This window comes from Phalacrocorax carbo, chromosome 24, assembly GCF_963921805.1.
Source record: "Phalacrocorax carbo chromosome 24, bPhaCar2.1, whole genome shotgun sequence".
NCBI classification, from domain to species: Eukaryota; Metazoa; Chordata; class Aves; order Suliformes; family Phalacrocoracidae; genus Phalacrocorax; species Phalacrocorax carbo.
Window position 1 is genome coordinate 5,574,856 of NC_087536.1, and position 137,682 is coordinate 5,712,537.

At 55.1% G+C, this 137,682-nt stretch overlaps 6 protein-coding genes and 2 long non-coding RNA genes across 18 annotated transcripts; 4 read left to right on the forward strand and 4 right to left on the reverse strand.

The window, feature by feature from the left end:
- Window positions 1–1,468: 1,468 nt before the first annotated feature.
- On the reverse strand, window positions 1,469–4,165 carry FGF17 (fibroblast growth factor 17). Its single transcript, XM_064472600.1, has 3 exons — window positions 3,927–4,165; window positions 2,729–2,835; window positions 1,469–2,329 (listed from the first exon to the last, which is right to left on the reverse strand). Exons 1-3 carry the CDS (start codon window positions 4,048–4,050, stop codon window positions 2,033–2,035), a joined length of 528 nt encoding a protein of 175 aa, XP_064328670.1. The 5' UTR covers window positions 4,051–4,165; the 3' UTR covers window positions 1,469–2,032.
- A 4,618-nt stretch (window positions 4,166–8,783) lies between these two features.
- On the reverse strand, window positions 8,784–12,544 carry NPM2 (nucleophosmin/nucleoplasmin 2). 11 transcript variants are annotated; one of them, XM_064472501.1, is made up of 12 exons: window positions 12,452–12,544; window positions 11,870–12,251; window positions 11,790–11,809; window positions 10,572–10,648; window positions 10,368–10,453; window positions 10,146–10,265; window positions 9,977–10,070; window positions 9,773–9,906; window positions 9,476–9,504; window positions 9,324–9,360; window positions 9,018–9,088; window positions 8,784–8,847 (listed from the first exon to the last, which is right to left on the reverse strand). In XM_064472501.1, the coding sequence occupies exons 4-11, from the start codon at window positions 10,627–10,629 to the stop codon at window positions 9,044–9,046; spliced, it is 603 nt and encodes a 200-aa protein (XP_064328571.1). In that variant the 5' UTR covers window positions 10,630–10,648; window positions 11,790–11,809; window positions 11,870–12,251; window positions 12,452–12,544; the 3' UTR covers window positions 8,784–8,847; window positions 9,018–9,043. The 11 variants fall into 11 exon arrangements, with proteins under 11 accessions (XP_064328571.1, XP_064328570.1, XP_064328568.1 ...); XM_064472500.1 differs by having other exon boundaries at window positions 11,870–12,110; window positions 12,312–12,544; XM_064472498.1 differs by having other exon boundaries at window positions 11,870–12,110; window positions 12,171–12,544.
- Window positions 12,545–13,755: 1,211 nt separating this feature from the next.
- On the forward strand, window positions 13,756–16,358 carry PBDC1 (polysaccharide biosynthesis domain containing 1). The gene is made up of 6 exons (XM_064472753.1): window positions 13,756–13,823; window positions 13,909–13,974; window positions 15,010–15,069; window positions 15,152–15,292; window positions 15,424–15,535; window positions 15,639–16,358. Exons 1-6 carry the CDS (start codon window positions 13,806–13,808, stop codon window positions 15,746–15,748), a joined length of 507 nt encoding a protein of 168 aa, XP_064328823.1. The 5' UTR covers window positions 13,756–13,805; the 3' UTR covers window positions 15,749–16,358.
- XPO7 (exportin 7) lies at window positions 16,157–65,947 on the reverse strand. Its single transcript, XM_064472752.1, has 28 exons — window positions 65,826–65,947; window positions 48,519–48,665; window positions 46,767–46,860; window positions 45,734–45,900; window positions 43,541–43,633; window positions 40,232–40,336; window positions 37,661–37,826; window positions 37,025–37,098; window positions 35,502–35,621; window positions 35,113–35,259; window positions 34,123–34,295; window positions 32,867–33,060; window positions 31,643–31,748; window positions 30,178–30,313; window positions 29,140–29,213; window positions 27,974–28,045; window positions 27,395–27,467; window positions 26,087–26,195; window positions 25,503–25,609; window positions 24,929–25,017; window positions 24,093–24,200; window positions 22,892–22,974; window positions 22,107–22,321; window positions 20,810–20,948; window positions 20,306–20,466; window positions 18,349–18,447; window positions 17,903–18,030; window positions 16,157–17,752 (listed from the first exon to the last, which is right to left on the reverse strand). The coding sequence occupies exons 1-28, from the start codon at window positions 65,841–65,843 to the stop codon at window positions 17,659–17,661; spliced, it is 3,291 nt and encodes a 1,096-aa protein (XP_064328822.1). The 5' UTR covers window positions 65,844–65,947; the 3' UTR covers window positions 16,157–17,658.
- A 2,489-nt stretch (window positions 65,948–68,436) lies between these two features.
- On the forward strand, window positions 68,437–74,747 carry DOK2 (docking protein 2). The gene is made up of 5 exons (XM_064472601.1): window positions 68,437–68,643; window positions 69,881–70,177; window positions 70,317–70,425; window positions 70,849–71,030; window positions 71,102–74,747. The coding sequence occupies exons 1-5, from the start codon at window positions 68,581–68,583 to the stop codon at window positions 71,957–71,959; spliced, it is 1,509 nt and encodes a 502-aa protein (XP_064328671.1). The 5' UTR covers window positions 68,437–68,580; the 3' UTR covers window positions 71,960–74,747.
- LOC135317050 (uncharacterized) lies at window positions 74,238–82,716 on the reverse strand. The gene is made up of 3 exons (XR_010376182.1): window positions 82,627–82,716; window positions 82,322–82,446; window positions 74,238–74,659 (listed from the first exon to the last, which is right to left on the reverse strand). It is a non-coding gene; the product is annotated as an uncharacterized LOC135317050 (long non-coding RNA).
- On the forward strand, window positions 82,148–85,768 carry LOC135317051 (uncharacterized). Its single transcript, XR_010376183.1, has 2 exons — window positions 82,148–82,536; window positions 85,163–85,768. It is a non-coding gene; the product is annotated as an uncharacterized LOC135317051 (long non-coding RNA).
- Window positions 85,769–101,931: 16,163 nt separating this feature from the next.
- Window positions 101,932–129,978, forward strand: GFRA2 (GDNF family receptor alpha 2). The gene is made up of 9 exons (XM_064472676.1): window positions 101,932–102,015; window positions 107,343–107,657; window positions 111,315–111,398; window positions 115,754–116,099; window positions 126,300–126,409; window positions 126,493–126,633; window positions 126,735–126,910; window positions 127,845–127,898; window positions 128,105–129,978. The coding sequence occupies exons 1-9, from the start codon at window positions 101,976–101,978 to the stop codon at window positions 128,231–128,233; spliced, it is 1,395 nt and encodes a 464-aa protein (XP_064328746.1). The 5' UTR covers window positions 101,932–101,975; the 3' UTR covers window positions 128,234–129,978.
- Window positions 129,979–137,682: the final 7,704 nt, after the last annotated feature.

The window sequence follows — 137,682 nt, forward strand, 5'->3', positions numbered from 1 at the left end:
TGTCCCCACCTCCGCCCCCCGCCCTGGGTCTCACCTCAAAAAACAAGAAAGAAGCAGTGTGAGGTTTTTTTTTTTTTCTTCTTCCCTGGCCATAATTAAAAAGGACTCACCCTTCCGAGCCCTTTCTATCCCGGGAGGTCGAGAAGAAAGAGAGGGGAGGAAGGGGAAAACCCTGAAAGAAAAGAGAGGAAGGGCTTGGGAAGGAGAAGAGAAGGGGAGGGGGGGTGGAAAGGGATGGGGAAAAATTAAAGCGGAGATTACACAAAGGGAACTCCTCTACCTTTGAAGCTTTGGCTAAATTGAGGAGGGGGCAGCGGGGGCAGGGAGGGTCCGGACCCAGTCGGCCCCTTTCTCAAAGCCCTCTCCTTTCAAGAAAGTCTCAAATTCCTGCGGAAACAAGGAGCCGGGGTTGTGGGCCGAAGGAAACGGGAGGGGGAAAAAAATTTACCCCAGCCTCTCGGCTAATTCCTGCCCGCCACACCTGGGCAGGCAGCACCAGGCGCATTGTTCGGCCATAATTGCTGGGTGTTGCATTTCGCTTCTGCTTTAAAGCTTCATTTAACTCAAACTGTTATAATTTTCTCCCCATTGCCCCCCTACCCCACCCCAGCCGTGCTCCCCCCACCCGGCATTATGCTGGCAGGGCTTTGTAGGGGCTGGGTGAGCCCCGGATAAGGGATTACATCCTCCCTGCCGTCCGGCTGCCACCTCCCAGGGCATTGTCAGAGGGGAAAGCAATTACGGGGAGGGTGGGATGGCACGGGCTGGGGGCACCAAGCTCGGGGCCGGGGGGCACAGCCCGACTGGCGGCCGCTGTGGGGTGGGCGAGCCGGTGGCCCCGGGTGGAGGGAGCCGTGGGTACCAGGCTGGGTACCACACCAAAGGGGATGCCCTGTTCACCAGGATGCAGCAGACACCCCCAGGACACAGACAAGGATGGGGGCACGGGGAGCCCCCTACAGCGGCCACCTTCATCCTCCTGCCATGCAGCATCTCTCCCTGAGCATCGGGTGCTTGCATAGGTGTGTGAGGACACCCTGTGCCAAGGGGGAGCTGGGTGCCCCCCATTCCAGCAGGCACAAAGCCTGCGGCAAAGCCTCAACACAGGAACGAAACTCCCCCAGGCCCCATCAGTCTAGACACTCACTTTTATTTGCCTCCGGGTTTCCTCCTTTACACAAATAAATTCCAAAGTCTAACTGTTTAGGCCTAAAACTGACTCGTAAAGGAAACAGCAGAGCTTGTAAAAACTCACAAACAACCGATCAAAAGCAATAAAAATAACCTAAAGGTGGTTTCTCTTTGGCCAGGGGAGCCCGGTGGGCACCCACACGCGTCCCCACACCACTGGCACCCCGGTGCCACCAGGAGAGGGCACAGACCTTCCCCTCCAATAAATAACACACAGACCCCACGGCCACGGGGATACAAGTGCTGACCCCAGCGTCTGCATGCCCGGGCACCCCCCGCCTCCCCTCTGAAGCTGCACAGACAGACAGACAGACCGACCAGCACCCCATGCTCCCCATCACCTGGCTGCCTGTGGTGCCCTTGCAGGGACGGGCACAGCATCCCACGGGCCCGGGGCCGGGGTCTCCATCCTGCTCCGGTGGGGACATCCCGCAGTCTCATGGCTGGTCCCATCCATCCCTGGCACTGAGAGGGATGTCTGCGGGGATGGGAACGTGGCCGGGGGGTCCCGGACCTCGGTGGCATGGGGACAAGTCTCCGAGGGGTTGCCAAGGGGAGTGGGTAAAGGTACCAGGTGGTTCACGTGGGTACCAAGGGATGCTCCAGGGCTGAAGGGACCCCAGCGTGGGGCTATAGACACCAGTGACCGCGCCCGAAGCGTGCGCTCCCCAACCTATTCACAGTGCCCAAGAGTATAAAAATAGAGCATCTTTAGAAAAATAAGTGGGGAAGAACCAGTGCTGGAGGGTGCCGGGAGAAGGGGCAGAGTCTGGCGAGACTGAAGGCTGTGAGGATGAGGAGGGCAGGGCCCGGCGGGGTGGGGGGGGGGCGAGTCCGGGCGTTACGTGCGTGGGCGAGGGGCGCGGGTACGGCGGGTGCGGCGGGTTGGGGAGGACGAGCCGACGAATTCGAACTGCTTCTGCCGCTCGGCGTTGTTGGGGAAGGGCAGCTGCCCGCGGTACAGGCGCTTGATGAAGTGGGCTTCCCGCTGGTTCTGGCGGCTGCGGGAGGCTTTGCGGGGCCGGCCCTTGCGGGTGAAGGCCATGTACCAGCCCTCGTAGCGGGCGTTTTGGAAAGCCGTGTAGTTGTTCTCCAACACGATCTCGGTGAAGATGCAATCCTTGCTCTTGCCGTTGGGCTGCGGGAGGAGGAGAGGGGTCACTGAGTACCTGCAGGGATGGGGCTGGGGGCTTGGGGATAGGACCCAGGAGGTGCTGCCGCCCCCCTGCCCACCCCTGTCACCCCTCCCAGTCCCCTGCCCACCCCATCCCTGCCGTGTTCACCGTGGCACCGACCCCAGTGCACCAGGACCAGCTCCCTGAGGGTTTTTCTCCTTGCAGGAGCCAGGCTGAGCAGCACGATGCTGATGGAGGAAAAGGGGGACTGGCAGCTTCTAGGGGGGGAAAGGAGAGACCCCCACCGCACCAGCACAGCCCCTGTGACTGGGGGACCGGCCTGGCCAAACGTCCCAGCTCCAGCTGCTCGGTGGGATGCCCAGGCTGAGCTCCGGGGACACACGGAGGGTGCCAGGACTCACTTTCCCAACGAGCTTGCCCCGCTTGCTCATGCAGATGTACTTCTCGCTCTCAGCCCCCTTGATGCGGACGCGGCTCCCGAAGGTGTCCGTCTCCACGATGAGCTTGGCTGCGAGGAAGGGAGCAAGGGGGAAGTGTCCCACGGGGGCTGCAGCACCCCCCACGAGCTACCGGCATCCAAACCACCCCCATCCCCTTATCCCTGCCTCCGTCTCACCCCGCAGCATCCCTCCCTGCCCATCACCGGCGGGGCCAGGAGGACGGCGAGCCCCCGCAGCCGGGGCAGGGCAGCCCTTGCCGGGGGATGCTCCCGGGCCATGATGCTAAAGGGCCTTTGTTAAAACCCAGCAGAGTCAAACCGGGCGTTTGATGAAGGCACTGGGGAGAGCAACGGCCCCTTCATCCTCCCCCGGCACATCCGTATTGTCAGCGATTCAATGGGTTCTCCAGGGCTAGACTGAGTCCAGCACCCGGCGGGTTAATTATCCTCGTCCTCATTGTTTCTCCACAACACAGCGGTGGCTGCAAAGGTTGGGAGCCGACACTGAAACCAATGACCCCGGCGGGTCTTGCGCTCCCAGCAGCCCGTGCCTGAGCCGGCAGGGAGAATTCAGGGAAAGACCTGGAAAGGTGGTGAGTCAGCCCCGCTGGGCACCGGGCTTTGAAAAAAAAAACAACAAAAAAGCGCCTTTCCCGAAGCTTTTAGATGCCGGGGATGCCAGCCTGGTCTTTGCGGGGCTGTGACGCCCGTCAGCGTGGCGTCAGGCCTGGGGCTGGCAAACCCCGTGGGGGAAGCCCAGGGTGGGCTCTGCCTCGGGTGGGCTGCCCACCACGTAGGGATGGTGCCGGGATCAGGTGATTATCCTCCGGGAGAAGTTGCCTGTCTCACACCAGGAAGAGATTAGGAAGCAAAAGTCCTAAATATAGGGCTTATAAACGCTACGTGGTATCAGAGAAATGTGTGATTTTGGAAGTTTTGAGGTCAGGGCTGGCTGGTCTGGAGCTGTGCTCTCAGAGGAGTTATTTGGAGGATTTTTGGGTATAAAACCAGCCAGCTGGAGCAACTAAAACCTCCCCGCACCCCTCATTCCCCCCACAAAACTCCTCTGGGAAGATAGACGTTTCCCCATCCTTTTCCAGCGCTTCCACGAGCACGTCTGTCCCAGGCAAACCCCTCCTGGGGAGCCGCTGGCCTCTTACCGAACTTGTTGCCGTCCTCGGCGGTGGCAGTGATCCTTTTGCCGTTCACCTGGACGTGCTTGCCGCTGGTCCGGCTGTAGAGCTGGTACTCCCTGATCTGCCGTCGGCTCAGCTGGTCGGTCATGGCACCCTGGTCCCTCACGTACTGGTTAAAATTAGGAGACGGTTGATTCTCCCCCTTTGTTTACAAAGGGAAAAATAAAATCAATTTGTTTTGGACAGCCGATGGCAAGGGGATGGAGCGGGGAGCCTGGTGGGGCGGGAGGGCTGGGGGACATGGGGGATCCACCCGCCACCCCCCCTCTGCGGGCGAGGGAGAGCTCCCAGCCATCGCCAGCCAAGCTGGTCCCCTTTGAGCAGCGACGGAGGCACCGAGCAGATGCTTTGGACCCGAGGGCGAGTGGCGTTGTGGGCAGGGAGGGGCAGAGATGTTGCTTTGCAACCTGCGCATGAGGAGGATGCGGGGTCTCGCAGGGAAGGATGCTCTCCTTAAGGCACAGTCGATCCGTTCCCTCCGGAGCGGGGTCGAGCTGCTGCTCCCGGCCATGCCCCGGGGCCAGACGGACACTCAGCAGCATCTCCTGCTCGGGCAGCACCCCCTGCTCCCAGGCAGGTACCGGGGACAGGCTGGGATGCAAGGGCTGCGCTTGCAAAACACCCGCTGGGACCCTCGTGGGGCGGGAGACCCAACTAAAGCTGGGCTGGATGTCCCAGGACCAGAGCCATCCCCTCCTGGCCCACCCTGAGCATCCACCAGCCTCGGGGCCGGAGGAATAAAACACCCTGCAGAGCCCAGCCAGCTCCGTGGCTTATACTAACGGGGCAGCGCAAACACACCAGGGTTATTTTATGGTAAATGGCAGCTAATGGCTGCAGATGAGCTGGGGAGGGGGGGATTAGTGCTGGTGGTCAGCCCCCGTCCCTGCACTGGACTCCAACCGGTGCCTCTCAACACACATCTCAGAGGAAGGCTTGGTTTAATGCCCCGTGCAAGTGGAAAGCTGGGGCTCAGGGCAGCACCGCAGCTGGCTGAGCTGCCCAAGGGACACTAGTCCCAGCCCAGGCCCAAAAACCAGCTCCCAAAGGGCTGTGGGGAGGGGGACACGCTCCGGGAGCTCACCCCACGGGGGGACCCAGGGAGCGTTTGGGATCTGGGTGCCCAGTTCGGGGCGCGCAGCATCACCCGGGACCTGCAGCATCGCCTCGCCGGGTGGGAAGCCGGCACGAGGGGACCCAGCCCTGCCCGCTCTTGCAGCTGGGGGAGCGGCGGGGTGGTGGGGGGCACTGCCAGCCCCCCCGGCACCCCCCCCCAGATCCCCCCCACCTTTGTGTGCGCCTGGGGACTCATTTCCTGCCAGGATCCACTTTAAAGCCTTTGGGGCTGGTCAAGGAGGTGGGCTGGGGGGGGGGCGGCCCCTCTGCATCAAAGGCGGTTCCCTTCCCCTCTCATTTTCAAAGAAATAAAAGCATTTACCTTGGGAAAAAAAAAAAAAGGAAAAAAAAAAGGAGAGAAAAAAGGTCCTGAGCACGTATTAAGGCTTCTGGGGCCAGCAGCTATGGGGGTTTTGTTCGGGCTCTGGAGCAGAGGGTGCTGATATGGAACAGTGCATTTTAATAGCCGCTGCCTTTCTAAAGCGCACAAAAAAGGATGGTGCAGCCTGGGTGGGGGGGTTGACAAGGGGAGGGGGGGGTGTCAAACCTCACACCACCCCACTGGTGGGGGGACCAGAACCCGCTCTGCCCCGTTAACCCCCTCGGCAGCCGGCCTCGGCGTGAGCGAGGGCAGAGTCGGGCCCCGGGAGCTCAAGGCTGATGGACTTGGCACGTCCCTCCCTGAGCCAGGCTGCAAGAAATGCATCGCCTGCCCCGGGAGGGCTTCCCTGCTGACCTTGCTTGGGCCCTCCGGCCCCACGGAGATAGGAAACCCGAGGGGTCCGGGGAGGATGCCCCTTCCCACCGCAGAGACCCCGCAGCCGGCCCTTTGCAGCCCCGAGGCTGATGGGCACAGCCGGCTCCGGCGGGAACCCAGCCCCACAGGCACCTTTGCAGCATCACTCCCCTGCCAGGAGCTGGGTACCACTCGGGGTGGGCACGCACCGGCCCCCTCGGCCACCGGGAAAGCCCCCCACGAGAGCAACGGGCATCCCCGAGGCGAAGGGTTAGCTCAGCCGATCGCAGCGCGGGTGCCTTCGCCCAGCCCGGCTCTGCGGAGCAGCCAGATGTGCCGCAGGGTTAGTAAAACATATCCACGTACCTGGGTCTGACAGGAGAACATGAGGAGCTGGAAACATCTGCAGCGGGAGACAAAAGAGAAAAGGAGAGAAACAGGGCGTTTTGTTCGGAGTTAGTTGTTTTCTCTTCTTTCTTTTTTTTTTTCCCACCCCCCCTGCGAGGAATAGCTGTGTCTAACAGCACTAAGAATAAACTACTGATAAACCCGGGTTGCAAAGAATTGCAACAAGCGGCATGCAGGGCTTACATGGAGAGGTTCTGCAGGCTGATGGGCTGCATGGCGCTCGCCGAAGCCCCTCAGACACCGGCATGAAACGAAGGCACCGCCACGGGCTCTCTGCAAACCTGCCCTCCTTCACCGCCGGCACATCCCCGCCGGGGCAGGGAAAGCCAAGGAGCAGCCTGTCCCCTCCTTCCTCGGGTGACCCCCGCGTTCGGGGCGGGCGAGGGAAAAAACGGGTGAAACCCGGGCTGCCGCCGCGCTGGCGAGCCCACGTGCGATGCCAAAGTCTCCGGAGCAGCAGCGGCGACGGAGCATGGGGGAGGCAGCTGGGGTCGGGTCCTCTCCTCCTCCTCCGACCCTGGGGGCTGCGTGTCCTACGCTTTGGGGGCATCCAGATCCATCCTGACCCCTGCGTCCCCACCCCATCAGCCTCCCGTCCTTGGGCTAGTTCCCGGTTTGCATCTCCCTCCGGCAGCAGCTAGCGGGAGAGGCGGCTGCGGGCAGGGCAGGGCAGCCCACCGCCAAGGGCAGCGCCCGCAGCCCCCCACTCCATCGAGCCGGCAGCACCCTCCCGGTCCCGGCCTGGTGGTGGGAGGCGGGTGGGCGATCCACGAAGCAGCAGCCTTTAAAGGTGGGGAAAGCTTGTGCAAAGAGGGGCTGAACCTCTCCTGGGAGGCAGCCGGCACTGCGGAGGGAAGGAGGATCGGACCTGGCGGGGGCCGGGGCAGGAGGAGGGGACGGGGGAGGCGGGGAGGCAGGGGGTGTCCCCTTCGCTGAGGGTGGCAAAGCCCCCCGCCTCGCCAGCGCAGGGGAGGATGCCAGAGTGTGGGAGATGGGGAGTGATGCCTCTGGATGGTACCAGGGGTGGGAAAAGCCCCCGGTACTGGGAGAAGGGTGCCAGGCCTCAAGGAAGGGGTGTGCTGGCACCAAGGATGCTTTTTGTCACCCTCCTTTCACCAGGGTGACAGACACAGCCCTGGTCTGTACATCGCGCAGAGAAAAGCACCGCAGCGCATTTTAACCAGCTGGTTTAGTGTTGGGGAGCTCTGGGGGTCCCCCACACACATGCACAGAAGCTCCCCCCTTTCCCCTGCCCGCTCCCAGCCCCATCAGGAGGCTGCACATCCCTCCCTGCTCCATTTGCTCAGCCAGGAAGGTGCTAAGTGCCTTATAAATAGCCTGGCAGGGAGCTAGGGTAATGCCCCGGGGGGGCAAAACACCCCTGTGGGGTGTCCCAGAAGGGATAGCACTTGGGATGAGGGGTTTAGTACAGAAACCACTGGCCTCCAGGCTTGTGCCTCAGTTTCCCCATCTCTGCAAGGCAGGTATCAGGCCCCATGGGAAAGGCACAGTGGAGATCATCAGGGGACCCACATCTGCAGGAGGGTGGGGGGCCTGATTCAGTGCCAACAACCCAAATTAGGCCTCTCCTGATTCCTTCTCGCCTCCTGGGCCAGGAACTCAACCCAAAACACAGTTTGCAGCCCCCAACTCAGGGGTCTCCTTCTACCCCAATCCCTGCAGGGACATGCAGGCATCCCCCCCCCAGTCCCATCCCCAGGGCTCAGCATCCCTCAGGGGCTGCAGGGTAGGGCTGTGCATCAGCCCCTCCAGATGCAGAAGATGATTGATGGCCACAGAGCCATCATCACTCCTGGCATGTGTGCCCCCCCCCCCCCCACGCCGGTTTGGGGCAGAGGGTCCTGGGGAGCTGTCAACACACCGGTGGGGGGGCTGGCCTGTGCAAGCAGCCCCTGCAGGGCGAGGAAAGGATGGAGGGACAGGGCTGCCTGTCAAAGCCTTCTGCGTGTGGCCCTTGCAGGTGAGGCATTCCAGGGATGATGCCCTGCGAGGGCACCCCCTGAACCCCCCAGCCCCATCCTCACACCCCAAATGGGGCACCCTGCTCCCCACAGATGGGGACTGACCCACCCCCAGAGCCCTGGCATCCCCCAGGGGCTCAGCCCTCCTGCCCCACACCTGGACCAGACTAAAGCCTGCCTTTGTGGCGGGCTCAGCTCCCCTCGCAGAGCCAATCTGAGACACAGCAGTCCCCCGCGCGCTCCCGAGGGGCTCTGGACCCTCCACAAATACCTGCTGCCTCCAGACCAAGGCCAGGTCAATGGGTTATAATCATCTCCCTGCTGCTCGGTAATCCCCTTTTGTCTCCTATTCACAAGCAACACTTGTTACCCCGTGCAGGACGGCGGGGAGGGGGGCTGCTGCCGGCCCCCCCAGCCCAAGGGGAAGGATGCTGCCAAGACAGGCAGCATGCCAGAGCCCGGGCAGTGGGCATAAGGCTTCTTGCAGCCCTTCGGGGAGGCAGGAGCATCCCCTGGCCAGGATGGAGGATGCTCCCGCCCACCCCCAACCCCTCCATCCCCAGCACAGAGAGCCAGGAGTGCAAAATATCCTTTATTGGGGAAGGACAACACCAAACCAGCAGCTTTCCAGGCTCTTCTGCACCTGGAAGGGAAGGAGAAAGGGTCTTAAAGATGGGCATCCTGGGCTGACCCTGCTTTGGGGGGCAGGTCCTCCACAGCACCGCTCAGCCATGAGACGGGGGGCACGCACAGGCCCCCTCCCAGCCCCGTAGGGACCCTCACACCCGGCTACCCCATCCCGCTGCCCTGTACCTGGCCGGGCTCTGCCACAGCTCCTGCTACTTCTTCACCACTGTCTTCCTGCCCCGGCTGCTTCCTTGCCCCTGCGGGCACGGGGTCATGGCTGGAGAGGGGGAACACCCAGCACAGGCACAGCCAGCCAGGACAGCCTGGCCCTGGGTTTCTCCCCCATTTTTTTGGGTTCAGCAGTTGATTAGCATCACACATCAGCCCCTTTCCCTCCCCAAGAGCTCCCAGTCCTGATCAAGGAGGGTTAACCCACGTGCCTGGCTGCGATGGGGTAAGCGGGAGATGCAGGACACCCCAGCCAGCTCCTACCTTACTAAGGAAGGGACCCTCAGGGGAGATGCTACTCCTGTTTGGGAGAGAAGGGGAGGGCTGGGATTAGGGGTGTGGGGTCCTGGCAGGATGGGGGAGCACCTGCTCCATGGCAGGGGGGTGGTGGATATGTTTCCCTCCGTCATACTCACAGCTCATCTTCCTTCTCCAGCCTCCTCTTCTAGGGGAGAGAGAAGAAGATGTAGATGAGGCATGCACACGCGGGATGGGGGCTTGTTACAGAGCCTGTGACTCTTCCTCCCCGAGGGATGAAGATCACAGCTCACTCCCATTACAGAGAGGGGTTTGGGGCTGGGTGGGAGCACGGAGCAGCCCATCCCTGGGATCAGGGCATGGGAAAGCTCCCAGCAGAGGGGGTTACATCCCCAGCCCCCCTGCGGCACAGGGACCCCTCCGCACAGCGCATCCCCGGCCGAGGGGGTGCTCACCTTGGCAGTGCAGCCCTTCTTGGCAGCGCTGCCTTTGGGGAGCTTCTCAGGGGACTCCTCTGCTGGCTCCTCTTCCTCGGCGGCATCCTCTTCTTCATCTTCCTCCTCCTCATCCCAGGACAGGTTGGGCATCACTGTGGGAGAGGCCGGCTGAGCCCCCGCTCCCAGGGAGGGGTCACGGGGCGGTGGCTCCCCAGTACTTACTGGAGACATGCTGCCCGCTGATGTAGACGGGGCCGGAGCCGGCTCTCAGGTGGAAGGTGACCGGAGGCGTCAGCTCCACTCCCATCAGGGTGGCCTAGAAGAAAGAAGGGTGGCAGCACCCACCGGCAGCAGCCCCCTCTCCGGGGCAGCCCCTGCCCTGGGCACTCACCATGGGCAGCACAGAGGGCTTCAGCGTGGCGAGGGGCACCGGGGCACGAGCATCTCCCTCTTCGGCCGGCACGATCTCCACCATGTGGAACTCATCCTGCGCCATCTCCCCCAGGCAGATCTTTGGGGAGCAAGAAGAGCATCACCCCATGATGCCCCACAGCATCTGGGCACCCTTCGCCTAGGGGTCCCTGGGGGTTTGGGAGAGTCCAGGACCACCTACCGTCTGCAGGGCCAGCTGCTGCTCACACTGCCACTCCTCCGGCACCTGGAAGGTGTAGGAGTCCTGCTCGCTGCTCAGCTCACACCCTGCGGACAGGCGGGTGTCAGGGCAGGGCTGCTCCGGGTTGGAGAGGCAGGGGAGGGGGAGCAGCCCAGTGCAGCCCCCAGCCCCGCAGGGTGCTTCTGGGGGGCCCCTGTGCCTTACCCCAGATCATAGACACTGGCTTCTCAGATTTGCTGTCAGTGCTGCCTGTAAGGGACATGGCTCCGGGATCCCTCACCCTGGGGGAACACACAACACTGCTCTGCAGGGCTCACCCTGGGAGGGGGGGGGTCCTCAGCAGGACCCCCCAACCCCACACCAGCTACAGCCAGAGGCTCAGGGTAGGTCACCCCTTGTGCTCCCCTAGAAGTGATGCAGCGTGTTACTAATAGCGCATTAGGAAAACTCACCCCAAGACGCTCAGTTGAATTATCAGCCTAAAGACCAACCTCCTAATGCACCAGCACCCCCATGTTCTGGCAGCTTATAGAGGCAGAGGGGCCCCCACCCAATCAATCAACCAACCAACCAATCAATCAATCAATCAATCAATCAATACACCAGCCCTTTCAATCTTAAAAAGCAACAGCCCTTCAGGGCAATTAAACTCATCAGGTGTGTGAGATCCATAGCCCTGCATCACGGCTCACAAGCAGGGGAGCCCCCCCAGTCCCACCCCAGGAAGGGGGTGTCCCTGCTGAGCCCCCTGGTCCCACAGCACCCTGCTGCTGCGGTGCCGGGCAGGGGGACCTGCCACCCCAAAAGGCCCCGACTGTCCCCGGTGAGTCCCAGCCTGCAGCGGGGTGATGGTGAGGAGGCCGAGGGGGACCCGTGTCCCCTGGCTGCTGCGGGCACAGAGATGGGCACAGCCCTGCCTCGGGGGTCTGCGGTGCTAGCCCCCTGCCCCCTGCCCCGACCCCTGCCCCGCCAGGCACCCGGGAGCTCCGCCGTGCCAAGGGGCTCAGCAAGAGCAGGGACGCAGCCAGCTGCAGCGCTGGGGTCCTGCTCAGTGCCATCGTGGTGTGCCGTGGGTCACCGTGCCCTGCTCTGTGTCACCTTGGTGTGCCATGGGGTCACCGTGCCCTGCTCAGTGCCATCGTGGTGTGCCGTGGGTCACCGTGCCCTGCTCTGTGTCACCTTGGTGTGCCATGGGGTCACCGTGCCCTGCTCTGTGCCATCGTGGTGTGCCGTGGGTCACCGTGCCCTGCTCTGTGTCACCTTGGTGTGCCATGGGGTCACCGTGCCCTGCTCAGTGCCATCGTGGTGTGCCATGGGTCACTGTGCCCTGCCCTGTGTCACCTTGGTATGCCATGGGGTCACCGTGCCCTGCTCAGTGCCACCGTGGTGTGCCGTGGGTCACTGTGCCCTGCTCTCTGCCACCCTGGTGTGCCGTGGGTCCCCTTGGTGTGCCGTGGGTCACCGTGCCCTGCTCAGTGCCATCGTGGTGTGCTGTGGGTCACCGTGCCCTGCTCTGTGCCACCCTGGTGTGCCGTGGGTCACTGTGCCCTGCTCAGTGCCACCGTGGTGTGCTGTGGGTCACTGTGCCCTGCTCTGTGCCACCCTGGTGTGCCGTGGGTCACTGTGCCCTGCCCTGTGTCACCTTGGTATGCCATGAGGTCACCGTGCCCTGCTCAGTGCCACCGTGGTGTGCCATGGGTCACTGTGCCCTGCTCTGTGCCACCCTGGTGTGCCGTGGGTCCCCTTGGTGTGCCATGGGTCACTGTGCCCTGCCCTGTGTCCCCTTGGTGTGCCATGGGTCACCATGCCCTGCCGTGGGTCACCTTGGTGTGCCCTGTGTCACCTTGGTATGCCATGGGGTCACCGTGCCCTGCTCCATGTCACCTTGGTGTGCTGTGGGTCACCGTGCCCTGCCCTGCGTCACCTTGGTGTGCCGTGGGTCACTGTGCCCTGCTCAGTGCCACCGTGGTGTGCTGTGGGTCACTGTGCCCTGCCCTGCATCACCTTGGTGTGCCGTGGGTCACCATGCCCTGCTGTGGGTCACCGTGGTGTGCCGTGGGTCACTGTGACCTGCCCTGTGTCACCTTGGTGTGCCGTGGGTCACTGTGCCCTGCCATGGGTCCCACACCATGCCGTGGGTCGCCCTGCTCTGTGCCCCTTCACCCTGCCCTGCCTGTCCCCCGTGTCCCCTCATCCCATAAGTCCCCCTGTCCCCGTCCCTCGTGTTTCCCCGTGTTTCCCTGTTCCCCATGTCCCCCTTCCCGTGTCCTCCCATGCATGTTCCCCCGTCCCCCCATATCCACCTGTCCCCGTCCCCTCACATCCCCACGTGCCCCGTGTCCCCCCGCGTCCCCCCATGTCCCGTGTCCCCCCGTCCACCGTGTCCCATGTCCCCTCCCGTCCCCAAGTGTCCCCCCCACCCCCCGTGTCTCCTCGTGTCCCCCCATATCCCCGCCCCCATGACTCCTCGTGTACCCCGACCCCCGTGTCCCGTGTCCCCCCATATCCCCGTGTCCCCCCACATCCCCGTGTCCCCCCGACCCCCGTGTCCCCCCATATCCCCGTGTCCCCCCACATCCCCGTGTCCCCCCGACCCCCGTGTCTCCCCATATCCCCATGTCCCCCCATATCCCCGTTTCTCCCCGTGTCCCCCCACATCCCCGTGTCCCCCCATATCCCCGTGTCTCCCCGTGTCCCCCCACATCCCCGTGTCCCCCCATATCCCCGTGTCCCCCCACATCCCCGTGTCCCCCCATATCCCCGTGTCCCCCCACATCCCTGTGTCCCCCCACATCCCCGTGTACCCCCATATCCCCGTGTCTCCCCGTGCCCCCCCATATCCCCGTGTCCCCCCACATCCCCGTGTCCCCCCACATCCCCGTGTCTCCCCGTGCCCCCCCATATCCCCGTGTCCCCCCATATCCCCGTGTCCCCCCACATCCCCGTGTCCCCCCATATCCCCGTGTCCCCCCACATCCCCGTGTCCCCCCGACCCCCGTGTCTCCCCATATCCCCATGTCCCCCCATATCCCCGTGTCTCCCCGTGTCCCCCCACATCCCCGTGTCCCCCCATATCCCCGTGTCCCCCCACATCCCCGTGTCTCCCCACATCCCCGTGTCCCCCCATATCCCCGTGTCCCCCCACATCCCCGTGTCCCCCCACATCCCCGTGTACCCCCATATCCCCGTGTCTCCCCGTGCCCCCCCATATCCCCGTGTCCCCCCACATCCCCGTGTCCCCCCACATCCCCGTGTCTCCCCGTGCCCCCCCACATCCCCGTGTCCCCACACATCCCCGTGTCCCCCCATATCCCCGTGTCCCCCCACATCCCCGTGTCCCCCCACATCCCCGTGTCTCCCCGTGCCCCCCCCACCCCCGTGGGCGCAGGCGCAGGCGCGCGGGCGGGGCGGGGCTTCCGGCGGCGCTGGCGCTCGGCGATGGCGGCGGCGGGGCTGGTGGGGCCGGGGTGGGGGGCGGCGGGGCGGGGGGCGCGGGGCCGGGGTCCCCCCGCCGCTCCCTCAGCAGCTTCTCCCCGCGCAGGGACCCGGCGAGGCCGCCGCGGCCGCTCACGCCCTGTCGCTGCCGGCCGAGGCCTTCGGCAACGACGTGAGTGCGGGGGGGGCCTGGCCGGGGGGTCTCAGCCCCAGGAGGGGGGTCTCAGCCCTGGGGTGGTCCCAGCCCCGGAGGGGGGGGTCCCAACCTCAGGAGAGGCGTCCCAGCCCTGGGGGGTCCTTGTCCCGGGACGGGGTCTCAGCCCCAGGAGAGGGGTCCCAGCCTTGGGGGGTCTCAGCCCTAGGTGGGGTCCCAGCCCCGGAGGGGGGGTCCCAGCATCAGGAGAGGTGTCCCAGCCCTGGGGGGTCCTTGTGCCGGGATGAGGTCCCAGCCTTGGGTAGGTCTTAGTTTAGGTGGGTCCCAGCCCCGGAGGGGGGGTCTTAGCCCCAGGAGAGGGGTCTCAGCCTCGGGGGGTCCCAGTCCTGGGGATCACTGTCCCACGAGGGGGTCCCAGTCTTGGGGGAGGTCTCAGTCTAGATGGGTCCCAGTCCTGGGGGCAGGTCTCAGCCCCAGGAGAGAGGTCCCAGCTTTGGGGGGTCCCAACCCTGGTGGGGTCCAGTCCTGGGGAGTCTCAGCCTTGGGAGTGTCCCAGTCCTGGGGGGGTGATCCCAGCCTTGGGTAGGTCTCAGTCTAGGTGGGTCCCAGTCCTGGGGGTGTGTGTGTGGCTCAGTCCCAGGCCTGGGGGGCCCCAGCCTTAGGTGGTCCCAGTCCCAGGAGGGTGTCCCAGTCCTAGGGTGTCCCAGTCTGGGCAGGGATCCCAGCCCGGGCAGGGATCACAGCCCCAGGGGAGGTCTCAGCCCCAGGAGAAGGGTCTGACTCCTGGGGGGGGTCCCCAGCACCAAGGGGGGTGTCAGCCCGCAGAGGGGGGACCCAGTGCTGGGGGGTCCCACACAGATGGGGTGCTTCAGGGTCTGCAGGTCCATAGCATCACCCATGAACCCCCACTGTGGTTGTGCTGTGTGTGGGGGTGTCTGTCTGGCCCCAGACCCCCACAAGCCGTCCCCGCTTTCCCCCACGCACCCCCCGAGGGGAGAGGACCCCCCCCCGGGAGGCGCAGCCCTGCCTGACCCCCCCCTCCCGCCTCCGCAGCCCCGCGTGGAGCTGGCCTGGGCCATGAAGGCGCACCAGCACGCCCAGGTCTACTTCAACGTAAGTCCTGGGCGGGGGTTTAAGGCGATGGTGGGGCTCGTGGTGGGGGGGTCACAGTTAATTCTTCAGCCTTTTTGCGTAGCTCATCTCCTCCGTCGACCCCAAGTTTCTGAAGCTCACCAAAGTCGACGACCAGATCTACAGCGAGTTCAGGAAAACCTTCAGGGATCTTAAAATTGACGTGCTCGACCCCGAAGAGCTTAAATCCGAGCCTGCCAAGGAGGTGGGTGGGGAGAAGAGGGGTGGGGGGACGCGCACCCAACCGTCCCCCCTCTCCCCGGGCGCCGATGCTTCTCGCTGGTTGGATGTGTATCTTAGGAGGCCTTTTCCAACCGTACCGATTTTCCTCCCCAGAAATGGCGCCCGTTCTGCCTGCGGTTCGAGGGGGTGGTGGAGGATTTCAACTACGGCACCCTGCTCCGCCTGGACTGCCGCAAGGACTACACCGAGGAGAACAGCATCTTCGGTGAGCGAGGGCCGCCCCGCTGGAAAAGGGCCGCGCGAGGCCGCAGGAAAGCTGAACCCAACGCATCTGCCCCTTTTTTTTTTTAATTTTCTCCACCTTTTAGCCACCAGAATCCAGTTTTTCGCCATCGAAATCGCTCGGAACAGAGAGGGCTGTAACAGCGTCGTCTACAGCAGTGCCAGGGAGCCGGCGGCCACCGCGGCGTCGGGGTGAGGATGGGACGGAGTCTGCCCGGCGCTGAGCTGAGGAGGGGCAGAAAGACCCCTGCCCGGGCAGGGGGAGGCTCTCGGGGGGGGGGGCTGTAGCTGCCTTCCCTGCTCCTCCCAAGTTCAGGCTCCATTTCCAGGCTGTAAATAAATTTTTTTTTAAAAAAAGTCCTCGTGCTGCGGGTGTTGACGGGGTCGTTCCCTAAAGCAGACCAAATCCGCTGCGGCTGAATCCACTTGGATTCGGGGTGGACCTTTGCCTGCGCCACGATCTACCCGCGCAAATCAAATAGGCTTTTTTTAACCCATTTCATTTAGAAAACTGATCCCCGCCCGCCCCGTCCCCAGCAGGCTCCCGCCTGCGGTGCGTGCAGGGGAGAGCGCGGGGCGCCGGCGATGCGCAGGCAGACACGGCTCAGTAGAAACCATTGAAGTTTTATTTGCAGTCACAATGCTTACACTGTATGCAGCAAACACCCTTACAAGTCAACCGGCAATCTGCTCACGCGGAGGAAAAAAAAAAAAGTAAGGACCCAACACACAATCGCCAGAGGAAAGAAAACAAAAAAAAATTAAAAAAAAAAATAAAATTAAGAGTAGGTGGTGTCTGGGAAGAACTGAAGCCCTAAGGACTGAGTGTCTGTGGGTAGAACTGAGCAGGAGGATGCACACGACTAGCAGCAACAATAGTGGAAAAAATACAAGGCAAACAGGTTCCCTCCCCCATCAGCTTTCCTCTGAAAGTCGATTTTATATCCAAAACATTTATTATGGTGACTTAGAAGAAAAAAAAACCCGGGAATAATTTTTAAAGGGGGCGTTAAATACTTCATGCTAGGCAAAACCTTGCTATTAAGAACCCTGGGAGCGCGGGCGGTGCGAGCTCCGGAGCGCGTGGCGAGCTCGCCTGCGGCCCCAGCGGCCCCCGCGCGCGCGTCCTGCCCGACTCCGATGGAGGGGAGAGAGAAAATAATTAAAAACCAACACAAATCAATAGAAAAGGAGAAGGCAGAGTGAGGAGAGCGGTGCCGGGCAGGCGCCCGGCGAGGCAGCGGTTGGGAGGGAGGCCAGGGCCCTGCGGGAAGCGGGTTGACGAGGGGACAGCGCCTACTGCTACACCGGGGGGACAGGAGAGACACCCACGAGCAAGCACGAATGAAAGATCACGCGGCATGGCTTAGAGTTCCTAATACCAAGGGCAAGACGGTAACAGGAAGTTGTGATTTCAAGGGGGCTTAATAAGAAAAAATATACATTTGGAATTTTACAATGCCTTTTTTTTTGTTGTTGTTGTTGATTTTTTGTCTTTTTTTTTTTTGCTTCTCTCTACACTTGTCACTAAATATATCTCTGCACTTTCACACCCACCCCTCGCCCAGTAAAGCTTCAGGCCTGCAGGACACGCTTTCCTCACTCGCATACACAACCCTCACGCCAGCACCGGTGCACCAGGACTCTGTAAAAATTTCAATCACACGTTTTTTTGTGTTTTTTTTTTTTTTGTCGTCTTTTTTTTCCTTTTTTTTTCTTTTTTTTTTTCTTTTTTTTAAACTGAGTCAATATAAACCTTGTTCAAAATGTTATGAAAAAATGTACATGTTTATACAAGGCAGGCTGCAGCAGAGCGCTGGCGTTCCACGCAGACATTCGGGTAGGGAGACGCTGGATTCTTGCACCTGGCTTTATGCCCTTCCACCCCCTCCCACGGAAACAGAAGCACCCTGCCCCGGTGAGCTCAACCACCCCTCCTGTTCCCTCCTCCCTCGGGACGTGGAGTACGGCCCAAAGCGAGCGCCGCAATCCAGCCCTGGGGAAGAGCAGGGATTAGAAACGCCCTCTTTTCTTTCCATCGGAAACGGTAACCCCTCTGGGCCAGGCCAAAGAGATGCTGCTCTGTACAGGTGGAGTCGGGAGACGTCAGCTCATCATGTCGTTGCTGTTCACGCCGTAGGTGGAGTTCTTCATGGAGTCGTTCACCTCTCGCCTGAACGCCGACAGGTTTTGCGTAAACCTAAGGCAAAGGCAGAGCAGCGCGTCAGAGCGGGGCGGCGCCCGTTCTGCTCTCCGTGAGGCTGCCACGAGGACCGCCGAGGCTCGAGGCCGGGCTCTGCACTGAGCTGTGGGCTCGGCCTGCGCCGGGACGGGCTCAGCCCCTACTGACCTGTCCCTGTTCTTGGTTAGGAGGTTGCGTTCGATGCCTTCCATGAGGTTCTCAAAGCAGAGGTGCATTGCCTGCTGTTTCTCCGGAGGCTGGCTGTTCACTATACTGTTCCTCAAGTCAGAGAAATACTGGGGGAGACAAGAAAAGGATGGGTTTTCAGATGAAAGGCCACCTCGGCTCTGGGACAGGCGCTCGGGAAGAGGCAGGAAACGCGCTACAGCTCTTGCAGTGACTTCTAGCGCCCTTATGAAAGTTTATAGGATCCCTTAGTGCCAAGGCTGCTGCCAGGCAGGGCTGGACACCCTTCCCTCGCCACACAACCTCTCCAGTCCCGACTTCCCGCCCGCCTGGCCCTGACACCGTTCTGCTCCCGTCAGCCCCAAGGCTCTGGCATCACACAGGCCCCGAGAGCTCCTCCAGCTCCAGCGGGAAGGTGGGAACTTTACCTTTTCATTGAGCAATATCAAGCCGAGCAGAGGCCGAGACATCGACCACTGGTTCCTGCAGTCCTCAAAGATGATGATATTCAGCACTGTTGACAGCATCTGGAAGAGGGAGAGCGAGGTTTAAGACCAGCCTTTCCATCCCAGCTCTCTCCTCACCATGGCACCGTGCGGGCTCAGGAGCAACGATTCACCTTTGATGCTTCTAGTGTTGGAGCCTCAAAGCTACAGAGCTCTCAGCATCGCGGGACAAGAGGAGGACCTGAAGCCCCCATGAACTGGTGGAGAACCTCCCTGAAGGCACATGGAAGAGGTGCTGAAAGCTGTCAGAATGAGGAGATGGCCTCAAGCTGCGCCAGAGGAGGTTCACATTGGATATTAGGAAAAATTTCTTCACTGGAAGGGTTGTCAAGCATCAGAACAGGCTGCCCAGGGGAGTGGTGGAGTCACCATCCCTGGAGGTATTTAATGGACATGTAGACGTGGGGACATGGTTTAGTGGTGGGCTTGGCAGGGCCGGGTTAACAGTTGGACCTGATGATCTTAGAGGTCTTTTCCAACTTAAATGATTCTATGATTTACTCCTGACACGCTCCATCCCGCCCCAAGGCGGCCAGGGGAAGTCTGCCTCATCTTCACTTAGAAAAGGCAACAGCAAGTGCATAAACGCAGAGAGCACACGCTGTGGTGCCCTGGGGGGCTTCCTCCCGCCCGCACGAGGGGTGTCTGCCTTCCCTTCCACGCCCTCCATAGCCTAAAGCCAGCACACCTAACCTAGCTGGTTTGGAAGATGCAGTTTCTCTTTTTATCCTCAGAAAACACAGCTTCCAGCCCCCCAAAAAGCCTGCTTTTCTTTGCATTCGATCCATCCGCGAGGGTGGAACAATATTCCCTGCTTTCACGTGGGAGTCGTGCTGACACGCATCAGCGAGCGAGGTTGGATAACGCCGTCAGAAACACACCGAGCGCTGCCGTTCAAAGCAGTACGGCCAGGCAAGAGGCCTAGGGAAGGGTTTTGCTGTAAGGTCGGGATATCCAGATGCCAACACAGGGCCCTCTGGAGCACCAAAACCTCTGTGAGCAGAGACATCTGTCGTTAAGTGACACAGAGGTACCTAAACTACACGGTGCGTGTAGGTAAATGCTGAGCCAAGCCTGATCTAAGCAAGGAAACTGCCTCAGCTCGCTATTGATCCTCTGCCACCGCACACGCTCCTGACCCAGAGGGGAGACAAATCCCGGCAAGCTCCGTGTCTCTCGGACGCGCTGCAGATGGCAGATGTGCTACCAGCACGTAAAAACAAACTCGATTATCAGATTCACCCCGCAGGGGCCGTTCCGAAGGCAGGCACGAACGGTGCCAAGGCAGCACGTGCTCCAACAGGCTGCAAAGCCAAGTTTCACGTGGTCCCAACACGAGCACACGCTGAAAATCTGCGCTGTTAAGCACAGGGACCCCACGGCGCCTGCTCTGCTGTGAGAGCACGTGTGCCACCGAGTGGTTCTGGGGACTTAAACTCTGAGGTTTTTGTTTTTTAAGGCAGCAGCAGAACGCATGCTCTCGTGTTGAAGGTGTTTCCTGGCTTCGTTTCTACAAACTGCCAGCACTGCCCATAAATCTGTTTTTCTTAAAGCCAAAAAGGGGGGCACCCCCAAAGGCCAAAGAGCAGAGCTCATTTTTAGCTACTTCCGTTCACGTTTGAAATGCAAAACTGGCGTTCCTTGCACAGGGAGAACCGCGGCCCTGAAGCATGGCTTTGAATCACACCTACCATGTGATGAACACGTGGGAGAGATGCAATGCTAGCAAAAAAAAAAATACCCTTTTTTGCTCCGGAAAAGCCCGGGGCTCTAGAGCTGGAAGCATGCAGCCCCCATATTACATCACGCTAAGAAAATTCAGGGCTTATCAGGGAGTTTACCGTGCCGTGCCACAAGGCCCTACGCCTTCGGTCTTTACCTGCTGAATCATCTCTGGGTGCTGCTGCATAATGTGCAGGAACCGGTCGCTCTCCTGGGTCAGAGGGGTGGTCCTCTTCTTGGTGCTGCGAGACAGCTGCTTGAAGAGATAGGTGACAATGTGGTCCAAACAGGAGCAGCAGCCTGTGCAAACCATGGTGTCTGCAAGAACAGGAAAAGGGGAGATATTGGGGTATTGCCAGCACATCCCCTGCTCGGATGCACCTGGGCAGGCTCCCAGGCAATCACCACCATTTATCTGGGTCCTTTTAGGGTCTTTGCAAGCAAGAACCACCTAACCCTAAATGGGTCAGCAACCTCCTCACTGACATACTCGCTATCTCTAATGTCCCAGCTTTAACAGAGGCGAAACTCCCCCATCCATTCACAAGGTATGGCTTAATTTATCCATTAGCCTGGAATACCATGCATTCGAAGCAAAGAGAATCTTCACCCGCTTCCAGATCAAAGCCCGAAGAGCACAAGAGAGAGCAGAAGTAGTTACCTAGTGCAGTGAGGCCTTCTGAAATGGAAGAGAGAATATACATGATTACATGAGGCTCCAGGCTGGCTATAAAGTTCATGTGGTCCTGGGTTAGAACTTCCAGCAAGGAATAGTATGACTGGCTGAGCTTGGGATAATCCTGCAGAGAAAGGAAGAGAGAAAGACGTTCAGGGCCTCATGGCTAGCCTGTAACCATCAGTTATGGCTTTCTGATAGGCACAACCCATTCATTAATTACCTGAAAACTGCTTACTGAATCTCCTGGAAAGAGATCAAACCAACCTATCTCACAGCATAATTTATGGGCCAACATATTTCTCCCTCGTTCCCCCCCACCAAGAGCCTCTCAAACAGGCTCCAGCAATGATGGCCCAGCAGGTTCCCAACGCTGTTATATCAAACCATCTTTCCCCACTACTTCGCTCTTTTCTAAACGGGGAGTGTTAGCTGAGTAATGCCAGCGCTGGAGATGCAGAGATAGGAAGGGCTCTCCAGGTGTCCACGCAGAGTGCCAGATCACATGAAAATCAACGCGCGCGGTGCTGGGCTCAGCAGCCTGTGCTGGAGTCAGTGCCACAGACCCCGCTGCAGCCCCCAGACTTAGGAGGGACTCTGCTGGGAGCCTGCAGAGCAGCCACATTTTTGTTGAATATCTCAAAAGCAATGGTTTGGCCACCAGTATGTTAAATCAAGAACGTGCTGAATGCAGTCAGAGACATGGCAACGGCTTCTTTTCAGGTCCTGCGATGGTAATGAGAGATAAGATTTGGGAGGAATATATGCCGCCCCCTCTCCTCAGTATTTTGCCAAGCAGGACCATGCTGATAGGGTCTCAAAGCTCTGCAACAGAATGGATTCCCGTATACGAGGTCTGGATAGGAGCAAGACTCTCTAGGAGGATGTCTTCAGCAAGCAGGTTGCACTGTAACTGCTGATGCATCGAGATCTCTGCCCACAGGCAACGCAATCCTTCACTCGCAGGAAGTGTTTTTCAGATAGAGGAGGAATTATTCTGGTAATTGCTCTGCTGAGACTTGGAGCGCACCCCGGTGCAGAGCTGAGCAGCGGGGCTGCCCGGCGGGGCCTTGGGTGGTGGGGTTACAGCCTTCACGCAGGACCTGCCGCTGCACGTTCCAGGAACTGTAATTTCCTGCTGGCCTGTGCCTATAGCTGGGGTTCCAGGAAGTGGCACAAGTTCACCCGTCTCTGTGATTAAAGTATTCCTTTACTGTATAATCTTCCAACCCTGTCTTCCCTAGCCATGTGTTTACACTGCTAATCACAGGTGTCAGCTTACCAGAAGGTCACTGTGAGGGATGGAAAGCAGAAGCTTGATAAAAGTTTGCAAGGCGTTGTCCAGCGCATCATCCCCGTACAGACGGAAGACCCCAAAGTTGACGTAGCTCCCGCTCAGTGCTGCCTTCAGCATAGAGAAGCAGATGGAAATCCCCTTGAGCTTCAAGGCATAGACTTGATCCTTTGGGACCTCCCCAAGCGTTAGGATACGATTTCCTGCGTGAGTACAGAAGCGGACTCAGTATTTCAGCAACAACATCCAAACCCTTTCTCCCCCAGGGTGCAGGAAAAACAAGAAGTAGAGCCATAAGGAGTGACTGAGAAGTCAGCCACCAGCACCAAAGACTTCCCAGCCCAGGGTTAAGGAACCCGTTACAAGTTAAAAGTGTGGCTCTACTAGGAACCACGGGAGAACATAGCTGCATGTAATTTTGCTGTGGAAGCAGCACAGCATAAGGACAGGATTGCTCTTCGCTTGCTTCACAGGGTTGCCCATGTCACCTCGTACGCTCACAAGGGGCTCAGCTGGGCTCCTGCTCCTTGCTGTCATTTTCCTCCTCAATTTGCATGGCAAACACCCTGCCCCTTCTGCTTGCCTGCCTACCCTGCGCTCCAAGCAGAAGCATCTCCCTGTATCTAAGCATGCCTTCAGCAAACAATTTGGCACTGCTTCCCAGCCCGGGCTCGCTCTCTGAGCTGGCAAGTGCCCCAGCCCTCGCTCCCCAAGCGAGCGGAGGAGTCAAGGGCAGACCGAGGCTGCCCGGATCCCACCTGCTGGATACTCACCATACGTAGTTATCATTTTACTCGTTTCTCGGAAAAGCAGGATGCCATTCGGTGAGGACACATCAAACTGCAGCCGTTGGGATCTAACGGAGAGAGAGGGAATGAATTGGAGCTCAAAAATACCTGGGAGTAGAAACAAAGCTGGTACTCCAGCATCTCCATGTGCTGTGGCACACCAGGGCACCCTCCTCCCAGGGCTGCTCCCCAGAGTTCAACAAAACACCCTGGTCTGGTAGAAACTCCTGCGGTTCATTACCAAAGCCAGACAGGACGCAGCCACTTAGGGACAGACAAGCTCTGCTGTTGCAGAAGAAAGGGCCTATATTTCACAGTTGTTAGGAATATTACAAGATCGAGGCTGGAGATCCTGTCTTGGCAATAGTCACTAGGCTGCTGTACACAAACACAGCGAACATCTTGGAAGCGGCATTGTAGGGCAGGCTGACTAGCTCCTATTCATAACGTGACCAAGAATTCAGAGCTTGGCATTTTTATCCCCCCGCCTCCCCCCCCAGTGAATAGATCTTACAATTGAAGCGCAGCGAGTTTTCCAGTTCACCTCTGAAATAAATGAGTGGACGTATTCCAGTAAGGATTGTCCTACTGCAAAGATGCCGCTCGGATGTGGCAAACAGTCTGACAGTACAGAGAGTCAGCTCTCAAATGACTGTGCCTGAACCTTGTGTCCCTTCCACTCGGCTGTAACAACGGTCCCTTCCTACGGGGTTGCGTTCAGCTGGCTGTAAGCCAGAGCAACATCTTGGCAACCTCCCACTGCCAGATCAGACAGCTTCTGAATTATCTGAATAGCATCAGAGGTACCTCTCTGCTGGCAAAAAAGAGCTGATGCTCTAAAGCAGAAGTGGTCATCTGGCTGCCAGAGAGAACAACGCTCATTTTAAACACAGGTTTTAAAAATTAACGTGAGTTGCCTGCCTCCATCTTATAGCGCTGTCCTTGGAAGCAGACGCTGAACAAATTCAGTGCTTATCGATCATGTCTCTTGGTCTGAGTCATGACATGGCTGATATCAGATTCTCTTCCCTACTGAAACAGTGCCAGCTTCCCCCCGACCCCTCGGCAGCCTTTATGGCATAGACTGAAGTAGACAAAACGCAACCGGGCACCAACACCCATATGAAGGCTGAAACAGCAGACAGACACAAATCCCTGCCAGCTTTCAGATGCTGGAGGTTCATACCTATTATGTACCAACTCGGCCATCAGTTTGAGGACAGGTGTAGTGCAGGCTGGGTCATGGTACCAGAGTTCAATTGCCCGCTGTAGGATTGGCATGTATGATGGGTAGCTGCAAGGTGAAAGCTAAGGAACCTGGTTGATTTGCATGAAGAGAAAAAGGTCACAATTTCTACCAAAAAGGCCTATTTCGCATACTGCACCCAAACCTTGCAAAGCTGTTCACTTAGCAAGGTTAAAACAGATGCTTCTTGCTGGGGTCTGCTTTACCACAGAAAAAGTGATTAACAAGAACCACCCCCACTTAAGCCCGCTGAGGGAGCTGCATACACGCTCCTTGTACTAGGACAAACCAGAACCAAAAAGGTTTTCAATGGCAGGGAAGACAAATACAAAGGTTGGTCACTGCAACAGACAGCTGACCTTTACCAGCCAAAGAGGACTCGGGAGCCCAGATACCGTGCCCTTTGAGCAGCTATGCTCTCACAAGAGGACAAAGATACCCACTGCTGTTGGCTTTAGCGAGCAAGAGGAAAGCTTTTGTTGCTGCTGAGACAACAAGCATCCCATTAAAGGCTTTTGTGCTTTACAGGTCAAACCTCTTTAGGTCCAGTCGGAAAAACCCCAACAGTTCAGCTTTGAGCAGACTTCTAGGTTGACTTGGTTGCAGACAAAGTCACATCTATTTTAGGGCTTAGAGACAGGACACTGAGTACCAAAAAGTGAAGAGAAACCCCTGTCAGGATTTAGCAGGGAAAACAGGGCATTTGGATGCAGTCAGCCAGAGTTCTCCCCTCTGACAGACAGGATGACTCAAGTTTTAGGGCAATAGAAGGATACATCCACTCAAACAGCATCATGAAACTGGTCTTGGCATTGAAGGCAAAGGCTATTCCCCTTAAGTCTCTCACCAAACCAACCAAAGTTCTCTGTATTGCAAAAGAAAAGACATGTTAAAACATAACACACGTACAGATCTCTCCCTCCCTGGCTCCACCAGCCCAGAGCCACTTCGCTTCCTCTCATCCCAACAGCAACACAGCCTTTCTGTGCTGGATGCCAATCCCAGGTTACACAGTTCTCTTCAGTGCCAGAAGCCCTCTTTAATTTCATCCAGTGAACTGACAGTACTGGGGTATTTCACTCCCAGCAGAAGGAAAGCTGGCTGATGAGGCTCACCGCTTCAGTTATGAACCGCACCTAGACCCCAAGGAATACAGGGACACCACCACTTTCCCTGGACTGAAAAGCACCTATCGCTCCCGCATATACTTGTCTCATTCAGAGGGCAGAAAGGCTCGCACTCTGCAGGAGTTACTTGTTCTCTCCTGTCTCTCTGAACTGAAAACGTCAAAGCTCCTAAAGGAAAGAGTAGGGAGAGCATGGAGAACAGGGAAGGTGCTGCCCAACTTACTTTTGCCTCTTGTTCATTGAAAGTATTTGTGCTGAACATCTGTGCCACAGTCTCAAAGGCAGCTGTGAGGGGAAGCATGAACTGCTCATACTGATCCTCATCTTCTCCTGAAAGAAAAACAAACCCAAGAAATCAGGAGGAAATAGACTGCGCATCCCCGCGCCCTGCAGTACTGCCTGTGCTAGACATTCAGACGTTGCTCACCCACGGAGCTAGAGGCAGAGACACCACAGGTTTCCAGACAGGTGATCTATCACTGCCAGTATCGAACGTACAGAAGAGACTTCCAACAAATCCTGCCACCTCATGGTGGCATATTTGGAATATTGGAAATATTGGAAAACATTTGGAATATTATGAGAGAAAATTTTAGCCCCAGCCTTGGCGCTGTGCACCTGTAGCCAGCAACATGGCTTCAAATCCACTCTTGAGCTTCTTTCCCCTCCTTTTTTCTTATCCCATTTGGCTTCTCCCATTCCAGCATTCTTTCCTTCAGGAATTTACAGCTCCCTAAACAGCAGGGCCCAGCATCCAAACCACAAAGTCACCATTTTACTCTGGTTCCCAGGAAAAGACCCAAGTACCTAAATCCACCATGAGAAGACGCCCAAGTGCAGTGTAGAACGTAGTCCGACACCTCATGTCAGTCAGGTTGGACTGATTGTTAATACCCAGGAAGGAAAAGTGCTCACTCTGCAAACGGAAGAGAATAGACGGGTTAAAGGGGAACCACCACCTTGAATGGGCTCCTGTATCAAGGGCTGAGGGTCCCTCATTCCCCTAATTCTCAGCCTGCGCAAGGATGAGACGCAGCGAGCTGCGCGGTTGTCTTGCTACCCGCATCTGCCAGCCATCTCGGAGAACAGGCCACCAGAGGGCAACAGGCACCGCACCTGCACACCCCGGAGCGGTGTCCTATCTGCTGGCAAAGATACCAGCTATCATCTTTCATCTTGGAATTCCCCAGGACCAGATGAACAAGGAAGTCTTGTTTTGCCTCCAGAGCAGAGTGCAATCTGCCCCCCCCTTACTCATGGGGACCCTTCAGGCATTAAGGTTGCTGAAAACCATCCCTCTGCAGGCAGACCCCGCTGTTACTCTGCCCGCTTTCTCCACAGAAACAGTAGCTCCAGACAATGCGGTCTGAACGCAGCTTCTGGGCCAAACAGAGGACGTGGCACTGCCTGCAAAACATCCCCTGGCTGAAGAAATACAGCGCCTCGTTCAACCAGTCAACACAAACCTCCTGGATGTGGTGCTGGGAGTTCTATCACTACAGCATCGGGGTATCAAATGACCACACGCTCCCAGAGGCGAGTCAGAAATCTGATACTTTGCTGCTGGCTTCTAGTTGCTCATTCTAACATTTTTTGACTTCAAGTCAGCATCCCAGATCTGCACAGGGAGCAGCATCCCGTAGTGACCGATGAACAAGGCTGCTACCCCGACCGCTGCAAGTGATGGCACTTCTTCCAAACCAGCACTTTTAGAATGGGAGCCGGGGCATTGAAATGCTGTTGTATTTTGCGTTAAACTGCAGAAACAGCGCTCGCCGCTGCCTGCCTGCGTGCGCAGCGGTGTCAGCCGGCTCCCACATTTCACTCTGGAGACGGCAGCCTTTCGGTGGAGAGTAAAGAGACCTCCACATTAACCCTTTGGGGATGAAAGGTATCCCATAATTACAGCCCCTCAAAATTGAAGGGCAGGCGTTGAACAAAGGTGGAACTCAGACCACATTTTCTAGAGGCTCATCCAGGATGATGGAAGCATCTGGGAGACAACTGAACTTCAAAAGTGTGTCCAGGTGTTAAAATCAGGGGATTATCTCAGCTGCACAAAGGCAGCCAGAGGAGTTTGCTGTGAGATGAAAAGCAGAAGGTGAAAGGACTTACCGTGTGATTGTTCAGCATGAACTGTACGGCGCTCAGTTTCACCAGCTTTCTAACACTACTGTATGTAAAGGGGGTGTTAAGGAAGCAGCAGAGTCAGCAGAAAACTTCTTGCAATGCTTGCAAAGCATTTTCCAGGGCAAAACTGGAAGGGGACTTACGTCTATATTATTCAATATGTTCTAGCCTCTCTTCCATTTGTTTCAAGAGCAACCAAGTTGCATACATCTCTACTGTAGAGACCTGCAGTGGCCATTTTTATTTACTGTCAGGAAGAACAAGTAGATGACCGTAAGACAGACTGTAAACAAATTAACTGCGGAAGTAAGCTACAAAGCAATTATGATCCAAAATGAAAATAACTACATTATAGCCATCCGCTGCAATTCAATAGCTAGATAAGACGTTGACCAAGCACTCGCTCTCTGCTCTTCTCCCTACCCAAAAGACGAAGCGATTCAGGAATCTGTTACACGCAGAGTGCTCCTGTTCCAGCCGAGCATCTGGGTCACTCTTCCCCCATCGTGAGGTTTAAGTGTTCTGCGCACCCAACAGCTCTTCCGAAAAGGATATCCAATGGAGAGGTCGTTGAGCAGCTGCAGCGTCTTGGAGGTGATAGGCTCGCATCGACCCCAGTACTTCAAGTTGGTGATGCTAGGGAAGAGGACAACAAGGACGGATCAGAAGGGTTTGCTCAGCTTCCCTTTGCTGTGCGGCGGATTATTCCAGTTCAAAAGTCACCCAACATCATCAGCTCCACCCTCCACCGAAACCACAGACATCACAAGCCACAAAATATTGGTATAAAATTACTGTACTTACATTTGGTTGACTAGAAAATTATCCTTCAGATAATCTTCACTACTTGGGTCCCAAGCTACACTGGCCCATACCCAGGCCCTTGGAATTCTGTGGCACTCCAGGGCTGGTTTCTGCAGCAAGGGTAAGAGAATTCTGCGGCAGTGACTACATGCAGACGTATGCAATTCTGCACCTGCACCATCCACTGTCAGCTGCAGAATTCTAGTAGCCCTTGCTTCTTCCAGGAGAGCCATCTCACCCCTTGGGGACGACGCGCAGCCTGGGCGCGCGAGGGTAGGCAAGGCCCCATGCACGTAAAGATGGGGGCGATGCTAAAGAAGTCGAGCGGGAGCTAGCGGCTGCACGTCACCAGGCACACGGCACTGGGCGTCAGCATTGGAGCTACTGAATTGGTTCAAAACGCTAAAGGAGGCTGGCAAAGACATGACAAAAAGCCAGTCGACAGGTTTGGTCCGGAGGAGAGCTGCCGAAGAGGGTGCCTACCAGGGTGGAAGAGTTTTAAGAAAAGGACTTGCGCTACTCTGGCACTGAATAGCACAATTTGCAAAGAAAACCTCTAAAGGAGCCGTCCCCTCCCCAGAGGGCTTTCGTGGCTGGTGATTGCCAACAGTCAAGTGATAGGGCATGAGTGCTTCAGGCTGTCCCCTCTCTGACTTTGGTTTTACTAAGCAGACACTGGAAAGAGAGTCCATTATCCTGGCGTACGGCTTATTTTTGTGTCTCCATGGCCCAGGCTAGAATCCACGGTGGATAAAACAATCCTGGATATTGTGCGTGACTTAATCCCTGATAAAAGCTGTAATTTTCTCGAGTAGCCAGATGCTACTAGCTTTAGGCTGAACAACACTCCCTCATATTGCAGTTTTCCTGGTTACATCTTCAAATAAACCCTGGAATCTCCGATGCCTGCGAGCAGGAACACTTACATTTTTCCTATGAAGACGCTCAGGACCATGGTCTCATCATTCAACCCCAGGACCTCTGAAAGACGGCGGTACAGCTGGAGGGGAAAAATACCAACACCGATTTAAAAGCTGCCACCAAAACAAGTAATGATCAAGGATTACTCATTTTTCACTTGTTCTCCCTTTGTGGCATACATGCCTGGGAGGGTGTATGCTCTAGGCTTTCCCAGGTCAGTCAGACAATGCTTGTGATCTGATCCAGACCAACAGTTGCCCAAATCGCTGCTACCTCTTTTCTATCACTAGCCATAGCAGGTTCAGACACTGCACACAGAAGCCAGAGCACTCGCTTTTCCTAGGGAAAGGGGACGTAACAACTGTGCTCCTTCACCTGCATCTACATGCAGTTTCTTAGTGAATTTGTCTGGAACTCTAAGCTCCTTGTCACATCATTGCTCCCAAGTCTGTGAGGTGGGGAAGGAAGGTCACAGGTTACTGGAAGGGAAGAGAATCTAGTTCTAAAGTCATGATATTCCCAGTCTTTACTTTTTTTTTTATTTAAAGAAGGTATTTTGCATCTCTAAAGATGCACCAAGGCATTTGAAGTCCAGTACATCTACAATTGCCTTGCGATGAAGAGAATGGCTATTTATCTTCGCTTTAGAGCCAAGGAAGCAAGCACAGATGCTAAGCTCGGGCTCCTCACGGGTGTACGAGGTGGTGCGACTCGCACACTTTCACAGGTACATAGGTTTAAGGGACTCATTCAAAATCACAGCAGAAACCTGGCAGATAAAACTGAACCCAGGTCTCAAGTTCTAGGGTACTGTCACAGTCACTGGCTCCTTCCTGATGCACACAGAACACAGGATTTCAAAGACAGCTCAGGGTTTGCAATGTTAACACCAGACCTGTATCTAGCAAACCCAGCAGACAGGTGTCTCATAGTTTCAGCTATGAAGAAGAGAAAGCACGTAATGCCACTCACTTTAATTTAAAAAAAGAAGCTATTACTGGGCTTCATATCACCAAAGAGACATAGCAACGGGGACTGATTACCTTGGAAGACTTCTGCACCTGATCTCCAATATAGATCTTCCGGAACTGCTCAAAGAAGCTCAGCATGGCAAGCTCCAGCTTCTCGTTCCCAGCCTGCGCCAGACGAGAGTCCGTCAGGTTCATCAACTGCAGCACCCTGGAGAGGTGGGAAAAACATGCCTTGCTGATGGACACCGGGAGAAAGGAGGGATTTGTGGCACATGGCGCTGTTTCCAGGCTGCGCGCTACAGTGTTTTTTTTACTTTCTGTGGGCACTGTCATTTTGGGTCAAGAACTAACAAAACTGAGAACAAAACACTGACTAGGGCACGTTCCTCTTCCGCGCGAGGCCATTTTAAGGCTTCTACATCCCTTCTAACAAGGGTGCGAGGCTTTGGGTTTAATTTGCTGCAGAAGTGAGTTTCGGGTGCTTTAGCGCACTAACCCAGGACTGGTGCAGCACGTTCTCAGACCCACCTGTGAAACCACTACCCGGTGCCCTCACAAGAGCCAGACTCTAAACGACACTCCCACTTCAGTTTGGCTTTTGTTGTGAGCCCTGCGGAAACAATGCTGTGACCGGCGCACGGGCTCAGTGAGCAGACCCTGCTGGCGAGGAAGGGGCTGGAGGGATTTTAGGGTGGATAACACGTGCAGCAGAACGGGGGAGGGGACATAAGCAATGATAGTCTTTTTGGTAAGTGCCACAAAGCAGAGTGGGAAAGATGATAAAATAGAAATAGGCTTTTATGAACAGGTATCGTATCTGCTGGCACTAACGATAGCTGAAATATATACGGGGTCTCATTATTTCTCCTTCAATAACTCATCAGCTACAGAGAAGCCAGTGCTCGATGTTATCCGTTAGCCACGGCTCACCAACAGGCCAGCTTCCACACATTCATGGTTTAGCTCCTTTTCCTACCCTAGCTTCCAAGCAGAGCAATTAGGCTCTGGACCAGAAGGCACTCAGCATGACTCAAGGTGGTTCATGGCTAGTAAGCTACGTGTTCTCACATCCATCAAATAAAGCTTGCGCTGGGGAGGATTTACAATCCTGAAAATCCAGCACGTGGTAGACAATGTTATCAAGTTTCAACAGCTACAGAAAAACAATATTCACAGCATATTACGGACAAAACCCACCTTGGATTATTAGTAGGGAAAAGTCTTTTCCCCCCACCCCAGCAAAGAACCATCGTGATTTCGTTCTGCTGCAATGCATGCGTTTAAGCCCGGCATAATTCCCCTCTTACATGCTCTTCCCCTCTCATTCTCTTTCTTGTAACCCAGATTTCCCAGTTTAGCCAAGCCACAGCAGAAGTTTGCTGACTGGCTCTAGCCAGTGCCGCCAATCTCTTCTTTCTGCCAATTCCACACTGTTCTTTTCAGTGAGAAGAGGGGAAGAACATGGTGGCAGCTTCACGACAGCGATTCTTTTGTTGCCTTCAATAGAGTGCAGCTAGAAAACAGTCAGCATCCCTACCGACAAACCAACTCGCCATCCATCGCATCCTGCTCATCCGTGCTGGCGAACGAGACCCTACCACCAATCACTGCCCCGATAATATAGACGAGCCACGTCAGGCGCCCTGAAACCAACAGAGGACATCAGAACCGAGCACGTCACACATTACACGGAGGAAGCAGAGGAGATTTGCATTTTATTTTGGCAAAGACAGGATTCACAAGGAGTATCTTTCTGCTTTAGTGTCCACCTATCCCAAAACTACTCAGTTTTCCATTTGGTGGAGAACAGGCACGACTCTACTAGAAAAGAAATAAGAATGCCAGGTCTGCCTGGAAGATGTTCATTATTTAAAGCTGTTCCACTGCAGAAAGCCACTTTCTTGTAAAACTGTACTCTATGTATTTAAACATATGCAGATGCCAGCAGGCCCTGTTTATTCTTTCAAAGTACACGTGGCTGGTGGAGAAGTCAACATCACATGGAGTTTTGCCCCAATAAAAAAAATAATTAAAGAAAAAGGTTACCATGTTAGATCAGACCATACTGTTTCAGAAGGAAGAGGAAGTTTCCATACTTGTGCTGATACACCCAATTCCCCACGAAAGGGGAAGCCAGCTACATTATTAGAGAGGGGGCATAACACAGCTATACCTGAACCTCCAGGGAACTGCTTCTTTATGGCCAGTGTTGAGCAATTCCTAAACCAACCAGCTGTGCGAGTACAAAACCTCCACGCTGAACCCACCCAACGCTGCGGACACACGCCCTCCTTCAGCCAGTGGCACCAGCTGAAAACCCCACTCCCAGTTACTCATTACCAACCACCAGCTGGAGATTTCTGCCACTTGGCCAGCAGGGAGGTTCAAATGAGCACTGCATACACTGCCTCAGACAGAAGAGGGATGGGACAGGCAGTGCGCAGCGCCTGTGGGTGGGGGAACATCCTCATAACTTGTCTCTGAAAGACTGGGCAAGGAGATGCACTCCATTTCCCCAAAAAAGGAGTGGAGTCAGTTCTAGGACAGCACTATCTTCAGCCAGCACTGCTGTGTGTGTTGGGAGCATCTGTCCAGAGCCAAAAATATTCTACACCATACGGGCACCTCTCCAAGGGAACGTTTGTGAGATCTGCCTCCCTGTTTACAATTTCACCAGGAACGCAGGCTTCTGAAACGGTACTTTTAGAGAACGAGCAACCTACTGCAAGCTCAGAGGCCACAGTCGTCCAAGCATGCTCACCTTCTTGTACAGCAACGTCCATGGGGCTGGCGGTGGCACTCTGCAGCAGCTCCTGGTAGGACTGGGCTGACTGGTCGAAGAGCTGCACAAGCAGAGCACAGGTCTTCTCATACTCACACCGGCCAATGGTGGATAGCTGATCCAGCTGCTGTTGCACAAGGCCAGTGTCATCCAGCGGATCCTCCAAACCATCCCTAAGCAGCAAGAAAGCAGATTAGAAAAGAACTTAAAATGCAGAGATAGAAATAAGCTTATGTTATGGTTTAAACTATCAGGTAGAGGATGCTTTCCTAGGCACAATTCCAATGACTCAAGTCTCTGCCTTTACTCTTTGTCACAATGGAGAGCCACACAGAGCGACGTAATCACCTGACTGTTAAATAAATCAGAAGAATAGGAGTGGTTCAAGTGGAAAGGCCGTCAGGACCTGGGATGAGTAAGCTCTTCTAAAGTCTTTAAAGTTTAGCCAGGTCTTTCAATAGAACATGCAGTGCCAGAAAGGTGGTCCCTGGTTGTATTTGTACAACAAAGCTTTCCATCTTTCTCTATGTTTTAGTTGCCTTTCCCTCTAAATACGCTAACCTCAACACTAAGTTTATTGCAAACACCAGAACTAGCTAAACCTGCTGTTCCTCCCTCGCATTGCTAGATACCTAAAAAGGGATAAGCTGCTCAGTCCTCCTTAAGAGAGGCGTTCACCAATTATTCTTCTATACTTGACCTTTTGTTTTCATCAAACACACACAAGGTGGAATTCATCCCACACAAATTCAGGCACCTCAACAGAGTCCTATAGGCTGCCCCTACACTCAAAGGAAGAAAACAACAAAGATACTTTTAGGTATAATTTGTGCCATCATATAGCAGGGATCTAAAAATTAAGTGACTCACACTTCACATACTTATTCCTCTCTGCTACAACAGCAGTTCAGAGTGTAAATGGTATCCTGCAGACGCAGGTCGTGAGGTAAGATGGAACTCCACCCATAACACGTCAGAGACCCCTGAGATCAATCTCAGCCATTTGAGATTGACCAAGGTCTAAAAAAACCCAGCTTAAAAAAAAATTTCTCTTTTTTATAACAGAGAATACGTAATTTAGGCACACCTCCCTTCAAAATCCTTTGGTGACTCACAGAACTTCCTGTAGTCGTGCCCATTTTTAAAAGAAAACTCAGAAAAGAAACACACTAGAGCCTTCTGCGTTACTCTGGTGCCGACAAGCAGAAGCGCTGCCATCCCTCCGCTTTCCTTACCTCAATATGATGTGCACAGATTCCAGCCTGGATGTGATGTAAGCTTTTGTGACTTCTGGCGTGTACGTTTCAAGCATGTGAGGCTCTGTGGCTTTAACATAGGGCACCGACGCAGCCAGCCGCTGCCACAAGCTCAGGAGATAGTGAACGCTGTTCGGCGCGAACTCCCAGTGCTACCAGGAGCCAAGAGACAGAAAAGGAAAGGAAACTAGGGAGTTACGGCCTGGATTATTTTACCCACAATTATTTTGACTCAGGTAGCACTAGATACAGCAACACCTGAAAGCTTTAATGATGTGGTTGCCAATTTTAACAATTAATTTCAGTTCCACCCGTATTCAGCAGGCATTATCAGGATTCAGTAAAGACTGAAAGATAATCCTGCGTTCCCAGGCTGTGTAGCTGAGCCAAAGCCTTTGGTCCCAAGCTACTGCCGAGCTCATACCAGAGCGTGCTGCAGACAGCTCCCCAAGCAGAATGTACAGTTTAAAGCCAATTTCCAGATAAATATTGAAGTTTAACAAAGGCATTATGTAAGCTATACAATTTTTTTTTTAACCATATTCTGTGCAGGGGTGTAGTTACAAGCTGTACCCCAGTGGAAAACTCAGTGGGAATATGGCACGATAGTCATATTACTAGCGATCCCCGCAACTGCATTTTAATAGTGAAGTGATACATAATTCTAAAAATAACCCTTATTTAACGAGTTTGGGTTTTTTTCCCCCCCCCTGCTAGGACATGGAAAGGCTCTGGAGGCATAGCAACCCTGCCTTCCCCCACATACTGCTCCTGTTCCATTCAGCAGGAATTCACAGAATAATCAATGCTACACCGCAGGATTCTGTCACAGAGTCTGCAGGGGTTTTTTGGTAAAAATAGCATACAGCGAATTAAAGGGCAAAGAACAGACAAGGGGGTTACAATTTTGTTTCAAGTGAAGACAAGGGGCATAAACACCCATCGAGGGTAAGGAAAACCATTTGGCACCTGCAGGCTGGTCACGGTGAAGTTGGCAATGAGTCGGATGACCTCAGGGTAGTTCTCCACCTTCACCAGCTCTCCCAGCTGGTAATTGCTTTTCAGCCGGGCCAGCAATCGGCAGAACTCATGGTAGTTATTTGGGTCTGACAAACTCTTGAGAGGAGAAAAAGAGAAGAATTGAGAAACAGTACTACTTCGCAACACATGGCAGTCAGCTACAAGTGGCACGTATTTCTAGTGGAAGGGTAGGAAAAGGAAAAGAGCAGCAAGATGTTGCACCCTTCTCCCCCCAGTGCCGCAAGTGGGACCTGTACATGAGAAAGTATTTTTGGTGAAGTAACTTGATGCAGAGGAAGCAGAGAGACAATTCCACTGGCTGCATCTGAAATACTCACCTGTGGGTTTTCCAGTATTCGTTTAACTCCATCAACGAGATGAGATAAAAACTTTGCTCTTTCCGCGTTGTTGAAGAGGGATCTGCGGACAGAGGCTATCTGCACTAAGCAGGATAAAACCTAAAAGGGGCAAAGAGAATAAGCAGAAAGGGAGGGATTAGAACAATAACATGAACGGCATGTTTTCTTTTCACGACACAACAAATCATTTAAGTCTGATGCTCCTTTGCATGCCGCACAACAGCTCCTTCATCTTTGCAAATTACAAATTACAACAAATTACAAGTTACAAACAAATTACAGCAGAGGTAAAAAAAACCCACATCAACCAGAGGAACATCTCCATCTTTACAGTCAAAGGTGTGTTCCAAACTCTGCTCCCAGAAATGCTGGGATTTCTTCAGATGGAGAACACAGATTGCATAAGACTCAAAATACACTAGGGCTGGCAGGGAAAGCTGGTAAGCTTCACACGGGCTTGGAAAAGTATCGCAGAAGACTGGCAAGAAAATAAAATTAAATTGTTCCCAAACCAAACCTCTGAAATTTAAATCGAGAGTAAATTCCAAGGGTGCAGCTGAGCAACAGGCTGGTGAATGGGGTTTTGGAGAGCAGCGGCAGTCAGTCACGACTAGCGCCCTGCAATCCCTATCCTGAGGCAAAGCCCCATTCCCTCTGGCCAGCGTACGCACTACCTGCTCAACTACTAAGCCTCTCATTCTCGCTGGCTCTTACATTTACTGATCAAAGAGGCAGGACAATTAAAGCCCTAATTGCTTCAGATTTCTATTCAGTTACAAAAAAAAAGTCTCACACTGTTAAAGTCTCTCATGAATATCTGAGGCTCTAAATTCAGAACTAGCAAGTAACCCTTCAACATAATGAACAGTGCTGAGAGTCTCAGAGGAAAAAGTACTTCTGAAGGACCCTTCCATCCCTAGCCAAAGGGCATGTTTTCACTGTAGCATTAATTATGAAAAATATTTATCCGATAGATAAATGCCTGGCAGGCAATTTTTTTTTTGGAGAAGAAATAATCCAACGTTGAGTTCAGTTGTGCTACCGGCCATTTCATCCAACTGGGACACGGCCTAGTTTCAAAGTGTGGAAGGAGAAATTACATTCCTCGGTTGTGCTCCCAGACTTGCTACCCACTCGCAGTATGGTTTGAGGATCAGCTTAGTAGTACAGTGGAAATAACATGAGCTGCATCCCTCGAAAAGGGCTCACTGGAAGAGCGAGCAGGCAGACTCTAAGCTACGCAAGGACAAAGAAGTAGGTTGGACTTCCAGCAAACGAGCCGCTCTTAGGTCAAACCCAAAGCCTGCAGATGCTCAAAACTAGCAGCAGCAGCACCAGACCGGCTTCCTCTTTGTCCCTACGACACAGAGCAGTGCCATCAAAGTAAAGGTAGCCGTCTGAAGTCAGCCCGTGGCATTTTAACCAACAGTAAGTCTCCCGGATGAATCTTTCAAACACTTTCTGGTAGCGGAGTCTGTAAGGAAAATAAACACTAAACTTACCAGAGGAGAAAACGAAGGAGGGATGGAATGATAAAGATCAAAAAACAACTGAAGGGTCGAAGAATCCAAGAATGCTGGAACAGAACAGAATATTTTACTGAGAACATCTCAATTAACTGCTTTCCATAGGTCTAACGCTTCTCTTACCAGCAGCGGCATGTGTACTTGTCACATGAAGTACCACGCTATAAGAAAATTTCCTACCGGTTTTACATTTTTACACAATCGCCTTTCCCAGAAATAAAGTAAACCCACTGGTACTTGGTACTAAGACAAAATTACAGGAAATATTTTAAGAACACGATCTGTGAAACTGCCTGCAAAATGACTGGTGAGAACAGCAAGGATGTTGAGAGCAGGTGCCAAGTAATTTGTTATTTACATTTAAAAAAAAACCAAACCAGTTCATTATTTCTTGAATTGGCAGGTGTAAGACTGAAAGGGTAGAGGAGTGTTTTTACAGCTCCAGATAGACAACCCAAACTGAACAGCATTTGCAATCACTCGAAGGCAAGGTGGGATTTTACATCTGGCATTGTATGCAAAAGTTTGTTAAGTACAGAGAGGGCTTTGGCAAACCACGCACGCTTTCAGCTGGTATGCTGTAGGTTAGCCCTCTTCCTCCAGCAAGATTACCTGATCTCCAACTGGTTGGGATCTGCACAGTGCAAAGATCATCTGAGGACTCGTCTGTTGATGTGCCAATGAAATCAAAATTCAGGCAATTATGCGTGAGCTTAAGAAGCTGCATGAGCAGACCATGCTGGCTTTCATCGTTCAGATTCAGGTTCTTCCCAGAAGCCTATGAAATACATTGGATTAAAACAAGTACAAAGTAAAAAAATATCAAGGCGGCAGCTGAGTTTGAGGCAGCAATTTGACTTTAAACAGGACGTGACACTCATCAGGATCATATGCCACAAGCACCAACCCCAGCTATCACCTACTTTTACAGGCAGCACGTGTATTTACATGCTTAGTCTTTACAGGAGATGGATAAACAGACAGCGCTTTCTTTTTTACCCGGTTTGTACTGCACAGGAGAAAAGCAGCCAGGCTTGCCTGCTCCCAATGACACTGTGAGATTCAGGAGATAAGGAAGTTCTTATTAAGGTTAAACACAAGAATACATTTTCTGCCTGACAAGCACTTAGGAGCAGGGAATCCTGTTGCTCCACCTAACCCTCATACGGAAATGAGCGCGTTCACGTTTGTTGCACAGATGATCCGTGTAAGCCCTGCTCTGGTGACAACACTGCCTTGGGCAGGGAAAACATGGACACTCTCAAGTAACACAAAGAGCTCCATGGACACGAAATGCCAGGTCATTTCACCGCCGTTTAAGTGTAGCACTCGGGTCTGTACCCCAGGGCCAGGCCAGCCTGTCTACCCCTGTATCATCACTCCGTACTTAAAACTAACTTCTTCCAGCAAATAACATATTGCACCGTGCCGACGCTGCCAACACCACTGCCAGGGGTTGCTGGAACATCCTCCTCACTCTCTCCACTGCATCACGAAGACTTACTCTTCTGAGACTACCTAAATGCACCCTGTTTTATGGACGTGGATGGATACAGACGTGATCATCAGTTTCTCACAGCCCGATCCTCCCCACTCGAAAGGATCACCTTAGACGCTTCTGCTTTATACACAGAAGCTTGAGACAGCTACTGGACAAGACGACTTGGGTAGTAGGTGTTTAATCACAGGAAAACAGATGTTGCATGAGACAACAGAACACACTCCAGCCTGTCTTCAACCACAGCATCCCAAGAAACAAAAGCAAAACGATGAAGAGTTAGGATGGAAAACTAGAGGCCTCCTCCTGAGACATGCCATGTCTTTCTAGTCTCTTAGTCCCCAAGCAACAGTAGTGGAGGCAACAGCCTGGAGCTACACGTACAAGATAATGGTTAAGAGCAGCACAGTTCTGGGCTAACAAGGTCTGGTTCACGCCTCCTGGCTGAGCACAAGCACTTGCTGAATTTTCTCCCACAGGTCTGGGCAGTTATAAGGACCCTGTTCCTCCTGCACCTCCCCTGGTGCTTCTTTTCACAAAATTAGAGGAATCCTTTTATATCTGAGACCTCTAATTGGCCATCCAATGTGCCTGCAATAAGCCAACGAATTCAAAAGTTACCAGAGTGGTTACGGTTTCAGGAGGAGGGGTGCACAGGAAAGGATGACTATGACAACTGTACAAGCCTTGCTTCCTTTAGAAACCAGGAGGAGAAAAAAAGATCAAATTACACCCACATACCCACCTTTATTACTGACAGAACCAGAGCTGCTCATTTTGAAATATCTTTAAAATAAAATTTCCTTTTCACTCTTTGTGCTATTTGTCAACTTTGACACTTCACTCAGCTGGAAGGATGGAACTAAGCAAATCTGTGCTACTGCCACTCAGTTCATTGGGGCAGGCTTTCTCATAAAGGGCTATTCTTGAAGGCACCGTCAGAACTCCAGATTAGCTTTTTAGAAGAGAAATGTGATGCAGAATCAAGGTTTTTCTCCAGATAATCTACCTGCTTACAAGATATATACGAGCTGCTTCAGCTGAAAGAAAAACTGCTTCTTGGGGTAAAACCCAACCCTACTAGCAGAGCACTGCTGCCTTGCCCCAAGGTTAAGTATTCCTAAAGCAAGTTAACTCACGTGTGATAATCAGAACAAAATAAAAACCTGGGGAACACAACAGTCTAGTATTTATCATGTTTTTAAAACATCAAAGACCATATTTAGTCTCAATCTACTAAACATATCTTCACTAGCACTTTTTTCCTCTCATGCTGTGGGTTTTAAAGTGAGGCTAAAAAAAAAAAAGAGATAAGGACTTATTTTACAGGAAACCTCTCTGCCAGTCCTGAAAATCAAAGATATTTAAAATGTAAAACAAACATCTCGTCTCTTTCCTGATGCTTCAAGACAGGAAAGTTTAACCCCAAGCCTCACGGTCCAGGCGTGTACGTTCAATCAAAATTGTTGAAAACAGTTATATTTCTGTATTTGTGTCATGTTAATTTTTTTTCCCCCCCTTAACACAAACCTAAGTCAAAGGTTTCCTGCAAAGCAAGTGCAGAACATAGCTTTTGGCACAAGAGTGCTCGTTCCAGGAGAGATACGTCAGAGGGAGCTTCAGCCCAAAGTCTGTCGCCCCAACACACAGCCCCCAAGAGAGACGACAAACGACGGTTTCCTTACCTGTTTCAGTAAATTGCATGACAGTGTGAAAATATCAAATAAGGATGAATCTCGGAAGGAAGAGGCTATTTTCCTGTGCTTGGTCAGTGGATGAGTAGTATCCGCCTGAGCAGAGAGAAAACCAGCGCTTAGAACTGACGGGCGGAGGTGGAATGAGACCCGCAGAACCCGTAGGAACCCTGTTAAGCACTGGGACATCAAGGTTTCCCTCCCCAGAGCAATGTCACACCAGCCAGGCTAAACCAGAGGGACGCCCTGCCACTGCGGTACGTGCTGCTACTGCAGAACAGGGGCTCTTCCATGGATAAAGTCATATTGCTGGCTGACGACAGGGCTTTCCACCTACAATACTTACAATGCAGTTTCACCGTACCCCTGCCAGAAAGAAGGGCTGGGTTTACTCTCAGGTTCATTTAAATCTCTTCCAAAGGAGGATCAACAGCAGTGTTTTCAACAGCGCTTAAGCCATTTTAGAAACTTGAACACAGCTTTCTAAAGTGCTCCGAACTCCTAAGAGTTAAATCCTACCTGAAGCCGCTGGGCAGACCCATGGTCAACTACTAGCAATTATAATTCCCCTCCTGAACCTGCACAGATGAGAAGAAAACTAGAAGGAGAGTTAACCAGTGACAGCCAGTTTGGACTTTGCTGTATCTATTATAAACTCCAGCTCTGGACCTCTCACCGTATCAGAATAAAAAGCTGATCTATGATCTAAGATGCAAATACACACATACTGCTTTATACTGGACAAAGCCTCCAGCTGATTCAACCAATGCACTCGAGCACAGGCGAGCACAGGCGAACGGCAGCGCGGCTTACGTCACTTTGTACAATACTTTCTAGGAAGGTGAGAAAAGTGAAGCGAGACTTCACATCTCTGCCGCTCATTCGGACACAGGCTGGCAAAATTCCACTTGCCCACGATAAGTTATATGATGGGCAGTTGGGTGCCACAGCGCACGTGGGATGGAGCCTTATTGCAGCCCCGTGCAGAGGCACACAATGTAAATCTCCATTTTCTTTGTGCTTCTGTTACTATTCCTCTGTTAACCTCAAATACGCGCACATCTCATCCAGTACTGCAGGAGCCAGTACAGCTCTAACCACTGCAGACCTCACTTTAGCGTACTAACCTTCACAAGGACCCCATGGAGGATGTCTCTTATATTGTAAGTGAGAAGGAGAAGCTCTGCATCACCCAGTAGTTGGTGGCAGATCAGAACTGGACCTAAACTTGTCAGGTCCTCTTAGACTGAATTATTGTTCCTCACCTCATGCTATTGGATTTCAGGGTCTTTAAGAAAGTGGGCATTATTTACTCTCTCCGTGGTTACTACAGATCTCACGTAATTTCTGGGCTTGTGGCAAATAAGCATTTCCTTTTTTCTTCACTAGGAGATCACGTGGCTTAAATCAGTGAAATTCTACAATATGGTGGACGCTGGGTACCTCTGGGCAAGTCTGTGCAGTACTTACAGGATGAAAACTGATACTTCAGATCAGTTACAAGGACTTCGTTTTATTTGTACTGTGAGCTTTTGAAACAAAAGCTTTAGTAAACACAGCTCTAGAAAATTCAGCTTTCATGCAATGTAGTTGAAAGTTTACATAGTTATCAAATAGAAGCCTGAAGAGAAGCCCCAAAAGGGATTTTTTGGGCGGGTTTTTTTGCTCTGTACACGTACATGACCCTCTGATGAGTGGGCATGTTGGCAGATTTATTATTTTGCAAGTAATGGCAGACTTTCCAAGATGAGTCACCGAATCCAACCCTGTGCAACTGCTGGCGCAAAGCACATTTAGGAACGAGTAGTAAACTGTGGCAGATTTAACATCCAAGATACCAGGAAGAGATTTTTGATCGAAGTCTTTAACATCATCACTTATTTTAGTATCAACCTGTAGAGACACGGGGATAGGTGACAGTTGCTGTGCTGGCCATTCTCCTGCAAGCAGGAGCTGTAGCCCTGTACAGAGATGCTGACACATACTAATTTATAGAGGTAAACAGACTTGCTTTCATCCTCGATGCAAGGACGTGAAGGACCGGCCCTCTGCGAAGATGGAGTTAGGATTGTACAAATGTCTGGGCAAGGAAATGGTAACAGGCACACGACATGGCTTAAGGGTCAGGAGGAGAGCTATGCGTTAGGATTTACTGATCGGGCCAGGCCTGAAGAATTAAAGTGAATTTGGGGTCTGAAATGGATGCAGAAGCCATTCAGATGACAGTGCAGGGCCTGGGAAGTTCAGCAGAAGAAATCAGTGCTTTGCCCCAGCCAGGACAAAACGTCCTCCTCCATTTCCAGTTTTGAAAGCAATTTGTAATCATCCTTCAAATCCCACTCAAGGATCTCTCCCTTCCAATGCCTGGATTAGTCAATATACCAGCAAAAATGAAAGGCTAATTTCCTTAGTAAGATAGTAAAATCAAAAAAACTTAGTTACGCCTGGTCCTCTTGGCAAAATTAGAGACATTTATACACGTGGCAACCCTCATGCTGTCTTAGGGCAGTGGTAGCCATCAATGCTGCTACAGCAAAGCCTGCCTGGCTAATTAGGAAAGCGATGTAAGCTCAGACAGCACTAAGTAAAGCCCCTCGTTCCACCTTCCAGCATAAATACCGAGAGGCAGCGTAACGTTAGAGGGCTCTACAAACCACTGAACTAACTAACCCGGGAAGACTTGCTGCAGCTGGTGTGACTGGTGCCATGTCAGAGCACCACGGACTCTGCGTGCCCAGTCTGTCTTCTGCCAGTCACCCAGGGCCGGGGCTGTGTGAGGGACTCAGCCCTGATAAACCAGCAGAATTTGAGAACTACCTGCTGGGAACACTATGAAATTTATTACTGAATGAAAAATGACGCTTTAGAAGTTGGCAGAATTTGACAAATCCTCTTTGTTTCATCCCCCTGGTCAATACGGAGGAGGGCGTGCTCCATTCACTTCTTGGCACAAGAACGCTGTAAGCTGACACAATGCGCAGGGACCGACAACAGGGGGTGTTAGGGGCGTCCTCACTAGGTAGGCTTGGCTAGTTGCTTAGCATTGCTCTTTCCTTTTTCATCTCGGAAGATTACATCAAAACATGAGAAGATGGAAGATGCCAGTGAAACAAAACAATTCCTCAGAACAGGAGGTTTCAGCATCTTACCACAAAAGTATGTGACTGAATAACAAAAATAAAAAAAACACCCACCACACAACACGCCCCCCCCCCAAAACAAACCCAAACAGAAACCCCCAAACAATGCACAGACACACAGCAGGACACAACAATATGAATGAGAAAATTGGACACTTACTTCACTGAGGAAGGCTGTAGCACTTACTTGATTAATTTCATTAGTTAGTTGGGACAGGATTGTCACTCCTATGATGCAGTGCTCTACACTATCCTGAGGAGGGAAAGGGGGACAGGGAAAGCAGTTAGCAGTGCCAGGACGTTTTCATTTAAGCTTCACTGTCACTCAAAGAGCTTTCTGCTTGGAAGATTTCTAAACATGTTTGTCTAGAAATGCTTTATCTTTGGAGTATTGTGACTGGAAAAAAAGCCCATGAGCAATACCAAGCAGAGAATTTAAAGTGTGCTTTTAAAGTACCTGATGTTGTTAACAATGCAAAGCGTTCTAAAGAGTTCAGGAACATGAGCTAACAAAAGTAGGCACCTTTAACAGTTTAATCAACATTTTTGTGTTACACCCTACCTCTGAAAAGATTTATTTAGATTTAAATCAGTTTGGTTAATTTTAACAGAGGCTGTGGTAAAACGTGCAGAAATTTCTGCAACATTACGATGAGTATTGAAGCTGCCAGATGAAAACTCTGGGAAATAAACTCCCCCCGTCTCCTTTTTTTAAACTACAGACCTTGAACAACACGAGTAGCAGCTGACCGAGCTTCTCCACACACCCGCCCCACGACCCTCCTGCCAAGAAGGACAGCCTATCTCCCAGTGAAGGGAGTCCATTCTTCGCAGCCTGTTCAGCCTCTGGCTGCACTTGAGACTGCCAACAAGGGGCCAATTGTGAAATAAGTCTGTTACAGATACCTCTTCACTAGAAACGGTAATCCATTTATCAATTTAAGAGAAACAACCTGTATTGTTCCTTTGCCCCAGTTTCTGTTCTGCAACTAATAAATTATGTTCCCTTCCCTCACTCCACTTTGCTTTGCACCTTCTGCACAAGCTGCCCTGACCTCCGGCTTCAAAAACCAAACCCATCTGCAACAGAGAAATTCAAGCATATTTAGGCTTGGGTCTGTGGCCACTTCTCTACTGGAGCCATCTCTCAGTGACAGACTCAGTATTTACATGATAATATCTAGAGAGAAGCCACTGGAAAACCTTGCTGAACCACGTCTTTAAGAGTGCAGCCTCCTGTATGCTTTAGCAGCCAGAACAGGTAACCCGAGCAAAGGGGAACGGACCATCTCAAACTGAACACAGCAAGCAGGTGATCAGCCCATTTCCTTAGGCTCCCGATTAAAAAGCACACATTGCCCAGGGCATGAGCTGGGAAAGTGAGGAACCTAGCTCTGATCATTTCAGCTACGAGCACCTGTGAACTATTTGGGACACAGTTACCAGCCCAGAAAGGAACATGACCTTTAAATTACTGAACATCTTCTAGATCCTACTTTGCTGCAGACATCTGTAAATGCCTAAAACAATAGTTGTCAGCCTATTTTCTGAATGCCCACACTCTACCGCTCCAGAATTAAAGAAGCCTTGTACATGTTACATCTCCTCTTCCGCACCGAGAAGAATTTCTGGTCATTTTGATCTCTTCTACTGCCTTCCTCCAACTTTTGATTGTGGGACAAATTTCAGAGCAAATAAATGAGTTTTTGTAATGTTACAGGATTTACTGATCTCTCTGGGAGGTGGTTTCAGTTTGGAGGCAGCTGTTGATAAAAATGCAACCTTCTACCTGCACAGTCTTTCGGGATGGGAATGAAACCCTAGGCTGTGGTGACAGCACGTACATTTATGAGGCAACGGTCAAGACTTCTGAAGAAAAACAACAACAACATTAGTTTTAAGCTACATTTTGTTATGATAACTCAGCTAAATATCACACCTGACTTCCATGGATATATCACCCTTGCAGTGAAAGAAAGCAAGTCAAGCATGGCACATATTTCCCTCACAGACTATAAGCCCACATGCTTACTGTTTTGCATTAATCAGCACAGTGTATTTAAGCTTGAGAGCTTGAAAGAATTGTGCAACCAGAATGCTAAGGGACATGTCTTACCATTGAACACTAATGGTGGCAGCTTCCAGAAATAAATCCCTGCCCCACCAAAGTTTAAATCATAACTGGCAGGACAGGTCAGTGTTTATCAGCTGCTTAGCCTTGCTAGGCACTATTTAATCAACAAAAGCACAGGGGAAAGACTGGACAGAGCATACGAAGGTGCAAAACAGTCACTGAAAATGCACAGACTTTCAAATCCCACAAGGTGGGTATTCATCTTATGAACAATCTGACCTGTAAAAACCTTGTGACATCCGTGATCACGTTCCTGAAGACGTATTCATCCTTCTGACAGTCAAACCAGCCCAACTTTGTGATCCTGGCATATAACTGGATTAGTGCTTGTGTGACAAACGTTGCCAGCTTTGGCCTAGTGGCAAGGTAGTTGAGCACATAGTTCCCTGAAACAGAGAAGAGGCGTATCTGTGGGCAAAAACTTAGCAGATAGAACTGAGATGGTAACACTGATAGGAAAGAGCAACGTTTTGAACACTGTTTAAAAATAATTCAGCACAGTAGTGGGTTAGATACAACTGTTGGCCTTTTACTTTGCCTTTAACATCCTGAAGCTGTGGAACAGATCTGGAAAGTGGTTAGGGACAGGTGAGAGTTCCTCCCCACAAGCCTAACTTGTTCTGTGTTATCGACTTATGTCCAATCCTCTGCAAGCAAGAAAAGCTGAAAATATTTCAAGATCTTTCCTTGGGGATGATCATCTACCCATCATCTGTGAAAAAGAAAGCAGACTCCTTCCTCGGAGGAAAGGAAGTATCAACCTTTCTCCAGGAAAGAGCACTGTAACAGAGCGACTGCTCCCTCAGGAAATGCTGTAAATGATAGTCTAGAAGATAGACTAGACGGACTAGATGATCCGTGAGGTCCCTTCCAACCTGTGATTCTGTGATATTTCAGAGACCCACAAAGGATTTCCAGTTTTGAAAGCATGTCCTCAGGAGAGGCAAGAACCATGCATATTTTATACTCCAAAAGAAGATTATCAAATCCAATTGCTTTATTCACAAGACCACAGAGTTGTCACTCCCTCATCTGGAAAAATTCTGTATATTTAGCCTTGAAATTTGTCACCTAATGATACAGGTGAAGATGCCATCTAAGAGAAATATTTCTTCAATTTTTGGGCATCCTATACACCTTAGGATGCCCAAACTGTGAAGCACAGCAGCTTGCAGAAAACCTCCCAGCCCTGGATGAAAGTCCAGTCAACAATCACATTAGTTTGGTTAGAAAAATTAAGTCTTGTACTTACGAATATCTATTCGCTGTTCCAATGGTAGAGGGTTGTTTGTGCGTGACACGAGTTTTGTAAGGCATGTAGCTGCCAACAACTGGGAGTAGGATGACTGTAAAGAAAACCAGAAGAAAACACAAACAGAAGTTCACTGCACACTTCAGAAGATCAAGTAGCAAGGCTGGATTGTAAGCTAATTGTTCTCTGGAAAGCTGAGTTTAGAGCATTAATTTAATTGGTAAGTCTAAACACTCTACACAGTATTTATTTTATGTTTTTATAGACACTAAAGGAAACAAAATACTTGAAGCAAGTGTTTCAGAAAGAAAGGAACAGCTTTTGAAGAACAGAAGGCAACGGAACCACCACTGAAGGCAGAAGAAAAACTGCAAACATAGTCAGACTGCACGAAGTTAGCTTCAACGCCGTGCCTGAAAGAGACCATTAGCCCTCGGAGCTGCAGGAATACATTACTATACATTAAGAAGCACTTACAACTTCCACTTGACTACTAAATACAGGTTAAAATTTATTTCTTACAGAGCAGCATGCGGACCACTGAACTGCAACCTAATTCAGGGACACGAATGATGGCTTTCAACCACCTAAAACCCCTGGCTGCACCCGATTCCATAAATTACAGCCAGGGAACTGTAATTTTGCATGCCAATTTCTGTAATACAGAGTGCTGTAGAAAGCTCAGTAACCAAAATGCAGGGAACCTATTTATTCCAGTATTCCCAAGGACAGTCGGGTATAAAGTGAGTCAGATCCCAGAGTGAACAAAAAAACCCCACAACCCTCTGGCAAGGGTCAGAGAGGCAATGGGTCACATGCTGAGAATAAAACTGGGCTTTAGGAGCTTTCCTTAACAAAGGAAAAATTGTCCTCAGGTAAACCAGTTACTAGTTCCCACCAGAAGAACTTCAAATCAGTTCATTTTGAATTCACTGGACTTCCAATTTAAGTGTAAGTTAAATAATTTGCTTTGTGTAAGTTTGCTAAGCCTGTTAAGCCTCACTCTTCTCCCCCTCCCGAGGACTTAACTCTCTACAGCAGGCTGTTTCGTGTTTCCTAGGCTCCAATCTGATAGACATGAAAGCTGGACGCACATTCTGCCAAAAGTCAAATCTTGGAAGATCATGTGGCAAAGCCGTTTTAAACATTAATTGTGCTGATACAAAGTAAAAACCAAATGGCCACCTTAAAAGAAGAAAGCTAAAAAAGTCAGGCGGGATTTACTGCTGGCATATTTTACATCCTTTCTGTAACACTAATTCTAAAGCACATGATCTAATTTTCCCTGTTTTTAACTGCTGGATTATTAAGCCAACACTATAGCAGGGGCAATTTTCCAAGGAAACATTCCAGAAGAAACACTGCTTGTTTTACCCCCTACAAACCTCTGCGCGCACACCATTTTCTCCCCAAAGCCTTTGGAGACGGCAGAGCTTCCCACAGACCATGAAATACCACTGCCATAACAACGTTTTCAACTTAAAGCTTGACGTGTCTGGGTGGTAGCCTGCGAAGAACGCCGCAAGGCCCACAAGACGTCAGAACTCACAGCCGTTCGTAGTAGCCACCGCAGCAGAATAACCAGCCATCAGAGCCAATGCTTTCTTCGGCAGAGGCCACCCACAAACAGAGATATGTGACAGCATACCAGGTATGGACTATAAACACTGCATACCAGACCTCGGGGCTCTTTCCCTCATCAATACCCAAAATACCAAGATAGATTTGGGGCAGTTATGCTGTTTTACATACACTCCCTCTTTCTAGAAGAAGCTGGCACTTGCTCAGGCAGTCTGGACTGTTGGTGAACTCAACCAAGGCTTTCTCTGCCTGGAGCCGTGTCGCAGTGTCCGTGGTCTCATACAGCTGCTTGCACAGGTTCTCTAGCTGGGCTAGGCTCTGGAACACAGGAAAATAAATCAGTTAGAAACAAGAGGTTTTACAGTTTAGTTACGCAGCAGTTTAACCCAGGTTATACGTACACACACATACACACGTATATAACTTCACTGTTTGCGCAAAGGAAGGAAAATTGTTCTTCCATCAACTAAATGCATTTAACCTGCTAGATTACCTGTATGGAAGTTTCACAGCTACCTCTGACACCTGACAAAGTACCACGTTGCCTCCCCTCTCTCACCATTTTTTACCTGAGCTCGGACACCCGCTCCCAGGGTCAGCGCTCGCCCAGCCTGGACGCACCATGCTGTGCGGCTGATGGGGTCTGGAAAACCTCTTACAGCTTGTGCTCTAATGGCGATAATCCCAACCTGCCCATTTTAAATACCAAAAAACATTCTCACATCTAGCTTCTATGTTATATAGAATCAAACCCCTCACAATCTTGGTTTATATCCCCTCTGCAGGGCACCGTAACAGACTTCAGCATCCCAGGGTGCTGGAAGATCTCACGTTAAATCTTCTACATTACACATGCCAAAAATAGCGAAAGTGGAACAGAGCAAATGAAGAATGGGATGGATGCCTCTGAGCAGAGTCTCTGTGAATGCGTTCGAAGGGAAATAAAACTACCAGGCAGATTCTGTGTGCTCAAACAACTGGAAAATATTTGCCATAAACTGTGATCCAGGCAGATGGTTTCCCCTAGCGAAATCTTAGGTGCCCTAGTCAAGAAGTGGCTTCACAGACGGATATAAATATTCCCTCAGGTTCTTACTGCCAGATTAATAAGCAGGTATTTTCAGCTGCTTTAGGCCTACATTCTGTATTTCCAGGGGAAAATCATTACAAGCATTCCATAACTGTTGTGCTTTTATGCACTTGTAACAGGAAGGACAGCATTCAGTTGCCTAATTTATTTTTAGAGAAGACATTGTTATGCAAAAGCCACGTTACCGACAGGGTCAGCCGACAGATTCACGCCCCGCATCGGCGCACACCTCAACGCTTGCTTATGCGCCAGCGCAGCGATTCCACGCCAAAAGCACGCAGCTTTTGATGCTCTGTTGCCGAGAGGATCGTCAGAAAAGACCGTGTTAGAAGAAACACAGAGGGACCCTCTGCAAAAATTCTCTTCCCTTGTACCACATTCCAGAATCTGATTTATTTTTTTAAAAATGTAACAACCTCCTGGAAAACGTTGCCCTGACAGCTTCACTATGTTAGAGAAATTAGAGAACTTTGCCATGTGCCAGACAGCAATTCAACATACAGTTTTGTTTTTGAGAAAGCCAAAACACAGACTTAAGCTCCACACAGAAAAGCCTCAAAAACCTAAATAACCTAATAAAAATAACCTAATACAAACCATTATTAACCATAAACTATTATAATCCATATTAACGATGCTTAAGCATTTGTCAGTACCTGTCATTTCACATCACAAACCCTCTTTCAGTTATTTAAAATCAACTGGCAAAGTCTACATACAGGAAGGTGCCCGTTTATGTGCGTCACCTGCAGCCCAAGGACAAAATACCATTTTATCCAAAATCCTCGTGACCATCTATCAATTTGAAAAGCTGCCACGACCCTTCGGTCCGCGTGCGTACGATGGACTGGATCCTCGGGAAGCGGCTCAGCCCGGCTCCCCCACGCCAGCACGGCAGCGACGAATTGCAGCTCATGGTCCCACACCGAACTGATGAACATGGTTTACCATTTTGGAAAAAAAAGTACCTTTTTTTATTTTAAAAGTTTAACATCACTGGGCATTAATTCTTCGAGAAGCTCAGGAACGGGGTTTCCCTACAGTCAGCTTTCTTTACACCTCCAAGAAACGCTAATTCCCTGCGACTTTTTGGGGCTCGGTGGCAATAACGGCGGCTCCTTTTGTGCGACACTCGCCAGGACAAAACACCCTTGTTTGCGTGCACTGCGTGATCCGTGCCAGCCTTCTTGCAGATTACAGTTAGTTAACTCCCTCGGAGCCAGAGGAAACACACGACCTCCGGGACTCAAACAAAATAACTCCAAAAAGCCAACCAGACCAACTAAATTGCCTGTCTGCTGCCCAAGAGATACGGCACACAAGGTCAGATCACTGTTAAATGGCCCATTAATGACACTGCGGTCATTTAAACACAGTTTTCCTGTGGAAAAAAAAAAACACACGTGGAAAATCTAGTCCAAATTATCCAGGAGTGTGAATCCAGCACCTCCATGGCGAGTAAAAATGCACTCTATTCACGTTAGATTAAGCCAAGCATCCACACCAGGTTCTAAACATATTTTTAATATCTTGTCTCCTCTTGTGCCGTGTCGGCTGTCCCGAGTGGCTCTGTCCAGGCAATCCTCAAGCTGAAGTTCACTCGATCCTTCTTCCTCACGGTATCCCCAGATACGCAGCTGCAGAGCAGGCTGGAGAGTATTTTGGGGCACAGCACCAAAGCCTGAGGGCAACTCAGAGGGAAAGCCGATGTCCCAACTTGGGAGTTTTCATGTTATTTCACATTTGTGAACGGTCATTTTTATTTTTTAATTTAATGCGCTCAAATATCTAAAAAACCATTCATGGTAAGCTGTAATCCAACCAAATAAACTTCTCTGATGAAAAACCTTGATGCATCATTTTTAGGATTGTCTCACCAATAATTTTCTTTCCTCCTCTTGTGCCCTAACTCGATCATCCGTCACACAGACGGGCAGAGCAGCTGAGCTGCCCCGACGCTGCATTCCGGGTTTGCAACGTTAAGTTTTCAGCACATTTTAATATTGCCATGATGAGGGTAGTGGCGTTCCCCTCCTCTCTGCCAACGGGGTAGAAATCAGGCTAGCCTTACTCCAGCACCCAGCTTCCAGAGTCAGAGATGTTCAGACATAAGGGGCAGCAAGTAGGTGGGGATTATTTCACTACAGACACTGAGCAATACCTACTCTTGCAATCAAGATAAAAAAACCCCACCACATATAGTGTAACGATTATGCAGGGCAAGAGCTCTGCACGTTCCAGATAAGGACTAAAGCATGAGACAGCAGAGTATTCGGAACAGGGGGACGCTCTGGCATCCTGCTAGTGCTGCACGCGTGGGCTGCGTTACAGGACAGAAAGGTATGTGGTCAGTGAGCCGAGAACAAAAATAGCACTAAAGGCACAAATACAACTAATCAAAACTTGTGTTCATCGCTCCTTTGAGAATGACCGGCTCCAAAAACGCTTTGTAAAAAGAAGAAACTAGTCCTTTGCACCTGGGGAAGGCAATGAGGCGTCGATGAGGGCTCCGGGTAGCAGGGAGCCAACGGGGACTCTGCAGCCATGGGGCAGCAGCTGGGATGGCATTTTAGGAGAACAACTGTTGAGTCACAGGAGAGCCCCCCAAGTGTCAAACACCTCCCTCACCGGCTCCCAGCCTTCCGAATCGCTCTTATCTTCTCCTCGCACGATGGCACTGAAATCCCAGGATTTCTCTACAGTTGCATGTACCGTATCCCATTAACGCATACTAGTCCGCCCAAAGTACTTCATGCAGTAACAAAAAAAACCCCCACATGGTCAGATTTCTCTCCTACGTCATACTATGAAGGCTAAAGGACAACCTGGAACACCGGTCATCTCCCAGTTAGGGGTCTCAAATGCATTCTGAAAAGCCTACACTGCCACTGTCACCTCTCGACTCCAAGCTCCGCATGGACAACCATCACTTTTCCTCCTATGTGCACACACATTTTTTTTTCTTTCCCCTGCAAAGCCAAGACGCAAACAACACCTGCGCTTTTCCCCTCCAATAAAGTGGGGCAATTAATGCCTATTAATTGACATCTGCATCTTATCTCAGTGTTCTTCTGAATCCAGCTTTCCAGGCATGACACCTCATTGTGACAATGTCTACAAGCCTTCCAAAATTTATTTTTTTTCCAAACACAAGCTGAGTAAGTTCATGTCCCTAGGGAAAAAAAAAACTCAAACCGGAACAGTATCACATTTTTGAACCAACCTGAAGGTCAGCCCGACGCTGCAAAGCACCAGGGGATAGCGCAACTCACCCTACAATTGACTCCGACTCCACTGTTTTGTAGGCAGAAGTGTTTTTTCCAAAAAGGGAAAGTCTATTTATCATAGACCAGCAAACTTGGCAAATGACTAGCAAAGCTTCCACCCCCCTCTTTCCCCCCCAACAGCGACAAGCTCCAAGCGAAGTTTTGCTGCAGACCAATATCCTACAGAGCGTCAGGGGGCTCTGCATGGACTGAAGCTCTCTCCACTGCAGGCTGCACAGTCCTGAGCAGGAATTGCTGATCCATCAGCCTCATACGATGGATTCCCATCACGTTATTGCTTCTTTCTTTAATAATATCAAACACCGGGAAGAAATGAGTTTTCCTCTGTATATGGCACCCCCTTTGTACAATCTTGGCCTCAGATGTTTGTCCACTGAGAGCAGCTGTGAAGCTCAAACCACAGGAAAAAAAACCCCAACCTATCAATCTCACTTATACGACAAGCTACAAATAAAACTCATCACTGTTCAGTGTTTTCCCCATGGTGAAGATAAACAGTGTGTGATCATCTTTTAAATGATAAATACTACAAGGAAAGTAACAGCTACCTAAAAGCAGTCCCCGGGGGATGGCTGTGGAATTGATCCTATATTACACGGTTGCTTAAGCAACGCTTTTTACATCCAAGGGCTGCAATAAGCTCTAGGCAGGTTTAGTTCAATAGTTTGACTTTGCCACGCTGACAGTTCCCATTTCAGAAAATTGAGGAAACGCACGCTGTGCTCGGCGTACTCAAGATGGCAGAGCCAGAAAGTAAGCAGGAGCGCACGCAGCCAGCCCCGACCCCTCGGGGGTGGGGGGCGCAGGCAAGCAATAACCCCACAGATTCAGACATCTAAAATGGAGCGTTTGGCTTAACAAGATCAATCCAAACTTTTCTGCTGCCTGGTGGTTCCTCTCCTGAAGGATGTGCGTTGCTGTAAGTCCTCCAGGCACACATTGTTTCCAAGACATTCCTTCCTCCTGCCTTATGGTTACCGACTCCCTGAGCCAGAGATCCTGCAACATGTTTAATACGGTTATTTTTGTCCCAAGCACATTCATCCATTTTAATATCCCCCAACCGATTCCTCCGTATGTTATAATCAAAGTCAGACTTTGCAAGCGCCGGGCAACCGCAGGGCAGGCAATGAGATGTTTATGTCCTTGCTCACTACGAGCATGCAACAGGCCCCAGAAAAGTTATCTGTGTACCTCCAGGACGTGGCATCACGGCGGTGGGAGGAGACCAGCGTCTATTCTTCCTTTTGCTTGAACATCTTACGTCTAAGGAATATCGACTTCTATATCTGTCAGCAAGCATGCGCACCCCTAGCACACACGCTGTTAAATCAAGTAATGCGAGATGCAGCGCGCGCTTCTCTTAACACAGCACCTGAAGCCTCGCCTTCAGTCCCGCGCCGGCACTGGGCATCAGAGCTGCGCGGCGTGGGTCGGCTTCTGCTCTTCAAAGCTGCAGACATTAGCTAGCTTTCCTCAACTGCTCGATGACTTTAAGCCAAAACAGGGGGGAAGAAGATGCAGCATGCAGTCAGGGCTCTGAAACACCGCGGTTTTAAGGAATGCAACCGTGCAAAGAAGATGCATCGCAGGAGTCAAAGGGCCCTGCGTGCTTTAAGTGACTAAGACTCAGAGAATGCCTCAGGTCATCTGATGAATGTCAGGTATTTCAACCAAAAATAAAAAAGCTTTTAAGCTGAACGATGCAACTATTAACTGCCAAGGACCAGGATGATGCACTTTATAAGTACTCATAGCTGTAAAAATCAAGGTCTCATGGCTCCTCACCCTCATTTGTTAAGAGAATCTGAACAACAAATTGCCCATCTCCATTTACCCTACTAATAACAGAGAAAGCAAACCCACCTTCACCCTTTCAGCACATCTCAAAATTATTTATTGCAGTAGTATTTTCAGGCACCTCCCCGCACCTCTCAGGGAATCAATAAAGAGCTCTCATTTCTCTCTCCAAGATGAACGGCCTTCAAGCCCAGACAGAACGGGGCTGCCTTCAGGATTCAGCCCCGCCATGTCACTGCGCAACGCGTTAGAGCGGCTCCACAACCACCCCGCAGAAACACGGTGAATTAACAGAAATGCTTCCCAGAGCTTACTACTGACGACATACCACCTCACACGGTACCCAGGGCAGTTTCTACCCCAAAGGGTTGAACGAGGAAGGACACGAGGCCCTTAGCGGGTGCTGAAATCGCCAAGAAACTCTGCGGTATTATAACGGTGTGCAAATAAATATTAGTGCATAATTTTATCAAGGCTTAGCTCTAAGGACAGCCATTTGTTTAGCTATCTGCTAAGAAACGAGGGAAAAGACAAGGTAACGTTTGGCTTTCTAACACAGGGCACGTCTTCAAGTTAATTATAGCTCAGAGGCCAGTGGCACTGAGAACAGATCGAGGGCTAATGTCTCCAAAAGAAACCTCCACTTTTCTGCATCATCAGGACTTGAAGAATCCGTGCGCATATACCAACAGCCACAAAATAAATTAAAAAGAGGTCTGACAGTACATCAGATCTATTTTTTTTTTTTTAAGAATGAAACAGATGCAGGGAAAATGGGAGTCATTCCTGCTTTCAGCACCAGCCAACTGGAAGTGTTTATTTCACCTTGACCACGTTCTGGGTTTGCACTTTATTCATGCAACACAACTCTAACTGCTAATTGGCAGGTCTGACTCCCATGGAAAAATGGTCGCATAGCTATTATCTTCTCTGAACACTACATGTAATTGTGCCGTGTTACTCACCTGAATGCATAATTCAGTTACAAGGGGAGGTCTGTTTTAGAACAAATGGGAAAAGTGAAACAATAACAGAGATACAATGGCCCAAGGCACCCAGCTCCTGGCGTTGACAGGGATTAGACCGTCGATGGAGGAAAAAACAGCAGGCTGGGAAGATGCACATGGCTGGAGACTATAGCAGCTATTTCTTGTGTGGGAAGTCTGCCAGCCATACCTGAGGAAAGGTGATGCTGAAAAAAATCCACTTGTCTTATTTTAAAAAAAAATATTTAAAAGTTAGCTAAATTCTGGAACAATAAATCACATCCTGTTTTGAAGAAACTGCCTTTATACCATGACAGATTTCTATTAAACTTAAAGACAACCACTCCTGAGTTCAATCCTCACTGATGCTGCTAAAGCAGTAATGAGAGATCCCCAGCGATGCAATGGGTGAATTACTGAATTCTGCCCCAAGAAAGGCCTCTCCCCTGGTGGGAGGACTCAGCAAGGCCCCGGGCAAGGACAGTGGCACAGTGGGCCTGGTAACTGCAGCTAGCAGGTGCTCCTCCGCTTTTGAGGGTTAAAGAAAAGGAGAGGCTGGAGCAGCACCAACACCTTTGCTACAACAATGGGAGAATGAGTCACTCCTGTTTCTCTCTGCCTTTTTATTTATACACCACAGCTAATATACTGCTTCAGCAGTCGCACGCTTCCAACCTCTCTTTTTCAGAGCTGAACGTTCCTTGTGCGTCTCAGGGCTTTTCATTTGGCAAAGGTTGGCCGTTTCCTAACGAGCTGCAACCAGGAAATTAGGGAACAGCAAGCGCAACGCGCACACAGAGGACCAACACGGTGCTGGATACATGGAGACGGGAAATCTGCAATCGTTTGGATGAGCCAAACCTCTCAAAATCTCTTCTACCTGTTGATAACAGCTAGAGAATATAGTATAAAGAGAAAGGAGTCCTGCTGTGCAAATCGGCGTTCCCCGTTTCAGTAGTGTGGGCACACAGGCTGGGTAGGCACCAAGGTTGCTGCATTTTCCACAGTAGACAGAAGTGGTTTTCTTATTATTAAGATTAACAGTACAACCTGGCTACCTCTAGGTGTGAACACAGTTCTAAGGAACAAACAGAATCAGACTTTCGGTATTTTGTCTGAAAGACACGCCCTGACACCCTAGATGGTTATTTTGGAAGGAGACAGCCTATGTTTTGTGTCTCAAAACTAGAAAAATCAGGCAACAGGCACCACAGTTCTTTGCCAGCGCAGGTCTGTAAGGTACAGACAGACAGACTCAAAGAACTGCCACCCCACGATGTGAGCTGGAGCTAAGGAACAACACTCTTCTCCAAATGGTACTGTAAGCATCGTGGGGGATTATTTCTGATTTGTTTAGATAGCAGGATAGCCCCTGCGGGGCGCCACTTTGGAGCGCCACAGAAAAAGCAGTTACACACCTTCTATTCTTCTTATAGTTTTAAGTGAGTAATATTTTTCTTTGAACTCTAGGAAGAACAGCTCATTTACAAAATGATCTGAATGAACTGAGAACTGCTTTTGAGGTCAGAGATCCCCCTGCTTGCTTTGCATTTGGTTAAGACAAGGCAAAAAAATAGCCTTTGGCATTGCCTCATCCCACTGTATTCAAGACACAGAACAGAAGGTAAGGAGTCTCATGGCAGATACCAGAGCCTGGTGAGAAAAACTAAGGCAACTGCACTCCTAGTCAAGCTAGCTGCAGTGAAACAAGCTGGCTTTCAGTTTTCTGCATCTCATCTCCTCTAATAGAGATAACAGACAACTTTCAGGGCACTAGTTTTGCAGAACAAGCCACCTTCAGGTGCGCCAATCAATACCACCCATCAAGGCACTGCGAGCAACAAGTGTTTTACCCAGATGGGAATCAACTACCCAAAAAAACCACAACTCAAAACCAAGCCCCACACACCAACAGGTCTGCACCAGGTGTATGACATGTCAATTTGTTGGGAGACATAAAGCTGTGCTCTGAGATGATGGTTCAGAAGAAAACAGAAGCCTTCCAAATATCCTGAAAACTCTGGAGGCACCTCTGATCGTATCAAATACTAACGCTAATATAGGACTGCTCAAACTCACCACCCGGAAACACCAAAATAATCCAAGCACTGCAAATCACCTTCAGCTTACTGGTTAAACTGGAGCAGGTTACAGATATTATCAAGTGCTAGAAGAGAAACAACAGAAACTGTATTTTCCAGTACGATGTCCTTGGACTATAACTCCTGTAATCGCCCTGTTCACAAATACTCCGAGCTGGCAATGCAAGGGCACAAAGCTTTCAAATGGGAATTCAACCAAAACACTTAGATGAAACAGCAGTAACACCACTGCCCAATGGGGAAATAGTAAACAGGGATTAATTAAGTCAGAATGATGGGCTGTGGAATAAGGCACATAACAGGTGCATTCAAGAACCATATGTTACAGAAAGTGCCACTGCAGGACAGGCATAAATCCTTTGTGGATGTGGAGTTGTGAGTCCACAGGGTATATGGATGCAGAGCTCATTTTACCGGCAGTAGATAAAAAGGAGGGAATGGACTTGAAGATGATCCTGAAGTGGAGGTATTTAGCAGGAGAATGGTGGCCATTCCTTTTATAAACTGATCTTACCACATGAGAAAACACAGTTTGCCGATAATCCTGCTACAAGAGAAAGACTGAATGATACATTTCTCAACTAAGAAAATATTTCTGATGATCTTACCTAATCATGATCAGATTTGTTGGACACTAGGTAGACGGACTGGAGCAAGAAGGCTTGCACGAGCAGCAGAAAACAGTCCGTCAGCTGGGACGGGAATTCTGACCCTTCCCTTGCAATAGCACGAGTCCTCACTGCTGTGACCACAAAGGACAAGAGGTGTTAAAACGCTCAGATTTCTCAACCACCTGCTTTTGTGGACCTGACCCCCTCAGCCCCATCAGATTCAGTTCAAGTTAAAGAGCTCAGGATTGCTCTCTCCCTCCCAATATATTCTCCCATCTCGAGACAGGAATCCAAAGCTACAAACCCAGGCAAGAGCAGGTTAAAGCCTGTTCACTGCTGAGTTACAGGGCCAGAGCCCATTTCAGCTATAAACAGAGATATGATGTTAATGAGCAGCACAGAAACATCCATGAAATGCTTCACAACCTTTGTGCCTTATACATCATCTTAATATCCCTAGGACGGCGTTATTTTAAATCCTACAGTTGGAAGGAAAAAGGCAATTATTAGTGCCAGACAGTCCCAGTCCCACGGCTTTCTCTGCCCAAGGGCCGTAGGGGGTGTCAGGACACCAAGGCACCTTGCACTTGTGTGTTATGAGCATAAGGAAAGCGGCAACAGCGCTGGTGCAAATCAGTCAACACAAGCTGAGCCAAGTAATGGGTGCTGTGCCAACCAGGCATGGAATAAGAACACCAAAAATTAAATAAAAAAAAACAGAAAAGAAAGCAATTGCTACCAACCCTACCTGCACTTCCCGCTGCCTGTACCGATAGGTACGCGTGATAGATTTTCTCTCTGACCTGCTAAAGTGGGAAAGAAGTCTTCAATGCATCCCTGTTCCCATTTGGAAAATGAAAAGAGAAAAAATCTCCTTTTACAGAATCCATCCAGCCACCAAAAGTTCTCCATTACAAGAAATCAAATTAAGACACTGCTCAAACTATCAAAGTACTCAGCTGAAACAGGCAGGTATGGGTACAATTTGCCTGTCTGATTCTTGTAAATACCTTCTTGTTTGATTTTTCTTGTCCTTGTGTTATTAATAAATGATACAAGAACACTGAACAATGTTAAAAGGAGAACTGTAAACTTGCATTTTAAAAGTTCAGCTAAAAACCCACAATTACACTTTAAAGTACCAAAACGCTGCAAGCAGAAAGTGCTCTTACACTATATAGGCAGTTTGAATGATCTCAAACAAGGGGAAGAGGGAGAAAGCAGTCTCTTAAAAGATTAAGTGTTTTTCTCTTAGTGCTAAACCATAACTTCTTTTGCTCTAAAGCTGGGTGATTTATATGCAAGGCTCATACCAGGTAAGCCCTGGTAAGCCAGGCAGCCCCACGAGCACACAGCGTAATGTTTAACCAGCGCTCCTGCTCCAGGTACCGCAGCACAATACATGATGCAGCACGCAGGGGCGTCCTGGCACAGTGCTCTCCCCTGCCCCGTGCCCACCTGCAGCACGGGCAAAATTGCAGAAGACACAGCCAGACCAGCTATAAACCACAGGAGAACACGTTCCACAGTGAAATCAATAGCCAATCACACCCAAAACTAATTTAAATTGTCACAGAGCTGCTAAAAAGTACTTTTTGTTCACAGTACTCAACTGTGGCGTGTTATTTTTCAAGTGTGGGGCATTTTTCAGCCTGAAAACTACTTCCGAGTTCCAGAGCAGGACAACAGGCAGGCAGAGAAGGAAGAGAAGGGTCAGACTATCAAAGCACATTTATAATTGAGATCTTGTATCACCCAATATTCAAAGTATGCTACCAGTAAGATGCCAAGCACCAGAGCGTAAAGCTGATCCTGACCACACCAGGGCAACCAGCTTTCCACTGGCGAACCATGACGGGAGTCAGCAGGGACCGCGTATAAACTTCACATTTGTCCTTAATGAGAAACAAAAGCACAAGTGCCAAGCTTCTGCCGAGATATTTTCTGGGTGGTTTAGCAACTATCTTCCAACAGTACCTTTTAACAGTTAGAACTAACACACACTACAAATAACCACCAAGAACACCACCGCCATCAACAACTGCGTGCACGAGGCCACACCAACCACCAATTCAGTGAGCAACAGATCCTTTACAGTCTGGCCCGACTTCAAAGGTGCAAGAAGCATTTAATTAAAACTCTTCCCTCTAAGAAGGTCTAAGTCTATATTTCTTGCACAATCAAGAACACGGAGAACCCAAAGCAAGCCAGAAAGGTCCTACCGCCCACTAACTGCCGCATCAGCAGGCTCTGACTTAAGGCTTGCAGAGATAGGAAGGCTGTGAGCAACACCTTATCACGTTAACACCTTGGTGTGTTTGACTCCTACATTTCCAGAGGTTCCACCAACCAGGCTCAACTGGAAAACTAAAAAAAAAAAGTGTTCTGGGTAGTCTTTTCCAAGACACTGCTATCAAGAAAAAAGCCAGCTGTGCGAAAGTTAGATGAGCAAAGAAATAACAAAACCCTTCTTGCAAGTCAAAGCTGAAGATGTGCAGAGGGGGCTTCACAGGCGGTACCAGCATTGCTACAGCACCAAAGGCCAAAGATGCACCAGCAAAATTCCGTTGGGAAAAACACGAGTAAGCTCAGACACAGGTAACACTGGTTATTCTTACCAAAAACCTAGACTTTTGCAACTAAGCCACACAACTCTAACACCGGAAAAGCATCGCAAGCTACTCATAAATGCCTTGTTGAAACCACAGCTTAGAAGCGGGAAGACAAAAATTATACTTTTTGCTAGCAATTTTAAGTAGTAAAAATGTAATGTCTTGAACTTTGCTTTAGCAGACCTGAGCCCTATAGACTCGTAAAACACCACTGCACTGCCTAAAACCAAGGGCAACGAGACATTATTAACAGTAATAAAGTTCTCAAGCTACACAGCATTCCACGTTCTCTTAAAAATGATTAAAACGAACAAATCCTCCTTAATTGTATTAGCGTTGGCTACCCGAGGGAACATAGCTCAGTCACTGAAACAGGGAGAGGAGACCAGCCATCTGACAGCACGCTCGCAGCCCCAGCCTGGCCGCTCCTCTCTGCCCGTCTGTTACGGTCATAGCAGGCACTCGGCTCACACTGAACTTTGTGATACAGAAGTTCTGAGATACGCAGGTGAACTTTGACAGATGGGATTGTAACCTAAACACAGAGCAGCTCCAGCTCACTGAACTGAGTGACAAAATATCCCACAGGCTTCAACGAGGCCAGGATTTCACCCCGAGCCGGTCTCTCTAACAAGCGTAAAAACCCACAGTGAAGCCTCCACGTTCTCCTTTCCCATTCGGACTGCTTCAAAACACCAGTATCTGGAGCAGAGGCACACTGGGCTGGGTCTGCTACCAGTAGCTACATATTGGACACCTTACCTGCTACCTAAAAGACTCCAGAGTATGCTCCAGATATCGTCTGGGGGACAAGGAATAAATTGCTGGTAGTGGAGTCCCCAGAGCTGAAAAGAAGGGTCTGCTTTTTTTTTAACCCTTTTTTTTTTATGTCAAAGTTCGGCTGCAGATATCTTGAGATACTGAACTGCAACTCTATACCTCCACCTTTCAGCCGAAATCCAACCCTGAACACCTTCTGCAACTTCGGTGCTGAGCATCCAAACAGCGCAGTTTAAAGAAGCACATAACTTTCTAAAAAAAACCCGAAACACAGAAAAACCAACCCCTAATTTGCAAACGAAATGCTGCCAGCTCTATTTATTTTCAGTCAAACCCGTGTTTCCCCCTCCCCAGGTCCAGAGCACTCCCTTGGGCTATTCCAAGATAAACCGAAGTCCTTAATTAAAGCTTTCAGCGAGTCCAATGACACACGGAAGGTAAAAGCTTGAACTAAAACAAGCGGAAAAGTATTCCAAGCAATTTGTAGTTCGGCAGCAGGCTACATCGTGACTCTTTTACCAAGCAAGTGCAAGGTTACTGAGATATCAAATGGGAAACACGCATCTCAGTCTCCAGGGTTTCCTCTGGAGCAAGCTGAATGTTATAGATTTTTAAAGCCAAATTAGATTGTGTTTGAGCCAAAACAATGTCCTTTAGAATACAGAAACACGCATGGGAAAAAAAAAAACAAACAGATTTGGGTCCTATCAGGGATGGAGAAGGAATTGCCTTAGGAGCGAGTCTTGAAAAAAACCAATCCCGTGTCCCTCTCGGCACACGAGGAGGGCATGAAGGAGCCTCCAACACCAGTGAGAAAATCCCCGTGTCCATCCTCACGCTCACACAGTGCGACCCACTTCTGTGGATGACAAACACGTGGCAGACGTGACACGAGAACACCCACCCAAACACGCTTTTATGAGATTTTTAAAATTTTTCTTCCACCGAGCTTCCTCCATAACTGTATGGAGGCAAAAGAAGTCACTTGTCTGCAGCCCACCTGGTCCATCTGGAGGCTCCAGCAGAAGTGAACCTGCACGAACACATGACTGCTCCAAACACAGAAGTTTTCCAGCCTGGAGCAAAGAGCTGTCAGCTCATTTAACAGTTCAAAAGATGGAAAACTCAGTGCCAATCTCTGGGATTTGAAAAACCCAGTCCTGAACCTAAAGATCAGATAGTGTGGAAGCAAAAAAAGGGATGCAATTTCCTTCTTAGATGCCAGATTTCTTATTTTTCCATTACAAGTTGCCATCTCAGCACCTGTCTTGTAACCTCTCACTGGCCAAAACTTCTTTCATTTCAACTCAGAGTCAAGCTACTGAGAACAGGCAATAAACATCGCAGTAGCAACAATTCTTATTCAGTGCAGTGATTTTTTTTTTTGTTTAATTCAAGACAGATGAAACTTGTCTTGAATGAACATCGAAGACGTTCAATACAGAAAGTCACAGAATTGATCGTTATCCTATAACAAACATTCCCCCACAGGAATATGCACATTCAGCAAGTGCATCCCATTTGGGGACAGCAGCATGGGAAACATCTAAGGGGCTACAAAAGCAGATGAAAAACAAAGATGACATCAATCTGTTTCCAAGGGAGGGGGGGGAAGGGGACTCATATTTGCCCACAAAGCTAACTGCAATGACATCTTCACTGCTTTCCTCCGTCTCTGCTGTGAGCACATTTAAGTGATGCTTACAAGACTCGGAACAGACAGAAGTATGAACTGAAAACAAGGTCATATGAGCTTTTTGAGAAGTGGAAAAGTTGGTGTACAGCAATTTGCTTTAAGACCGTAGGTCATCTTTTCAGTCACACAAAATCATCTGATTCTCCCTGCTCCTGTATCAGTATCACTGCATCCTTTGTTTCCAGACACTGAACAGTCCCCCCTTGAAGAGCTGCTCGACAGGACAGCACCACAGCCAGCTTTGCCTACACAATTCCCACCAACAGAACTGGTGGGCTCGCTCACAATTTGCATAATACCTGTTTCTTAAAGATGAGGACGTGATGTTCTCTCTTATCATGGCCTTAGAAGTTTGTCTTTATCCTTACTGTTGCTCCGGATTGTAAAGTAAACCACTTCAGCACAGATGCAGTCTATTAAAAAATGTTTTTGTGTTCCATCACGTATTAGCACACCAGGTACAGCTCCAGGGAGCTCCACCGTGAATGTATAACACCCAAACCAGAGCTCTCTCTTGAAGCTGCAGCAAGACTTTACTAACCTGCTAAACTCTGCACTGCTTTTGACAGCCAGTATTTATCTGCAAATCCCTATTCCCATTAAACAGGCCCAGCTCCCACAGCATATGCCATAAAAACAGCTCTCAATTATTCACACTGATAGCCAGCATCTCCCCGCGATGCTGGATAACTCAATAACCGTTCTGTTAAACGAACCTGATGTTTGCTAGGGGAGCCTCCGCAACTTGGCTCAAATCTTGTGTCCAAAAGACTGGTGTTTCAGGCTATTGAAAGACCTCCCAGCAAAAATTTAATCTACTAATAAAAACCACTACTTCCTCCAGCCACAAAAATCCACAACCGGTTTTGAAGGGAACCTTGTGCTCTCCTTCCTGAAGAGCTACCATTTAACGCCTCTACCTGTAGCAGAGAGAAAAAGGAGACAATATAAAGCAAGCAAACCCCATCCAGTTGCAGCACATAACCATTTTGTTAGCTATATTTGTCCTGCACAGGAACCGCACCAAACTGCAGGTGCCTTAACTGTATTTGCAAATCAGGTTTCCTCTAAGTGGAACATCTTCCAAGCCTCTGACGTTAAACTTTAACTAATCAAGTCGAACACAGCAATTGCAACCCTGTTCTTACAGCTCAAACTTCCACTTGCTCAATTCAATATTTAACAAAGAAAAGCAGGGTGCGAAGCAGTTTTAAAGCAACAAGAGCAGTTGTTTCACCTGCCTTCAGTGTCAAACCACTGGCTCACCAGCTAAGTCTGAAAGGTAAGGCTTGACTCATGACAAACAAATTCAGAGTTTCTTCAGTAAATTTAGAGCCTGTGAATTGTTTAATAATGCAGTAATTCCTCTCCTCCCCTGAGATTACCCAAGAGACATTTGCCAGCAACCTCGCCAGACAACCCAAGCGCCACACGGCTCTGTTCTGAGTTAATAAACTGCTCACCCTTGTGGTTCGCAAGGGTATCATGTGAAGAAGATATTTATTTAAAAGTTGCATAGATAATGGGTAACTACCAATACCATTACAGTTTAGCCAGTCTTTTGGACACCATGCAAATCCCGTGCGAGTTCAACTAAATTATTATGCAAAAACACCTCACCGTTTCCCCAGCGGTACCTATTTTTAATTTTTCTGTCAGCGACAGCACCGACTCTTTAGAGGGTTTTCCATCCTACCACGCAAGCCTGACTTGGTTAAAGCCACTGTCACCTTTCATCTGCCTCCCGGCTCCCGGCCACGACAGCAACACAGTTATCCACGCAAGCTTTTGTTTTTAACGCGAAACGGTTTACCTAAACGCCGAGTCTTCCTCGCAGCTGGAAAATAAAACAAACGCAGCTGGGGAAAAGCAAAGATGCAAACCCCAAAGCTGGGAGGGAGGGAGGGCAGCTGGCGGGGACGGGCTCCTGCGAAGACACCGGGAGAGACGGGGCTTTGGCAGCCGGGGGTGGCGGAGCAAAGCCTGCTCGTTCCCGAGGAGATGCTGGGGGGGATCCGAGTTTTCCTCCCCAAATGCTTGCTACCGGCGTCGCTAAAAAACTCCCCGGCGGCGGCGGGAGAAGGCAAAGGCCGCTCAGCCGGTAAACACCGGCCGCCCTCCGCCGGTAGACTCTCCCTCCCGGCGGCCCGTCGCCCGGGGGAGGCCGGGCCGGGAGGTGAGACATGCCAGAGCCCGGAGCCCTCCGGGGCTCGCCTGCAAACACAGCCCGGGGACAGGCCGGCGGCCCAGCGAGGCCGCTCGCCCCCGCGCCTCCCCACAGGCGGCGGGGAGAAACGGGGGCGGAGGCCCCACGGGCCTGCTGCCACCCCCGCCGGGCCGGGCCTCACCAGGCCGGGCCTTACCGGGCCGGGCCTACCCACGTCCCCGCCGAGGCCCGGCCCCGCGTGGGTCCGGGCGGGCAGCGAGGGGAGGAGAAGGGAAGGGAGCCGCTTCCCGCCCGTCCCCAAGGGCGCGGCCCCACGGGCGGCCCCACGGGCGCGGCCCCCCCCTCACCTGCACATGATCCGCCATTTTGCTCCATTCATGCTCCGCTCCCTCCGCCTCCGCCGGGCCCGGCACGCGCCCGCCCCCCGCCCGCCCTGCCGCGCATGCGCCGCCGGACGCCCGCCGCCCTGCCGCGCATGCGCCGAGAGGCCGGGCACGCCCCGCCGCGCGCCCGCTGCGGCGCGGGGGACGTCACGACGGCCGCGACGCAGAGGAGGGAGGGGCGGGCTTTTGTTGACATGGCGCTTAAAGGGGCCGCGCGGCCGGCGGGCCCTCGCTTCCCCTCCCTGCTTCTGGGGCCGCTGGTGGCTCGAAGCGGTGCTCCCAGTGTCCTGCAACCGTGTCCCCAGTTCCTTGCACCAGGGGTCCCCAACTGCCCCAGCCAGGGACAAGCCTTGTGCCCCAGCAGCCCCTGCACCAGTGCTCCCAGTGCTTCCAGTACTCCCACTACCAGTGCTCCCAGTGCTCCCAGCACCCTAAGCACCAGCTGTCACAGTGCCCTGCAACCGTGTCCCCAGTTCCTTGCACCAGGAGCCCCCAGTTACGCTGACGGGGGGAAACCTCATGTCCCAGCAGCCCCTGCACCAGCGCTCCCAGTGACCCCAGCCCCTGCACCGGCGCTCCCAGTGACCCCAGCCATGAGCACGCCCTGGCCCAGTGCCGATGCGGCAGCCAGGGCTGTTTGGTCGCGGCTCAGCCTCGGAGCTGCCAGCTCAGCTCCCAGCCGGGCACCCACCCCAGCACCCTTGGGTGCTCCTTCGCAGTGGGTGGGCCCCGGGGCAGGGCGGGGGGCTGCGGATGTGGGGCCTCTCCTGGCCTGAGGATGAAGCTTGAGGTGCCCGTGGGTGCCGGGTCCTCACGCACCAGGGCTGCAGAGCTCTGTGGTCACCCACGGCTCCATCCCTCCCCACACACCGAGGATACAGAGCTCCGTGGGCACCCATGGCTCCATCCCTCCCCACACACCGAGGATACAGAGCTCCGTGGGCACCCATGGCTCCATCCCTCCCCACGCACCGAGGATACAGAGCTCTGTGGTCACCCACGGCTCCATCCCTCCCCACACACCGAGGATGCAGAGCTCTGTGGTCACCCACGGCTCCATCCCTCCCCACACACCGAGGATACAGAGCTCCGTGGTCACCCATGGCTCCATCCCTCCCCACGCACCGAGGGCTGCAGAGCTCTGTGGTCACCCATGGCTCCATCCCTCCCCACGCACCGAGGGCTGCAGAGCTCTGTGGTCACCCACGGCTCCATCCCTCCCCACGCACCGAAGATGCAGAGCTCTGTGGGCACCCATGGCTCCATCCCTCCCCACGCACCGAGGATGCAGAGCTCTGTGGGCACCCACGGCTCCATCCCTCCCCACGCACCGAGGATACAGAGCTCCGTGGTCACCCACGGCTCCATCCCTCCCCATGCACCGAGGATGCAGAGCTCTGTGGGCACCCACGGCTCCATCCCTCCCCACGCACCGAGGATGCAGAGCTCTGTGGGCACCCACGGCTCCATCCCTCCCCACGCACCGAGGATACAGAGCTCTGTGGGCACCCACGGCTCCATCCCTCCCCACGCACCGAGGATACAGAGCTCCGTGGTCACCCACGGCTCCATCCCTCCCCACGCACCGAGGATGCAGAGCTCTGTGGGCACCCATGGCTCCATCCCTCCCCACGCACCGAGGATACAGAGCTCCGTGGTCACCCACGGCTCCATCCCTCCCCACGCACCGAGGATGCAGAGCTCTGTGGGCACCCATGGCTCCATCCCTCCCCACGCACCGAGGATACAGAGCTCTGTGGTCACCCACGGCTCCATCCCTCCCCACGCACCGAGGATGCAGAGCTCCGTGGTCACCCATGGCTCCATCCCTCCCCACGCACCGAGGGCTGCAGAGCTCCGTGGGCACCCACGGCTCCATCCCTCCCCACGCACCGAGGGCTGCGGAGCTCTGTGGGCACCCACGGCTCCATCCCTCCCCACGCACCGAGGGCTGCAGAGCTCCGTGGGCACCCACGGCTCCATCCCTCCCCACGCACCGAGGGCTGCAGAGCTCCGTGGGCACCCACGGCTCCATCCCTCCCCACGCACCGAGGGCTGCGGAGCTCTGTGGTCACCCACGGCTCCATCCCTCCCCACGCACTGAGGGTGTGGAGCTCTAGCTCCCTCCGTGGCTGCGCCCTGCGCTGCTCCCCCAGCCCTGCTCCCCACCCAGCCCCTGCCATCCCCATTCCCATCCCTGTCCGCATCGCACGGCTCTGTGCTCCAAACAATGCCACAGCGCTGGCCACAGCCTCAAACCTCTTCCTCTCTCTGCGTCATGCTGTCACCTTCCCCAGCTCGCCCCCCTCACCCTCTTCCCAGCTGCCTCCCAGGCAGTTTCAGGGCCGGGGGCTGCGCTGCCCTTACTGGGAGCACTGGTTTGGGCTGGTGGGTCACTACCCCAATGGGGAAGCCCTCGGAGCTGCCTCTAGACCCATTTCACAGATGAGGAAACTGAGGCAGGGCTGTGGCGTGGCTACCCAGCGCCAGCTGCCCTTTATGGTAAGCTCGCAGGCGCAGGAAGCCAGAGCCCGCGCCGCGCGAGCGTAGGAAACAGAAGAGCCCGACCACACGTCACATGCTGAGACAGCTCGACCCGGCGTGACGGCAGCGCTGCGGCGGGGCAGGGGTGCGTGGCCCGTGTGGGACCCCCCGGAGCTGTGGGGGCCAGGGGGACGGCGGCAGAGGGGCAGCGCAGGAGGATGCTGGTGGCTGGAGGATGGAGGAGGCGGTGGTGAAGCAGGGTGTGCTCTACCTCCAGCTGCAGCAGACCTTCGGGAAGGTGAGGAGGTGGCTGGGGCCGCTCGGTCCCAAGGGAAGACCCACAGGGGGGCTCAGCTGGGATGGACATGGGGGTATGGGGGGGTTGAATCCGAAGGGAGTGGGATGCTCCCACCCGTTGGCTTCCCAGCCATCCATCGGCTGCTCGCCATCACGTCGGGCCGGTGGGGCCGGGTGGGGGACGGAAGGTGCTGGGGACATATTGCAAAGAGAAAACCCCTCCTGCAGCTGGAGCTCCTGGGCAGAGGGTCTGCGAAACAGCCCAGAGCTGTGGCACAAACCCCCGGAGGATCATCGTTGCTTCAGCAGCTGATAATGGCCAGGGTTTAGCAATGGCTCCCGCTGGCACCGCGCTTGTGCAAGAAGGGGAAGGAGCCGTCTGGGCGTCTCCGGCTCCGTGCTCGGGCAGGAGACAGAGCCAAGTCTTGCTCCCCACAGCCGCGCTCCGCAGTGGCTCAAAACGCCGTGGGCAGGGTGGGTGGGCACAAGGCAGGGCAGGGCAGGGCAGAGCAGGCAGGGCGGCAGGCAGGGCATCTCCTTCCTGCAGCGAAGCAGCTGCTGCCACGCACGATGCAGAGGCCAACCCCGTGGCGGGTCACAGGAACACGTCCCGGCAAAAGGGTGCTGCATTTTGGCAAAGCCTGCCGAGCCCGGCAGGTCCCCGGTGCAGGGAGCTGCCGTGGACGATGCTCTGATTTCGGTGTAAGACTTCCTCTCCCGCTGCTTCCCCTCCGCTGCCATGGGAGCCGGTGCCTCCCACGCAGGATGTGCCGTGAATCGCTGCCTCCTCGGAGGGCGAGTTGGGAATCGCTTCGAAAGTTGATGTTTTGGGGGAAGATGGAGCAAATGAGGAGCTGAAAGTCCTTTGGCCATCAGCGCGGCTTTTGGGTGCTGCAGGGTGGGGGAGGCGTGGGATGGATCTGGGTGCCGGGTGAGGCTGGGATGCTGCCAGTGCCTTTCCCAGCTGGGAAAGCCTTGCTGCACGCTGCCGGCTATGCCGTGTGTCAGGGATACTTTTCCCCACGCTGCCCAGTTTATCTCCAGTTTTTTTTATCCCAGTTTATCCCCTCAATTTGACCAGCCCACTTGGGTGAGGCTGCGAGACCCTGGAGGGGTTCGATCCAATGTCCTGCCCTAGGCTCATGGATGATCCCAAGGGGATTTCATTCCTGGAAGGGTGAAAGCAGAGCTGGCCAATGCTGTATTTTCACTCCTCTCGTTGCTTCTCCCCATGACAGAAATGGAGGAAGTTCTGGGGCGTCTTGTACCGGGAAAGCTCCTGCTCCATCGCCCGCCTGGAGCTCTTCGAGGGCTCGGCGCCGCCGGCAGCCGAGAAGCTGTGGAAAGGCGAGGGCAGCAAGCGGCTGGTAAAGCTGAGCGACTGCGTGCACGTGGTGGAGGCGAGCGGCGATGCCGGCTGCCCCAAGGAGACGGTGCCCTTCCTGCTGGAGACCACCGACAAGCGGTACCTCCTGGCCGCTGACGGCACCGAGGCGGCCAGCTGGATCCAGAAGCTGTGCGAGCTGGCCTTCCCGGTACGCACTGGACAGGGATAACTGGGGCATGGGAGAGAGCAGGATCCGTGCGGGGGGATCCTGGGGGTTTGCTGCGATGGGGGAGACTGGGGGGATGCCGTGCTCTGCCCTCGCTCACCCGCTGCTCTTTCCCGGGCAGAGGAGCAGGGAGGAGCAGGCAGCAGGGAAGGATGGCCAGCAGAGCTCGCTGGGCACCGACAGCGAGTTCTCCATGGAGGAAAACTCCCTCTACAGCTCCCGGGGCAAAGGTAGGCACTGGGAGGTGGGGAAGGTGCAGTGGAGCTGGGTTTTCTTGCACAGGAGGCAGCGCATCTCCTGCAGCATCTCATGGCCCCCTCCTTCCTGAGGCACCTTGGCCGGTTTTGCACCAGAAGCAGCCCCTGCCGCGGCTACATGCAGGCAGCACAATGGAAAGTCTTCTCCCAAAATAGCCTCTTCCTGCTCTGTGGTTTGTCAGGGCTGAGTTTTGCTAAGCTATCGTGCTGGTCCTGTGCGGCCAGAACCCTTGAGCCCTTATCGGCCGGACACCGCTTCCCCCACTGCCCCGGCTGTGGGGAAACGAGTCCCGCAAGCCCCACGGCACGTCTCTGTGGTGGGAGATGCAGCTCTGCTCTTGCAGCAAGGAGCTCTGCTCCTTGCACGTGTCAAATGCCGCCCTCCTCCATCCCCAGCTGGCCTGGAGCAGGCGTTCGAGGTGACGGTGAGGGCCACCGAGTCCTCTGAGCGCTGCCGGCTCTGGGGCCGGTGCATCCTGCAAGCCGGCAAGGAGGCGCTGGAGCTACGGGATTTCCAAACCTTGGAGGTCCTCTACAGCTGGCCCTACCACTTCCTGAGGCGCTTTGGGCGGGATAAGGTAAGCGGGATCCGGGAAGGGTGGGCTGGCGGTGGGCTGCGGCACGGGGACCTGATCCCGTCCCTCCCCAGGTGACCTTCTCCTTCGAGGCTGGCCGGCGCTGCATGTCTGGAGAAGGCAACTTTGAGTTTGAGACCAGGCAAGGCAATGAGATCTTCCAGGTGATCGAGTCGGCCATCAACGCGCATCGGGGCTGGGGAGCCGAGGAGCCGCGGTGGGGCGGCCCCGGGGACGATGCTTCCCGGCCTCCCGGCCACACCAAGAGCCCCTCGCTGGAGCACACCTGGGAGGGGAAGATGCCGAAAGCCAAGCCCGCGATGCCCCCCAACAGCTGTCCTGGGACTGGGGAGCCATCGGGCGCCTTCCTGCCCTCCCGTGGTGCTGACTGCTCCTACGCTGAGCCCTGCAACTCCCTCCGCCGGGGAAACCCCCCGGTGCCGGAGAAGGGCAGGAGGCAGGATGCTCTGGCCAAGGTGGCCGCCGAATCCGAGTACGCCGTCCCCTTCGACACTATCGCCAAGACCTTCGTGGCTCGCAAGTTTAGCAACTTGGCCCATCACCCCAAGGAACCCCCTGACCCCCTCTACGACAGCATCGGGGAGATGGGGGAGAGAGTGGGCAAGAAACCCCTGCCGCACCCCACCGCCACCAAGCCCGACCACATCTACGATGAGCCCGAGGGTCTGTCCACCCACACCGTCTACGACGAGCCCGAGGAGGTGAAGGGGGAGGCGTGGAGGCTGCAGGCGGCCCCGGAGGAGCCCTCTGGGCACGAGTACCCCTACAACCCGCAGCGGGATGACTATGCGGTGCCCAAGAGACCCGTCCCTCTCCGGCAGCCCTTCCTGCTGCAGGGCAAGGAGTGGCTGGGGGACACCGAGTACGACAACGTGGCCCTCAAGTTTTCAAAGAAGAGGAACTTGCAGTGAGTGGGGTGGGGAAGGAGAGGAGGAGAGGACCCCCCCCACCCAGCACGCCAACCCCCCCCACCCAAACAGAGCTGAGACCCCCCGGCAGCTCAGCGCACCCATGGCTGAAGGGGACGGGGGGACGCGCTGCCCTCCGCCTGGGCATCCCTGCGGAGCGGCGGGGCACATCTGGCCAGCTGTGGAGCCGGCAGCCGGGATGCGCCCGCTGGAGGGCAGTGTGCGCCCGCCGTACGGGCAGGGGGCCCTCCCGCAGCCCCCCCGGCGCCCAGCTCCGGCCTTCCCAGCACCCCCGACCCGCACCCCGCAGCCTCGGGGGTTCCTACGGACCGAACCCCAAACCCTTCTGCTCCTCGCCCAGCTAAACCTTGAGAACTCCAGCTCTACAGGTCACAGACCCCCGACACTCAACCTTAAGGATGCACATCCCACAGTGTGAGACGCAGCCGGACGATGCACGGCCCCGGGATGCTCAGCCCACGCTGGCTGGTGATGCAGACCCCCGGGGATGCGCACCCCACACCGTGAGATGGAGCTGGACGATGCACGGCCCCGGGGTGCTCAGCCCACGTTACAAGGGCTGGCTGGTGATGCACACCCCTGGGGATGCGCACCCCACACTGTGAGACACAGCTGGACGATGCACGGCCCCGGGATGCTCAGCCCACGTTACAAGGGCTGGCTGCTGATGCACACCCCCGGGGATGCGCACCCCACACCGTGAGATGCAGCCGGACGATGCACGGCCCCAGGATGCTCAGCCCACACTGGCTGGTGATGCACACCCCTGGGGATGCGCACCCCACACTGTGAGATGGAGCTGGACGATGCACGGCCCCGGGATGCTCAGCCCACGCTGGCTGGTGATGCACACCCCCGGGGATGCGCACCCCACACCGTGAGATGGAGCTGGACGATGCACGGCCCCGGGATGCTCAGCCCACGCTGGCTGCTGATGCACACCCCTGGGGATGCGCACCCCACACCGTAAGATGCAGCCGGACGATGCACGGCCCCGGGATGCTCAGCCCACGTTACAAGGGCTGGCTGCTGATGCACACCCCTGGGGATGCGCACCCCACACCGTGAGACACAGCCGGACGATGCACGGCCCCGGGATGCTCAGCCCACGCTGGCTGCTGATGCACACCCCTGGGGATGCGCACCCCACACTGTGAGACACAGCTGGACGATGCACGGCCCCGGGATGCTCAGCCCACGTTACAAGGGCTGGCTGCTGATGCACACCCCCGGGGATGCGCACCCCACACCGTGAGATGGAGCTGGACGATGCACGGCCCCGGGATGCTCAGCCCACGTTACAAGGGCTGGCTGCTGATGCACACCCCTGGGGATGCGCACCCCACACCGTGAGACGCAGCCGGACGATGCACGGCCCCGGGATGCTCAGCCCACACTGGCTGCTGATGCACACCCCTGGGGATGCGCACCCCACACCGTGAGATGCAGCCGGACGATGCACGGCCCCGGGATGCTCAGCCCACGTTACAAGGGCTGGCTGCTGATGCACACCCCTGGGGATGCGCACCCCACACCGTGAGACACAGCCGGACGATGCACGGCCCCGGGATGCTCAGCCCACGCTGGCTGCTGATGCACACCCCTGGGGATGCGCACCCCACACTGTGAGACACAGCTGGACGATGCACGGCCCCGGGATGCTCAGCCCACGTTACAAGGGCTGGCTGCTGATGCACACCCCCGGGGATGCGCACCCCACACCGTGAGATGGAGCTGGACGATGCACGGCCCCGGGATGCTCAGCCCACGTTACAAGGGCTGGCTGCTGATGCACACCCCTGGGGATGCGCACCCCACACCGTGAGACGCAGCCGGACGATGCACGGCCCCGGGATGCTCAGCCCACACTGGCTGCTGATGCACACCCCTGGGGATGCGCACCCCACACCGTGAGATGGAGCTGGACGATGCACGGCCCCGGGATGCTCAGCCCACGTTACAAGGGCTGGCTGCTGATGCACACCCCACACCTCAACGGCAGCCGGACGATGCACAGCTCACAGAGCAAACACACCCCGCCTGCAGGCTCCTCTTCGCCTGCTCAGGCCTTGCCGGGACGGCACCGCGGCCGCATGCACCCCCCAACCCCCCCAGGACATGCCTGCTCTCGGCCCCCCCCAGCTACCAGCGTCGTGGCTGGGGCTGGGCACCGTGCCTGTCCGAAGGTCACGCCGCAGCCTTGCTCAGCAAGAACAGTGGCACACATTTCTACTGCCTCAGCCACATTTTTATTTTTAATTTTTTTTTTTTCATAAAACCACTTTCCAGCTCCTCTGAATTATAGATGAAATACTCAGCTTTATTGTCATGGTGATTTTAGTGGCTGGCTCCTCTCCTCCCAGTACAGGGAGACCAGTATGTGGCCTGACACAGCCTGACTTGCTCTGGGTCAGCCTGCTCCTCCTCCTCCTCCCAGCCACCTCCGGCCCTGCACAGCCCTTGCCAAGGGACATCCAGCCCCTCAGCAGGGCTTGGTGAGAGGTGCCGGCCCCATTTCTCCATCGGCTCATGGTCCCCTGGAACAGAGCGGTCTCCCAGGGCTGCCCCAGGCTCTGTCGGTGCCCATCACCCCGGACGGGCCATCTCCGGTGCACACCGGCTCCATCACGGCGACGGAGGGACCTTGGGAGCCGCCGCTGGTCCCCCACCTCTCCGGCAGGTCTGCCACCAAAGGCAAAGAAAAAGCATGAATTATTTATAATCTCTTTCAATCAAATAAATGCTTAGGTGCTTGAGTTAATTTCCTGGATCCTGAAAATCCAAAGTGTAGACTTTTAATAAGGCAAATTAAGTGCTTTATATATTACACTGATTAAAGCTCCGTGTCAATCTATCTATCACACACTGAATCGAAAGGGCCCAAAAACAAACAGGTCCCTGGCAGCCGTGCTCCCCGCGTGCAGGCAGCCGTGGGCTCTCCTGCCCGCCCCGGCCAGGCTCGCGCAGGGCACAGGGGTGTTCCCTGCACAGAAACACCTAAAACTAGTTAAAAAAAAAAAAGGAAAAAGCCACTTGCTAGCAGGTTTTTTTTTTCAGCGAGTGAACGTCGGACCAAGGAAGAGCGCAGGGAATGGCAGATCTCGCCGTGCCCCGGGACCTGCCGGCCGGCACGGGCAGGGGTTCAGGAGGCAGCAGGGCGCACTGAGGGATGGGAGATGCTCCTTAGCCCGCAGCTCCCCATCCTCTCCTGGCTCTGTTCCTACGGCAGCGAGGGGTGATCCCCATCCAGGACCGGGCTGGGATCCCTGTCTGCAGACCCTGGGCACGGCCGGGAGCATCCAGCAGTGCCGCCGGCTTGGTTGGCTGGAGCGATGGGGACTCCTGACAGCACGGTGCCATTCACTGGGAATTGATTGCTTAAGCATGTGTTATTATTAATTAGTGCTCATTATGGTGGTTATTTATTATTAATCAGTGTTAACACATTCCTCTCCCCTCACTGTCCTCGAGCCCGACTCCCTGCTGCAATCCCAGCTCCTTCTAGCCACCTCCACCACTATTTTTCTTTATTAACCAAAGAAATGGAAACACCTTCCGGACTTCACTTAAAGATCCTATGGGTCTGATGAGATTTGTACCGTGCCAGCCAGGCTAACGAGGGAGTCGCAGCGAATGGCACTAATCAAATCTCACAGAGGCAGCGGTACCGGCTGGGTGAAGCGCGGGGGGGGGGTTTGCTGCCCGAGTAAATTGCTCACGGCTTCCCCTGCCAGCCCCACCAGCGTGGACAGGGTTTTAGGGTGGAAAAGGGGACGTGCCCTGGAATATCAAGTCCAGGTAAGGAGGATGCAAAGGCTGGAAAAGCCCTTGGCGGCGCTCAGCGAGGGGCTGGGCTGAGAAAACAAAATCGATGGCAGAGAGGGGAGGAAGAGATTACAGCGCAAAGCCCCAGGCAAATGGAGAGCGCTTTAATCTGATTAGGGAGTTATTGTCATTATTGTATTATGCTGATTATAAATCATTTAGGAGCACAGCTAATCAAAACAGAGATTTGTTCAGCGCTTTAAGGGTCGCTACCTCCAGCAAACACCTCTGCCCCTCTCCCCCCCCGCCACCCTCCGGGAGGGGATGCAGAGCTGCACCCCGGGGCGAGGGGCACCGACCAGGGCTGCAGCCCGCGGGGAGAAAGCAGGGAGGATCCCAGGGGAAGGCTGGGCTGGCCAGGCTGGAGGGGCAGAGCGAGGAAAGAGGGGTACCGGCATCTCCAGGACAGAGAGGATGGGGAAATAAGGAAGGAGCGAGCTCGTTGAGCAGTTGGGGTGGGGATGCTGCCCATGGCCAGGAGATGATGCTCCTGGGGCTGCGCATACCGGGACCATTTTTCCCCCCTGCTCTGCCCACCTTGTCAAGGCAGCTCCTTTTTTCATTACTGTCTCCTCGGATTAGAGATGTGCTCGTTTTGCAGCGCGCTCGCCGCTCGGCGGCCGAATCCCAGGCGCCACGGTGCCGCTGCAAACTGCATTAGCGTCTCGCCAAGGAGGCCCTAATACTATTAGGAGGGAGGCATTATAGGTGCTAAATGACAAGCCCCTAATCAGCCCCGGGATTTATGTCAATCACGTTCCCTGCGCGGGGCGGAGCAGGGCCCTTCATTCAGAAAAATTGCCTAATTGGGAGGGTCTGGATTCCCTTCGCCTGTCTTGTTTCTGGAGCTCTGGGGCTCCCGGCTGCCTTCTCAGGATGGGGAATAAATGAAGCTGATGACAAGGTGCAGGATGAGGAGTAGGAAGGTGGTGACCGTGGCCAACTCCTAACTCCACCCAGCTTGCGTTTTCTTTCCTTTTCAGTGGCTTGAGAAGTGCAGGACTGGTCAATGCTGGAATTTTGCAGGGATTGCATCAGTCCAGGCTGTGCTGAGGACTGCACAGGAAAATAGGTGGGAAAAAGGAGGCTGTTTTTCCACTTGCCCACCCCCACATGGGTGCCCTTAAAGAGCCGGGCTGCCTTCCTGCCCTTAGCTTCAGCAAAATTAATTGGCAATTACCAGAAGTCCATAAAAACCAGCCTTTCTTGGGGAAGGAAGCTGTAAAAGCCACGTGTCCGCAGCCGTATTTCCTTCACTCCGCATTGATCCCACGGCCTTGCTGGCCACGGCTCCGCTGCGGGGCGATGCGCTTGGCCCCCGCAGACCCACCCGCATCGATCCCGGGGACCTCGGCCAACCCGCTCCCCCTTGCAGCCAGGAGCGTGGCTGGCCCCCTGCTAGCTCTGGGTGCAAATTCCCGGGCTGGCGCCAGCTCGCAGCAGAGTCACTTGTCCTCCCTCTCCTTCCCACCCATCTGACAATATTTATAATGATGGCTGCTGTGGGAAACCACCTCCCCCCCCCAATATCTGCAGCTGCAAGGGGCGCATTGCAGCATCAGCAACCCTCCCAGTACCAAAACGCCCCAGGGCAGGGCACCGAGGGGTGCCTGGCTGGAGGCAGGGCTCGGGGAGCATCCTTCTGCGGGATGGAGGGATGCAGGAGGGCACGGCTGGACTCTCCTGTCGGGATGCGCTGAGGCCAACGCAGTGCCCTACGAGACTGGAGGGGCTGGTGTTCCAGGGAGAGCGTGCGTGCAAAGCCTGGACCAAAGGAGCAGCCAAATTTGCTGCTTGGGCCTGGAGGAGATGAGGAGGGATGGTGGCCAAGGGTGTGGAAAGGCAGTTGCCTTCCGGAAAGGCAATTTGCTCCTGGTTTGGGTCCAGGGGATTGCCGTTCTTACAGGAGGGCGATCTCTGCAGCACTGGTGGTCTTGCTGGGCTGTGGAGGGTAGTGGGAGCATAGGGGAGGGTTCCCACACCCCACCGAGAGCCCAAAATTCCCTCCGTGTCATTTTCCAGCACTGAATATTTGGCAAAGGCTAAAATACCAATAAGGGGTATTACAGCAGCGCTGCAGGGAGCCCAGGAGAGCGTTTTAGCTCTTTGGATATTGCATGCTACTCCTACACTCTCATTACAGGAATCCCATTAAAGGTATCGGCTGGACCCTAATGATGGTGAAGGGGGGGATGTACCCAGAGCCCCAATTTCAGAGTCCTGCCAGCTGCTGCCATGCCCCTACGAGCTCCCTCTCCTGCAGCCACAGAGCTGTCATGGGGCAGGTTGCATTTAAAAGCCTAGATTGAATCCAGAGATTTTTTTAAAAGCCCTCAGCTCCCATATGTCTTTGCTGCAGCGGATGTGTTTAGTATGTTCCCTTTGCCTTAATATGCACTGTTTGAACAAAAATAATGCTCTGTATATTTTACAGAGCTCCTCCGCACGCAGATTTTGTCAGGACTGCAATATAAATATCCCCACCAGCCTCCCAACACCCACCTGCCCAGACTGATGCTTAAGCAAGAAAACGTAAAAATACACCCTCTGCGCTGCTCTGCTGCTGAAGGCAACAATTAAGCAGCAAACGAAGCCGCTAAAACCTGCCCTTCCCCAGCCGGGTCAGTGCCCAGGAAGGGTCTGTCCCCTCCGTGGCTGCTGCAGGGGGTCACCGAGGGGACCCCGGGGTCCCCACGCGACCACGGTGCTCGTGGGTTCCCATCACAGTGGCACAGGGCGCGTGTAGCCGGTTATTAAAAGCCATTACCCGGCCAGTGCCACGCTGTCCCCTGCAGAACGGCCACCTTTCCTGGGGACTCATCTCATTAGAAAAGGAGCCAGGAAGCGGCTGAATTTCCACCCTGCTGCTCTCAGTTATCTCTGCGAAAGGGGAGCCAATTACCAGCAGCTGGTGAGAGCCTAAAATTATTATTAATTTCAAACAAAGCATATGCTTTGTGTTAACAATCCTCCGTGGTGTGGCAGAAGGGCCAATACCATCCAGATGGCTCAACGTGCAGCGGGAATGATTAATGCACGGCTCTGCCGCCTCGCCGGGAGGTGCGTGGGGACGGAGGGCAGGGGCTGTGATGGGGTGCCCCCCGTGCCCGGCGCGGGGTGAGCCGGCAGCAGGAGCTCGGCACGGGGTCACGAGCAGCACCAGCACAAAGAAAACCCCTGTGCACTTGAGCTGACCTCGTCCCGGTGTCCCCCCACGTGGGGCCAGGGAGCAGCGATGCTGGAAGCCCCGGCGAGCCGCGGGTCTGGCGGCAAGCTCCCCCAGAGATTATATACATATATTAAGGAAGTATAAGTATATTAAGGAAGGTTTAGTTCCCAGGCTGGTGAGAGACCTGCTGTCCTGACAGACGGAGGCAAAGCAGCTCCTGCTGCTCAGCCCCGTGGGATGCTAAAGGCTGGCGCTCTCCCTGCCCGGTCTCAGCTGCCCGCACGCAGAACCCCTCGCTGAATTTATATCGGAGCAGATGACGAATCATTTTCCTCTCCGTCCCAGGCCTGGCCTGCACGTGGAAATGGATGGGAAGGCATTTTCCAGCTCGGCTCGAGGGTTTGCAAAGGCCTGAGCCATCTGCGAGCACTTGGCACCCAGGACTGCAGAGCACGGGAGCACGTTAAGTGCTGCTTTGCTTCCTTAACTCGCCGTAGGAAATTACACTGATAAGTGTTAACGCAGAGTTCAGAGCAGCGTTTCCTCTTTGAAACACAGCAATTGCATCTGAAATAGCTGGTGTGAAAATAAAGAATGGTTTCTATTTTTACCGGGCAGCAGGAGCCAGTGCCATGGATTGCCTTTGCACGGAGCTGCTGCTCAACTCCGCTGACCCTGGGTGGGCTCAGCCCAGCACCCTGCCCCCGGAGAGCATGGACAGGAGCAAAGATTCAGGGGAAAAAAGGTGTTTTCACAGCAATGGGGCCTCGTTTGGAAATAGATCCTCCTCAGAGGGGTTCCTCCTTCGGGTCTGCCCAGCCTCAGCTTGCAGCAAGGCCCTAGTCCTTGGGAAGAGCTGGTTTGCAAAGCTGTTCTCATGGGTCCCCCTGCATCACGCTTTACTCAACCCTTTGGCAAGATCAACAGATGAAGGTCCTTGGAGGGCTCCAGAGATCCCGCTGGATCAACATGATCCCACGTCTGCCAGCACAGAGCATCTCCTGCCTGAGCAGGGGTACCAAGAGATCCCACTCAGACTCCCAGTCCCCTGCCCAGGAGGGACCCGGCGAGCCTTTGCCTTGGCAGGGGGGTGCCAGCGTCGCTGCCTCAGCCCCCAGGGACCCCGGGAAGGGGGTGGCAGGAGCAGCAGAGTTTCTTTAAATCACACGACTGGAATCGGGAGCGAAACATCTCCAGGGGAGAGGGGTAAAAATAGCTGCTGCTCTGTGTCAGCGACAGGAGCACGGGAGGTGGAACGGCCGGGGGTTTTATCGAGGGCAGGCTGCGAACGCTCGGTTATAAATAGGAGTAATTACTTGAGTGGGGGCATGGCATTTAATGAGGGGTTGGGCTGACACCAGCACTGTGACTGCACGACGCTTCCCAGCACGGGGTGGAGGAGCGATTTCTAGCACGGCCCAAAGCTTTACGGGAGCAAGGGAGCCCTGGGAAGGAGGGGGTGCCGTCGCTGCGTGGCCCCGGGAACGCGGCAGTGCCTGGGAGGGCGGGAGCGTCGCGGGGAGGAGGGCTGCTTCATGCCAGGGCGGAGGTGGTGGCTGGGGAAGGAGAAAAGCTCACGTCTTAATTACACTCTCTGCCAGCAGAGCCAATACCTGGTGACTTAGTAATTGTGTCCAGGAGCTGCAGGCAACGGTTAATTTTAATTAAAACCTGCGGCCACGGCTGCCTGAGCTTTCTGCATGGGCAATGGCAGGCAAGGGCTGTGCTGGGGAGGGTCTTCACCCAACAAGAGCCAGAGTTTGTATCCCCCATGCCCTTCGCAGCCCTCCTGCACCTCCCCTGGGTTAGCCCTGGCGATGTGCAGGCAGGCTGCCTGCTACCACCCGGAGTGCCAGGACCCGGGGTTTTCCCCTCCTGGGTCTGCTCCAGCGAGGAGAGTGAGGGATGGAGAGAGGAGGAAGGAGCAAGGAGAGGAATAAAGCACCAGGAGGGAGAAGAGGGTTTGGGAAGAGGCAGCGTGTGGGGCTGGTGTCTATAGGGAGGCCAGGCAAGAGGGGCAGCGTGTGGGGCAGGATGGGGCAGCCCCGGCTGCCTCCTGCCCCTCACCCCGGCATCGTGCCGGCGAAGCTGCTCCACCTCGGCACGTAACGGGAATGACCTGCCTTTGTTGCAGCCACATAAAATATACATTTGAGTGATAATGGGGCGAGAAGCAACCGAGCACAATCTTGAAGAAATATTGGTGCATTAAAAGATAGCAGAAGCTGTTGCAGCTGGTTAAGAGACGGCAGCGGCAGAGCCCTTTCCCCGGCAGCAGGCTCCCCTGCCCTCCACCCCCTCTCCCTGCCCTCCGGAGGGGGACCCCGGGAGGCAGCGGGGATGCTCGGAGCGGGCAGAGGCTGAGGGGTCTGGGGTTCTGCTCCTTGCCCTGTTGCAGATCTGGGCTAAGAATGGGACAAAACTCATCGCACTGAATTTCCAAGGCGTGGGGTCCCAAGATCCCCGAGCCCAGGCCCCTTTAGCTCTGGGGGGACAGGAAAGAGATGGCACGGGGCGTGATCGGCCCCCGGTGCGGGCAGAGCTGACGGCAGCTCTCATTCCTGCTGACCCAGCCGGGAAGTTTGATTCATGGCCCCATCGATATGGTGTATTTATGCATGAGGAAGTAATAATGGAGCTGAAGCAAAGCTGTCCTCTCCGCCAGCGGTCGGCGGGATTTATGGAGTGCCGCCAGCTCGCCTGACCTTTCGGGCTCTCCCCCCACGTCCCGCAGGGCTCGGCACTAACCTCTCCCCAGCCCCGGCGCAAGGCTGTGCCCGGGAAGGTGCCACCCGGGGCACACCCCCATACCCAGTGCCACGGGGAGATGGTGGAGCCCGGCACTGCAGGTGGGGCAGCACCAGCTTTATCTTTGCTGAACGGCAGCAGATCTGCTCAGGAAAGAGCCGGGGTCGTATTTAATAAGAAGTCAAGTCTGTGCAACAGCCTGAAGAGTAATTGAGTTAAAAAGTCAATCACTGAGTCACAGATCCACTTTTCCACGAGTTCTGCGCTCGCGAGCACCCCAGACTCCCTTCTGCTTCGAATTAGCCCGGCTCTCCAGGTCCTGCTGCCAATATAATCTGTTTTCTTAGCTGCTCGCTGAAGCCACATCTTCGCCCCATCCCCTAAACACACACCCAGCTGCAGACCCCAGTCGGTGTGCAGGACCTGGACCCGTCCTGCTCCGGCTGCTGCTGGCACACAGAGCTGCTGCCCCTTTGCCTCCCTCCCCCAGCAGCAGGGAAAATGTGAAACACCATGACTGAGGCTTTGAATAACCCACGGGCAGAGCCCCTCTTGCTCCGTGGGGATAAGGAGTGCCCAGGAAAGGGAGTAGAGTTACCCACTCATGCAAGGCTGATCCCATTTACACCCGGGCTCTTCTGCACCATGCAGAGATGCTGCCTCCTGCCCCGATACCCTCGACATCAGGCTCTGCAGCATCAGGGAACAGACATTTGGCATCCAGAGGCTGAAATGGTACACAGCGTCTGAAGTCCAGCACCCCCCTTCTCCCCTTTCAGACCCATTACTGAGGACCTGCTTGCCTTCCCCCTTCCCGGTAAGTGCAGTGCTCCCCACAGCTCACCCCACAGCCCCTCCGGCATATGCTGTAACCTATGGCGCATTATTGCAGCCGTCATCTCCTTACCGTCCCCCAAAGCCCCGTTAACCATCAGCTCTGGGCCCCTCCACCTGCACTTTAGGACCTTTGCTCCTTTGGGCTAACTGCTCCCCCATTTCGCTTTCATCAGCAAGTTTCAGGGTTGCTGCACTCTCTGCCTCCTGGGTTATTGATCCCTAATTCCCTCCCATGGGGGACCTGCTCTTTTATTGCTTCAGTTTTTTCCCCAGCTGCTCTTTTACTCCTTCTCTGCAGCCCCCCATGCCCCAGCAATCCCACACTGCTCCCCGTCTCTGCTGCATCAAACACCAGAGCATGCATTGCACAAGGGGCCAGGCCTGGAAACACCAGGCTTTCGAGAGCAAACTGAAGAGCAAAAAGCAAAGCACAGCGCTGCTGAGGAGGGACAGCTTAAAGACAAGCACTTCTGGGCAGGGAGCAAGCAGCATTTTCCCCGTACGGCGTGGTGCTGTGAGCTTCTACTTCAGCTCAGTCCCGAGAGAAAAGCAAGAAGTGCTTTTTCCTTTGCAAAAGAGGAAGAAAAACACATCCCACCTCACCATGCTCCAGCAAATCCCTAAAGGCAGCTCTCTCCCCCACCGCTGGGCTTTTATTGCCTCCCCAGCTCATCAGTCCCAGCTGCGGGGCAGCTGTTTTCCCAGAGCCGGGATCTGGCTGCTGTTACTGAGTGCACCCAGCCCAAAACCAGCCCTGAGGTACCTACAGCAGAGATATGTATTAATGACTCCAGGTTTTTGTAGTCATCCTTTCGTAAGTGCAAGGAGTTCTAGGACAGGAGAAAGACTCCGCTGACCAAAAAGGCATCGCCAGCCTTTTTGAGGCTTGTGAGCTGTGAAGACTGCTTACAGCGAATAACTAAGAAAAATGTGAACCTTAAAGGGTTTTTCCCACCTGAGCCTTTGCGACCCCCGCCTCTGCCTGTCTCCACCCAGCCACGGTGCCCGGGTGCCTCGCATCCATCAGGATCCGCAGCATCCCCAGCCCTTTGCTTTTGTAGTTTGTTTGTTTGCATTTGCCTGTCAGCTCCCCTTCCACCGGCATCCCAGATGAGAGCAGATTGCACGCTAATAAATTCTGGATTGGCAGCCGCACCCGGAGACAGGGAAAAGCCGCTTGAATTACAAAGGGAGCTTTGCTTCTGCACCTGGAGTTGCTTCTCAGCCCAAGTTTCCTCTCCTGGGGCAGCGACGCTGCTCCCTGGGGCCACTGTGGCCAGTGGCAGAGGCAAGGGATGGGCTGGGAAGGCAGGAGGTGGGATGCAGGGAGTGGGATGGAGGAGAAGGAGGTGATGGGACTTGGACCATTATAACGGCCTGGCTATACCCCGCGTCCGTATGCGCGTGTATGTTGCCTCCCGCCTCCGCAGCACACACAGAGCCAACCCAGCCCAGGTCACTCAGAGATGCTTCCCCAGGCCCCAGCCAGTACCCGGGATCCAACAGCAAAGATTAGGGCTGTTTCCTTTTCTTCCGCAAAGAGTGTAATCCCCCCTTTGAAAGGCGCATCCTCCGCTTGATGCTTCCTGACATTAATATTATCATCTCCAACCAGCCGCAGAGCCCAGCTGTCGCCTGCGATTAGGGCACTGACACAGATCGGTGCAAGATTTCACAAGCGTCTCATTACCGCCGACTCCGGTTCTGCACGGCTTATATCTTGCATAAACCTGTCACCGGCGGGAGCTGCTCCGCCGCTCAGCCCCGGTGCATGCTGATGAGGGGCTGCCGAGGGCGGGGGGACACACGAATGCTGCTGGTCCCGTCCCCCCCAAGCCCACCAGCGCCGCGCTGCTGAGCCCCCTCCGGCTCGGGTCCTTGCAAGGAGGTTTTTCTTCCTCCTCCCGCACCGTGCGCTGGGTGCTGTGGGATGGCAGACGGGTTGCGCTGGCAGGGCAGCATCTTCCAGGAGCACGTTGCAGGTCACCGAATCACAGGTTGGAAGGGACCTCAAGGGTCATCTAGTCCTGGGAGGAGCGAAAGGCCCCCGGAGCCCCCCAGCATCCCGGGTTTGCTGGAGGGGTGCGGATGGAGGGGCTTCTGCAGCGAAGCACAACGTGCTCCAAAAACAGCCCCCTGTGGGGCTGGGCCCAGGGCACGCTGAGCCGCGTGGCAATGCTCTCACCCGTCCTAACTGCACAGGCAGGGGAGATCTTAGGAGGCAGAACGTAATTACTGTGGCTGGAGCTGGGCCAGGGCTTTGCGGTGAGCACGGGGACTCTTTCAGAAAGCGCTGTGGGTGCGTTAATGGCCTCAAACGGGCAGGAGCTCGCTGTTGGCTGGTGGTGGGGTGGGCTTTTTTGTTGTGCGTGGCTCATCGGAGAGCTGCTGCCTCCAGCAGCACGGTGGCTCCCGAGCTCTGCCGCACAGCTTGGGCTCAGCTCGCCCTGCGCGGGGACCTGTGGCACCGCTGGCCTTGCGCCCTGTGCCGCGGACCGGGATGCCTCCTGATGCAAACCTCCCTCCCCACCCCTCTGCTGGAAAGAAAGGGCGTAAAGGAGGGTTTTTCTTAGCTTTCTTCATTCCTGCTCATCCTCACTTTGCAGATGCAGCGTCCTGGGTGCTGTGGCGCAGACACAGAGCCTTTAAGAGCAGGATCAAGCGCTGTCGCTGGATGCTCACACGGAGGAGGACCTGTACCTAGCTTTGGTGGCTTGCACATGGGATTTAAGCTGAATGCAGTAACGTATGCCCAATTGAGGGGCCTTTCCGCCATGCAAAAGCACCAGGGCGATAATCCATCCCTGCCAGGCTGCTGGAATCCCCTCCCCGCATCCCCCACTGCAAAGTCAAAAGCCACTTTCAGGTCCCCATGCACCCCAGTCATCATCCTGCCAGTCCCTGCTGGGTGACCTGGCGTCAGGCATGGGGCTTGAGGGGTCCCATTCCTCTATCGTGGCTGCAGAAGCCCCCCTGCGCGGCTCCAGCCCTTCCCCGGGCAGGAGCAGAGCTCTCAATGTGACCCTGGTCCCCAAAGGGCTCATCAGCGATGCCAGCAGGAACAGCATCGCCTCCCTGCAATTAATCAGAGGAGCTATTTGTAAATGAAGACAACCACTGCTCATCAGCTGGAAAATGCCTCTGCCGCTCCTCTTGCCAGGCGTTAGCTGGTGAGCCGAGAGCGGCAGACAATTAAAATGAGGTGGCTTGGATTTCTCTCGTGGTTGGGTCTTTTTCCCCCTATTTTCAAACATTTCATGTTTAAACCTTCCCCCTGAGGTCCCAGCCCCTGTGCTGAGGGGTGTTTTGCCAGCAGCTCCATCTCAGGTGATGCTGAACCCGTACGGTTCCCGCAGAGAAGCTGCTTGGGGTGGGCAAAAGCCGGTGCCGGGACTTGTGCCTCGTTATTCTCCCCTTAACCCCTCCCTGCGTAGCCATGTGTGAGTAGCTGTGTGTTTGCCATATCCGTTACATTTGGGATCAAGTGCCCGGTGAACAAAAGAGCTTCATGAAATCTGAGCTCACCTAGTTGCTATGTAATTATTTCCACGCTACCTAAGCGATAGGTGGGGAATTCATTCTCTTGCCAACATGTTTATTGTTCCCAGACACCTTGGTGCCGAAGATGCCAGAGCATGGTTGCAATGGACAGAACAGGCTAATTAGAAAAAAAAAATCATTAATGATGAGCCTTGCCTTGCTGGGTAAGCTCCAGCTTGGCTCCTCCAAATGCTGCCCTTGCCCTGCTGCACGCCGGTAGCACTGGGGAGGGACGTGGCACCGGTTTAGCTGCATGGGAAGGTCCCGTGGGTGCTCCGTGGCCATGCACGCTGGTCCTGCCACCTCGGATTCCTGCTCCCCTTCCCTCTGTGCCCCTCTTTCCCTTCCAGCTCTGCTCGCCCCGACACAGGGAGCAGCATCTCTATTACGGCACCGATCGTGTGACACCTATTCAAAACACCCGGCCCCGGCCTTATCATTAAATGCAAATGCTGGGGAGTAATTGCTGGCAGTAGCAGCAAGGAGAGAAAAATGACAGTGAGCCCAGGAGCAGCTATTAGACGGGAAAGTGGAAAGTGCAGGCAAAATATGGATCATGAGCCTGTGGTAACGCTGGCCATTTTTCCCCTCCTAACGCCTGGTGTAGCTAGTTGGTGGCTAGAGGGTTTCTCTTCCCCTGCTCAGGACGGAGACGGCAGAGAAGAGGGCTTGCATTGAACCACCGTGCCCGCTGGGTCCCCGGCGGGGCTGGAGGTGGCCGTGGGCACCCTGTGCCCCTCCGGGTGACAGCCATCCCTCTTCCCGCTCCACTTCGGAAGCAAAACTCCCTTCTTGCAGCACGGACCTGCTGGCGGGCAGAGACGGAGGCGAGACGGGAGCCTCCAGCCTCGTCCCCAGCTTAGCCTCGCTAATCTCTGCTTGTCAGTGCTGCCGAGGCTGTCAGCTGCCGGCGAGCGGGGCTGAAATCTGCCTGCTAAATCCGACAGGATAATTAAAATCAGGTAGGGAGATGACTATCAGCTAATTTCTGCGATGCCCTTCCCTCTTACTCCCTCCCAGTTCACTTGCCATCCCTCCCTGGCAGTCCCTGCCTCCTCCTCCTCCTCCTCCTGTGAGGAAGCAGACACGCTCACTGAGGATGCTATGGGTCTTGGGGCTCTCCCCGCGGCCCCTGTGCCCTGCCCGTGCAGTGCAGGGACCCTTCCAGCCACCTCAGTGGCTCCTTTCCAGCCCTGCCAGGCTGCAGGAGCAAATTCTCCAGGGGAAGGGCAACACTGCAATCAATTAGAGGCATAAAAAAGGATAATTTTATCAATGGAGAAATCCGAGGCAGGGAGGTGGGATTTTCTGTTCTGAGTAATGGGAGCATCATGTCTCCAGTTAAAGTTTGGAGGACTCATCTCGGAGCCAAGGCCTGTCAGAAGCTGACATTTATTAGGCTGTCAAAGTTAATCTCTTTCAAGAGCTGCTTCCCCAAGCTCATGGAATTCTGTATCATTTATGCCTTTTCTAACAGAGTACCCAGTTTTGGGCGGGTTTTTTGGGTTTTCATCTTGGTTTTTTTCCCCTAAAAGGAAGGAAAGCCAGCGGCACAAACAGGTCCCATTTCATGAAAGCTATTTCTGATTAATTATTGTTACTGCCATGCACAGAAACCTGGAACAAAGATCAGGGCTTCCTCGCACTTGATGTGGTGCAGACACAAGCAGCAAAGAGACCGGGGTCTTTCCTGGGTGACTGGAGAGCCAGACGGCTGGCAAGCGAGGGGACACAGGCTGGGAAGCTCTGGGCTGTGCTGGGAACGCAGGACAACCCGAAAACAGGGGTAAGGAGGGGTGCTGCCGCCCCGGCTGTGTCTGCACCACACCTTGCTCGAGAGGGATTCTGGCGTTGATGGCTTGGGATGCAGGCAAAGCTACGGGCCCCACCTGGGAGACCTGCCAGCATCTCACTCACATTCTGGACGCTCCAGAGACACAAAAATGTGTGGACCAGCGGATGCTGTCAGTTTAATTGATCAAGGCAAGGGCTGGCCCCAGCAGCGGCATCTCATTACCTGCCGTGTGCGCAGGGGACGGGTGACGGCGGACTTTGTTCTACGCGCGTCTCCAGCCAGGACTATTTTTGCTCCCCTTTCAATTCCTGTGATGGCGGGGTGTTTTCTCTTGATCTCCTTCCATGTATCTGGCAAATAAAGTCTCCTTTGTGCCTGCCTGCCAGTCCCGCATCCCAGGGGGGTCGACCCTGCTCCCCAGCCAGCGCCGGCGGTGTCAGCATCCCCGGGGAGAGGCAGCCGGATTGACGGCTCCGTCTTCTTTCATTGCTCAACGCCAAGAGAACTATTTTTATCTCCTTTCACTGTTCCCAGCTTCCCTACCTGTGCAAAGGGACGAGAGGGGGTTTTAAACAGAGCTTTTATCCCAATACCGCGATGTGTTTTGAATCCTCTCACCCCATTTTATCCCCGTCCCGGCTGCATGCCTGGTGTGTGTGTGCCTGGGGGTTGTGGCCATCCTGCCTGGGGATGTCTCGGGGCTCTGGAGCTCTCAGCGTGCACCATCCCATATCGAACCCTCCTGCCCCGTCTGAGTGTCTCTGTCCCGGTGATTTATCAGGCTGGTTTGGAGATGGGAATGTGGTGTCTCTCACTGAGCCTGACCCTCTTTAGCATCCCTGGGGAGGTCCACGGAGCAGGACTGCCATGCAGGTCCATGATAGCTGCGTGCATGGGGGGCATATCCTTGCCTAGCAGCAAAACTGCACCCCGAGGCATCTCCCAGAGCTAGCTGGAGGCCTCCCCCTGCCCCGGTGCTGAGGAGGAGGGGGTCCAGGGCTGGGCCCCTCCAGGGAACCAGGACTCGCAAGCCTCTGCTGCCCGCAGCATCCAGCCCTCGCCTGCTGCTGCGAATGAGCCTGGGCAGACGCCCTGTTACTGGAATTCAGCCTCCTCGGAGCTGCCTGGACAGGGTTATTACAGGATATTATACAGACCATTTGCATGGCCACCTCCAGGTCATTTCGATCACTTTAAGCTACTTATCTGCCCATTTTCTTCCCCATAATATTTGCCTAATTCGATTACTCTGCAGCCTCAGCATGCTGCAGTGAAATAATCAGGAGATATTACCCAGAGCAAGTCAACTGGATCCACGTTTCCAGCTGCTTCTCTCCCCAGCCAGCTCGCCCGCGGGGCTCTGTGCCTGCCCTTGCTCGGGGACACTGGGGACAGCCCCAGGACCCGTCCCTGCCACCGCCGTGCTCAGAGCAAAGGGCAAGGGCTCTCTGTGGCCAAACATTACAGCCGGCATTTCCTTCATCTGTCTGTCCCATCACAGCCTTCTGTCCTTCGCCCATCTCACTGCACACCGAGCCGCTCCCGGCACGCTGCATCATGCGCCCCAGGACTTGTCCCCTCCCGGTGCTCGGGATGTTGGGTTGGATGGCATTTGGTGTGCCCTGGTCTCTGGCAGGGGCTGGCAGGGCAGGACCGGCCTGGCCCTGGGTCTGCACAGGGGAAAAAAGAGGTTTTTGGCCACCAGCCTTGGCCATTTGGCTCCCCGTGGCTGCGTGAGTGCTCGCCCCTGCCCTTGCATCTGTCCAGAAGCAGAGCCCGGAAACGCAGCAGCCTGGGACGAGAGCCTCGCTGCTCCCAGCCCACCAGCGCAGCCTTTCCCGGAGTACATTACCTACCCGCTAAGCACAGAGCTCATTTGTGTAATGACCCGCTTGCAGAGAATCAGCAGGCTTTGCCCAGGCACCCACCGGCTCTGGGCTGGGAGGTCCTGCCAGAGCCACCCTCCAGCAAGGTGCAAGCCCGTGTCCGAGGTGCAGGCACCCGCAGCTCGCTCCAGAGGATGCTCATGCCACAATTTCAGGCCAAACAGGAGGGTTTGGGCGCCAAAGTCCTGGAGCTGAGCAGGACCTGGGCTGCAGGGAGGGGAGGTGATGCTGCTGCGAAGAGAGTTGCTCCCAACCAGCCCCTTGCAATGGTTTTTGGGGCAGGCAGGAGGTTCAGACGGCCAGAGGAGGAGGACCAAGGGCAAGCCCAGGGGAGGGGAGAGGAGGCTGAAGCACGGAGAGGATGGGAGAGGGGAGCTGCTGGCCCTCCCCAGCCGAAGCCCCTTGACACGGCTTGGAGCTGGAGGAGCCAAATCCACTTCCAGGCTTGTCTCAGCCACGGCAGCTCCGGAGGGAGCCCTGGCAGGCCAACCAACGCCAGGCCACTAACGAGAGGCCCTGAGTTAATTGGCAGGAGCGGCTGCCTAAATGAAGATTCAGTATGCGCAGGAGGAGCTGGGGAATGGCCTGTTTTCGGAGCTGGGCACATCCAATTTGTGCCTGCAGCAGCCTTGGGAAGCTCAATTAAGCAGTCTCTGGCTTTTCTAATCAATCCCACCCCCGCCTCCCCACGGGGCTGGGGAGGGGGGCGCAGCCGGCGGGGCCATGCCTTGACGCTGGCTCCGGCAGCAGGATGGAGATGCCATCGTGGGAACGTGCCCTGTGCCTCCCCGAGGAGCAAGGGCAGACCAAGCGCTTTGCTGAGCTGGTTTGATCCCGGCAAACTCCATGTAAGAGCTTGCCTGGCTTCTGAAATATCCAGCTCCGTGACTCCAGGGACCCTCAGCCTCCCTCCCTGCTTTCCCTCTTGTACGCTGTCCCTGCCCCTTCCCAAGGCAGAAAAGGACGCAGGAGCCCCTCTGGGGTGCCTGAGCCCAAAGCTTTCCTCCCGCGCACTCATGGGGTCACACTTCTGCAGTGCTCCACGGAGAGGTGGGGATGTGGCACCGGGCCTGGGGATGCTCAGCCCGCTGTGGGAATGCAAACCCCAAGGAAACAGCAGCGGCACATTAGATGTCTCGAAATGCAGCATCTCCACCAAGGAGCTGCCATCGGGACCGAAGGGGAAAGCCCTCTGCGCCCGGAGGTAAAGGCATTTCAGGGGGCTGTGTGCGTGCAGCTCTGCAGTGCGATGCCACGCTCCCTCCCTGCCATGGGCTTAATGGGGAGCGGCAGATGCACGGTGCTGCTTCATAGGCCCTGGCTCGGCTGGCTGCGGGGTGGCATTGGAGCTTCGTGGCCACTCGAGTGCCTCCATCCATCCCAGAGACTGACCCTCCTGTCGCCTTGGCCGAGGGGCGCCAGCTCTACCTTCCACGCGGGGCTGATGGGCGATGGAGGGAGTTTTGCTGCTTGGTGCCAGGTTCAGGCACCTGGCAGGAGGATTTGCTCCACCTGGAAACACCGGTTGGTGCCTTGGGACCAGCCCGGCGACATGCTGGGCATTGCTAAGCTGATCTGCCCCACCAAAGCCTTATAAACCCCGCCAGGGCGAGCTTGCTAGTTTGTGCACGCTCATGAAATGCAAACCCTTTTCACCAGGTCCTCGGAGCCGCAGTGGTTTGCTGCTGGGTGGTGGACGGCCAATTCCCCTAGCCCTGCATCCCTGTGCAGCTGGGGCTCACGGCATCCCAGGGGTTTTCTCCCATTTATCTCGGGTGTGGGATGAGCCCCCGCAGAGCCATGCCCCAGTTATCCAGGACGCTGATGTGCTGCCACTGAAGCAACGCAGAAAAAAAACCGGGCTAATCCTGCCCGCTCTGCAGAGGTGGCTGAGCCCCTCTGCATGCCGGTGCCGGCGCTGCTGGATGTGCTTTTAATAAGCTCTGGTTTCAACACCCAGGTTGCATCTGCCTCCCTTCCCCAGCGCTCCCCGCGCAGAGCACGAGGGCTCTCCTCTGCGCGTCTGCCGGGGCAGACAGCGACACTCCGCCGGAGGCGGCTGCGTTTCCCTGCCTCCACAGCTTATTAGTATTTTGTTATTATTATCTGGCTTATAAATAAAAAAAAAAAGCATGCTCTCCTTTGCAGAGAGGTAGTGGGGCTCCTGGAAGAGAGAGGCTTTATTTTTTGATGGTGCTTGAAACAACTTTCCCAAGGGAGGCTCGTTTTGAGCTGGCAGGATCTGCTTCTCAGAGAGGGTTTCGATTATTTGGAGTATTATCATTGTTCTTTGCACCCTCTTATCCTCCTTGACATTCCTCAGAGGAACCGAGGAGTAAATGATAGTGAAGCGTGTACTTGGTCTGGTTTGCAAATGCCGCGTGTGTCCGTGCCCGCGCGCACCATCGCTCTGCTGATAGGGAACCATTTGTCCGGGGCTTTCTGTAAAGGGGATCTGCTGCCCAGCGCCCCTGGTGATGCCGGGCCGGGGTGCCCTGCTCGGATGGAGATGGGGATGGGTGCCTCGGACGCTTCCCCAGGGTGGGAGTCTGCAGCTGGAGCTCCTCTGCGCCCGGTTCAGCTCTCCTTTGCCGTGCTGCGTCTCCCCAGGAATTGCATGGGGATTATTTTCCCCTGCAACCACACTTGAGAGCAACCCCAAGGAGCAGGAGAAGCAGCTCCCAGCAGCCGAGCAGCAGGGATTTATCCCACCAAAGGAACAACAATAGCCCCCGGTGCTCCCTGGGGCCAGCACACATCTCTCCTGCCTGCTTTAGGAAGGGACCGCCTTCATTAAATGCTGCTCATCCCTCCAGGATCCGGAGAGCTGTAACCCAGCCTGTGCTGGCCAGAGCAGCATCCAGCACTACCAGTATTTCCATGAAAGAGGGTGTTGCACAGGGCTGGGAACGCTGCCTTGCCCCGCAGCCCCCAGCCCTTGCCCAGAGCAGAGGTCCCCGCTTCCCTCGCCCCTCTATCCTGGCTTGCAGCGCTCCAACTGTTACTAATGCACATAAAAATATTTGTAATTAAGCTTGGCTTCCAATGCAAGGAAAATGAAAGCAGTAAATCCCAGGGAGGAGGAGGGGGAAGCAGCGGGCTGGAGCCATGCTCGGGGTCGCTGCCTCGGGAGCACGGACACCCTGCCCCTCCCGCAGCCCCCCCAGGGCATGGACAGCCCCTTGGCTATGTCCCCTGGGGCTCTCTGTCACCCAAGAGCTGCCTGCAGAGATCTGGAAGGTGTTTGCATGTGAAACACAGTGCCCACGAGGAGGAAAAGCTAGCTGCAGAGAAAAAGTGGCTGCAAGTGCCTTGGCCAGCATGAAAAAGCCTGGAGTGACAGGTAGTGATCAGCCCGGGAAAGGATGCTCCTGACATCAGTCTGGGAGGAGAGCGATGCTATAAATACGCCTGCTGACACAGCAAGCAGGGCTCGGAGTGGAAGAGAGAGACAATAAAAATAATCATGGCACTTGGGGATATTGCCAGGGACCCAAGGGGCAAGTCATGGCAGCGGAGCAGGGAATGGCCTCGGACATCTCCTGCGACGTTTTCCTGGGGGTCTGTCCCCTGTGCACGCTCTGATGTCTAACAGCGGGGTTGCACCTTCTGTTGCAGCCTTTCCCGCGGCACGGAGACCGATCCGAGCTCTCTCATCTATCCCCCAGCCTGTTTTATGAAATGTGTGGGGTTTCTTTGCTACCTTCCCAGCCTGACAGCCGAGGCAGCGTTTGCCTCTCGGTGCCAGGCTGCGGGGGAGGTGGGAGGGCTGCCAGATGCTGGCTGGGAGCAAGCATCCGTGTCTGTGTGGGATGGGGAGCCTCTCCTGGCACCCAGGGACCACTCTCCAGAGGATGCAGAAACGTCTGGTGCACACCTGCAGCAAAGCCTGTGCTCTCCCATCCCTCCCAGTCCCCCCACGCTGGCAGCAAAGGGCCCTGCATCCCACCCAAATCGCACACCAGGTGTGACAAGGGGAGCTTCCCCCGACCCCTGCACCGCTCCGAGCAGAGAGAAGGCAAAGCCGCTCCTGAAGAAGGCGGTGTCTCCCCGACGCCCCCCGCCTCCCGCCACCACGGCTTTCTTAATGGAACAATTTCTCCTCTCCTGCCATGGGAATCGCAGCGGAGTTGCGCTGTGCCAGCAGTTAGAAATATCCGGTGACGGCAATGGGCTTGCTGAGATTTCATTGCTCTTTCCACCTGCTGCTTTGATTTTTCCCCCAGTTACCTCTTCCCCCCCTCAATCGTTTTGGCTCCCCTGCCCTCCCCCGTGCAGCAGAGAAAGGGAGGCATCCCCTGTGCTGCGTCTCTGGTTTCTTCCCTGCCGTCCCTTTGGTTGCTTTTATCCCTTTCTCTGCTTCTTTTGCAAGATTTAAATGATCCTAGCAGTTCATGAAGCCACCCAGCGGCTCTTTCAAGCTCCCAGTGCCCATCTGAACCTTGCAGAGGCTGGTCTTGGATGGAGGGAGGGGCAGGCGATGCCGCTTTAGAAAAGAGTGTGTTGGGGAGCAAAGATGAATACCCTTTTAAATGACACTGAAATCTGGGATTATGCCTGCAGACATGCACCGAGCATCATTTGCACTCCAGCAAAGCCATTCTGTCCCCAAAAATCAGGTGGGGGCTAGAGAATAGCTGGCGCTCCCAAAATTTCAGATGGCTCATGGCACAGATCACCCTGACCCAGCCACTCTGCTCCCCTGCCCGCGGTACTGCCGGGCTGTGGTTATCAGCAGCTTCACGGGGGTTTTTGGTGGCCAACCCTGGGCCCTAGGCTTCACCTCCAGCCCAGTCGCTGCACGCTGGACCCTCCTCTGGCAGAAAACAGCCAGAAACCCATGACTCCTTCCCTTCCCCTTGCTACCCATCTTGCCTTGAAGCCTCGGAGTCTTTGGAGGAGGATGCACGGAGAGGGTCCCCCGAAGGGGAATGGGGACGTGGAGGGGGGGATGTGACACCTCCTGGGACCCTGCTTGCAGCACGGGAGGAGGGGGTTAGCCGTGCATCGCCGTTGATGCCCATGCCAACAGCCTGGCTGGGCTCTTAGCTCGCCCTCTGCGCCCGGGCCGACGCGGTGCCGGGCAGAGGAGGCAGAGGAGGGAATGGGACCCACGCTGTGCACCGAGGCTGAGCCCCGCATCCCCCAGGGATGCATGGGCACGTGCTGCAGGGACCCCCGCGCTGCCTGCAGCCAGGACCGCCCCCGGAGCACCCCTCTGCTGCCGGTGCTGCGAGCGCGCCGATACATAGGAATTTAATGCTGTTTCCTGACGTGGGCCCCAGTTCTGCTAATCCACTCGAGCAGCGAAGGCACGGGAAGCGTCAGCCAAGGATGCCGTATCCACGCCAGCACTCCCTGCCCGAGCGCAGACCACAGCAATTACTCATTTAACGTCCAGGGAGTGGATGGAAATCTCATTGCCCGGGACCAGGGACTGCGGGGGCGGGAGGGGGCCACCCAGCCTGGGCTCCTGAGCTTTTAGTAAAACTCGATTTGCTTCATTGCCTGATTAGGGCTGAGTGCGTGACACTGGAACCAGCCCTCATTACCCTGCTTTTTCCCACGTCATTCGCAGAGGATCTGAAAAGCCCCTTTTCTCCTCTCTGCCTTTGCCTCCATCCCTGCACCCTTCGTCTGGTGGGAACGAGGAGCTGCTTGCACATGGAGGGGTCTGTCACTGTGTCCCAGGAGGGTCCCAGGCTAAAATCTGGGGTGTCCCCGGGTTGATGTGCCCAGCAAATCCTCCCTGTGGGGCTCCAGGGTTGGGAGTCTCTGCTCAGACACTAAGGAGAGAGTGGAGTAAAAGAAGTCTGTTCCCTCACAAGAAAATGCCCAACCGCTTCCCTTTCAGCTCAGCGTCTCGCTCAGGTGCCGTGGGGTTTTATTCAAATGTCAGCTGTAATTTGGGGCTGCAGAGGCTGATGAGTGTGCGAACATGAGACCTGACAGCTCGGCTCCGTGCGTCCCGAACGGAGCTGGCTGGGCTGGTCCGTCCCTCCGAGTGCCACCAGCTGAATTGCTCTGCCCCACGCGGGTCACTGCAAACTCCAAAAAACTCATCGAGACGAGGAGACCGGCTGCAGCATCCCCTGAGCAGACCATGGGATGTGGCAATCCGGCATCACTGAGGGCACCTTCCAGCTCCCCAACCCTGGGAGACCCTCGAGCACCGGTGGGATTTGTCCCCCGTCCCCAGACACGCTGCCACACCCCAGCCTCCTCGATGCAGAGGTTGCATTTTAAAGATAACCTGGCTCTGGCTTGGAAATGCCTGGCATGGCGGGACCTGCTCCTTCCCGCTGCCCATGCGCTCGTCGCGGGGCGCGTAGGCAGATCCGCTGCCGGCATCGATCGGTGCCGTCAGCGCGCCGGATGGGGCCCCGCGCCAGAGCATTCAATTAGCAGGGAGAATCATGTCCTCCCTGAACTATCGCTTTCTCTCTGGCAGGACAGAGCTGGGAACGGGATCGATAGGGCTGATGGCTGTCACCAAGGAGCTCTCGTTAGCGAGAGCTGCAAAACGAGCGGAGGACGGGGTACGGGGGGAGCTGCTGGCTGAGCTGGCTGGTGATGGTCTCCGGTCGGGCAGGTTCAGGACCTGACAAGCAACCCTGTGTTTATTCAGAGGGGTCAAAGTGAGGTTTGGTATCGGCTGGGCTCCTTCTCATTCAATGCCTCTGCAGGTACCGCTTCTTTCCCCCCATGGCCCCCAAGACATCAGTCGACAGGGAGGCAGGCAGGGGAAGGGGTTGGGAGGCAGGCAGGGGAAGGGGTTGGGAGGCAGGCAGGGGAAAGGGTTGGTTTCCCCACTTAAAGAGGGAGAATCAGCTGGGAAAACAGCAGCGAGGGGAAAAAATAGCCTCTGCTTGGCACGTAGCTGTCGGGGTCCATCAGTGTCGGGGTGTTGCAAGGACTTCCGTAGTCGGTGGCTACGAGCTGGCTGCTGTCAGCAGCCCTGCAAACGTGATCCCCAAGGAGGGAGCGAAAGCGTGGCTGTCTGTGCCAGGGTGAGCCCTGATGGCAGCAGCGGACTCAGCCCCTGGGGATCTGCTCTTTGAGGACACCCCTGAGTGGAAAACCCTGGTCAGACACAGCGTATGAAGGTGGATGGAGACGCAGGGCTTCCCCAGCAGCAGCCAGCACAGCGATGAGCGTTTTGCACAGCGAGGAGCCGTGCAGCCTTTCCCCATGGGTGCCCCGTGCTACGTGCATGGTTTTACACAAGCAAATTATACGTCCACGCAGCAAATGCGCCCACAGTGAACCAGGACACGGCAGCCGTGCTCCCTCCACAGCAAGGGCTCGGGCAGCCCCTTGCATGAGTTTCTTTTTCCCTTGTTAAAAAATAATATAAAATAGAGTCCCATCTGCAAAGGGGGGAAAACAAATGGGTAAAATCCCGGGCCTCGGAGCAAAAAGGCACTAAAGAAACGGAGCATGCCCGCGGCGCCTGGGAAGTTACGTGCCGCCGGTACCTGCGCGGCCGCCCTGCCGTAACTTAGTGCCTCTCGCAGCACGGCTGAGTTACGGGGCACTTCGACGCAGGGCCTGGTTCCCATCACTCACAGCCCCTGCGGAAAACCCTCCAGCGAGCGCTACGGGAGCTGCCGAGCGTGGGCTGGGTGTCACTGGCAGCCCCGGGCCGGGGAGCTGGTGCTGTGCTGCAGGGAGTTTGATTTGCTGCGTGGCCTGGGAGGGCAAAGTCCTGCCCTGGGAACTTGTAGCCCCAAAGCGGGGTCTGCAAATGGAGCTGCGGCTCGGGGAGGTGATGTGCTGGTCCTGCTCTGCCCCTGGGCTGCAGGACCCACCCCAGGACTGGGAGCAGAGGTCCTGCCTTCCAGCCATCCCTGGGACTCATGTGGGACCCTGCAAACCCCCAGAGCTGCAATAAAGCCTGCGTGGGACCTGGATCGCTGCTGATCTCTAAAATACAGCATCTCTTGGAGAGCAGAGCCAGCGTACCAGCAGAGGGGGAAAGAGCATCCCGTAAGCCTCGGACATCCAGGCAGGAACGTGTCGTCATCCCCCTGCCTGACCCCTGCCCTGCCTGCGCACCAGCTGAGGGCAGAAACCCAGCACAAAGCCGGGGACCCTGGGTCACCCTCTCGCTGTCTGGGGAGGTGCTCGTGCTCTTCTCATAGCTGTCAGGATTAGAAGAAGACAACGAGTGTTGGGGAGAGTTCCGAAGCTGGTCCTGCCCCCCATGGATTACACTGTTAATGCATAATCCATCACTTTAACAACCTTGACTCCCATTAATGTGATAACGCTTTGCAGAATTAAAGTCTAAAGTCAGGAGGGTAAGCAAATCCAACCCATATTAACGGGGCTTAAACAGAAGGAGGGGAGAAATCCTCCGGTCACATTTATCAGTTTCTGTGCAGAAACAAAGCCCAGCTGGAGGAGAGGAGACCTGTCCCAGCCCCGCAGAGAGGTCTCCTCCCTGCCGCTGCCGAGGGGATGCCTGAGCTGCCGGGAGCGGGATCCTCTGGAAGTGGCTTCTCCGATAACGTGGGGAGAGGGGCAGCAACGCCCGTCTGCCACCCACTGCCCATCGCCCCGATCGTGCCCAGCCCGGCTGAAGGCAGCAGGAAGCACCAGAGCAAGGGGCAGCAGCGCAGGCAGCCAGCGCCAGCCCAGCCGCTGCGTGTAATCGGCTGCGGCGATTAGCGCTGTCATTTCACAGAGGATCTGAATTTGCCCGGCGCTGTGGCATAATAAAGTTGTTGGGTTTGGGTTGTTTTCTTTTTTTTTTTTTTTTTCCCCCTAAGCATAAATATTTGCAGTGTTGTATTGGTGCTCGGTCCTCTTCCCCGGAACGACGGCCCCTTGCAGGTCTCCCTCGATCCCAAAGACCTCTGCTGCCCATCCTCCTCCCTCCCTGCCTCCCTTCTCCCTCCGACCGAGACCAGCAGCTCATCAATGGCCGCACAGCTTCGCTCCAGACAGAGCCCTCTTTGTGATGCCAGGGCTGCGGAAGGGAAAGCCCCGCGCGTGCCCCCACAAAGCTGCCGGTGGAAGGGCCGCCTCCGCCATCCCACCCATATCCCCTTCTCCTAAAGGAGAACGCAACACCCCCTGCCCCCAGACCAGTGGCGTGGGGGGAAGCTGGTCGGCGTGATGCTTCCCGTGCCGAGCCCCTGATTTAAGGAGCTCCTGGTGACAGAGGCTATAAATTCCCCTGGAATAAATTCTCAGTGAGAGGCCAGGTAGCTGGCTGCTCCTGATAACGCCGGAGCGGGAATGCGCCACAATCAATGTCTGCAGTGGGAGCGCTGCTGGGATTAACCCCACGGGACGCAGGGCTCGATGTGGCAGTCAGGAGGCTGCTGTGGCCGTGCTAATAAATGCGCCGCTTTAGCTCCGGCAATTAGAGGCGGGTGCTTTCCCGTTAGACCCCTCGGTCCCCGGCACGGGCCGGGCGCTCACCCAGGGGACGAGCCGTGGCTGGGTGTGTAAATGGGTTCCCAGAGCTCCTCTGCCAGGGGACAGGGACAGGGACACGGCATGTGGAGTGCTGGAGGGTTTGGGATGGCTGGACACTGCCTGTGGGGGCAGGTGGGGTGACCCACCCCGCAGGGCTCCCGCACCACCCAGGGCCAAAGCGGGCTGGGAAGCCCAAATCTGCCTCTGCTAAAAGCAGCAGCAGCCTCTGGGGTGGGGGGCTGAGGGTCTCTCTTGGCCTTTATGCACGTTAAGGAAACAAAATGCAGGGAAGACCCAGGTTTGAAGCTGAGCCTCTTCCTCCTGGGAGCACCCGTGGAGACGAGAGTCCTCAGATGTCACCCTGACAGCGGCTGAGCAATCCTTCCCTCCGACACAGCCCAGCCTTGAGCCTGGGAAGGCAGGAGAGGGAGACAGAGGTGAGGCCGAAGAGCGGAGAGAAGAGAGGAGAGCAGTTCCCTCTTCTGGCTGAGGAAATGCTTTCCCTCTGCTCGGCTCCGAGATGGCATTAAAGCAGGTATTAAAGCAGGTATCAAAGCAGGTATTTGCCTTGAGGAAGAGGCCAAGGTGCCTGGCAAAGGGCTGGCGCTGCTGGTGTTGCTCCTGCTGCTGGGAGGAACGGCGGCTTCTTTGCATCGGGACCAGCACTTTTGGGTAACCTTACTGCAGGAAGGCAAGTGTAACGCCCAGTGCAAGGAGCACTCCGAGACCTGGCAAAATTAAAGCGATGCCGGGCAGCTAAGGACACTACTTCTCACCGCTGTCTCTCCATTTAGGCTCTGTGAAAGCACAGTAACATCCTGCTAAGTCAGAGACCATGTGTTTTGGTATTGTTTTTTTAAAAAAGAAGGCAAGGCAGGGAGAGCAAAGAGCAGGAAAAGAATAGGACGGGGAAGGATGTTGTTAAATGGGAAGCCTCGCTAATGTGTATTGCTCTGATCTGTTGTTTGTCGTCCCCCCCTTTCTTTCTGTCTGAATCTTTACTCGAAGAGCAGCGTGATCCTGCGTCTGTTTGCCAAGGCAATGTGCCAGCCGGTTTCAAGAAGCCCCTTGCTCCAGAGACGTGGTTGTGTGAACTGGGGGAGGCTCGGCGCGATGCCCCCCTGACCCCGCAGAGCAGAGCACAGGCTGCCTATGGGGCTTAGCAAAGCAGGGCTGCTCCCCCCAGCCCCCCTCCGTTCCCCTTATCGCATCGAGGTGATGAGCAGAGCATCCTCCCCTGTGCTGCTCGTGACCTTCAGGGGTGCGGCGCCCATCGCTTGTAGGGTCCTGACCCCAGGTTGGGGACAGAGAGAGGGGCGAGGGGCTCCACCACCTCACACAGGGCTGGGAGGAGGAGGAGGAGGAGGCTGGGGGAGCTGCGCCATGCCTCTGCAGTAAGGACCCTGCCCGCTCGCAAGGGCTGGGGAGAGGCAGAGGGGTCGGGGTGGCGGTGACCCCCATTCCCAGCCCCAGTTTGGGGGGGCATAGAGGGGTTGGGTGCCAGGGAGGGCTGAGCAAGGTGCTGCTGCTTGGGAAGCCGGGCTGGCTGCGGAGCCTCAGACGTGAATGAATAATTCCCCCAGCTGGATGTGCGTGTGCGTGTGTGCACACGTGCGTGTGCAATTCCTCCCACACACCCCGGCAGCGGGGAGCGCGCATCAGCTGGTAGGTCCCCCTTTGGGTGTGTTCCCTCATCTCCTTCCCCCCCGGCAGCTGGTGGCATTTTAGCGAGCCGGGGACGAGCCACCCACGTCCCTGTGCCCCCACGGCCCGACGGGTCCCCCTCTCCCATCCCCATGGGAGCAGAGTGGGGGGGCCAGGGCTGCTCCCCGGTGGCCGGGGTGGTGGTGCGGAAGAGCGGGGGTCTCGCCTTTGGCTCTGCAGCCGCGGGGCGCCCCGGGGGTCCCCCGTTCCCCCCCCCCAGGCAGGTGCATCCGCGGAGGGATGGGGAGATAATGGGGGGGTGGGGGTGGGGGAACCCCTGTCCCGGCGGAAGGGCGGTGGAAGGGCGTCCGCGGCTGCGGCTCCCGGTCCCGGCGGAGGGGCGGAGAGGCGCGGAGATGGGGCGGGTGTGTGTGTGTGGGGGGGGGACACACGACGACGGGGCGGGGAGGGGACGGGGCGGCACCGCCGGCTCTGCCCCTCCGCCGCCGCCGGGGCTCGGCGGAGCGCAGCCGCCCCTCGCCGCGCCCCCCTTCCCCCGCTCCCGCCGCCCCCCCGAGCCGCGGCAGCCCCAGGCTGGGCACAGGCGGCGGCAGCCCGGCGGAGCGCGGTGCCCGCCGAGCCCCGGAGCGCCGAGCGCGGGCGGGGATGCGGGAGGCGGCGGCCGGCGCTGCCCGGCGCAGCGGCTGAGGGCCCGGCTCGGCCCCGGGCGGAGCGCTCCCGCCGCCCGCCGGCCTCGCCGGGCTTTGGGACCCACCTCACCGCCTTGGGAATTATTCTTTTTGCTCCCCTCTTTTTTTTTTTTCCTTTTCCCCCCCTTCCCCCCCTTTTCCCCTTCTTCCTTTTTAATTTTATTTCCCCTTCCCCCCCTTTTCCATCCCCTTTTTTCCTCCTTTTTTCCCCTTCCCCCTTTTTTCTCATTCCCCCCTTTCCCCCTTTTTTCCTTTTATCCCCCCTTTTTCCTTTTATCCCCCCTTTTTTCCTTTTTATTCCCCCCCTTTTTTCCCTTTTATTTACCCCTTTTTCCCCCTTCCCCACCCTCCCCCCCCCCTTTTTTTTTTTTTTTTAAATTTTTGCACACGTGAAGGAACGCGTGGATTTACTAACATGATCTTGGCAAACGCCTTCTGCATCCTCTTCTTCGTAGGTGAGTGACCCCAGGGGGAACGCCCGCAGGCTGGGGGGGGTGGAGGGGGTGGGGGGGGCTGCTGTCGCCTGCCAGGGCAGGGTGACAGAGGTGGCATGTCCTTCCCATGGGTGGTGAGGGGCTGCGGGGGCTGAGGGGGGGGCCCGGTGCTCCTCCGAGATGGGCGCTGCTGGGTCTGCATCAGGAAAGGGACAAGGATTTTAACTAGGGTCAACTTTATTTTCCTATTCTCTACCAAACTTTGATGGAGGGGGCACACGGATGAGACCCCAACCCCCCATCCGGGGGCCCCCCGCCTCTGGCACCGCATGGCCGCGATCGCGATCCACAGGAGCCGCGATCAGCTTGTGGCAGTAAAGCCCTGTTCGCCTTCAATCCCCTCTTTCCTTATCAACCTACATGGATTTGCATTTCGGAGGAGCTCTACCCCTCTATCTCCCCCCACGCCCACCCACTCGTGTCTCCCAGCGCCCTCCAGCCGTGGCTGCTGGCCCCCCCCCCACCCCTTCCCACGCCGTGCCTGGGAACTCGGCGTGGAGAATCGGTTGGGGAAAGTTGAGCGAATTGCGTGTGTGTGCGCGCTCGCGGGGAATCGCTGTCCCCTCCGTTGCAATTCGTGCGTGTTCCTTTAGATCATGTGTGAGTTATTTGGGAGCCCTGTCTCTGCCGGGGAGAAAGCGTAGCATTTCTAGGGCAGCCTCCTGCGGAGACGCGGAAGGTGCAGCTGAAAAGGGGGAGAAGTCAGAGATTGTGGTGGGTCTGGGGTGAAAAGGAAAGAAATGAGAAAGGTTCATTTTTTTCCCTCCTCCGAGGCTGGGTGCACGCAGGACCGTGTCTCGGTCGTGGTCCAGATGCTGTCAGGGCAGCGCCCGCGCCCCGCTGCCTCCCCATGGGTGCCTGCGTGTGTGTGATGCCCAGCACACTGCAGCAGCGAGCGCCCGGAAAAAACTCTGCGGAGCTCGCCGGGGCTGGAGGAGCGTCACCCTGCCTGCGAGGACGGGGAGAAGGGACGGGGAGGTGCTGAGGGAGACTTGAAGGTTGGCAGAGCAAACCTCCCTCCAGAGCATCCCACGGTGCGGGGCTGGGGGTGCAGGCAGAGGGACCACCATGCGCGGGGTGCTCGGCAGCCCCAAGGAGGGCTCTGCTCCCTGGATGGAAGAGGGGGGACACACAGGCTCTTCCTCTCCCCTCCTCATCAGCACAATCCCAGGCTGGAGAGGGGAAGGGGTGCCGTGCTGGCAGGGGGGATGCTGGTGCCTCACATGCCTTTGTGTGGGGTGGGACACAGGCCTGAGCGGCGGGGGGCTGAGCGCTGATTTGGGGTGCCCTTCCCCATTACCTGCCAGCAGCAGAGCGTGCCGGGGAGTGTCGCGGCAGGGGGGCACGAGCCCTGCCTTCTGAGCCAGAGAGAGCAAGGAGGGATGCTCTGCGGGCAAGGTGGGGAGCACACGCGGGCAGATGTCTGGGCAGGGGTGGGGAAGGGCGCTCCAGCGCTGGTTGGGGGTGCAGCTGGCCGCTGGCCTTTGTACGCATGTCTGACTCGCTGCTGGACGTCTCACGAGCGAGATTCAGGAGGACAAGGATCTCCAGTATGACCCTGTATACTGGTGGACAGGGACCTCCAGTAAGGCATCCAAACCCAGGTCCATTCACCCTCACAGGGGAGGCTGCATGAAAGCAAGACCCTCTGCGCCCTTCCCTGGGTGCCCCAAAGGTTTCCTGGGTGCAGGGGGGGAGGCTGTCCCCCCCAGCCAGAGGAGCTGCAACACCCCGAGCAGTTATCACTGGGCAGCTGTACCCCCAGACTGAGGATTAGGCATGGGGTGCCCAGGGGACCTCACCCTGCTGCTTCCCAAAGCAGCCCCCCACCACGTGGCCTCGCCGTGAAGAGCCCCGGAGAGCGGGGCCCGGCACAGAGGAACCCCAGCTCTTCACATCTGGGCTCTTCTTTTTTAGGAGCCAAAAAAGCCCTTTGCTTGGGAGAGAGCGATCTCTGCCACAGCGGCCAGGCTGGGAGGCTGCTCGTTCCTGAGCAGTATTTTTCTTTTTGAGTCAAACGGTGAGGATAGATATTTACCTCTGAAGCTGCCTGTGTCCAAAGGTTTCTGGCAGGACCAGTAAAAGGAACCATGTATTATAGATAGAAAAGAGGCAACGCAGCCCGAGGCTGCTGGGGGAAGCTGCGGGAGCTGGAGGAAAGCGGGCCATCGTGTTGTTTGCTGGCTGACTGTCGGAGGCTTGTGTATCTGCCTGCAAATCCTTGCTGTGCTCTGACACCCTGGAGACTGCTGGGGATTAGGTTTAAATTCTCTGCAGATGTTTTATTGATATGAGTTTAGCGAGTGTGTGTCCGTGAGGTGATTTCTTCTGGGTAGGAAAAAACCCCTCAGCCTGCCCCTCCATCCAAACTCCCCACCTTGCCTCTCTGTGGGGGTCTGCGGAGCTCGACCTGGCTTGGCAGTGCTGCGAGCTGGGAGGAGAGGAGAGCCCCAGGAAAAAACACCTACGCAGCAGCCAGGCCTGGATTTGGGGGGACTGAGCTCTCCTGTGCAGGCTGTGAACCGCGGGGAAGGACTGCTCCTACTCTTCCTCCTCCAGCGGGATGGCTTTGTGCCGTGCTCCGGTGTCTGCTGGCGCTCCCGGCTTGGACGCGGTGCAGGATGCTGCAGGCACAGTCCCGGGGCTGCCGAGGGGGCACGCAGCACCCCACAGTCTGTGAGCCGCGGAAGCAAGGCAGCAGAAGCCAGGAGGCCGTGGCCAACTCACCGCCACACATCCCCGCCGGCTCCCCGGTGGGTGGATTTACTGTTGGGCTTCCCATCCCGGCACGAGCGAGTGCCCACCCCGGCCCTGGGGTGTGCCACCGAGGGCGCTGGGGCCCCTCGCAAGGATGCTCCATGTGGTCCAGCGCCTTTTGCACCAGGGCAAGGCTGTCTCCTTTCCCTGCCTGCCCGCCAGCACCTCCGGTCCCTGCCTCGGAGGCCTGTGGAGCCAGCAGAGACGGGATGGAGGAGAGGCTTTGGGAAGGGGCTTCATGGCATCGGCTGGAGAAGACCGAATTGGAGCTGAGACCTGGGCTTGCTCAGGGCAGAGGGCGAGCACCGGGCAGATCTGCGGCTGGTCTGGGCGAGGGCAGCGGAGGAGGAATGGCACATGGTGGAGCTGTGGGATGGCTCTCAGTGACTGGGAACCGATTGCCCTGGGGCTGACGGCTGCAGCAGGAGCAGATTGTCCCAGCTGCTGTGCTGGGTGCCTCGGGCTGGGGCTTCCTGGTGTGTAAAGGTGCAGAGCTGGCCCCTTTCTACTCAAAGCACCAAATCATCGTCCATCTCATGGCGAAGAGCTGGTATTTCTGCCCTGAGGAGCGTTTGGGGATGCCTGTTTCTCCTCCACCAGTCCAGGCTGTGTGTCAGGAGCGTGCCTCCACCTCCTATGGATCCTGCCCGCCTCCCCTGTGGAATATAATCCTGAAAGGCCGAGGAGGGCCTTCCTAAGGGACATGTGCCTCCCAAAATTGGATCTAACGTGGGTGTAGGGGCTCTGCACCGGCTCCTGGTTACCCAGACACCCTCCAGACCTCTCTGAACCCAACGGTGTTTGTTCGGGGGCATCGGCCGAAGATGAGGATGGGATCTGTTCCTCGGCCTGACCGCAGGCAGCGGAGGTGTTTCCACCCGGGCTTGCTGCCTGCCCTGCTTGTTCACCCCCGGCACTGCCCCGTCCCTCCTGCAGAGATGCCCGAGCCCCGAGCATCCCCTCTCCTCTCCCCGTGGCCCCAGGAGCGTGGCCCGACTCGGCGAGGTGGGCAGAGGCGTGCGTGGCCGCCTGCTCCCGTGGCTCCTTGCTCCCCGCAGGTGGCAGGGGACGGGTGTCAGGGTGGTGGCAGGGGACTAACCCTGCCTGCAGGCAGCTGCCTGTGTCGGGGAGCCGCTCCTGGGGCTGCGTGCCAAGCGTGGGAGCTGCCTGCGTGTCCTGGTGGGTGGGTGGGGGGGACACGGGTGGCCCTTGTCACATGCCTGTAGGTGTCACTGTCCCCCTGCCGTACCCGGCCGAGTGGCCACAGGTTGGAAAGGGGCTGGGAGCTGGAGGCTGAGGTTTGCTGTGCCCCTGTGGCCCTTGCATGTGGCAGCCAGGGGAAAGGGAAGCTGCTCCCCTGGGCGCGGGGCCAGCGGTGGGTGTTGCATGAGGTGGGGTCTCCCCCTGCATCACCCTGCGGGGCAGCCCAGGGTGCCCACCAGGTCCCGTTGTGCCCATCTTTGCCTGCGCCAGGGCTTTTCCTGCCTACGGTTGCGAGCTGGCAGATGGGGGGGTCGGGAGCGGCGAGGGGGTCCTTCCCACCCCGTCCCCATCAGTTGGCTGGTGCAGGCATGGCAGGGACCAGCCGTGCCAGCGCAGCCTGTCCCCCTTCCCCATGCACCCGTGGTGGGATGGGCCAGTGGCCTTGCCTGGGATTGACTTGGCAAGTATTTATTTCAAAAAAAACCAAAAGAAAATTATAAAATGATAGAAATAGCGTGAGAGCTGGGGTGGGAAGGGAAGGGGAAGGTCCAAGGAGCAGGCAGTGGCTGTGCATGGGCCTGGGCCGGGTGAGCTGGACGGTTGCCACCCCGAGGGGCGGCTAGCATAGAGGCACGCAGGAGGCCATCCCCGGGGAAGAAGAGTTTGTACCGAGCTGCAGCCGTTCTGCAGCCCTGCCAAGCCCGAGTGCTCAAAAACCCATGAGTCAGATGCCCTAAAAATCCCGTGGCGGGCCTGAAAACGATGAGCTGCAAAATAAAAACTTAACCAGCAACGTGCTCAGTGAGTTTGGATGGGCTTTCTGCTTCCCTTGACTCTTGAGAGGTCGTGCGTGGAGGTTCGTGTCCCCAAGCACCAGGGCTGGAAACATGCTGCGTTTGTTTATTTGCCTGTTTGGTTTTAATAAGAAACAGAAAGTCCCGTGGCATCATGTGTCTCCGGGAGCGGAGGCGTTGGGTTAACCCTCCACCTTCCCCGCCCCACGCCTCGGGGCACGTCACCTTTGCCAGGGTGCCCTGTGACATCCCGCTTGCTTTTTCAGGCCATTGGCTGAATTTAGTTGAATTTAGCAGCCCCCGGTGGGGTTATGGCTGGGGACACAGCCAGGCTCGTTTTAGGCACAACGGAAGGATGCTCCCCCGCGCTAGGGCCCAAAGGTGGCTTGAACGCCAGGGACCGGTCGGGGACCGTGGCTGGGCACGGGCTGATGTGTGGGGTCCCAGGGAGGGGATTCGAGGGGTTCGCCCCACCTGGTCGCCCTCCCTCACCTCTCTCTGCCCTCGTCTCTCCTTCCCCTGCCCCTCGCCCAGATGAGATCCTCCGCTCGCTGGCTGGTCCCCCGTCCCCACCGGGGCAGGACCCCCATGGCTGGCGGGTGCCCGTGGACTGCGTGCGAGCCAACGAGCTGTGTGCGGCGGAGCCCAGCTGCAGCTCCCGGTACCGCACGCTGCGGCAGTGCCTGGCCGGCCGCGACAGGAACACCATGCTGGCCAACAAGGAATGCCAGGCAGCCCTGGAGGTGCTGCAGGAGAGCCCCCTCTATGACTGCCGTTGCAAGCGAGGGATGAAGAAGGAGCTTCAGTGCCTTCAGATCTACTGGAGTATACACCTGGGGCTGACCGAAGGTACGGGGCAGGGCTCTGCGGGGTTGCAGTGGGGAGGAGGGTGCTGGAGGAGAGGTGGTCCTGACTTGCCTCGAGGCTGGGAAGCTCTGAGGGCACCTCGCTGCTCTAGGAAAAATGGGCTGAGCAGTGCCCTGGGCTGCATGGGCACCCCAGGAAAGGCAGGCGGTCCCCCCTTTCTCAGAGGATGCTGATGGGGGCCAGGCTGAGAGCTGGTGCGCCCAGCGTGGGCACAGGGCAAGGGAGAAACAGGCGGGGGGTGTTTGCAGCAAGAGCTGGTCGCTGTCATGGCAGAGCTGGTGTACCTGGGCATCCGAGCACCTGCAAGCCGGGGCAGGGCTCCTCTCCGGCTGGGCTCCCTCCCTCTGCCTGCCCCAGAGGAGCTGTGCCCATGGGGTGCGGAGGGAAGCAAGGCTGGGGCATGGCTTTGCACTTCAATACCAGCTGTGGGGATCTCTTGGGGCGCAGAGGTTGTCGCTGTCTCCTTGCCCCCCCCCCAGCCCCCCATTAGCCCTCGCTCCGGTGGGGTTTGTGGGCTGGGGAGCAGCAGAGAGGGCTCGCTGGGGTCTCGCCTTGCGGAGGGGCGATGCGCCAGAGCCTGCTGTGATTGCAGCCTGGCGAAGGAGTAAATCAGAGGCTGGAGCAGTGCAGGTAATTGAAATTGGATTTTGCTAGCCCAGGGCTGGTTTGTTCATTGAAGGCAGGATTATCTACTGCCTAAAGGCAGGGGGAGGCAGTGGGCTTCACCCACGGCCCCTTGCCCTGGGGCATCACCAGGGCTGGGGCTGCCCCGGGGGGCTCATGCTGCTGGTCCAGGGCTGCAGAGGGGCACTTTTTGTGCTCAGAGGAAGCAACCAGCTCGGAGGGGCTCAGCTGGAGCCGGTGCTGATGCTGGTGGTGTTTGCTTTGCTGCGCTGTGGGCCCTACCCCCTCCTGCCACCCCTGCACAGCTCTGCCAGCGCCCGGCTGGCCCCAGACTGGAGAGGAGCAGAGCCAGTTTAACAGTATAGATCCCTTTAATGGGCTTACGTCTGGCTCTGCGTGTGGAAGCTCAAATCCAGCTTCAGCTTGTGCAAAACTGCCGGTACCAGAGCCCTTGAGTTGCAGCACGGTCCTCGCAAGGGCATGCGCCCACCCGCCCTGCAGCCTGTGAGCAGACGGACCCTCGGCCACCTGCGGCACCAAGCGCGTTGGCAGCTTGGCCCTGCTCCCACCCATGATTTGGGCCTGTAAAAATGCCTGTTCCTCTGCTGTTTCATTACCCCGGCTGAAAGCCACCTCCTTTAGCGGCTTGAGCTGAAGGGGTTCATTTGCTGGAGCCTGCGGAGGAGCCGCCAGCCCTGGCAGCCGCGTTCCCGCAGCGGGCGCAGGTCTCTGACCTCCCTCCTGAGCTGGGACCGAAGCCAGAGGAGGTGGTGGTGGTGCTGGGAGGGCTTTGGCGGCAGCGGCGAGGATGTGGGGAGCTGTACCCAAGCATGCAGCCCCCCCGGGGTGAAATTGCCTTCAAATCTGGGTCAGCACAGGGACTAGTGAGCCCGAAAACCAACCCAGAACAGGAATTACTGCTTAATTGTTTTCTACCCCTCATTAGCAGCCTTGATTCAGTAATTTCAGAGGGTTTTACAAACATGAATGAAGGATGCTTTACTGCCTGATGGGTACTCCAGGACCTGTACCTGGAGGAGGAGGAGGAGGAGGTGGGAAAAGCAGTGTTTATACCAAGTCTTAAGCAGAGGTGGAAGCTTTGGGGAGATCCAGCAGCTCATAGCTTTAACGTGCATAAACCAGTGAGTGTAAAAGCAGTGAGGAGCTCAAGGTAGACCCTGATCTTCTGCTGTTCAGCGAGGATGCTGTGCCTGGTGGCCTCCCGTCCAGCTCCTCGGCTGCAGGAGCTAACCTGTCCCTGCCATTAAGGAGGACTGCTTTCACTCCAGCCTCCTTCCTGGAGGTTAATTGCATCTCAGCGAGCTCAAGAAAAGTCCACTGCCCTTTTAATGCTCAGTAATTTTCCTAGCAAGCAGCAGGATTCAGCTAGTATTTAATTATTTATTGCATTGGCAAAGCAATATACTGGGAGGTTACAGTGTTTCCTAAATGCACTTTAATAAAGGTGCTATTTGTCATCGGAGCATTAGGAAACCCGGCGAGGCGAAGGGAACGGTTGGCCTGATGCTGGAGGACTTTGCAGGCTGCCCGGAGCGGGGGTCCTTCCCCGTGACCAGCACCAGGAGCAGGAGCTGCCCTTGGCGCCGGGGGGGGCTGTTGCCCCCATGTAGCATCACCCTGACGGAGGTGGCAAGGCCAAGCGTGGGGTGATGGGCTGAAAACCCACGGCCGCTGGAGGCAGCCCAACCTGGCATCCCACCGGGGTCTCCCCGGCTGGCCACCCACCTCTGCGCCCCCAAATTTCCAAGGAACACCACTGAGGAGCTGCTGGGCTTGGAGCAAGCCCTCCCGCGTTGCTCCCCGCCTCTTAATGAGCTTGTTTTCCTACACAGGGTTTCAAGTGGCTCCTTAATTATGTGGGATAAATGCGGCCGCCTTGGGCTAATAATAACTCGGTAGAGCATGTGTGGGCTGGAGCGGTCTGGGCTGCCGGTGTCCGTCCCCGGGGCAGCCCAGGCTCGCCCGCAGTGAGGGCACCCGGTGCAGGCAGGGATCCTACCGAAAGGGCTGCCAGGCACAGCGGAGATCGATGTTCCAGGCTGCTGGTCAGCCTCTGACTGGGGCTTTCAAAGTCCAGCCATTGATTTTAATTTCTATACTTTTTTTTTTTTCCTTTCCTTGTGGCTGCTGGGGTTTAAGGAGAGAGTTTTCTCTCCTGCGAGCCGTGGCCAGCTCTCCTGAAATCAGCATTTTCTGGTGATACATGCAGGGCAGGCAGCAAGAGCATCAGAAGCAGCATCTCTCCATCTCTGAGAGGTGGGAGAGAGGGGGTTTGCTCCCAGCCTGGGGACAGACGGACGGTGCTCGAGCTCCCTCTGGAAAGTGAGGGTTGCGACGGAGGAGCCCCTGGAGGAGTGCAGCGTGGGTGGATGGGTGGTGGGGATGCTCTGGTGCTCAAATGATGAGGGTCTGCATTCCCCCACTGAAATATTTCCATTTTCCCAAAATGCATCAGAGGCAGAGCAGAGCAGAAAACAATCTTTATAGTGTTTTTTTAGGCAAATGGGTTTTTGGGGTTTTTTTTTTGCAACAAGAAAAAAAATAAACCAGCATTGAGTACAGACCATAAAACTTTCAGCTTGCAGCTGGCCCAGCCTCTGTGGACGTATTCAGGAAACATTGACCTTTTAAATCTAAATCCCCTCAACTCTTGAGGTCAGTTTGAACACAGCCGCTGCCAAACCTGACTTGCAGAAGGAGCTGAGCTTGCAGCAGGACCCAGCCATCAGGCAGCTGCAGGCAGCACCGCAGACCTGCCTGCCCGGCCACAAACTTCCAGCCAGCAAGAATTAAGCTGAGTTGGTCCAAAATGGGCTTCTCCTTTCATTGCAGGGCAGTGATTTAAATGCTTTTTGGTTTTCCCTTCCCAAATTGAAGATCGCCATGGCGGGAGGGTGCCTGCGTCCGGCCGTAGCCTCCGCGGTGGCTGAGGTTATTTGCTGTGGTTTTTAATTTGCTTTTTCTCCCCCTTCTTTTTCTTCCCTCCCACCCTAGGAGAAGAATTTTATGAGGCTTCCCCCTACGAGCCGGTCACCTCTCGTCTCTCTGATATATTCAGACTTGCTTCAATTTTCTCAGGTAATAAAAGCAACATGCTTCTGCTGTTTTATCTTCTCTTGCTCATGAACGTAGACCTGCTACCGAGCTCCCTGACGAGGAAAACCTGCAGTTCCTTCCCCCGTGGCTTGGTCCTTTGCCCCTCCAGCTCCTATGGCCACTCTCCTGCCCAGCTCTTCTCCCTGTCACCCCAGACCCGATGCCTTGAGCATCCCCGGGGTTGACACGTGCCCCCCTGCAGCTGGCTGGGGTGCCAGTGCCTGGCAGAGGGGAGCGATGTAGGGGCTGGTTCTGGAGTGCTACCAGGGTTTGATGCCCTTTGGGACAGATTCTCTCTGTTTCAGACCTTCCCAGCGGGATCAGATGTTGCTGGGAGCGGGTGATCCCCAGCTGAGGCGGGGGCTTGCTTTGAGCCCCTGCCCAGCAGTGACAGTAGAGCCACGGGCAGCAGCCCCCTCCTTGGACTTCCAATTTCCCTCCAGGCTGTGATTTAGGTTTTTACCTTTTGGACTCAGCTGCCTCCGACTGTGGGCTTGTCTCAAATAGCTGAGGTGGGCTGGAGAGCCTGTAACTCCCTCGTTCGTCTTGCTGACGTGTCCCCTCGCCCAGCCGAGTGTCACGGCATTAGGCAGGGCAGGAGGGGGAGGCGCAGGCACAGCCCGGGCTTGGGGGGGACCAGACCCTCCCGCTGCCCATCCATTGCTTGATGTAAGGTGTTTTGCCTTCTGGAAGATTTGGGACTGGCAAGACACCCTGTCTGTGGGGAAGCTGGGGGGGGACCCTGTTAGTGTCCCTCCCCAGGGTGGCTGGCCTCAAGCCAAGCTATGGGATGGTGCTGGGAGAAGGATGGCGAGCCCTTCGGAGCATGCCTCTGCCTCCTCATCCTCCTCTTGGGAAACCAAACTCCACCATCGTCCTCAGGAACTTTTTTTGCCATCTATTTCCATGACAACCCTCCATGCTGCCATCCCCCCCCCCCCTTCCTCAAATTAGGTCACGCAATGCCTTGCCTTCTCCTTGCTCTTTCTCTCCTTAACCCTTTCCCCGAAAGCCACCCGCTGCTGCAGAGTTTTGGGGTTCCCTGCGTCCCCAGACTTTGCGGGGCACACACGGGCAGAGGGTGCTGGCACCCCGGGGACCCCGCAGCGATGCTGTGCCCCCTCCCCAGGCTGTGCAGCCCGGCTCGTTTGGGGACACCTCGGAGGTGGGCTGTGACGCCTCATCCCCTCGCTGCCGTCACCCGCTCCTGAAGCCAGTTTGCCAGGCTCCCTTCGGGGAGCTTAGCACCGGTTTGGGATGACAAAACCACCCCCTCCCATCTTCTGCAGGCCTTTTTGGATTACATTAGCGTCAAGGAAATATTTTAGCTGCCGGAAAGTACGAAAAGCAAAGTGTCTGGAGTGGGGGATTAAACGCTCATGGTTGATTTATTCATAAAAGCGAAGCGAGAGGAGAAGGAAGCCTGTCTGGCAATTTTGGGGCTGGGGGAAGGGGGAATTGGCTGCTCTTATGATCCAGAGATGTGCCGTGGCCGTCGGGGGTGGCCTTCACGCTTCTTCCACTCCTCCTCTGTCCCCCTCGTGCGGGGCTGGAGCGGTGGGAGCGGCGAGCGGCTGCCCCCCGGCACCCCCAGCCCTGACCCCGAGCCCAAGCGATTGAAGCAAACGAGCTGTTAGTGTTGTTTCCGGATAAGGAGGCTGAGGCAGAGCGCTGCTGATTGCCTCTGGGGGTAGCGGAGGGATTACTTTACCTTTCTAGAAAGAAGGGGCCGTGTAAGTGCGGGGAGCGGTGATGCACGCTGCCGCGCTCAGGTTGCTCTCGCCCTCGATGAGCCGCCTTGCGGGACCGGGGGGGGGCTGGCGGCACCGTGAGCGAGCGTCGCAAGCGAGCATCGCCCCCCCCGTGCCCGGGGCTTTGCTCTCCCAGGCCCCCCCAGCGGAGCAGAGCATCCCGGGCTGGCGGTGAGGATGCTCTACAGTGCCAAAGGGTGCTGGAGCCTGCCCTGTAGAAGCCACAGCCTCCAGGGAAGAAGGAAGAGGATCCAGTTGGGAAACAAGCCCCACGCTGTGCTTCTGCCTGCGTGGGCACCAACACCGGGCAGCAGCACCCGAGGGCCCCCAGACCCAAGGGTGTCGGACCCCCAGACTCAGCCCACGCTGCACGGCACGGAGTGGGCTTGCGGCAGCGCTGCCTTCCCCATCTCTGTCCTCCTCCTCCTCTGCCCCTGACCCCATCCTGTGCCAAGAAGCCAGGCAGAGACCTGCCGACGGGACAGCTGGTGGCACCGGGTCTCCCAGCGCAGTCCCCTCCCCAGCTCCTTGGCCCCCATTTCTTTCTCACCTCATGAAATTTTCATGCTTCTGCTTTATTAATGAGCTCCCCAGAAACCCTGCGCTTTCAAGCATCAGCTCTATTAAAATGCATCCAGGTCCCCACAGGTCTTGGGCAGGGCAGGAGCGATGCTCCGGAGGATTAGACAATAAGCTGGCACTTTACACGGATCCCAGGCTTGTGCTGGAGAGCTGCCACTGGCTGGTAACGGCTCGCAGGGCTCAGAGCCGGGGCGGCCGCCAGCACACCCGGGTGCAGAGAGTGCTCAGGGCATCCCCCCAAAACCAGGAGCTGGTCTGGGCAAGGAGAAAAGAGAGCTGTGTCCCCCCCATGCTCTTCAAGCATCGTTTCCCCTTCTGTTCCTCTCATACCAGTGTCATGAGCTGTCTCCATCCTCAGCCCTCATCTGGAGGGACCCTGTAGCATCATCCAGGCCGGGGGTTTCCTGCTGTGAAATGGCATTTTCTGCCCTGTCCCCTCCTTGGGGAGGGTGCGAAGCCCCGCAGGACTTGTCTTCGCCTCCTTTCCCCCCAGTTTTATTCCAAACAGGGCTCCATGAGGAGCAGGGAGTGCTCCCCAGTGCAGCGCCAGCTCACCTCCGTCAGCTCAAATGTCTCTCTTAGCGCAGGCGACCTTGTCTCTCGCACTGTTTTTCAAGGCAGATCTACTTATAAATCGTGTATCGTAAGAAGTATTCACTTTGCTTATGTCGTATCGAGCTCCCCCGTCCCCGGTAGATCTCCACAGGGGGTGTTCGGCACTAGGATGGCACGTTTGGCATGTCGAGGGCCCTCTCCGAACAGCTTTGTCCCCCCCCTAGCTCTGGGGTCTCCTGGCATCGCACCCAGCTGGGGGGTGCTGGCCCTGGGTGAAGGGGGGCCATGGAGACCCCACAGTTGTCACACACAGGTCGGAACTGGTGGCCCCTGGCAGCTGCAGACCCCTCCCAAGGGCAGCGAGGTGTGGGTCAGGTTTGTGTGGGGTGACACTGGGTGGGGGGTGCTTCCAGCTTCGCCTTTTAATTGGGACCTGTTAACGTAGGCGGTGCCGCGCTGGCAGCCCCCGGCTCGGAGCCTCACGCCAAGTTGGATAAGACTGTGTGAAAATGAGATGGAGTCGGGTCCCGTGCTGCAAATGACACCCCAAAATGCTGCTCGCCGGTGGGGCGGCCCCCATGGGCAGCTGGGGGAGGCAGGGGTGGGGGGGGAGATGCTCATCCAGGCAGCTGCCTGCCATTTCCTAATTAGCAGGGCCCTACAAATAGGTCTGCTAGGAAGCATTCCTCGATGCTGTTATTTGTCTTTGCCAGTGGAAGCTGGGAGGCAACAGAGGAATCCACACACTCGGCTGGGCTGTGGAGGGGAGGAAATTAGGGGTGTGCTGGCTGGTGCAGTCAGGTGGCTTCTAAAATAGCACCTAGGCTGCCGAGGGCTATCCGTCATTCTGACAAAAAGAGAAAAGAAAATTCAGCGTTTGCTCCCGGGCGGTGGTTCGCCTTCGTCCGTCCTCTCCCCATTTATTTGCCGACGGGATTCCCAGTGCGGATGTGGCCGGCTCCGGTGGTAGCCTTGTCCCCATCACAGGTGCCTTGTGGGGGGCTGCCTGCGGCTGACCTGGTTTTGGGGAGCCCCGGGAGAGGATGCAGGGGCTGGGGGGGCCCCTGTGCAGCTCGGTAGATTTTTCTGCTTTGGAGCAGGCTGAATAATTAATAATTATTCTTTGAATAATTGACAAGAAAAAAAAAAATTTGCAAATTCACAGCATAAATTATGTACTGAAGAATGTTTGACCGGGTCCCCCCCCTGCCCCCCACTGCAATCAGTGTGCATTAACCCCTTCTGTGCTAGAGGAGGACCTCCAAATGGGGCAGGGGGATGGGGAGGAACGACAGCGGTGCATCCAGCCCCCTTCCTGCTGCCAGCAGGGCAGGGACAGGCCGTCCCAGGGATGCCAGGGGGTGACACCAATGCCAGCCCCTTTGCCCGTGGCATCTCCCCATCCCTCAGTGCCACGCTCACCCCTTCTCCTCCTTGCTCTGCGGGCAGGAATGGACCCCGCCGCCAACTCCAAAAGCAACCACTGCCTCGACGCGGCCAAAGCCTGCAACCTGAACGACAACTGCAAGCGCCTGCGCTCGGGCTACATCTCCACCTGCAGCAAGGTCTCGGCCACCGAGCACTGCAGCCGGAGGAAATGCCACAAGGCCCTGCGCCAGTTCTTCGACCGCGTCCCCAGCGAGTACACCTACCGCCTCCTCTTCTGCTCCTGCAAGGACCAGGCTTGTGCGGAGCGCCGGCGGCAAACCATCGTCCCCTCCTGCTCCTACGAGGACAAGGAGAAGCCCAACTGCTTGGATCTGCGCAACACGTGCCGGACGGATCATCTCTGCCGGTAAGGGCTGCGCCGGGCTCTGCGTGGGCTTTCCCCAGTGCCGTGGGGAGACCTGCAGGCTGTCGAGGGGGGGTTTGCAGCCGCTCTCGTGTTGCACAACCCTATTCCAAGCTTATCGGTTGCATCCTGCCAAGGCCAGGCAGCACTTGCTGGCGGGGGCTCCTCCACTAACAGCTGCATTCTGTGTGTGAAATGGGGCAGAGTTCATCGGTTTTGGCCGCTCATGGAGAGGCTGAGGTGTGGCCTTGAGCTTGGTCCCTCCTGGCTGTAGGGTGAACCCACAGGTTTGTGCAGGGCTGCGTGTGGTTTGCAAGCACGGGGGCTGCAAACCGAGCCCCCCGCCCAGCTCTGATCCCCTCCGAAACCTCCGGTGTAAAAACCCAGCTCTGCCATTCCCTGTGCTTGGCCCGGGATGCTGCAGCGGGGCGATGCCCTCTGGCAGCGCTCAGGGCAGGCGGAGACGTGGGGCAGAACCAGAGCGGTGGGGACGGAGCTGCTTTTCTGCTGTGAATGGTGGAGCTGAGTCCCTGGGGACGGTGCTGGCTCTGACCCCCACTTGGGGCTGCTCCGTCTCCCCAAGCTGTGGAGGGGACGAATGCGCAAAAGGCACCGTGGCAGCAGGGGCACCCACACCCCGCAAGCAGCAAAATCCCTCGGCATGCTTTCAGCATCCTCGCTGAAACTTCATGGCTGGTGAAATCTGCTGTTTTCCCCGTGGCAGAGCAAAGTCAGGAGATCAGGCTTTTGTTCCATTATGAAAATCATTATTCATACGGCAAAAAACCTGTCACCCTGCGGGGCCTGGGTCAGCCTCATAAAGAATATGTTTCCTACGAGGAGGAGGGTCTTTTTGCCATCGAGGTGATGGAGTTTCCCAGAGCCTGGTGGTGAAATAAATAAATAACACAGCTTCAGGTCCTCCTCTGCCTGCAAGCGAATGTGTTTGAAACGTGGGAATGTGGCTTTTTATCAAAAAGTAATACAATAAGCCAATGTCTATGAATAAAAGATACCAGGGCTGCGCTGAGTCGCGGCCAAATTAATGGTAGCACCTCTCTGTCAGCGGGCCTGATGCTTGCTCAGACATTAAATGCTGCAGATGCCTCCGCTCGCGGAGGGGGATAACCTGCACTAGCAGCGTGTTGAGGGGGACCGGAGAGGCCACGGAGCTGCCAAGCGTTAATTATAAGCCCCTTCCTGCCTGAAATGAAATTCCACCAGAAAGAAATGAAGCGCCAAAGGGGGAAGCGTGTGGCAGCTGCCTTGGCTGTTTGATCCGAGGTGGAAATGCGCTTTTCCAGAGCGGCACGGATGCTGCCCGGCTGTGGAGAGGCAGCCCTGGCCGGGCACTTTTGCTCTGCAAAGCACCCGAATCTGGCATTTATTTATGCATCCAGCTTCGGGCATTGGTTTGCAGAGTTTTGCCTTAGCCCCGGCTGTTCTCTCCCCATGATGGGGTGTTGCGGGGCTGTGCATGGATGCGCTCCATGGATCTGGGCTTGCAAGAGGAGGTCCCATCCCATCCACACCCCTCCTGCAGCTCTGCGCTGGCAGGGGGGCTCCGGCAGTGCTCCCAAGGCTTGGGCAGGTGGGTTTGTTCCAACCCCCCGCCCCGTTTAAAGCAGTTACATTAATTTAGGCTCTGCCACTGGGGTGCAAGAGGGGTAAGAGCCTGCAGCGGGGAGCCCATGCCCGGGCATGCTCTGAGCTGCTGAGTGCTCCGGCAGCTCACTTGACCTCCTTGTGTTTGCAGCTGTGAAAGTGTTTAGAAGCGGTGACCTACCTGGGGTGAGCTGTGCCTGGGACCTGAGCTAAGGCGGGGAAAAAATCAGAATTTTTCTCTACTAATGTTGCCTTGCAAGTGAGAGAGGGTCTGGCTTTTTTTCTCCCTGGCTTTTGGGATGGAGATGGCTCTGGCAGAGCCTTCTAGCAGGGGCTGTGTGTGCACTGTGCTTTCCCTGGGAGCAGGCACACACACGCAGGCTGCGTTTTATGGTCCTCGCTGCTGTTTTCCTGCTCCATCTGCATCTGGAGGTCTCCTGCTGGCACGTCTTCCCCAGGGATGAAGGAACGGCCCTGCACGCTGCACCTGATGCACACACGGGCATCACGTCCCCTGGCCCGTGGGGAAAGGATGTGGAGCTTTTGGTCAAGGAAAACCGTTGTCAGCAAGAGACTCGTCTGAGAGCCTGCTGCCCTGTCTGCTTGACGTTAGCTGTGAGTCTGTCCACCCCAGTGCTGCCCCAGACATGGGCAGGGAGTCACAGCTCCCATTGCTGTGGGGCTGGTTTCCCAAATTATAGCTGGGTGTGGGCATACTCGCCTGCTGAACCCCTTCTCCCACAGCCTCATCTCCTCCTCCTTGCGTGTTCCTGGCGTTTCCCAGTGGCTGAGAGCCCCTAGCGAGCCTGGAAAGCCCAGGGTCAGGAGCTGAATAAAGTCTAGGCTGTCTAGTCACCATGTGGGTAATGCAAACCCCTCCAGCAGCTGCTGCTTGTGCTTTGTTGGGTTTTAACTGATGTGGAGGTGCTGCGTATTTAGGGTGAATTTGGCTTGGTGCAAGGGGGTCTCATTCAGCGGTGAGGCTGAGGTCCCTGCTGCGGGCTCGGTGCTTGGAGCTGCTGTGCAGACAGGGCTGCACCCGACGTGGGGGTCTGCGAGCTCTGGTGCGTGGCTCCAGGGCCCCTTGAGGTGCTGCTGGTCCTGCTTCGGGCAAGCAGCTTGCCTTGCTCTTCTGCAAAAGCCCAGGGGGGTTCAATCCACGTGCAGGCTGGGGGAGTTTGGTTGTTTGGCATCTCTCTTGCCGAGTGGCTCTGGGCTTGGTCTGCAGGGCTGCCTGGTGCTGGGGGGCCTCTCCTCTCTCCCTCCTGCCCCTCCAAGGCCCTCTGCGTTTATAAATAACAAAGCATTGGCAGGCAGCCGCTGCCAAGATCATCACCAGGTGCCGGGAATGTGTATAAATAGAGCGTGCAGGCTTTGTCCTCCTTCCCACAGCATCTGCACCCACCAGCCTCCACCCAGGAGCCAGCCGGGCACGAAACCCCTCCGTGTCCCACCATCGTGAGCCCCTGCCTGTGGGCAAGGCAAGGCTGGGGTCTGCCGCGGGGTTCCTGTCGCTGCCTGTGCTTATCGGGCTGGCGTTGCAGACTGATGCTCATCCTCCTTATCTGCCTGTGGGACTGGCAAGGGCATTGAACTCAGAAGCAGATCGGCAAGCTGCTCCAAAACCCAGCGGTGACAGGAGATGAGATAACGCTCCAGCACGGGCTGCGAGCGTAATTAAGCCTCCGGCTGAAGGCCTAATGAACAGCGAAGCCCTTCGTACCGGGATGGGACTTTGCAGGGAGGTTTTTGCTGCCCTCTTGCCGCGGCCAGTGCTGAGCTAGGTGTGTGGGGATGCTCCTTGCAGGGGAACCCACCCTGAGGTCGGGTTGCTTCCTTCCTGAAAGCAGCAGAGGAGTTGGGGAAGAGGGAAAATCAGTGGTCCAGCGTGGGAAACAGTCATTCTGGAAGTTTTCCTGGCTTTCTGCTGCTGCTTTCCAGCTGCTCAGGGCTGGCGGTGAATGGTCGTTGAACACCAGCCCCCGTCCCTTCAGTGGCCACAGAGCTGGGGAGATAAAAGCCACCAGTTCTTCCATCGCTGCTGATGGAAGGCGATGTTCTCTGAATGCTTTGGACTGGGGTATTTAAACCAGCAGGCAGCATCCCGGCACAGAGTGCGCCCGGATCACCCAGGGTCCCCACGGCGAGGAGGAGGAGGGTGCTGTGCAACCCCTCCATTCCCCACTGCACCGAGGGGCTGAGGACACGAAGGGGCCGGGATGCGGCCCCCGAGCTCCTGTGCACCCCTGCGCGGGCTCAGGTCCTGGCGAAGGCGAGCGCTCAACCTGTGCCCTTCCCTTCCCGGGAGTGGGGTGCAGGATCTGGGTTATTCTGGGCTCAAATCCAGGCTTTGCTCTGGACGAAGCAATCTGAATGGCCTTGACCTGTGAGGCTGCTAAAAATCCTCCGCGAGATGCCCCAGCCTCAAGCCCCTTCGCCCAGCTCCCGGCCGCGACAGCAGGAGCAATCAGGCTCAGATTGCTGCAATTTGTGAAGCTTTTCGTGCCGGGAAGCTTTTCCCGGCACAATGGAGGAGCCTGACAAACTCCCTGAGCTTTGTGTCTGATTGCAATGGACAGGTTTTAGCTCCCGGAATATAAAAACCTTTTGCAAAACACTAACCTCAGCTAAGGGGAAAGGGAAGGAAAGGGGAGAAAAGAGCTGATTTCAGCAGCTGCAGTTTGCTGTATTTTTCATCTTGCATCAGCAAGTCAGGAACACAAATAATCTGGTCTTATATGCTTCAGTGGTGCTGGTGCTGAAGAATTTCCCAGCCTCCACCGGCTGTAGCATCTCAGCATCCAAAACCAGGGTGATGATTAATTTGCCTGAGTTTTCTCCCCATTTTCAGTGTATTTGTGGCTGGGCGGGGGACGGATCCTGCCCGGCTCCTCGCAGGACCCCTGCGGCTGCGTGCTTTGGCGAGGTGCATTTCTGCACTGCAGAAACCATCTTTCTCCGGCTGGGATTGGGATGCTAATTCAGGAGCGATACCCCGGGGAGGAGAAGCCTCGCTCCATCGCCTGAGGACCCACGAGCTTGGCTCGGGGTGCGTGCGAGGGAAGGGACGGATCCAGGCTGGCTCCGTATTGATTAAACACCAAACATGGGAACAAACCACCATTTTTTTTAAAACCCACGTCCTTGTCTTCACGCCCTTTGTTTAGCACAGACAAAATGCCATCTATAATGGATGTTTCCTTGATAAACAGCAGAGCGGCAGCTCAACTTTCTCATTACGCCGTGTAATGAGAGCGGCTCAGAAGTACGGCTCTGCTGTCCACATAGTTGTCTGGGAAGAAGGAGGAGGAGGGAGAAATGCTCCTGGATTTGCCAGCGGCTCTGGGAGCTGGCGGAGAGGAGCAATGCTCGTGTCTGGACGGGGACAGGGCTCGTGGGTCCCCGAGGCGGGCGGCTGCACCAGGGCTGGACAGCCGGGACTGCAATAACCTGCTGGGGAAGCCTCTGAATCGGAGCTTAAATTAGCAGATCTGCAGAGGTTGGTGGCTTTGGCTTCCCAGTATGGAGGGGGCCAGTGGGGCAGCACCCCCCGGGTACGTTCCCCCCAGAACCCTGCGGACACCCCCATGCAAAGGCAGCTGGAAGGGATCTCTCAGCTCCCCGGCCACCTTGCTCAAGGCTAACCGCGCTCTTAACACAATAATAAGTCAATTCGCACTGAATAATTAAATAGAGAGCCTTCATAAGTATTGACTTAATGTGACAGCAAGTCTATACTGACTCAGGGTTTGCTTATGTAAACACAATCTCCTGTTCGGCTTAGTTAGCAGTTCAATGAAATAGAACAGTCCTTCAATTAAAATCAAATGATGCGTGCGTTTAATTCTTCCCTTCTCTTACCGGGTAATGATAGGGTTTGAGCACAGGCAAGAGGATAAAAAAAAAAAAAATAAAGAGGAAAAAAAGTCTTTCAACTGCTCTTATCTGTGAGGAATCAAAATGCAGTGTCCTAAAAATACATACGGATAACTAAACTTCTTAATTAACGGCTCCTAACTTAGCAGTTGGTCTGTTGTCTGTTTGTCCCCATTTTTTTTCCCTCCTCTCGCTGGCTTAGCTCCGCGTACTTTAATTTCGGGGATTTCTCCTTTGCTTCTCTCTGGTTCGTTCTCTTTTTGCCTCTTTCCCGCTGCGCCCGACTCCCTGGCGAGGGGCAGCTTTGGGATGGGGACCAGTCCTCATCCTGCAGAGAGATGCTGTGCTCCCGCAGGGGTATGTTTTTTTGCTAAAAGCAGGAATAAAACCCTCCTGGCTCACACCAGCACAGGCGATTCCAGTCTCCAGAGGTGGCAGATAACTTTTCCTGGATAAAACAAGTGTTTCCATTGATCTTTTTTTTTTTTCCTCGCCTGTGAACTATTTACTAGCTTTGGTAGAGGGTCATCCAGATAAGTGGAGTTTTGCTCCAGCTTCCCTCAGTTCTTTAGCTGATCCTCATCCCCACCGCTCTTTGAATTACCTGGCCACTGTTCTTGGTTTTTGAGGCTAATTTTTTTTAATCTCAGCATCTCCTGGCTTCGAAGGCATTCATCTCCAGCAGGACAAGCAGGCAGAGCGAGTGCTGGGAGGAGGATGCCCAGCGGGCCCGCGGGTTTTTCATGTCTTGCTGAGTTTTTGCATGTTGTCACAGCTTCTTGAACATCCACTGCTCTGCAGGGGGGAGAGGCGCGTTTCCGAGCCGCCTCTCGACGTTCGTGTCTATTAAAGCCATTTTTCCTTGGTCGCTGTAAATTGCCTGTGAAAAACACGTCTTGAGTAATCTCCGCATCTCGGACATTTTCTGCATGAAATATTCAAGAGCCTGATACTGTTTGCTTTGATGGGTGGTGAGTTATTACCAGTGCCGGGCTTGGACTTCTCATAGGCATGCGGTGATGGGAACAATTAACACCCAATTAGGCACCTTGCATCTGTTCTGGGGATTTTTCTGCTGAAAAAAATTTGCAACGCACCAACAAGCGGGGAAAAAAACCCAGAACCCCAATCAAAAATCCTCTGCTGTGTAGGTAACTTTTAATGTCAGAGCGAGGGTGTCTTGCCGGCGCTGGCAAGCTGCCTCTGAATTCCTGCATGATAACAAGGCGAGGAGATGAGTTAGCAGCCAGGAGCTGATGGGATGGTCCCTGCGGGGCGGCGCAGAGTCCCCTAAACGGGGGATATATGCTCCAGGGGTGTATGTGCATTGCGGGGACCCACGTCCCTGGGATGTGTCTGGAGTTGGGTGGGGAGAAAGCGAAGTATTAAAGCCTCCAGATCCCCGGAGCTGCCTCCCCTTGGCATCGTCCTGGTCTTTTCACCCAGAAATCAAACATATTTTTTAGATGCATCAAAGAGAAACAGCTTGGAACCCCCTGACTTTGATATTCAGCCCTTGCAGCGGGTTTGGGATATGATATATGCATATATAAATATAATTAATTTTTGTTAATCCCTTTTTCACTCTTTTTATTCTCCCCTTTTTTTTTTCTTTTGACTTGGAGGCCTTTCAGGAAAATAACGTGCTGGCCGAGGCTGCGCTCTGCAGCTCCCCACGCCGTCCTCCTCCTTCCCCATCCCTGACCCAGCTGCCAGCCCAGCTCTTCCCAGCCCAGGTCTGGCATTTGCAGGCAGAGACTGGCCAGACGCACCTGCTGCCTCGAGCTGCCAGCCAGCAATTTGGCACCAAATCCTCCTGTTTCTGCTAAGATGGACTTGGCTCCCTCTCCTTTTATTTTTTATTTTTTTCCCAGGCACTTAAAAGCAGAAATCTAAGAAGCTATGGCCCGGCTCCAGTAAGGTTTATTCCTGGCAGTTAGAGGTCTCATCCAGCGACTGCAAACTCATTGTATACAGCGGAAAGAGTGACATCTGGCTTGGATATTCTGGAAAGATTACCAGCTGGCTTGTCATGTATTATGAAAAGAATAACATTTGCCTTAAAGGATGCTACAAGCCAGGAGCAGGGCCTCGGGGAGCAGCATGACAAATTTTCGTGGCGCTTGGTGATGAACTTGCCACAGTTCTTTAAGAGAATTGACGTGCCTTCGCCTCTAATTTGGGGAGAGGGGAAATGCTGTTGGAAACTTTACGTCCTGCGGAGGGGAGGAGGAGGAGGGAGTACAAATATCTTCCTGTGATGGGGATTGTGTGACAGGAGCGGAGTCGGAGCTTTTCTGCTCGGCAGCACCCACGCTGGGCTCTCCCCTCTGCGCCCACCTTGCGTGTGGGGGGCAGCACCCCTTGACCCGAGGCTGGTTTTGGCTGCAGGGAGGGCTGAGCACCGCAAAAATCCCCTGGCAGAGCTTTTCTGCACACGCTGGGCTTTGTGCCCAGCTCCAGCAAGGGAGCTCCTGCGGAGTCCCAGGAGTGGGTGCAGGATGGGAGCCCTTGGCTTCCCTCTGCACCCCTGGCATGGGCGGGGGGGGTGTCTTTCTAAATCACTAGGGAGGAAAATAAATGTGGGTCTGGCCAAAATAACCTGCACATCGGCTGGGTGAGAGTTGTTTGCAGGAGGAAGGGGAGGGAGAAGTGGTGCCAGTTGCGTTATTGCTATTTATTCTTGTCCAACGTGTAGAAGAGCGCAGCGGTGCCCAGGAGTCCTGTCTTCTTGTCGGGAGTGCTTGAATAACCCAGATGAAGAGGCTGACCTTGCCTTGGAAATTTGCAGCCTGTCGGGAGGCTGTAAGTGGGTCAGGCAGCTGGTGTAAGTGGGAAAATAATCCAGTTCACACCGCTGGCAGCCCGTCAGCAGGCGAAAACTAAGTGCAACCTGCACGCCTGGCTGCTGGAAGCAGCAAAAAGAAGGTACCAAGTGCCTGGGTCGCTCTTGCCAAACCCCCAGCCCAGCCGGGGAGCTCGCTGTGGGGTGATGCTGGGGTCCTCAAAGGACCAGGGAGGCCCCAGAAGAGGCTCAGCTGCTCCGCAGAAGATGGTTGCTGTGAAACCTCATGACCTGGAAAAAGCCCCAGTCACGGATGGCTGGAAAGAGCAAAAGTCTCCAGGAAGCTGCTGCTCCCCCCACGGAGCATCCAGCGCTCTGGCCCAGCCCCGAGCAGCTGTGCTTTATTCCTTCTGCTGTCCTTTCCCCAGTAACTGCAGCGGGCTTTTGGCTGCGGGCTCAGCAGCAGCATCTCTGCTCCTCCCTGGTGCCGGCTGCCTTTCGGCGGTACCTGCGCCCCGGCTCCCGTAGCGCGCTCGAGGTCGGGTGCGACGAAAAGTGCTGGGAGGATGTAAGGTTTCGCTGCGGATCCCTTCTGCTTCGTTCGGTCGCTGCTTCATTTGTTCCTCTGTTTAATTTGGTCAAAACCTTCTGAAAACAAATCATTCCTATTTAAAAAAAAAAACAAAAAGCAAACAAAACCAACACACCACAATTTCTACCCTTTATTTTCATCGGTTCTTAAGGCTTTAGGCAGGTACTGTTGGATGATTCAATCACCGGTTGGACAAAGATGACATTTAATTAAGAAGGAAGGAAAAGGAAATGAAAGAAAATAATGCCTGCTGCCTTCTTTCTATATGAAGTGTGGAAAAAAAAGAGCCGAGGAGATTTTCTGTTGTGAAATGCAAGGTCTCATCTACAGCAACTTGGCTGCTTCGCAGCAGTTCCTCCCCGTGATTGAGATCCAGCCTGGGCCGCAACTCAGCCTCGTGTCTATTCATTTAACGACTGAGTCAGTTTGGGAAACTGCTGCCCGTCCATCTGTCTGTCCTCTTCTACATCCTTCCCATCCCTTTAGTCTTCTACCTCGGTGATTCTGTTCATCCCAAGAAAGATCCCCTGAGCATCGCGTGGAAAGCGTGGGTTTGTGTCAGCGGAGCCAGGTTACACCGGCGCACCTGGAAATCGCTCTGCTTCCTTCGCTCCTTGTGCTTTTTCTGTGCGTTACACCGAGCCGTGAGAGACGACGAGAAGGGGTGACCGAGGTTAGGAGTGGACATCAGCTCCTCTGCTCCTCTTGTCCCTTCTTTATTCCTCCTGCTGCCGTTCTCCCCACCTCTGCTCGTTCTGCCTTCCCTCTGCCCCCAGAGCTGAGTCTGGCACGAGGGCAGGCAGGGCACGAGCGTCTCGGCCCCTGGGTTTTTTTTTTTTCCCTTTTCAGATGCAAAAGAAAGGAAAATGTAACCCCCAACCTCAGGCATTTTAATTGCACTCTAAGCTTTAACATTTCAGGGGGAAGATAAAAACAAGCAGTGAAATTTTACAGTCGTGTAATGATGCCGGGAGCAGCGCGGCCAAATGAGGTTGTGAAGTTTATGGTGTGCTCTGCCAGCTGAGCAGCGCTTGGGGAGGTGGGGAGTAGTAAAGGGTGGAGGAATGAGGGTCCCACGCTCAGGGGCTCATCCCCAGTGGGGTACCCACCGCAGGCAGGCACCCCTCCCTTGCCTGTGACCCTCCGGCAGGCTGGGGCGACCGGAGGCGAGACAAGAAGTTGTACTTCTGAGTCTAGATCTCATTCAGATCTCCTCTCTCTATCCCATTTATCCGCTTTTCCTAGCCATTAGTTTTTAAGAAACGTTGCTCCTTGCTGCTGAGTTGCTCTGTGCCCAGAGCAGTGGTGAAATCCCATCCCTCTCCCTCTTGCTCTTCGCATCCAGGTCCCGGCTGGCTGATTTCCACACCAACTGCCAAGCCTCCTTCCAGTCCCTGACGAGCTGCCCCGGGGACAACTACCAGGCGTGCCTGGGCTCCTACGCGGGGCTCATCGGTGAGTGCTGGCGGGTCGGGATGGTGAAGGGTCTCTCCCACTGCAGCCCCTCATCCCTCGTCCTTCTCCTCCCCTGGGAGCAGGCTTCGACATGACGCCCAACTACGTCGACGCCAGCACCACCAGCATCACCATCTCGCCCTGGTGCTCCTGCAAAGGCAGCGGCAACATGGAGGAGGAGTGCGAGAAGTTCCTCCGAGACTTCACGGAAAACCCCTGCCTCCGTAAGGCGCTTCCCCGTCCCCCTCCTCGCCCTGCCCCGCCGCCGCCAGGGTGCCCACACACCCCCCTCCCCACCAAAAAAACATCTCCTGCCCCCCCCCAGGAAACGCCATCCAAGCCTTCGGCAACGGCACCGATGTGAACCTCTCCCCCAAGAACCCCTCGCCCCCCGTCACCCTGCCACCGAAGGCGGAGAAGAGCCCTGCCTTGCCGGATGACATCAACGACAGCAACACCATGTACGACACAAGCGTTATCACCACCTGCACCTCTGTCCAGGTACGACCCCAGCCCGGTCACTGCTGCAAACTGGGAGCACTGGTCTCGACCCTCGGTGGGTCTCTCGGCCAGGAGATCACCTGCAGCCCATGGAGAGCAAAAAGTCCTGCTCAGTGCGCGCATCTCGGTCTGGATGCAGCGTCGGTACCCAGGTGCCCGGCAGGATCCGGCCGTCCCTGGTAAATGGGGGTCTGGGCAGTGCCCGGGGGGGTCTGGCCTGGGGAAGGGAGGGATCCGCGCCCTGCCCATCCCCTTCCCTCGCTTGGGGCATCGTCCCCTGCCTGGCATGGCTCCGTGCCCGGGGCAAGGCGAGCTGGCGTCGCTGCCCCGACCCCAATGCCTGCCTGCAGCTCATTCGGGGTGAAAACAGCTTGAATTCCACGCGGTTTTGGGAAACCTGGAAAAAAATACGTATTTTCTTGCCTTGTGCTGGGCTTGCGGGTTGACGCTTTGCTTCTTGGGCGGTGACGTGCTGCCGGGAGAGGGGCGGGAGAGGGGGACCGTGGCCAGAGGGTGTCACAGGGGTGTAGGCAGGGTCCTCGGCAGGAGCGTTTGCAGCAGGGAGCACCAGACCTGGGGCTGGGATGAATCGTTGCGCTGCCTGCACTCCCTCCTGCTTCAGATGGGAGCCCAGCAAAGGGCCGGAGCTGCCCCAGGGAGAAACAACGAGCCCCCTTTTTCTTCTCTCCTTTCGCAAAGCGCTTCCGACAGCCCTGGGTGTTTGAGAAGCGCCTCAGCCCCAGCCGCGTGCTCTGAGCCACGGTTTCGGGCGCCCCGTGCGTAGGGCTGCAGGCATCACCCCGTGCCCTCGCCGGGCGACTCCGCAGCTCCCGCGGGAATTTGGGGAAGCCCAAACCCTGGGGTGCGACCCTGGGCAGGAGCAGCCCCCGGTGCACATACCCCGCCCTAAGCTTCCCTCCTTTCTCCTCTCCAGGAGCACGGATCGAAGCTAAACAAGTCCAAAGAGCAGAGTCTGTGCTACTCAGAGGTACGTTTGGGCAGGGGGGAGCGTGGGGAGGGGGGCACTGGGGCCGGGAGCTGTTTCCCACTGCAGACGGCTCGGGAAGGACGTGGCAGGCAAGTGCCGTCCTGGGGACCGCTGGCTTCGCTGACCAGAGGGCAAAAAGAGGTGTTTTCCAAGGATGGATGATTTTCCCCCAAAAGGATTGAAACCCTGCTTTCCTCCGCCCGCAGACCCAGCTGACCACGGACATCATGCCAGACCAGAAGACGTTCGTGGACCAGAAGGCAGGCGGCAGCCGACACTGGGCGGGCCGGACCCTGCCCGTTGTGCCCATCCTCCTGCTGAAGCTGGCGTTGTAGAGGGGCGAGGACGGCAGCGGCCGGCGGGACGGGGACGCTGGAGCGCTGGCTCTCGCCTCGGCTCCCGCTGCGGCGATGGGGCAGGGAAGGACGGCCTCGTGCCGGAGACCCAAACGCTCAGAAACACCGGGGGTGCCGAGCCTGGGCACGCCGGGCGGCAGGAGGACCCTCACCACGCCGGGAAACTTTGGTGGTTTTCTTCCTATTTACATTTCCCGCACCCCCCCTTTTTTTTTTTTAATGTGGTTTTGGTTTTTTTTGGTCTTTTATCGTGCGTTGGGTTTCTTTTCTAAAGCAGGAGCCCACAGCTCGTGGCGAAACCCCTCCCGCGTCCCCTGCAACAGGGGTCCAGAGCTGCGAGCGGCACCGGGGAGGGAAAATAAGCGTTGAGCAGAGCTTTGGCAGAGGTTATTTTCGGGACCCATCAGCCCAGGTGCTCTGGGGTGGCCGTGGGGACGGCGAGGTTTCCTCATCGGAGCATCCCGGAGGATGGACTCGCTGTCGGGAGGCTCTTCTGCATCCTTCGAGGGGACTCGCTGGAGCTCTTGACATTGTTATTGGGGTTTGGGGGTTTTTTATTTTTTCCTTTTTTTTTTTTTTTCTTTCCCGTGGTCAGCGAGAGTTTTAAAATGGAAGAGAAAAGAAACTGCTGTTCAAATGCTGTGAGGTTGTGCCGATGTTTTCAGTCTGTCGCTTGGAGGGGGAGATTTTTATTTTCTTTTTATTATTTTTTTTTTTCTTTAATCTTCTTCCGGTTGAATTTGGGTTGGGATGGGATCTGACCCATCGGTGGTCGGAAACCTCTATATGCTCCTCTCCATTTTCTTTCTTTTATATATACATATATAGTGTATGTATATAGCACTCACCTATACCTACATATATGTATGTATATACATAACCATATACATCTACAGTGTGGCTTTTTTAAGTTCCTCTTCTCCTTTATTTAAAAAAAAAAAAATTGCTCAAGTGGCAACAACTTAAAAATGTATTATTGTAAAGTTTATTTTTTTTAATAATGTCTATAATGGAAAAAAAAAAAATAAACCAAGAACAACCAACCGAGGAACGAAGCAGCACCGAAAGCCGAGCTCTGCCGAGCATCCGCCTGCGCCCCGGTGCGTGTCCGGCCAAGCATCCCCAGCCCGGGGGAGGATACGGGGGCCCTTCAGCTGCAAAAACGCAAGGATTTGGGTCAGTCTAAATATTTTGCAATGCTGCGAACAATTCCCTGACTGTTTTGCTCCGGGAGACAAGCAAACATTTCAAAGGAGCTGACACGTTCCCGTGTGGCAGGGTTTTTTTTTTCATGTGCAATAACTTTGTTTTTGAAAATACCATCCCCTTCCCTTAATGTCTTCTTTTTTTTTTTTCTTTCCCCGAGCAACCTGACAGCGCTTAAAACCAAACCGAAACGTTGAGATTTAGGTCACGCAAAACATCAAATTTCTCGAGCCAGACAAAGATAATTGTTTTTTGTTTTGTTTTTTTTTTTTTCTCCCCACTTTACTGCTCGTACCAGGGAGCAGAAATGTCAACCCCCATCCAGCTCTGCCGGTGGAAAATGGGATGTCAGGGGCATCTTGGGGACCTGGGGATGCTGAAATCTGAGCTGAAGGACGAGCTGGGCGCTGGTAGATAGGGGAGGGATGGATATATATTCCCTTCTGCAGCACGGAAAAAGAAAACACGTTTGATGTGGAAGTTGGCGCAGGGAAAATAAACATGTCACGTCTCTCGCAGGAGTCGTGTTGCAAACCCAGGCTGCTCTTTACCATATTCTCTCCTCTAACAGCCAGGAAAATGACAGCTCTGAACTAGAGAGCCAGATGTGCTGAGCAGTTTGGCACTGAAAAAAGCATCTAGGCATGGAGGGCGGCGTTGGAGGGGGTCTCCAGCCAACTTTGGGGTCCCTCATGCGTGGGGTGAGCTGAAATCCTGGCTGCCGTGACCTGGCTGCTCCCAGCCGTGGGTTTGAAGTTTGGGCAGAGGCACGTGGACCCCTGAGCACTGCCACTGTGTTTCTTTAGGGAAGGGGGCTGTAAAATGCAGTGGGGATTGCTTTTCTTGCTGGTGGTTTGATTTCCTTCTTCCCTGAGAAGTCTAGAATCACCCGGGGCTTTTCCAAAGGGAGTATGAAATCCTCTGCTTCCACTGCTGGGAAAGGTCAGGGAGAAACACCTCCCTCCAGTAGCCGATGCCACTTCTGCTGCCCACTGGGTGCCTGCGCCCCGTCCGCGGGAGATGCCCAGCCCGTTCCCGCGAGCTCCTCCCGCCTTCCAGCTAAGGAGGCACCAGCAGAAAGCAAAGAGCTTCGAACGAGCCCGAGTTAAGAGTTTCCCCCTCACTCTCGGGGGTGTTTCGGCTCCCCAAGCCTCCCCAGGCACCCGTGGCCATGCCGGCGGGGCGAGAGGCACGGCAGCGCCCGGAGCTGCCGGCTGCAGCAGGGATGGGGAGCTGCCGTGCTGGGAGCACCCTGGATCCCAGCCGTACCCTCCCTGGCTGGGCCCTAGGCGCAGAGATTGTGCTGGAGCTGCTGAATATTCATACGTTGGGGATGAAGGCATTAGCCGCGCTGATAAGCATGCCGCTTTCACCCAGGTGCCTCGTACCTCGAGCTCCTGAAGGCAAAGCTCTTCAAGGTGGAAGCGCTGATCCTAGGGCTGGGGACGCCGAGAAGCAAAATCCTGGTGAGTTATCCTCCCAAAGCCTTGCTAAGTCTTCCTCTCTAAACACAAAGCCTTTCCTGGAAGGGAGGGCGAGGGGACGAGACGCTATCTGCGTGTGAAGCAGCTGAAGGAGGCTGTGGGAAATTGTTCTGGAGGATGCGGCGGAGCTAATGCAGCGTGCTAAATCGCTGCCTTTCCTGCTGGCAGAAGCTACGTGATGTACACGAGGATTTCATTTGCGTGGCGTTGCTTTGGGAATGGGCCTCTTTGAGGAGCAGCACGAAAGGATCCGTGTGGGTCTGGGGGTCTCCACCCGCTCTCAGCCAGAGCCAAGCCTCATCTCAGCTGGATTTGGAGAGAGCCCATGCACCGTGTTTGGAGACCTCGCGCAGGCTGTCCCGGGGCTGCGTTGCAAACCACAGCACGGACAGTCCTGCTCCAAACTGCTGCAACCCTTGGCCATGCAAGTCATTGCAACCCTTGGCCATGCAAGTCATTGCAACCCTTGGCCATGCAAGTCATTGCAACCCTTGGCCATGCAAGTCAAGGCAACCCTTGGCCATGCAAGTCAAGGCAACCCTTGGCCATGCAAGTCGTTGCAACCCTTGGCCATGCAAGTCGTTGCAACCCTTGGCCATGCAAGTCATTGCAACCCTTGGCCATGCAAGTCAATGCAACCCTTGGCCATGCAAGTCGTTGCAACCCTTGGCCATGCAAGTCAATGCAACCGTTGGCCATGCAAGTCGTTGCAACCCTTGGCCATGCAAGTCATTGCAACCCTTGGCCATGCAAGTCAATGCAACCGTTGGCCATGCAAGTCGTTGCAACCCTTGGCCATGCAAGTCATTGCAACCCTTGGCCATGCAAGTCGTTGCAACCCTTGGCCATGCAAGTCGTTGCAGGAGGGATGGGTCCCACGTGCTGGACACGGGCCTGTGGGCAGCAAAGATGCTCTGGTGGTTTTTGGCTGGTTGCAGCTGCGGTGTGGCCAGAGGAACAGAAACCAGCCTGCAAAATCCACCTGTGGTCATGGCCCCAAGGAGCTGGGTGGGCCCGGTGGCTTCCAGATGTCCCAGCTGAGCGTCGGGTCCAGCGGCTGCAGGACTTGCACCTACTCGAGGGCTGTAAGAGCACACGGGACCAGGACTGCCTGTAAACGGGATTTTCCTTCTCTTTTTCCTCTGCTAACCCAGATACACAAGCAAGATGCTGCAAGGAGGTGTCTGCCATGGGCTTTCCAGACCCTGGGGAATACCCTGAGCCACGCATCCCAAGGGCAGCCGGTGTGTGCTGACCCCTGCCCTGCTCGATTCTGCGGTACCCCCTGCCCATTCCCATCCTTTCTCCAGGGCTCTCCCTTCACTCTAAGGCACTCACAGAAAGGAGGCAAAAAAAGGGATTACGGGTAGTTCATTTTCGTTAAGATCAAGTTTTCAGGTGCGCTGCTTTGGGGTTTGGTCGCCCGCGGTACAACCCGTTGGATTTTGGCCCGTCTCTCACGTCAAGGGCAGCTGCAGCGACACGGAAGGACTTTTGCAACGTGAAAGGTGATTAAAAATAGATGGGATGGCACCTTTGCCCTCAATAATTAATTTGGTGTTCTCCTTTAGGCTTTAATAAGCACCTGGGCCAGCGTGGTGGGGCAGGTGTCGTCTTCCTCCTCCCTCCTCTTAATCCTCCGTTAAATAAGTCATCACCTTGGGGCACTCCTGACACCTCCAGGTTTCTCGTGAGCAGATACTTTTGCCTCATTAACTTTCCTGAGCTGCTTCACTTCACAAGAAATACTTTTCCCCCCCCCCCATTGTCTTGCTTTTAATTTTAAGGGTGTAAAAATAACCTCTTGGAGATGAGCGGAGCTGCGGGCCAGGGATGGGGATGCGCATGGAGCCGGGATGCTCAAGTTTAGAAACCTCTTGGTCCTCGAGCCCAGAAGTTCGCTTGATGCTGTTCCAGCGAGGAAAAAGAAAGAAGAGGATGTAGGAAACCATTCCCTTTTGTTAAATAGGAGCAATTCCAGTGAGGCACCAAACGCCTCCTCAAATCACCCATCATCGTTATCTGGGATAATCTCACCAGAGGAGGAAGCCAGCAGGAGGCTCGGTGATGTCTCCGACAAGGAGAGGAAAGCAGAATTTATTTATTTTCTTATCTTTAATACTCTAAGTGAAGCTCTGGGGACTCTCACAGCTCCTGGAGCCTTGGATGACCCCGTGAGATTTAAAGGATTCGGGGGAGCGGGATGTCACGCAGCAGGAAAACCAGGACCCTCAGCTTCAGTTTGGGGGAGCGGCTGGAGAGGTGCTTTGGGGGGTGGCAAAGGGGGGCTCTGCCCCACGAGCTGTGTCCCAGCGCTGCCGGGGCTGTGACACGAGGGAGGCAAAACTTGGACTCCTCCAGCTGCAGCCGCTGTCCCAGGAGAGGAAGGGCTCAGGGGGTGCTCGAGAAGATGCCAAATCTCACGGGGATGGCTTGAAAACTCAGAGGGGTCCTGCTTTACATATAAAAATGTGGTTTTTCTCATCAGCACAAGTGAGATCTAAAACCTCCCTTATTAAAAAAAAAAAAGTTTATTGTTTATTTCAGGGACCCCCCCTGATTTCGCCAGGCCATTAGGGAGGTGGCTAGTGAGCCCGGGGCTGCAGCGGCGGTGTGGGGCTTCGCCCCAAGTGGTCTCAGCCGCAGCGTTTCCCCGTGGGGAGCTGGGCTGTAGGATCGGCCACGTTCCTCTCAATTATTGCCCAAATGGCTTCATTCCAGCCACAATTAGCAGCCTCTGAGGGACTCCTCTGTCCTGCGTTACACTTTCCTAATATAATTACAGCAGTAAATGAACAATGAATTAAATCAAGGAGAAAGGTAGGGGGAGGACACTAGTTGCGTGCTGCTGTCAGGGGTCACAGCTCTGTTTCTCTGGGCAGGCAATCATCCTGGCTTGCTCAAGGCTTTTTTATTTTGACTCCTCTTCTTTGGGAAGGGGATGTCAGCAGGGGTAGTGAGGAAACCCCCAGCTCCAGCACGAAGAGGTCCAGGTAAGCACCCAGGCGGGTCCCCGCAGCGTCGCCCTGCTGCCGTGCGGGTGCAGCTCGAGCCTCTCTGGAGACCACAGAGCTGCTCGAGGGATGCAGCGCCCTCGGTGCGCAGGGGTGATTTCCTAATGTGCATCACGACCAGAAACAAAACCCACAGCTGGAGCAAGACCCCAGCACAGGGGCAGCTGCCCGTTGTGGGGCAGAGGGCAGGGGTGGAGCTGGTGGCTCTGAGCTGGCAGGGGCTGGAGGGGCACGTCACACCTCTGCTGCGAGACCTTATGGAAGTGGAAGGTGATTTTTATTTTAAGGCATATTTCACTCACTCATGGCCAAGTGCTCCCACAGGAAGGCACCCTCCCAGCCCCTTTGACACCCAGACAGCCCCACTGCAGCCAAAAAGAGGGGAGTGCTCCCTTCCTTTGGGCTGCTGGCGGCAGTTTTGCAATTGCAAAGAGGCTTTGGAAGAGCAATGCGGAGCCCCTTCCCCCTCAAAGCTCGCTTGCCTCCCTGCTTGTGGTTGCTTTCCTGCTTTGAATATATGCGCCCTGTATTTACTGAGCGCCTCCGTGCTTGGCATGGAGTGTGGGACGTTGCAAGGCTCTGCCAGGGGATGCTCTTCTGCTTTTGCTGTCAAGGGGTGGGCAAAGCTGGAGCCAGGGGGCTTCAGTGTATGTCCTGCGCTGGGTGGAGCTGGGTGCTCGCTCTGCCTCGCTGGCTGCATCGGGGCAGCAGCGGCTTCGGGTCCCTCCTGCGCTGCCCTGCCTGGGCTCTGCGCCCGGCAGAGCAACCCTGGGCTGCCGGTGGGCTCAGGGCTGGGGGGCGAGGGCATCTCCTGCGCGGGGATGGGGCTGAAAGGGTCCCTTCATCAGCGCTGATAAGATCTCTGTGGAAACTGGCCACGGGGAGGGAAGGCGTCGAGGAGGCTGCTCGTGTCCTCCTGCCTTGGGAAGATGCTTGGAAACTCCAGGCTGATGACAGCAGCCACTTCTGCTCGCTGGAAGCACAGCCCAGTTACCACGCACGCACGGGCTGCCAGCAAGAAAACCACGCTTCAGCTTGTGCAAATTTAAGTGCTGGTCTGCCTCAGGCTGGCAAGAGCTTCGGGTTTCTTTTTTTCCTGGCACGGGGAAGCTCCCGGCTGGAGCCGCGGTCCCTGTGCTGGCCCCTCGCATGGACTTGCTCTGCTTGACAGGCAGCTCCAACACCGAGCCCGGCGGGTTCGGGGCGATCTCGTCCCTCTGCCAGGGTGCAGGAGTCGTCCAAGCCAGGCTTGAGAACAGCCTGCCTGGGCTCGCTCCGCTTTCCCGGCGGTCCCGTCCCCTCTCCGCTCGGACAGCTGATAACTCACCTCCAACGTGGGCTTCCCCAACCAAAAACTAACCCCTGATACTTTCCCCAACATATTCCGAGTACATTAATTACAGGGAAGAAAAATGGCTGTGCTTCCAGTTACTGCATAGTAGTGAAAAATGACTGAGTGTAAAACATGTCTGCTAGATAATTAACTTCATAGATAATTTCTTCTTCATTTTGACTCAATTACTTCCTTGATATGAGAAAGTGCTGAAAACACTTTTTTTTTTTTTTTTGGATGTTGCATAAAACAATAATTGCAGAAAACCACTAAATCTTTCCCAGAGAGAGCCTCCCCTTCCTTAGATGAAGGAGCCAGGGAATAAATGGTATGTAATCCTTGCTCTAGAGTTACAGGGTACAGCTTGGCACTTACGCTCCTGTGCGTTGCCTTGTCGTGGGGGGGGGGAAATCGTGCTGTGGGTTTCTCAGCAAGCCTGGCAGAGCCAGGGTGCAAACGTCGGGGCTTTTGCCCGGAGGCAAAGCGGGGTTTGCTCTGAACAGCAGCAACACATCGCCCTTTGCCATGCCTTTTCTGACTCTCCCACCCAGCGCTCTTGCGAGAGCAGCGTCAAAGTTGCCACAAATCATCTAATTATCACAGACTAATCCGTTAGGATTTCCTCCTCTGTTTACTGGATGGAAGTCTCCATTTCACAGCTGTGCCTCGCATCCGACCGGCGAGCAGGCAATTTAAATATAGAAAGCAATTTAACCTAGTTGGAGACCAAAGTATCTTGCTTAATGTCGTGCATAAATTTGCAAGCTCTTTGCTCCTGGCCATCAAAGGAGCAGCCAACTGCTCTGTGCCCCCAGACACGTGGGGAGCAGCGAGGGATGCTCGGGGACAGGGCAGGGGCAGCGGGGACGGGAAGCTTGTGCCTGCTAATGATTTCACCTTCAGCATCCTGGCTTGCTGGGTTTCTTCTTCTTTTCCTCCCTGGGGCACTCACCTATGCTCCGTCGCTCGCTGCCGTAGATCGAGCCCAGCGCTGGCATGAGGGCTGTTCGAGGCAGCTTTCCCCAGGCAGGCGTTTTAAGCAAAAAACTCTCTGTGCTCCTTGCAGGAAATGCCAACCGGTGGGAGCGCTGAGAAAAAAATAGAACAAAAAGTGTTTTCAGACGCATTTTTTTAAAATAGCTTCTATTCGTAACAAAAATGCGAATGCACAAAGCTAAGGTACCACCAAACTTGGGGTGAAAAAGCACGTTCTAGAAAATTGGTTTTAATAACTTTCTGTGAAGAGCTGTTGTTCACTGGAGTGGTTAATGGGAGGAACAGCAGGGTCTTGGTGCTCTGGGGGTCCCGGCTGGGAGGGCAGCACGTGTCAGCTCCGGGTCCTGCAAAAGCAGGTTAATGGGGGTAAAAAAGGAGTGGAGGGGGGATGCGAGGCTTTCCAGCCACTTGAGATTTAAGAGGAAACCTCTCCAATGCCTCGTCTCCCCCTCTCCCAAGATCAGTAACTTTGCAGGACAGACCAGACCTCCCATGGGAGAAGGGGAGGTTTAAACCCCAGTGAAAATGCCCTTCTGGTGACTGTAGCGAAGGAACAAACCCCTCGTCTTCTACCAGGAAAAATTACAACCGCCAAAGCTCTTTTGTTTAACCTTTGGCCTTGGGAAGAAACGGACTAGAATCATAGATGCACGGACATGACAAGAAGATCCTGGGCTTTACATAGGGTTATATAAAGCAAATTATGAAATGCAGTTGTAATAATTCTCTGACAGCTGTGATATACAGTGTGTTCCCCTGGGGCGTTACGTGGGACAACTGGCCCGCTCATCCCGTAAAGGAATTCAGTGGGTTTAGCTGGTATATTTTAAAGGGCTTAACATTTGGAAAAACTGTTTAAAGCCTCTGCAGTAAGTGGTTGCGAGGCTTTGCTGTTACGGCCAAAGCCAGGGCAAGGCACATGTGGGGGGGAGCAATGCAGCTCAGCGCCCGCCGCGCTCCCCCCTGCCCGGCCGTGTCCTCCTGAATTATTCCTCTATGCCTGCTCGAGCGCCGCATCTTTGCATATGTTAATTAGACTCAGTGGGTAAAATAAAACCAAGCGCAGGCTCATCTAATTCCCCGTCTGTATATTCATTGCAGAAGCAGCAGCAACTGGGATGTCAAGGAGGATTAAGTAGAGAGCTGGGAAGTCACAGGTGGTTGCAGCATAAATTGCTAACCCTCCTCGTGTGCACGGCGAAGCTGTTCGTGGGCCTTGCTGGAGCAAAAACCAGCCAGCTGCCCCTAAAAGCATCGTCCCTGCTCCCCATCGCCTCTCCTTGGGGGAGCACGGTCTGCTCTGCTTTCCCGCGCTCCCAACAAGGGAAAACCCCCAGGCTGGCAGGGAACTAGTTAAGGTGTCTTGGTCGCAGCCCTGTTTTGCTCGGGCGCTCC

Excerpts from the sequence above, each read along its gene's own strand:
- FGF17 (XM_064472600.1), bottom strand. The coding sequence starts at position 4,050 with ATGACCGACCAGCTGAGCCGACGGCAGATCAGGGAGTACCAGCTCTAC. Across the intron at positions 2,836-3,926 it reads CGAGGACGGCAACAAGTTCG|CCAAGCTCATCGTGGAGACG; the intron begins GTAAGAGGCCAG and ends CCTTCCTCGCAG. Across the intron at positions 2,330-2,728 it reads GGGGCAAGCTCGTTGGGAAA|CCCAACGGCAAGAGCAAGGA; the intron begins GTGAGTCCTGGC and ends CTCCTCCCGCAG.
- NPM2 (XM_064472492.1), bottom strand. The coding sequence starts at position 12,394 with ATGGTGACCCACGGCACACCAAG. Across the intron at positions 9,505-9,772 it reads AGAAGGGCTGCACTGCCAAG|AAGAGGAGGCTGGAGAAGGA; the intron begins GTGAGCACCCCC and ends TCTCTCCCCTAG. Across the intron at positions 9,361-9,475 it reads CTGGAGAAGGAAGATGAGCT|GAGTAGCATCTCCCCTGAGG; the intron begins GTGAGTATGACG and ends TCTCCCAAACAG.
- PBDC1 (XM_064472753.1), top strand. Across the intron at positions 15,070-15,151 it reads ACGCCCAGGTCTACTTCAAC|CTCATCTCCTCCGTCGACCC; the intron begins GTAAGTCCTGGG and ends CTTTTTGCGTAG. Across the intron at positions 15,536-15,638 it reads CGAGGAGAACAGCATCTTCG|CCACCAGAATCCAGTTTTTC; the intron begins GTGAGCGAGGGC and ends TCCACCTTTTAG.
- XPO7 (XM_064472752.1), bottom strand. Across the intron at positions 29,214-30,177 it reads AGGTGCAGAAGTCTTCCAAG|CTGTACCGCCGTCTTTCAGA; the intron begins GTAATCAGTCCC and ends TTTCCCCTCCAG. Across the intron at positions 22,975-24,092 it reads GCCGAGTTGGTACATAATAG|ATCCCAACGGCTGCAGTTTG; the intron begins GTATGAACCTCC and ends TCTCTCCGTTAG.
- DOK2 (XM_064472601.1), top strand. The coding sequence starts at position 68,581 with ATGGAGGAGGCGGTGGTGAAGCAGGGTGTGCTCTACCTCCAGCTGCAG. Across the intron at positions 68,644-69,880 it reads TGCAGCAGACCTTCGGGAAG|AAATGGAGGAAGTTCTGGGG; the intron begins GTGAGGAGGTGG and ends TCCCCATGACAG. Across the intron at positions 71,031-71,101 it reads GGCGCTTTGGGCGGGATAAG|GTGACCTTCTCCTTCGAGGC; the intron begins GTAAGCGGGATC and ends GTCCCTCCCCAG.
- GFRA2 (XM_064472676.1), top strand. The coding sequence starts at position 101,976 with ATGATCTTGGCAAACGCCTTCTGCATCCTCTTCTTCGTAG. Across the intron at positions 102,016-107,342 it reads CTGCATCCTCTTCTTCGTAG|ATGAGATCCTCCGCTCGCTG; the intron begins GTGAGTGACCCC and ends CCCCTCGCCCAG. Across the intron at positions 127,899-128,104 it reads AGAGTCTGTGCTACTCAGAG|ACCCAGCTGACCACGGACAT; the intron begins GTACGTTTGGGC and ends CTCCGCCCGCAG.